Source organism: Xyrauchen texanus, chromosome 17 (assembly GCF_025860055.1).
Source record: "Xyrauchen texanus isolate HMW12.3.18 chromosome 17, RBS_HiC_50CHRs, whole genome shotgun sequence".
NCBI lineage: Eukaryota > Metazoa > Chordata > Actinopteri > Cypriniformes > Catostomidae > Xyrauchen > Xyrauchen texanus.
Window position 1 is genome coordinate 41,899,036 of NC_068292.1, and position 144,179 is coordinate 42,043,214.

At 37.6% G+C, this 144,179-nt stretch overlaps 1 protein-coding gene across 5 annotated transcripts; it reads right to left on the bottom strand.

Annotated features, from left to right (window-relative positions):
• Window positions 1–23,844: 23,844 nt before the first annotated feature.
• Window positions 23,845–103,409, bottom strand: LOC127658132 (DNA-binding protein SATB1-like). 5 transcript variants are annotated; one of them, XM_052147247.1, is made up of 13 exons: window positions 103,273–103,409; window positions 90,259–90,497; window positions 86,574–86,750; window positions 82,733–82,859; window positions 80,115–80,238; window positions 72,480–72,591; window positions 71,900–71,977; window positions 64,605–65,056; window positions 60,858–61,070; window positions 56,605–56,676; window positions 55,094–55,249; window positions 35,562–35,768; window positions 23,845–27,603 (listed from the first exon to the last, which is right to left on the bottom strand). In XM_052147247.1, the coding sequence occupies exons 2-13, from the start codon at window positions 90,467–90,469 to the stop codon at window positions 27,025–27,027; spliced, it is 2,508 nt and encodes an 835-aa protein (XP_052003207.1). In that variant the 5' UTR covers window positions 90,470–90,497; window positions 103,273–103,409; the 3' UTR covers window positions 23,845–27,024. The 5 variants fall into 5 exon arrangements, with proteins under 5 accessions (XP_052003207.1, XP_052003209.1, XP_052003208.1 ...); XM_052147248.1 differs by lacking the exon at window positions 103,273–103,409 and adding an exon at window positions 91,860–93,043 and having other exon boundaries at window positions 23,846–27,603; window positions 80,190–80,238; XM_052147246.1 differs by lacking the exon at window positions 103,273–103,409 and adding an exon at window positions 91,860–93,043 and having other exon boundaries at window positions 23,846–27,603.
• Between the last annotated feature and the right edge of the window lie 40,770 nt (window positions 103,410–144,179).

Sequence of the window (144,179 nt, forward strand, 5' to 3'; positions counted from 1 at the left end):
AAAATAAATACAAAAAATACAACTTTTTTTGTTAACTGAAATAAAAATGGGTCATTGACAAATAAGGTTGTCCTATTTGTAAGGATAAAAAAAAAACATGTTAAAAATCTAGTTAAAAATTTGTCAAGAAAGAAATTTAATCTTTGTGTCCATGTTGTTTTTAATTAATTTTAGAAAATCTGTATAATGTAACCAAAGTATATTTTCCTTGCACCTGAAATACATGCAAGTATACAGGACGTCTTAATTAAAAAAGACAAATATCAAAATATCTGTATGAGGGTCTAAAGTTGTCCTCTCGGTTTTGGTTTTTACGACAATACGGCTATTTGGTGGACAAAAGATATTGAAATGTGAATAATATTTTTAAACAAAATTGTTTAACACTTATTTTTGTTTAAGTAATAATACATGTTTTTTCAAAACTACTTTATGCAAACATTTATTTTTTTCCAAGAATAAAAAAAAAAAAAGTCATAATAAATTTGAAATCAGAATTTGAAAACATGTCCATTATAGTAATTGCAAATACAATTAATGCAAAGTAGCAGTAACCTGTTAGCAATAATATTGTACATTCATGGAAAATCTTCTCTGACATCATGGTAATCATGATGTCTATATTCGCTTAAAATTCCCATATGTGGACAGTAAATTGTTACTGGAATATGAAGTATGTAATGCAGATATGTACAGGAAGCCACAAGTTACTCATGTCATAAAATGCTAAGTGGACTGGTACTTCTTTGCTTTCACGTCGCACAAATCAATCGAACAACAAAAGGACCCACAAACGAACCGTACTCAGACCACCTCCTGAGGTGTATGAGTATGATTCACTTTTGGGTCCTTTATTGGGGTCTGATACCACTTGGGTTGTGCACATATACACATTTTACTACTCTTGAGAGTGCTTTGAGTTCTCAAATGAACAAGGTGTGAAAACACCGTAAATGGATGCAGTCAAACACATCATCAAATTTAGCTAAGACAAATGATCTGAGCTATGCTATCCACATTCATTTCAAAGCTCAATACTCTTACTGTATGTCAAAAAGTGTCTCATTTGTTTTATTTCTACAAAAGACTTTTCAGAGAAACATCTGAGACAAAGATGATAATTAACTTCATCCAATCTGCCAAGCTATGAATGAGTAACCGCTCGGCAACACTTCCCTCTGCTTATGTAATATATGAACATTTTTAAAACATACATGCAAACAACATATACAAACAAAATGTCATCTGATTATACAGTGCAAAACCTCTAAAAGTAGCACCACACACATCACCTGGAGCAAAAAAGCTGTTAAAGAAACATCCAATCTCTTTTTGGAAATTCTTTTAACAAACATTCAGACATCAAATCTCTCCATCTCCATTAATAGAGCTCTTAGCATCCATTTGCTACCTGAAAATCTGGCACAGCGTAACACCTGTGTGTTAGTGAAACAAGAGGCCTAACTATGAGGGATGATGTCAGTTTATCATGATATTACAGCCCTGACAGCGAAACACACCTGTACTTATTTGATGTAATTTATTGTCTGGTTGTGGATGCTGAGCGAGAGAGGAAAAAATTTTGCAGCGCTTTAATTACTGCTGCTGCTGGTTAAAATATTAATGGGGCAGAGAGTGTTGCATGCTCATTTCTGTTGATTTTTAATTAGCAGTAATTCATTTCGCACAAAGCATGTTGATGCCTGTGCTACAGACATTAGTGAGGAGGCTGAATAAAGATGTTTTTCAGGAAAGGCAGGGTGCATGCTGGGAGACAGGAGAGAGCTGGAGTACTCTCAGGGCAAGGCAAGGCTAGGACAGGACAGCCACCCACCAGCTCCATGGTACTCTCTCAGCACCAAGAGTTTTGGCTGGAAAAACTGCACGATTCCTCCAGTGTAAGCATAAGCAGTGCATGAAAGCAAACATACATGCAACGGTGATCTTTTTGGCAAAGCACATTTAAAAGTATTATAGTGTAATGTAGAAATATTGATTTTCCAATGAATCTTCAATTAAGCCATCTTCATTTGAACAGTGCCAAGATCGATCTTTTACTATAAAGTTTACTTCAGTTTTGGTTGGGTTTATTATTCTTATTATTTCTGTTAAATAAATATAGCCAACCATTATCATAGTTTGGGCCCTGTTGTGCTATAGCAATAGCTAAAAGATAAATTTCTTTCATATGCAAGCACATTAGCACATTGGACTTCACAATTTAATAAGAATATAATCAAACTGTGTTGGAACCTAAATAAATTGAGATCTTGTGAATCTGAATCGATATTCAGCTATTTTATATATATATATATATATATATATATATATATACATATACACACACACATTTACATTTATGCATTTGGCAGACACTTTTATCCAAAGCGACTTACAGAGCCCTTATTACAGGGACAATCCCCCCCGGAGCAACCTGGAGTTAAGTGCCTTGCTCAAAGACACAATGGTGGTGGCTGTAGGGTTCAAACCGGTGTCCTTCTGATTACCAGTTATGTGCTTAGACCACTACACCACCACCACTCCTTTGAGTTTATATATATTTTATACACACACACACACAGTATCTCACAAAAGTGAGTACACCCCTCACATTTTTGCAAGTATTTGATTATATCTTTTCATGTGACAACACTGAAGAAATGACACTTTGTTACAATGTAAATTAGTGAGTGTACAGCTTGTATAATAGTGTAAATTTGCTGTCCCCTCAAAATAACTCCACACACAGCCATTAATGTCTAAACCGCTGGCAACAAAAGTGAGTACACCCCTAACTGAAAATGTCCAAATTGGGCTCAATTAGCCATTTTCCCTCCCGGTGTCATGTGACTCATTAGTGTTACAAATTTGGTGTCATCGCTCTCACACTCCCTCATACTGGTCACTGGAAGCTCAACATGGCACCTCATGCCAAAGAACTCTCTGAGGATCTGAAAAAAAGAATTGTTGCTCTACATAAAGATGGTCTAGGCTATAAGAAGATTGCCAAGACCCTGACACTCAGCTGCAGCACAGTGGCCAAGACCATACAGCGGTTTAACAGGACAGGTTCCACTCAGAACAGGCCTCCCCATGGTCGACCAAAGAAGTTGAGTGCACATGCTCAGCGTCATATCCAGAGGTTGTCTTTGGGAAATAGACGTATGAGTGCTGCCAGCATTGCTGCAGAGGTTGAAGGGGTGGGGTGTCAGCCTGTCAGTGCTCAGACCATATGCCGCACACTGCATCAAATTGGTCTGCGTGGCTGTCGTCCCAGAATGATGCACAAGAAAGCCCGCAAACCGTTTGCTGAAGACAAGCAGACTAAGGACATGGATTACTGGAACCATGTCCTGTGGTCTGATGAGACCAAGATAAACTTATTTGGTTCAGATGGTGTCAAGCGTGTGTGGCGGAAACCAGGTGAGGAGTACAAAGACAACTGTGTCTTGCCTACAGTCAAGCATGGTGGTGGGAGTGTCATGGTCTGGGGCTGCATGAGTACTGTCGGCACTGGGGAGCTACAGTTCATTGAGGGAACCATGAATGCCAACATGTACTGTGAAATACTGAAGCAGAGCATGATCCCCTCCCTTCGCACACACCTCCAAGACGACCACTGCCTTGCTAAAGAAGCTGAGGGTGAAGGTGATGGACTGGCCAAGCATGTCTCCAGACCTAAACCCTATTGAGCATCTGTGGGGCATCCTCAAATGGAAGGTGGAGGAGCACCTGTGAAGCTCTGATGAACTCCATGCCCAAGAGGGTTAAAGCAGTGCTGGAAAATAATGGTGGCCACACAAAATATTGACACTTTGGGCCCAATTTGGACATTTTCACTTAGGGGTGTACTCACTTTTGTTGCCAGCGGTTTAGACATTAATGGCTATGTGTGGAGTTATTTTGAGGGGACAGCAAATTTACACTATTATACAAGCTGTACACTCACTACTTTACATTGTAGCAAAGTGTCATTTCTTCAGTGTTGTCACATGAAAAGATATAATCAAATATTTACAAAAATGTGAGGGGTGTACTCACTTTTGTGAGATACTGCATGCATGTATATATATATATATATATATATATATATATATATATGGATAGAGAGATAGAGCGATAGAGAGAGAGAGACCTTTTTAACATTTCTAACACATACTGTAATTCTCCACAAATTCTGTTCTGTCCAGTCACTGTTGATGGGTGCTACCCAAGTTTTTACTGTTTCAGAAAGAAATTGGTACTTTTAATTCACCAAAGTGACATTCAACTGATCACAAATTTTAGTTAGGACATTACTGATGTAAAACAGCACTATCACTATTTGAAAAAAGTAATTTTTTATCAAATCTAGCCAGGCCCCATTTCCAGCAGCCATCACTCCAACACCTTATCCTTGAGTAATCATGCAAAATTGCTAATCTGGTACTAGAAAATCACTTGCCATTATATCGAACACAATTGAAAGCAATTATTTTCGTTAAATAAAGCTTAGCAGAGTTGCAACAGTATGCAATACACTGGCATGTCTAAAGGTCAATATTTGGTCAAAAATGGCAAAAAAAAAAAAAACAGCTTTCTCTAGAAACTTGTCAGTCAATCATTGTTTTGAGGAATGAAGGCTATACAATGCTTGACATGGCCAAAAAAATGTCATACAAAGGTGTACACTACAGTCTTCAAAGACAAAGGACAACTGGCTCTAACAAGGACAGAAAGAGATGTGGAAGACCAGATGTACAACTAAACAAGTGGATAAGTACATCAGAGTCTCTAGTTTGAGAAATAGACGCCTCACATGTCCTCCGCTGACAGCTTCATTGAATTCTACCTGCTCAACACCAGTTTCATGTACAAAAGTAAAGAGAAGACTCAGGGGTGCAGTCCTTATGGGAAGAATTGCATAGAAAGCCACTTTTTAAACAGAAAAACCAAAAGAAAAGGTTCGAGAGGGCAAAGAATCAGACATTGGACAACAGATAATTGGAAAAGAGTGTTACGGATCTTAACCCCATTGAGCTTTTGTGGGATAAGCTAGACTGTAAGGTGTGTGAGAAGTGCCCAACAAGACAGCCACATCTCTGGCAAGTGATACAGGAAGTGAAGAAATCTGCAAAGCTGTCATTGCTGAAAGTGGAGGATTTTTTTATGATAACTCTTTGAAGTAGTTGAAGAACATCTGAACATGTTTTTCAAATTGTAATAGTATTTTTTCACGTTATTAATGTCCTGACTATACATTATGATCAGTTGAATGCCACTTTTGTGAATTAAAGTACCAATTTCTTTCCATAAGTGCAAAATCTGTACATTATTCTGAACTTTTGGCCACCAATGTGTGTGTGTGTGTGTGTATATATATATATATATATATAATTTATTTTTTATTATTAAATATACTGGACAATGATAATATAATATTTAAAGAGGGGATTAAATAGTTTATTTGGCTGTTTATTTTTTATTTATTTTTTAATCATTATGAGTATCGGCCTAGCAGCCCATTAGCCCAACAGGAAAAGTCACACCCCTCCAAATGGCAAATCCGACCCTGCTTTATAGTGTTTAATTATTGCACTGATATTGAATCTTACAGCAAATAATTTCATGAATTCAGTATTTTACATTGCTGTACAATATTGCAAGAGTACTATTGAAAATGGAACAGATTTATCGGATCACTCAAATAGATTATAGTCCATACATAATAAATATGAGAATTACATAGGGCTCAAGAATACTTATTTCTGAATGGTCACTCGCTGCATTCTGCAGTCAGATATTTTTTGTATGATTTTGTTAATGCAACATTATATAATTGACCACTGTCTCAGCAAACAACTGATTTCCTAAATGGCTGTGCTAGTTTCATGTCTCTTGTATCGCTCCACATTGTCTTTCTTCTCACATAATGAAATCAATTTAACTCAAATCAATATTTCATGTCCATTTATTCATTTATTTGGCAAGTAGCCATGTAATAAGCGGGATAATGTACAATGAGCTGGCCATTATCGCAAAATAAACCCCTTCAGGGTGATACAAGATCACCCTGTCTGGGTTTATTTTGCGAAAATGACCAACTGACTGTACATCATCCCTTGTTCCTTGTCAGTCTCAGCTAGAATTTTTAGGTTGAAATCCTATTAATAAGCATAAAAGCCTTTTCTTTGATTTGGCTGATATTAGGTAGAAAACTGCTTCTCTGTGCAGCATTAATTTTATGTGCCTCCAAAAGAAGCAATTTGTGTCTTAGACAGATGTGGGCCTGTACAGAAGGCCTAGCATAACTCTGCAGCGTTTAATGTGTCTCTGAAATAAACAGCGCAAATCAATAACGTTTTTATCCATAAGATGGATATCAGTCCTAGGTCTCTGAACTGGATTCCTGTTTGTGCAGGTGTCATCGATGGCATATTAGGGGCACACACTGCCAGAGCTGAGCCAGTACACCCCTGGTTATATCCATACAACACACACACACACCCATCCCCCAGCACACACTCTGCAGCCGATTCCGGGTGGCATCTGGGATGCTGTGATTGAGAAGTGTAAATAAATAATAATCCCTGGAAAGGGGACCGGCACATCAGCATCTGTCTACTCCCCTGCTAATAGTTTTATTGTGGCACCATCAATTTAACACTCTTTGTTTCAATGGATTCCTCATTCAGAAAGAGATATTTCCTCTTTTAATTGAATCAAACAGCTTTGTTTGAGGATCTTTTTTGTCTGGCCCTAAACATTTAATGCAAAAACAAAAGCTAGCACAGCCACATGTGGGAGAGCCTTTTGGGTTTTGATCGCACAAAACCGCAGCAGTGTAGAACCATAATAAGCCTGGTACCCTTTTATTGTCATTCAAACAACACAATCCACTCTTCAATGCAGAAATCTCTATTCAGATTACACGTTGTTGAAGCAAAAGTGCTTGTGCTGGTATTGTACACATACATGGGTGTGTAAACAGATTAATCTGTTAGTATTTGGGTCGGGAAACTGGATAGGATGTTAAAAAGGCAACTCAAATGGGTGTCAATCTCAGATTGCATGCTTTTAAAGTTTTTCATTTGTTGTCATAATTAAAAATCTCAAAAAACATCTAGACTTTAGAGTTGCTGAAGGAAACAATGTTGGAGTTGGACTGTCAACTTTCCTGTAATCTCAACACCACTGCTTGCTGTGTTGGCACTGATAGAGTGGAGTGGTGGTGGCGTAGTGGCTAAAGCACAGGGCTGTTAATCAGAAGGTCAGAGGTTCTAACCCCACAGCCACCACCATTGTGTCCTTGAGCAAGGCACTTAACTCCAGGTTGTTCCGGGGGGATTGTCCCTGTAATAATTGCACTGTAAGTTGCTTTGGATAAAAAGCGTCTGCCAAATGCATAAATGTAAATGATAGGCGGATGGTTATTGGTCCTGGTCAAAACACTCCATCCCCAAGTCTATATAGTGTACAAGGGCCAAATTCACAAACAGTTTTTAAGAAAATTCTTCTTATCTACTATTTGTTTCTTAATTTCTAACTTAATACATATTTTGTATTCCCAAAAAGGAAGTTCTTTTCTTTTTTCTTAAGAAGAATTAAAAATCTTGAAAAAAATATTCTTAAAAATCATCATAAATAATACCTTAAAGTTAGGATAACCTCACAGATGTCTTAAATTCCTAAAGGTAAGATGTTTAATGACTTAACTGGGTTGTTTCTAATGTGACGCTTTCTCTCTTGTTGAGTCAGACGTCACCATGTGCTGTTAATGTACAAATGTGATTTTGGAACAAAACAAATTTTTCACTGATTTGAGTTTTAGGTTATTTCTAATTTTAGCATTTAAACAAAGTAAATGTTATAACGAAAATTAAACAGTAAATATTGTTTTGAAGATTCATAAAGTGGTGACCAATCATGCTAGTCAATTCAAAAGAATGAGCTGCATATCACTCTCTCTCCACAATCTTTCGTCCATTTAAACATCCATCCGACCATCCATCCACCTTCTATAGCTGCTTGTCCTATGTAGGGATGCGGATAGTGCTGGAGATTATCCCAGCTGTCTAGGAACGAAGGCAAGGAAACTCCCTGGTGGCCAGTCCATCACAGGGCCCATACTAAACTAAAATGTGTTTCTGGGTCAAAGCAACTCAATGATGGAGAGGGTCACAAATATTAAGCATTACAACATTATTATCCTAGTATATGATGGTTAATGTCATAAATCTAACACATCTCACAAGTTTTATGTTTAAAAAAATTTGAGGTATCATTTATGTATGTAGCAAAAACGATGTGGGAGTTACAAGTCAAAGTTTATTATAATATTTGTATCTGCCAATTATTGACCAAATTAAAACATTTGCATAAGCATGAAAACATTCATATGAAAACTGTTGGTTTATTTATAATTGTGAAAATTTAAAGCGTTGCATGAAGTTTTTTGTAAAAAAAAAAAAAATCTGTAATATAAAGAAATACCTACCAAAATAAAACTGAAAAATTAAAGCATGTCAAAATGTTATGGTGATGTGTAAAATTTTACTTCTGTTGTTTAGAACTGCAAAAACAGAAATGTAAAAAAAACTTTAAAGTGCAAAATAACGTTTCCCCACATTAACCGTTAATTATATATATATATTAGAGCTGTCGATTTAACACGTTAATTCAGTGTGATTCATTTTATTAAAAATAACAAGTTAAAAAAAAATTTACACAAATAATCGCAATCCCACCGGACTGTAATAAGGAAGATTCCTGAGAAATGCAAGCTTGTAGTACCACCTGTTTACTCCAGAGGGCAGTAATTGAAATTTCAGCTGGATGGGCAACGCGCAGTTTATACAGTGAAGAAAACAACCATCCAGCAGACAGCACAATACAAACATGCATTACGTTCTTGCATTCAAAACACTTGATGGAGCACAAATCTGAATTAAGGAATCTCAAGATGTGTTCTAAGTATCAAACTATATTTAACTTGACACAGTGACCTAAACATTTTATGTTTATGACGCAACGCACCCGAGACGCTACACAAGCATGTCTCATGCTTGTTGAAATTGACGGGTCCTTAAACAAGCCCTCATAATAATTCTCAAACTGATTGACAAATTGACTTGTGTAATGGATTGCTGTGCCAATGATTGACTTATGATCAATAATATGGTAATAAACAATACATTGTATTCTAAAGCCACTTATTGTATTGTCTTATCAATGATGAACTCTTCTGCCACAAGAATGTAATGCATTTTAATTATCTGAATATTTTTTTATTTATATATATAATTTTTTTTTATATTTAAAGATAGCCATGTATAATTTCATCATTATATATTCAATTATTGTTTTATGAGGGGCTTTCTCACGAAAAATGTATATATGCAATTAATTAATCAGGACACCATGTAATTAATTTGATTAAAAATTTTAATTGATTGACAGCTCTAATATATATATAAATTCTCTTTTTTATATCTCAATTTTGATCTTCCATTGTGGCTCTCCTAAAATGTTGGGCTGTCATATGTTCAACAAATTCAAACCATGTTCAATGGAAATTATTTATTGCAAGAACAATAAAATAGCATAAATGTACATCTTTGTACATTTAAGGCAAAATTCCTAAGCAAGACGGTGATCTGTTGACAAATTCAGTTGTGGCAAAATATTGCTATTGGTAGGGCTGTCACGATTATGAAATTTGGCTGAAAATTGTCAAACAAATAATTGTATTCATGATGATTAATTGTCTGTTTCAGGGCTATGATGACTGATGGTCACTTTAGTTCTTTCACAATTAATTGTCAAATAAATTATCATATTTCTTAAGATGCATTTGTGTCAAGTCATCTATAAATCAAATAATAAAATAGGGACATAAGATTTCCTTTTAAGGCTTTAAAATAATGTGAATGACATTTTATATTACAATTTGAAAAAAACAAATTCTGAACTTTTTAAACTTTTAAAAATCCTCCACGTGCAGCAATGACAGCTTTGCAGATTCTTGACATTCTAGCGGTCAGTTTGTCCAGATACTCAGGTGACCTTTCACCCCACACTTCCTGTAGCACTTGCCATAGATGTGTCTGTCTTGTCGGGCACTTCTCACGCACCTACAATCTAGCTGATCCCACAAAAGCTCAATGGGGTTCAGATCCGTAACACTCTTTTCCAATTATCTGTTGTCCAATGTCTGATTCTTTGCCCTCTCGAACCTTTTCTTTTGGTTTTTCTGTTTAAAAAGTGGCTTTCTATGCAATTCTTCCCATAAGGACTGCACCCCTGAGTCCTCTCTTTACTGTTGTACATGAAACTGGTGTTGAGCGGGTAGAATTCAATGAAGCTGTCAGCGGAGGACATGTGAGGCGTCTATTTCTCAAACTAGAGACTCTGATGTACTTATCCACTTGTTTAGTTGTACATCTGGTCTTCCACATCTCTTTCTGTCCTTGTTAGAGCCAGTTGTCCTTTGTCTTTGAAGACTGTAGTGTACACCTTTGTATGACATTTTTTTGGCCATTTCAAGCATTGTATAGCCTTCATTCCTCAAAACAATGATTGACTGACGAGTTTCTAGAGAAAGCTGTTTATTTTTCTTTGCCATTTTTGACCAAATATTGACCTTAAGATATTCCAGTCTATTGCATACTGTTACAACTCAAAAACAAACACAAAGACAATGTTAAGCTTAATTTAACGAAACAAATAGCTTTCAATTGAGTTTGATATAATGTCAAGTGATTTTCTAGTATCAAATGTTCAATTTAGCATGATTACTCGAGGATAAGGTGTTGGAGTGATGCTGCTGTCTAGATTTGATCAAAAATATTTTTTTCAAATAGTGATGGTGCTGTTTCACATCAGTAATGTCCTGACTATAATTTGTGATCAGTTGAATGCCACTTTGGTGAATTAAAAGTACCAATTTCTTTCTGAAACAGTAAAAACTTTGGTAGCACCCATCAACAGTGACTGGACAGAAGAGAATTTATGGAGTATTACATTATGTGTTAGAAATGTTAAAAAGGGCTCTGCTGGTATGGGGAAAATGGTGTAAAGTGTTTTCGTGGACATCAGAAGATAGCTGATGGCAGTATAAATAAAGCATGCTGGAACATCTGGTCTTTGTTGTGCGTTCAGCTTTTTAATGCCTTCAAAGAGCAACTCTGACACTTGGCTGACTACCACTCCTTGCTCCATGCTTCATTTTAGCGTGGAATAACAAGCCATCTTCGGGGAATTGAGGCAGCTTGTGCCACTTGTTCGACTACGCCACTTCCCCCTGTTTACGAAACTTTCTATTTTACTTAGTTGGTTTTAAATTTTTATACCTCGGGGAATGCAAGCATGTCACTGTGGCTAAGTGGCAGTGAGGGCAATTAAAATTCATACAGCTCTGTCCTTGTACGCCTTCTGCTCTGGTGATGGCGCTGAGCTAGAAAGTTGTGCATTTGCATGCAGTATATGAGATGCATCGGAGGGGCTTTCGAAGACTCAATTAAGAGCCAAGGGACTGTGCATTAAACACACAGGTTTTAAAAACTGTATGATTAGAGCTGATTTGCTTGCCCGGAAAGGCTCCATTCAACAACAAACATTCATTATCACAATGGCACAAGTACTCGGGGTTGAAAGCTTAACAAAATAGTAGAAGGATATGCCTGGATTTGAACATGCACCAGAAGTTTGAGAATTATTATACAAGGGTCCTTAGCGCATAATATGTCCATTTACGTCAAGATCCAAGGTTAAAATATATATGAAAGTACAGTGGGTTCTAAAAGTCTGAGACCACATTGAAAGTCTGGGATTATTTTAATTTAAACCTGGAAATCAACAGTTTTAGGATTTAGAAAAAGTAAAGATATTTGCATCATAAAATGAAGAAGAAATGCAATTTAATTTCCCTTGGGTTGATTTTTTGTTAAAAGTGAACAAATTTCAACTGTTGTCTTTTTGTTATTTGAAGGTCACACTAAAACTAACTTGGAATTTGTTTTACCAGGCATTCATACATTTTTGGTACTTTTCAAATGGCTTTTATTGTTTTAGCTTTGGCCCAGACCTGCAACATTAAACAATGAAAATCCATTATAAATATACAAATAATTATGATTAAAACCATGGTTATCTAAACAAAAAGTCAAATAAACAAGACTTTAAAATGAGTTTTTTCAAAAGTTAATATTCTTGTTATCCAAGTCAACAAAAGTGTCATTTTTTTTTTTCTTTAACCTCTTACTCTCTGCAGGATTTTTGGGCTACCACCTGAAAATCTTCACACTCAAATTTCAAAGCTCCCTTTTCATACATACAGTGGACTAATTTCACAAAAATTGTCTCATTTTAAAGATAACCTCCTACATTTGAAGAAATTCTTGCAATAATTTATAAATAACATTGTACATGTTTTTTTTAAATGAAGCTTTTTTTTTGTAAAGTCTAAAAGTATGCCTTTTCAGTTCTGTGTCCTCTATTTTGAGAAAAAAAAACTATTTCTATTCCACTGAAGAGCAGCAATTACTAGAAAAAAAGTTTGTTTTCCTCTATCACCTCACCTTCCATCACATTATGCTGATCTGAAATGTAGGTGGGGCTTTTAGCGCTCAACCATAGACAACAAAACTTCTATTTTTTTCGAAGTGCTAAGAGCTTTCACACTGTTTAGTTGAATAACTCGATTCTGAGTTGTCTTGAAGCCAGGTGTCATTGGAAAAGAGAGAATCCAAGCTTTACAATGATGAGTAACATTTCATCTTCAGTAGATGTGATTCTATTTTGCTGATGATTTCTTTCTACCGAACTTTACTACTAAACAAGTAATTTCTTCAACTCATTTTAAATCTATCAAACCAAAGTAAAATTGAGGTTATTTGGGGCTAACAGATCAGTGGTCAGCACAACAACAACAACAACAACAAAAATAAAGACATTTGCATTTTATGCATTACCGAAATAAAATTTCACTTTTTTGAAAATAATTCAAACTGTGGTATTATGGCAACGAAATAAACATAACAGTCACCTTCCTGAGTATGAGAGCTTCCATTTGATATATGATTTGTGTATTTAAGTGCTATGTGAAGGACTTTTATATTCCTTTTCAAATGTCTACAACGTAACCTCTAGGTGGTGCCGCAGAGTTTAAGAGGTTAAAAAAAGTTGAAAATCAAGGTAAATATAACTTGTGAGCAGAGTATTTGATTGGGTGTCATTTCCAATTCAGCTGTAATTTAGCCAAAATAAGCAAAAAGTGTGAAAATATTATTTAATTGTGTCTATTTAGGTTACATAAAATGCTAGCTGTAAAATCACCCTTAGCAAGACAAAGTAGTAAGATATTTTACTCCAAAAACGTGGAAAATGTAATTCCATCACTGTCATTTACACTAGTGAATTCTACTGAACACAATATAGAATCTAATGTGCTGGAAATTACACAGTGGTGCGAATTTATTATGACTTTTAGAAGAAGAAGAAAATACCCATCTTATGTGATAAAGGTACACTGTTGGACATTGTTCGTAGACAAATAAAAAAAAAATTGAGAATGTGAAAAGTGTTTTAACAAGACTTACATTTTTTCGTCATTCACAGTGCTAAACGTGCCCGAAGTTGAAGAAAAACACAAATATTTAAGATTCTCCATTATTTCTAAATGACTAATTAAATTTAAGCAAATGTGCCATTGATCATGTAAACTCTTTAGTACAAAAGATCCGATTTATTTCTATTTAATCACACGCTGCTCTGTGACACATTCTCAAATCATGCTGGGCGCACGGATCATCAGGTTAAGCACACACTTGTGGAGTTCATGCCAGCTCAAGCCAGTAAAAGGAAAAAGGGGAAATACCAAATACTAAAAACTATATATTTTATAACTTTTCACTCAATTTTATGCAGATCATTTAATTTGAAAAGAAATGTTTGTATTAAATTAAAAAATATAATTATATAAAATTACAAAATAGAAACATTTTCACAAGTGCTCTCAAACATTTGGACCCCAAACTGGTGAACTGGCCCTGCGGTGTAGCCAGTGACTTTTAAAAAGTACAAATATTCCACCTTGCATTAATCACTTTTAGTAAAAGGGCATTCAATATGCAAGGATAATAATTATAAAAGAACGACCAAAATGCTACTTAAAATAGATAAAGTTATTATAGTTAGTTATACACAATAACACATCAATTTCATGTCATTCTGAAAGATGTTGAAATTCAGTTTGTTGTGTGTTTGTTAAGTGCATTATTTTTGGAGGTCAATGACTTTCACAAACTGTAGAGCAATTGAAAAAGCACGACAGATGCCGTTCCCAAGAGAATGATCATTTTGCTTGGGCTGAATTGTGGGAAATGCTGTGGCACAAAGGGCATTTTTCATTCTGGACTCAATACTGTGAATTTCTCTGATATGTTTGAGACTGACTCTTATTATTAGATCATATCCTGTCTCAGATGTTATTTCTATCGCTCTGCTCTTTTCATACGAGCTACGGTAACGTGTGAATTACTCGGAAATGACGCGTCTGAAAAGCGCAGCTCGCGATAAGAGAAGAAATGCACTCTGGATGAATTGTGGTGCTGTCTAGTTAGGGAAATGATGATGTTGTACGGCATCATTTAACAATTCAGTGGGACGAGAGAATGATGTGTGTTAGTGGCGTTTAATGACTCTGAGCTTTTGTGCTGTCAGTCTGTGTGCTGCGTATGAACTATTGGGTGAGGATGGATATAAACTTATACATGCATCAAAACAAGAAAAAGCAACTCACATTTCCTGTGACTAAATTGAGGCAATGCAACATGTGCTGTGCTCACATTAGAAAAGAAAAGAAAAGAAAAAAAAAAAGACCTACATTTCATGTGACAACAAATATAAAGAGAGGGGGGGTTGCTTTAGCAAGTACCACAAATATACAAAACACACTAGTTAGGCTAGATCCGCAATACCAATCAAGCAGTCAATGCATATTAACACATAACAAATCTATATAAAACCACAAACATAGTCTCTCTGCTGGCTACAGCAACACAGACAGGATTCTACAATACATTAACTGAGTACAGCAATTAGTGATAGCTTGATGCAAGATAAAATGCATTGCAAAACATACATCCAATTTTACTTGCAAAGTACTATATGTGAGCTACATGCACTACCAGTCAAAAGTTTGGACACATTCTACTCAACTTACACAAAAAATAAATGATTCAAGGCTTATGCTTAAATGTTTGAAACTGGCTTTGCATACAAACATTGATCCTATTTATTCATTTCAATGCAAAACTAACATTTTAATTGAGAGAATGCTCAGAGTGTAAGGCAAATGTTGGCTACTTTGAAGACACTCATAAATAAGTTAGTTAACATTTGTTTAACATTCACCATAATTCCCATACTTCCATTTGTTTTTCATTGTTTTGATGACTTAACTATTGATCTAAAACCAAAGGTGGAAAATAATAAATGAGTGGGTGAGTCCAAACTTTTTGACTGGCAATGTACAATATTTGGCTGTTGGCATTCAGTTAGTTGCATACCTGAGTTTGAGATAAATGATGAGGTGCTGTGCAGAATGCAGATCCTTCTATGATGTTGCATCTGTTGTTTTGATGCTTCTATCACACAGGTGCACACATGATGACGTTGTTTGTCTGTATGCAGGTAAACTAAACAAAAATAGACGATGAAAGAATTGTTGTCAATGACTGACAGCAGCGAAATGTAAAGCATTAATACATAAATACACACAGAAAGTCAGCTTTTTAAATAACCAACAGTAGTTTTGTATATGAGAAAACACTTAGCACACTTCTTAATTGTAAATAAGTATGATAATTGATTCTTACTTACTCTTAGCTTAGACAAAGTGCGAAATTGGGAGTTTTGGAGGTCAGTTTTGCTAGTGAGTCGCTCTTAGTTGACAATTTCAGGACAACGGTTGTTTTAGGAACTGTTTGACGAATTTACTCAGTGGCTACTTTGAATTGTTAGACAATGTTGTTGAAGCTTAAACTGTTAAGTCAAAATATCTGTAAATTTGCACCAGTTATGTAAATATTTGTTTAGTTTGACTACGGGTATGTTTGATATCTTGAGGTAAAAATAATTCTGGGATGTCAAACGATTTGTTTTGTATTTTTCAGACGTTAGCAATCATAAACCGCCAAACCCTATTCTAGCATCCTAAACGACTGTGATTGGACCGTCTTCAACAACGCTGAAAAATGTAACGCGTACCACGTGACGGCGCCGTTAACGTGCTGCTTCAGCGGTTTCTTCAGTGGGCCTAATAATTTACACCTGAATAATTAAACAGGGTGCTCTATATAGAGTTTGATAAGGTAAAAAAAAAACTTTCAGAGGAAAACAAATTTATTACATGTGTAAAGATTTTAAAAAGACAAATAATACATGTATGTTTATTTGCATAATTCCAACTCAAGATAAATAAAAAATAATATGTGATGAGATAAAGCCAAATTATGTCCTTAAAAGTTAGAAGGGTTGACAGTTTTACAGTAGAATTTTTTGCTCAAGGTTGTGAAATTACAATGTGCTTCTCACAAAGAAAATTAATCATTGGTATTTGTTCAAATAATCAACTTTTCAATTAACAATTGTTTACTATACAGCATTTTAAGAACCTACTAAAAACTTAACAACACACCATATAAACTGTGAAAAAAGAGAAGAGACCAACTTTCCTGAAATAATGTAATTGAAGAGATGATGATGTCATTATGAATCATAAAGTTTTTTCTTATTTCTGGAATAATATAAAAATAATTAGAATTAATTTTCATCTAAAAATGCATAGGGAATAAATACAAACTGCCTGCTTAAATTACTATTTATTTGTTTAAAATATTTGCTAATATAGCAAGGATAATTTGGAAACAATTTGGGGTGGGGACCGCCAAAAAGATATCATCATGACAAATATATATATATATATATATATATATATATATATATATATATATATATATATATATATATATATATATATATATGTATATGTGTGTATTTTTTTTTAATATATATTATATTATTATATATTTTTTTTATTATTTAAAAAAATTAATGAAAAGGGGGGGAAACTTTTTTTTTTTCCATAAAACTCAGTCTCGGGCACTTTAATCTTTCCAAAGTCGAATCAGAGGTTCATAAATTGTTACTCAATTCTTACTTGAACGCACCCTGCAAAAAATCAAGAGAACATTGAAACTTTGTAGCTCATATTTATGTAAGGAATAATTGACGACGGACCATTGAATTATTGAAAAATAATGCACACACAAGGTGGTAATGTGGTCACGATGCTCAGCGGAGTGACCGTTACACCTCGGGTGTGCATTATTTTTCAATAATTCAATGGGACAGTCAATTATTCCACTTATACCATGGTTACTATACCTTAAGACATCGTGTAGGGTTTTATCTCAAGAAATTCTGGAAATTCTGGTTTTCATCCCTTAAACACTCTTGTTAGTGGAACTACTTTCTTCCTCCACGGATTCAGCGTCACTAGCAACAGAGAATAGTGAGGCTTGCGCTGCTTTACTGGTGCACTCACTGAAGTAATAAGTTAGTGTGTTCATGCATGTGTGTGTGAGTTTGTTTTTGAGGGATCAAAAGAGAGATGCCTTTATTAAAGTAAAGATTAAATGTATTTATTGCAGCTCTCATCAGAATTAATGTCACAACAAAATCGCTGATGTATGTTTAAGCACTTCTCAGCAGCAGCCATATTTCCGATGCAAACTGTTTTCAACCCCACTGAGATGCAGGTGTGCGCTGACATGACGACTCTTTTTTTCACTCGCGAGTGTGTGCCTAATGCATATAACGGATGTGTGCAGGGCGAGGGGGTTTCCCACAGAAATTTAGCATAGTAGAAACTGTTGTATTGATCAAGTGTATCTAGCTTTAATACAACTCAAGCCTTCGTTGCTAGTTCGAAAATGTTACTTTAGAGGATGCGCTGCTTTTCAGCATTTGAGTAATAAGGTAGTGTGTGTGTGTGTGTGTGTGTGTGTGTGTGTGTGTGTGTGTGTGTGTGTGTGTGTGTGTGTGTGAGACGAGAGCGAAAGAGAGGGAGCCGAAGGACGCTTTTCAATTGAAATTGAAATAAATTTAGGCTATTATAAACATTGTTTGTCATTCTTATCTGATGTATTTAACCAGTGTCTTTGTTTCAATTGGTTGTTTTGTTGCGGTAGCCTGTAGGGTTCTTTGAAATAACTGAAATAATTGGAACCATTGTGCGGTCAAGACCTGGAACTATTTCATAGCTGTGTATATTTGAAAAACAATTGCACACCTTAGAACATCCGTCAACCAATCAGAATCAAGCATTTATCAGACCCATGCTATATGTCAAAATAATATATTATTGTTGCATCACTGCAGTGGATCACTGTGGAATGTTGTACATTTACGCATTTGGCAGATGCTTTTATCCAAAGTGAATTACAGATCCCTTATTACAGACAATCCCCCCCGGAGCAACCTAGAGTTAAGTGTCTTGCTCAAGGACACAATGGTGGTGGCTGTGGGGATCGAACCGACAACCTTCTGCTTAACAGTTTAGTGCTTTAGCCCACCACTCCACCACCACTCCTCATTGTAGGAATGACTTTTGTTTTGTAACAACCCCTAGATGAGCGAAATACATTTTGTAAAGATGAGCAAAACACAAGTAATTATTTAAAATTAAACTTCAAAAAAATGAAGGTAAATCAGTAATAAAATAAAGATGTGTTCTTTCAGAGTTTCTCCTCCGTTCAATTAATCCAACAGCCCCACCCATAGTTGGTGAATTAGTCCTATTCATCTCAGTTAAAGTGCTGCGAGGTGATGCTTTACTTTAACTGCAAGACACCATGGTTCATTTTCCTGCTAATCAGCTTTTAGTGCTGTGAAAATCCAGGTGTGAGACTACTGTTGCAAGTAAAATCTGTTTCAAGTTTTGTACTTTTTCCCCTGAAATCAACCATTAATTAGTCACAAACATTTCTCCTCCATTTCTAATTGGCTTGTATTTGTCAATTTACAGTTAAAGAGAACGTTTAATTAATTAAACATGAAAGTCACACCTTTCAGAGTGTTGGAGAATACAGATGTAACAGATTATTTTTCCCCCTCCAAAATCCTGCTCCACCATCAGATTTGCTCAACTCTTTATCACGTTAATTAGCACCTCAATCCTGTCCTCTTTGCAAATGAGGGGTAGGTGAGAGGTGTGAGTATAATGGCTTAAAATGCACAGAGCTAACGAGTTATTCATCCCTCCACAGCTGTTCCAGCCATTCAAACACTTAAAATCATTTTTCGCCTTTATCTTTATTTGTATTTTTTTGTTTTTCTTGGGGGGGTTTTCTGCCCGATGGCTAGCTTAGAGTAAGTTGCCAAAGATCGGCCTTATGTGTTTACGGCTTGGTCTCAGAATGCCTCGGCTAAAAAATAGATTGAGGTGGAAATTATATTCATCGATAGTTTCAACAAACATGTGTGAAAAGGAAGTGTTATTTCGCTCGTCACATTAACGCAATTGAAGATGCAGAATAGGATTCTGAGAGTTGCGGTCCTGATGCTATCGGCTTACCTGCCTAGTTACCCAACTCTAAAACCACGTAGCCCAAACAAAGATTTTTTTTAAAAAGTGGTCACGTGTAATTGTTTGTCATAATTCGGATCTACTGTGCCGCTGGTTTGGTCACAGCATAAGTGGAGCATCAGTGTAAGTGGTTGCTTGTGAGTGCTGCTGTTCATCCATGAGTTATTGCTTTAAAATTAATGCAAGTAGTCAGGTTTAGAAAAGGAAAATAGGTTCAATTAGTACTTCAGATAATAAGAGGCCACTTCAGCTAAATTTCCTGAAAATGAACAAGTAGACACCTAGTGAGTAAATGTCAATGGATGTGTTGTTTAGAGTATTTTACCCCATCTGAACCATTCATACTGATAAAATTTAACTAGCCAGTAAACCAGCACTGGATTTCAGTGATTGCTTGCATATGCATTTCCCTAATGGATTTAACCAGGTGTAAACAGCCTAAGCTGGTTTGCTGATCTTAGCTAGTTTAAGCTGAACTAACTAGTCTGTCAGCTTGGCCAAGCTCATTTTTAGCTGGTTGGACAGCTTTTCTCCAAGCCTGAACAGTCTGCTCTTACAATAGAAAGTGGTTCTTGTTGAACTTAAGAAACTGTTTGAAAATGTTGAACTAGATTTTTAAATTAAGAAAAATGTGGGTGTAGCACTTGACTGTGCAAAACTCCCCACCACAATGGTATTGTGTTGTGGGTGGTTGTAAGGAATACTTGACTCCAGTCCATTGAATTATTGAAAAATAATGCACGAGGTGATAATATAAAAACTGTTGTATTGATCAAGTGTATCGAGCTTTGATATAGCTCTTTGCCGAAAACGTCATTTTAGAACTAGCAACGATGCACTGCTTTTCGGCACTGAAGAAACAAAGTAGTGTATGTGTGTGTGTTTGTATGTGTGTGTGCATGCATGTGTGTGTGTTTGTGTGTACGCAAGCATGTATGTATATGTGTGAGCATGTGTAAGTGTGGGTGAGGCGAGGAGTGCAGAAATTTAAACCAAAATATCCAGATTTATACAGTTTGAAAGTGTATGGAGACCGATTGCATCATTCAAAGTGTGGCATGGGAATGGGTGGTTGCTGCAGATCTCTTTTGCTGCTCTTTGTTGACTGCGATTCTCTGATTAGTGGATCTTTCTTTGCAGGATTTATTACTTTGTTGAAATAACGTGGACTAAAGGCTTAAACAGTAGCATATGCCACAGATTAACAACCTCAGAGTTCATGGAAGGTCTAAGTTAATTTTAACTTTAGACTCTTGCACACTATATTTCTGTTCAAGCCTTGCATTTGTACTACTACTGTTCATACAAGTTGTGGTGAACCCTGCGGTGAATTAAGGGAAATGGAAAGTGCCATTTTCAAACGGAAACATATTTGTGTGGGCATTGAAAACCTGATATATTTTATATATCTGATTTATTTTCTTTATGCATGTTCAAGGTCTTATATGATTCATTGGTACACATTATTTAGGTTTGTTCTTATAATCTTATCAAAATTTGATAACTTTTTCTGAAACAACTTTTCAGATGCTGTCAAGACTTTGAATTATTACAAATGTAATTCATTCATTAATAAACATGATAAAACATGCCACCAGTTTTGACATTAATGACTTGAAACAGAATTGGTTCTTGCATGTATTGTGACCCATCACGACACACCATGTTTGTATATGCAGAAACATATACCGGTATTGATGTAAACAACTGTTGACAAAATCCTCATAAACAGTGAAAACCTAAACAGCTCATGTATAACTGAGAATTCAGTCTGCTGTGTGATGAAAACCTTTAGAAAACTGTTTTTTAGATCTAACAAAAAGCCATAAATTCAAACAAGATTAGCAAAAACGACCGTTAACATGAAGCATTAGATTAATCTGACTTTAAGGCAGATTTTATGAGCGCTTTGTACTTGTTTTTCCTCATTTCAAATGTTATCTGTGGTGAAGTCAATACATCATTCTTAAACTTCACTGAAAATTAGTTTAACAATGATGCCAGAGAGATAACTTTACATAACATACGAGAGAGGGCCACATTTAGCTTAAAGTATGAGGGAGGGAAATAGGAAAACACAATTATCCGGAAGGTCGTTCCAAGAAGCCATAGCTGAGCCAGTAGTGTGATTTCAGGGACTCTAAATGACCCAGATTTGGAAAAAGATGGCAGAGCAATTTGTAACAATGGGGTTCATCATTTGTAGCATTACATCAGTTTTCTCTGGATGGATTTTATTTTAATGCGACTCTGTGACTGGCTGCTAAATATGACAGGAGGAACTGATAGCTGTCTTTTCAAATGTCTATTCTCAGCTCTTTTTGAAAACCTAGTGAGCTTCCCACATACATTAGGCATCATTTTAAGGCTTAAGAGACTCTCCCGAACCAAAGAGTGTTACAGAAGGTAAATATGATGATAAAGCTGCCTTCTGCAGAGCCATGTTCGAAGGCCATATCACATGCATTATTTGTATTGAACATGATCCTATTATGTATAGCAAATAATGAAAAAAATCCAACCATGATTGCGGATGAAGTGAGAGAAATGTCATTTGTACTTAAGTATCTCAATAATTGAGTATTGACTATTCAACCCAGTCTCAACCCAGAAACATGTAAGTTGGCTCGTACAAAAACCAACGTACAAACGTTTTATTCCCCCAGAGAAAAATAAACAAACCAATAACTGAACCCCAAACTCAAACCCTGAACATTTTCATAAAGTTTAACCCCTATCCCAAACTCAGAACCTAACCATGGTTCTAATAGGAAAATCCATTTTGTGTACCAAGGAAGAAAAAACAAACACTGGGTTTATGATATGAGGTAAGCGTATTGCAGATTACTGACATCATTGGTCATTTGTGTTGCATGAATAATAGAATAATAGTTGTTTAGTTTGTCTATACATGAATAAAAGTCATAGCTTTTCATACAACCCAAGTCGTACAATATGTTACGATTTTGCCATCGTGTACAAATTATTACGAGCTGTCGTGAGACAAATGAGCGCATTTGCATGCACTGATTATGCTTAATAAGCTGACAATGTGTGTTTTCATGTAAACGTGTTAAACAGCTTTCCTTATCAGTGCGAGGTCATAAATGGTTTAAGCCAACTACCCTGATTTTGTGTTGCATGTAAACACATTTACCTGCGTTCTTACTGGCTTTTCCAATATGCGCTTGAGTTTTATTGCTTTGTCTGATTTTTTGGGAGTGATTAGCGTATTGGTGTGCATGTACTATAAACGGACTCAATGTTGTCTATATCCTGGTGTATAAACGTTTAGCAGATGTACACATTTAAAATGGACTGTTTTCTCGTCCTAAAAATTTAGCAAATGTATTGATGGCATCATCTTGCACTTAGGGGTGTTTCCATTTAAAAAAAAATTTAAATAGCAAATCATAGTTCATGGCTGTCTTACCTTTTCGTATGAGCGAAGTCATATGATATCTTACAATTTCACCATCACATACGACTTTTACTCCAACAGAGACCCCCCACCCCACCCGAACCAACTACAATGTTTAAAACCCCAAACCTAAATCTAACCATATATTCTAAATCATAGTTCATGGCTGTCGTACCTTTCATACCAGCCAAGTTTTATGATATCTTACGATTTTACTGTCTTGTACGAATGATCACGTGTTGTCATGAGACTATGTTGGACTCTTTAGCCCATTATTGGTGTGTGCTGTGTATTATCCATATTTTTTAATGTTTATTGAATACCATGTCAATGCCCCATTTTTGTTGTCCATAGGAATGTAACAGTCCAGTTCAGAGAGTTGGAGGGGAAGAGGATTATAATTGAACATCAACTTACATTTTGGTCTGTTCCTAATTTAGGACTTCAGAAGACTTGGGACATAGCTCATGAGTCGTATGGACTGCTTTTATGATGCTTTTTTTGACAGATTCAGTCCATATTTACTTTCATTATATTAAAAATAGGGGTCAGGATATATCTTTATTTTTTGTTTTCCATGGAAGAAAGAATCTTATATGTGTTTGGCATGTCATGAGGGTCCACTCCCCTTAAAAAATATATTTTACGTTGACTTTAATGCCCAAATAACATTCCCTTATTATTACAGAACGGTTCCACGGAGAGCAATCTCATTGTAATAACTTTATTTGTGTTTCTGATGCATTGAATGTTTGATTTGGTTCATGAAAATTAACTGAGATGCTTGTCTGTCATTGGAATACATTTCACTCAGGGGCCTCCATGGTACAAGGAACTTTATTTAACATTTTCATGAAACTGTGATACCTGTTAGTGTACACATTAAAATAGTAAACGTCAAAAACCTTTAAATAAACAAAAACCTTCCAAGTTAGGCCCCCATTTGCTAAACTGCTGTCTGTTTGACAAGAAAAAATTGTGTTTTATTTAGCAAACAATCTGCAGACCTGCAGTTATGCATTTCGCTTTCATATATATTACAGTTATGTACAGACTTGCATGTATCCTATCTCCTGCCTCATGTATATGCATATACAAAGTTTGTTTCATTTGTTTTGCCAAAGCAATGGCTTTTCATTATACATATAAATACATATGCACAAGAGTATATTAAACAGTTTAGAGCAATCCTTGATTTGCATTTTTTAAAATCGTGCTTATATCCTCCTCTTCAAGTCAGCTGTAATTGTTTGCTCTTGAAAGAATACAGTATATTAAGATCTTTTCATTAATCATCCCTAACAATGTCTGCAAATACAACAAAACATTTGTGATGTGCTTATGTGTTTAGGGAAAAAGGAATCTGTGATTACATCTGTGAGGTCACTGATGTTTTACCTCCATGTGGATGGTTCTCCATATCTGCAAGGTAGTTTTCCATATGCAGCTCTTCACCTGGAGTTCACTGAGAAGTCAACACACCTTCACAGATTTACACCTCCAATCCCTGCAGATCATCTTATTAACAAAGCATTAACACCTGCCATCTATTTACCCTCAAACACACCTTTAATATGACTTTATCCAGCCCCACCCCCCCAGGAGGGTATTCCTTATATAATACTGGAAAGACCAACAAGAACGTCTCGGCTAGCTTTTTAAATTCAGCCTGTGCTGTGGATATCTTTAATGCATCGTCACATTAACGCAAAGATTCAGAAGTACAATACAAACGGTTTAATTGTGTCATTAACAATCAGCAACCACTCCTAGTTAGAACATTTCTGCATAAAGAAACAGAGAAACACTTATAAAACAGTCAGTCGTAACAAAATAACTGGTGTTCTCATTGCGATAAACTCATAAAAAAGAAACACTTTTTTTTATACATCATATTTATACAGGAATTGGATCATTAACCAAAGGAAGACACATTGAAAACATCAATTTCACACCAATTGCATATGTTTTCATCTCTAAGGTGATCTATAGGTTAGTCGTTTTACCTACGCTTATTTGCATGATGGTAAAAATTGCATACAACATTAATTGTGAAGCTCGCTTGAGTTGCTCGACACACAGCACTTTTTTTAGGCAACTGTTAAAGCACATTTTCAATTTAAAACGCTTAAGACACTTTCTGATTTTACTGCCCATCAAAACGACATTTATAAATAGAAAAAGATCAGTAAAACGAAAAGCGTCAGGTGGCGGTAAAATGTTCGGAAAACATGACTACGTCAGAACGCGGCGTGAACCGAAAAATAAATAATGCCGGACGATGCCGAGACGATGCTGAAAACGAGGTTGTGATTCACATTTCAAACTGTGGAAATCCAGGATTTTACAGTGACCAAAGTTTTGCTAAATAATCTAACATCGGCAGTGCCATACAGTATATAGTACAAGGCATTCGTTGGCATAGTTTAAGACTGTATATATCTTTTTTTACAATTAATATATGTCTATATATATATTTATAATTCTTCAAACCAAATAATAAGATTGAGCCGTTTTCACCGGTTTACCAGCAGGTCGAAAGGATTCAGAGACGGAGCGATTCTTCTTTTTATTTCAAAGAGAATGACTCATAAGCCAGCAGTGCTTCGACCCAGTACCTCATCATTAAGGCCTTTGTCTACCCCTTTTCTCCAATATCATGCATTTAAAATGATCCAGTTACCATCACATACGTAAACATCAAAGTCTATCAAACTCCGCTGACTATTCCTTTTTTAAAATCAGTAGTTCGAAATCAGTGTAAAAACAGACAACAAGGGCAGTCGGCAAATATCCACAGCAACATACTGTTGACTTAAAGAAATAGTTCACCCAATCAATGAAAATTCCGGAATTATTTACTAACACTCACGTTTGACTTGAAAACACGTATGACTTTTTTCTTCCATGCAACAAAAAGATGATTTTTTTTTTTAAATAAATATCTCGGCCACTCAGGCCATACACTGCAAAAAATCACTTACTTATCAGTATGCAAAGACACCTAAACATACTTAAAACAAGATACTTTTACTTGATTTGCAAAATGACGTATTGACTCTTATTTTCAGAGATAAAAAAAGAAAATCGGCAATGGGGTCAGAAAAAAAAAGCTTGCTTTCCTTTCAAATTAAGCACATTTTTCTTACCCCATTGGCGAATGGTTTTTACTTGTGTAAAGCATGAATTGCACCAAATGTGGTCAGATTACTCTGAAAACAAGTCCTAATATCTTGTGCCATTTTGCTTTTCAAGTAAATTCATCTTGCTTTCAGGATGTATAGATTCTTTCACTGGAAAACAAGACAAAAATACTGAGTAAGACAATAATGTTTGCAGTGTATAATGAAAGGGAGTGAGGACTGGGGCTTTAAAGCTTCGAAACAACAAGAAAAGCTCTAAAAAGTATAATAAATGTAGCCCATATGACTCTTGCATTTCAAGTCTTCTGAAGCCATTTGATAGCTTTATATGACAAAGAAACCCAAATTAATGTCGTTCAACACAGAAAATCTCTTTATACATATTACATTTTTAACATGTTGGAGCTTGACAGCCTCAGTCTCCATTCACTTTCATTATATGGATATAAATGGTGACTTGGGGCAAGATATTCTTCAGAAATGAACCTTCTTTCCATGTGAGAGAGGCATACTGGTTTGGAACCACATGAGGGTGAGTCAATAATGACAGAATAATTTTTTGGGGTGAACTATCCCTTTAAGATTAATTTAAAATTGTTTTTTTTTTTTTTTTTAAGATTTTGTTTAGTTGTGCAGATTATTGAAATAATGCACGAGTCTTTACAGTGAAATCATACACACTTTACAAAACTGTGAAAGTTAATCACCTCTGCATTATTCAGTCTCATGTTAAAAGTCTTACAGTTTCGCCCATGGAACACAGACAGCGAGAACGGCAGAGGTATGAGAATAAGATTTCAATGCAAACAAAGACATCCGCGAGGTCACCGTCACTCTTTAGCCTCCTGCTCAGTTTGGGCCTGGCCCTGGGCGTGCGTTTCGGATGCCAGGTGCTCTTCAATTTTGATGGAGAACATTGTGCTGTTGGTCTGGACGCTATCGTCAAGCTCCGTTAACAACCCACCCTCATTCAAGTCTGTCAGGCCCTCGTCTTTGTTGTTGTTGCTGTTGTTGTTGGAGGGGAACCCGAAGGTTGCTTCTTTCAGCTTGCCGGCATGATTGATATAGAAGCGCTGGTTTTGGAAGAACTTGATGATGGTGTGTTTGGGCAGGTCCAGCTGGGCCGAGAGGGTGTGGATGGCCTCCTCGTCCGGATAAAGCCCCACGTCCTGGATGAAGCTCTGCAGGATGCCCAGTGCCTCCATGGAGATGCGGTTGCCCTGGCGACTCTTGCAGCGGTTGTCGTCCTCAGACTCGGCGGGTGAAGCCGTAGAGGGCTGTCGCGGGGGGAGCCGCGGTCCCATCTGCTGCTGTTGTTGCTGTTGTAAGGGCTGCTGGGACAGAGGCGGCTGGGAGGGGTGCGGCAAGGGCAGGGGCACCTGGAGTTGAGAGGACGGCTGTTGATGAGCCTGAGAGGGTGAAAGAAAGATACTCTATGTCAACTTACAGGTGATGTATATTTCCACACAGAATGTTAAAATTCCTATATCCTATAGAGACCACTATAAGTAAGCCATTTATAGGTTTATTTCCCCGAAAAGTGTACACACTGCGGCATGATCAAAACATTGCACTGTTTGTTTGAGCATCCCAACCAGGGGCAGGACAATTTGACTTGTTTGGAAATCCCGTTTGAAAACATGTTTATTATGTTTAATAATAATCAAGTACTTTCATTTTGTAAAGTATTTAATTAGGCATTACCACATGATTTAATATATATGGTTGTTTCTTCAACTTCAGGCAAAATGTAGCAGGTGGTGATTTTATTGTTATTATTGATTACTATTTGATTATTATTATTATATGAATGTCATATTAAAATTAAGTTTTTACCAGGCCATATCATTTATTTTGAATCCTTTTCAAAGGACTTTAATACATACATTTGAATGCTTTTGCCTTGTCCCAGACCCAGAATTGTAATATTAAAATGAAAATCCATGTTTAAAACTATAATAATAAAATAAAAATAAGAGTGAAATAAACATAAACCATTTCACTATTTAGTGTGAAATTGATGTTTTTACATTTTTCTGTTCTGAAAATTCTGTTCCACGGTTGTAGCATAATTTCCACCAAATTTAACAATTTGATCCCTAATACAGTTTTTTTGCAAAGTTAGTGTATTTGTTAACGAAGTGGACAAAGGAGTCAGTGAAGTGCGTGCTTGAGGTTAAATATGAGACGTGATGTTTGAAGAAAACAAAGAAAAGTAAAGGAAAAATCATTTATGAGCAGCATATTATTATTGGGCGTCATTTCCAGTCAAGCCGTAATTTTGCCAAATTATGACAAAAGTGTAAAAAATATTATTTAACTGTTTGTTTTTGAGCTACAAAAGGGTATTTACATGACTTTCAGATTTGTTTTAATTTTTGCATAAATCTCTTGTGATGCCTGTACATACACTGTTGGACACTGATAATAGACAAACCTAATAAAGTAGTGAGAGTGTGAAAAATATTTACTTTCTAGAGGTCCATAATGCTAAAATTGCCAGAAGTTGTAATTTACATTTACATTTATGCATTTGGCAGACGCTTTTATCCAAAGTGACTTACAGTGCACTTATTACAGGGACAATCCCCCTGGAGCAACTTGGATTAAGTGTCTTGCTCAAAGACACAATGGTGGTGATTGTGGTGATTGAACCAGCGACCTTCTGATTACCAGTGATGTAATTCTGTATACGAATATAGACTGTGTGTTTTGTGGACCATTCAGAGTAAATTCTAGAGTTTATTGTGTGTGAAAATCATGCCATGCATTACATTTTTTCCACATTCTGATGGTTGATGTGAAAATTAACTGAAGCTCCTGACCCATATCTGGATGATTTTATTCACTGCACTGCTGCCACATGATTGGCTGATTAGATAATCGCATGGATGGTTGTTGGTGCCAGATTAGGCTGGTTTGAGTATTTCTGTAACTGCTAATCTCCAGGGATTTTCACACACAAAAGTCTCTTGAATTTAATCCAAATGGTGCCAAAAAACATCCAGTGAGCAGCAGTTCTGTGGAACTGTGGTTCAAACTGATAAAGTCTACGGTAACTCAGATAACCCCTCTGTACAATTGTGGTGAGAATAATATAATCTTCTGAGATCATGGTTGGCAATGTTTTGGCACGAGGGGGACCTACACAATATTAGGCAGGTGGTTTTAATGTTGTGGCTGATCTGTGTGTGTAATATATATATATACTGTTTATATAGTATATAAATGGGTGTTTACTCCTTTTCATGTACGACTGTTAACACAACCCCCCCCCCTCTGTTGACAATACATAAAATAAATAAATTGATCAATTGTCACACATTATACATACATTTCTGCATATACATGGTGAAATTATTTATTTTTCACATATCCCAGCTAAGATGGGGTCAGAGTGCAGGGTCAGCCATGATATGGCGCCCCTGATTGCTTATCAAGCCTGTTTCTTAATGCAGTAAAAATAAAAACTCAATGTGCAGCAAGATTTGGCCATGTGGGCATTGCGAGTGATGTACTGAGTGCTATCGGTGTCTGGGTTTAGGTCACTTTCACATCACTGTAAACATATGACACATTTGCTCTGAAATGTGCCATTGTTTGACAGTTTGGGGCATTGTAGCAGGCAGCTGCTTTTTTCCATTCACCATACAGAACGCTTTTCCTGGGACATTCCCAAGAGCACCCGGAATACTTGATAACATTTTGCAAATGCACAACAGTCAACAGATAACATATCAAAGACAAAAGGAATACAATGAGCAGAAATAAATGCAAGTAAAGAGCATATTATCTAGCAACGTAATGTACAATGCACCGACATGAGGTAAATTACATTGAACAAAGTTTTACATTTTGAAGAAACATTTAGGAAAATATAAGTAGCGCTTTCACATTGAAAACTTGTTGCCACAATGCAAAGCTTTATTAATGTACCAGGTCTATCTATATATCAACATGAGTCAGTCAACCTTATGTTGTGCCTAAGAGCCCCTTAACCGTGGTAAAATTACTGTAAAGCAGCCTCTTGAGGCTTACTGGTTTATTATGCCACCGCATGTCTTAGAAGACATTTGACTAACAATTGCAAATCTTTAAAACATAACCAGCCGTGTGCGGATGCTGTTGCCTTAAGTGGTGAAAATGGAAGTGAGTAAATGTTTTTCTGTTTTCTTGGATTGACCATATGCTTGCAAGTAAACAAAATAATCGGATCAAAGACGCAGCTGTAACCAGACGAACTTGAGGGATTTTTATGATTAAATATGGATTCTGAATAGTGATGAATTTATCAAAATAGCCAGCTGTCCTTAATATCTAAACGCAGACAAATGATGTTGCTAATGACTGTTTTGCTTACACAGCAAGGGAGCACAGAATTACTGGTGTTTTACAGAGACGTACAGCTCCTCAAAACTCCAAGTGATCAAAAGAAAATTAAATAGACATCATTTTGGTATAAACTAATAGACTAAAATCATGTAAAGGAAACCAAATGATTGCACAAAACAGAGTGGGTCAGTATGTGTACATATTTGTGAATCAGGGGCGTAGCAGTCGTTTTAAAAGTGGGAGGGACACAGGTGTTAGTAGGTGGCTCGCACAAACCTAACACTTACAGGGCAGTATTCAAATGTAACAGTATACATTAATATATAAGTAGGATATAAGTATTATATTAATATATTACATACTTGTATTTGTAGTATTTTAAAGATTCAAGTATTGCAAATGTATTGCACATGTGCACAATTGTATTTTACTCTGTGCTTGTGCATTGTGGGATTTAAATGTATCCAAGTGGCTCGAGTGTTTTGCCTACGTTCCCGAACATTTGCTCAGATCCATTTAGTGATTCGTTCAGTGGCCATTTCCAGTGATGCCAGAAGGTGGTGACAAATGAGTGTCTTGTGTGAAATGAGTTAGTCACTGAATCAACGATCAAAAGAAAATTTGACTCCTTTAAAATGTGTTTGTCTACAGACCTACAAAGAGACTTTAGTAGAGGTTTTAAGCAATTTGTGAGTTGTTGTGCATGACTTGTATCAAAAGACATCAATTACAGTCTTATAATAATTATAATGAGTTTCAATAACGTCTGTGCGTTTTCATGTATAAGAAAGTGTCTACATATCTATTCACTTCAGGAAAATGCACAAGTGCTCTAAGAACACGGCAGATCTATCTTTTATCCTACAGATTGTTGACTGCACACTAATATAGAGGTAAAAAACAGGAGCTGATATTAAAAATAGCTTTACATATTTAACACAGATCTAGTAATCTGCTTGGCGAAAACAACCAATCAAACTATTACCTCACAAACATAACGTAAAAAGCATAACTTAATGAAGACTCATGCGCTGATATAAACTCCACTTACAAAGACGGATTGTCCTTTTTTTCTGCAGTGCATTTCACGTAATGCTGGCAATCAGCGATATGTTCCTCATGTCTAGATTATTCATTTAGATCAACATCAATCCTGATAAAAACATATCAGGATAAATGAGCATTGTTGAAAGCAGCTTTGTAGAAATGAACGGAGCCGCACTGTTTAGACTTTCTGACTGATGGCCTATTATGTAAAGTTTGTTTTGGATCATGAAACTCACCTGTGATTGGCTGGATGATCGCTCAATCAACTCAAAGTAACAAAATGCAAAGAATACTGTATACAAATCCACCATTTGGACTCGGTATGGGTTTAGCTTGAAAAAGTGCGGGGGACCAAAGCACCTTTTTAAAGACATCCCCCGTGGCTGCTACGCCCTTGTAGTGTATATACTTGTGACAGGGCGGAGAGTGGGGCCGGGTTGTGATTATACACACCCAGTCCTTTATCAGGCTAATTAAGCCTCAGAGAGGGATAAAGGCCAATGGCAGACGGTGGTGCGACGAGAGAGAGATAGTTTACGGACATGTCCGTCATTTGTGTGTTTTGTCTTTTGTTTAAGTTTATTATTAAAATATAATTGATATTGCCAAGCTGGTTCTCGCCACCTCCTTTCCATTGAACTACGTTACACTGGTCCCCACGAGTCGCCGAGAATCGCGGTGGGGCGTTTTGACTGCCAGGGGTCGTGAGTCTGACTCCGGTACGCCCGGGGGGAAGTGGCTGTCGTCCGCCTGAGAGGGTGGAGGAGTGACCGAGGACCATGTGACGGTGTACTGGAGAACCGGCGAGTAGGTATTTTTTTCATCTCTCTCTCTCTCTCTCGCTCACTGCCGCTCCGCGTTGGCCTTTTCCCTCTTGTTTAAATTTTAAACGTGTTTTTTGGGGAGTACTACACTGTTACCGGAAATACACCTCCATTTTAATTATTTCTGTTTCCCTCCCCTCCCTCATCCAGGTAGATGGGGATGACCTGCCGGCAGACCGGGCTTAAAGCACGCCCTCCCCCAGGGAAAGAGGGTTGGGGGGGGTGGGGGGTGTACATCAGGCCGGGGGCTCCCCAACTTGAGAGAACGAGGTAGGATTGTGACAGGGCGGAGGGCGGGGCCGGGTCCCTTATCAGGCTAATTAAGCCTCAGAGAGGGATAAAGGCCGATGGCAGACGGTGGTGCGACGAGAGAGAGATAGTTTACGGACATGTCCGTCATGTGTGTGTTTGTCTTTTGTTTAAGTTTATTATTAAAATATAATGTATATTGCCAACACTGTATGTGTGTGCACACTTATAATATCCCATCTGACGGTTCTGTAAAAATACATAAATTAATAGAGATTTTGCTATTCTGCTTATGTTGCTATATTTGCACGTCTATAACGGATAGGACTGCTTCACATTATCTACAAGTTAAAGTGACTAAGAAACATAAACTAATGTGAAAATACACAGAGGGACGTGTCTCAATCATGTCTAGACAAGAATGTTTATTGTCAGACACAACATAAAGTAGCATTTAGATGTTTACGGTTAGCAATGTTGCAACTTTCTGCATTAAAAATGAAGTTATATTTGTTTATATTCGCTACTTGGCAAGGGCTTCGAATGTTGTTCATCCAATCAGAACTTTGAGTGAGAACTATGCAGTATAATATTAGTTATTATTAGTTTTGAGTCTTTTGTTTTTAACTGAATTGGGAAATAATGGTAAATGGTCTGCACTTATATAGCGCTTTTATATTAACCTTAGAGGTTACCAAAGCGCTTTACACGGTGTCCCAATCACCCATCCACACTCACATTCACACACCAATGGCGGCAGAGCTGCCATGCAAGGTGCTAGCCTGCCATTGGGAGCAACTTGGGGTTCAGTGTCTTGCCCAAGGACACTTTGGCATGTGGAGCCGTTTGGGCCGGGATTCGAACCACCAACCCTGCGATTGATAGCCGACCCGCTCTACATTATGAAGCACTATTATAATATTAACTAATATTATAATTTGTCAACTATTTAATTCACTGGATTTAAAAAATATCACATCATATTAAAAATACATACATCATATTAATAATAATATATATGTTATTACATAATATAATATTTTATGACACTAGTATATCCATCCATCCATCCATCGTCAAGCGCTTATCCTGTGTACAGGGTCGCGGGGGGCTGGAGCCTATCCCAGCTAACATTGGGCGAAAGGCGGGGGACACCCTGGACAAGTCGCCAGTCCATTGCAGGGCGACACTAGTATATATATATATATATATATATATATATACTGTGTATATACACTCACCTAAAGGATTATTAGGAACACCTGTTCAATTTCTCATTAATGCAATTATCTAATCAACCAATCACATGGCAGTTGCTTTAATGCATTTAGGGGTGTGGTCCTGGTCAAGACAATCTCCTGAACTCCAAACTGAATGTCAGAATGGGAAAGAAAGGTGATTTAAGCAATTTTGAGCGTGACATGGTTGTTGGTGCCAGACGGGCCGGTCTGAGTATTTCACAATCTGCTCAGTTACTGGGATTTTCACGCACAACCATTTCTAGGGTTTACAAAGAATGGTGTGAAAAGGAAAAACATCCAGTATGCGGCAGTCCTGTGGGCTGAAAATGCCTTGTTGATGCTAGAGGTCAGAGGAGAATGGGCTGACTGATTCAAGCTGATAGAAGAGCAACTTTGCCTGAAATAACCACTCGTTACAACCGAGGTATGCAGCAAAGCATTTGTGAAGCCACAACACGCACAACCTTGAGGCGGATGGGCTACAACAGCAGAAGACCCCACCGGTACCACTCATCTCCACTACAAATAGGAAAAAGAGGCTACAATTTCCAAGAGCTCACCAAAATTGGACAGTTGAAGACTGGAAAAATGTTGCCTGGTCTGATGAGTCTCGATTTCTGTTGAGACATTCAGATGGTAGAGTCAGAATTTGGCGTAAACAGAATGAGAACATGGATCCATCATCCCTTGTTACCACTGTGCAGGCTGGTGGTGGTGGTGTAATGGTGTGGGGGATGTTTTCTTGGCACACTTTAGGCCCCTTAGTGCCAATTGGGCATCATTTAAATGCCACGGTCTACCTGAGCATTGTTTCTGACCATGTCCATCCCTTTATGGCCACCATGTACCCATCCTCTGATGGCTACTTCCAGCAGGATAATGCACCATGTCACAAAGCTCGAATCATTTCAAATTGGTTTCTTGAACATGACAATGAGTTCACTGTACTAAAATGGCCCCCACAGTCACCAGATCTCAACCCAAAAGAGCATCTTTGGGATGTGGTGGAACGGGAGCTTCGTGCCCTGGATGTGCATCCCACAAATCTCCATCAACTGCAAGATGCTATCCTATCAATATGGGCCAACATTTCTAAAGAATGCTTTCAGCACCTTGTTGAATCAATGCCACGTAGAATTAAGGCAGTTCTGAAGGCGAAAGGGGGTCAAACACAGTATTAGTATGGTGTTCCTAATAATCCTTTAGGTGAGTGTATATATATATTAGTCTTTGTTTATATATTATATTAGTCTGAAATCATGAAAATTATTTGAACAAGCTTGTAAATGTAGTTGCTTATGTAATGCGAACATTCAAATGTATAGCATGACAAGTCATGCACTATAGTAAAAAGGTTTAGATGTCACAAGATAGCGTTGTGGGAGGGACAGGGTTAAAAGTAAGTCTTTATGAACTGATAATCTGCTGTTTTACTCGTGATTTCTGTGAAAGTGATTAAAAATCACTGTTGTGGTAGCGCCTCTAGTGCTCATTAAACCAGGAAACTGCCATGATACACACAACGAGCCACAAAAAAATTATTTTGCAAAAATGTAGGTACCAGGATGTATTTTGTTGTTGTTGTTGTTGAATTTGTAGTAAAAATATCTATTTTACAAGGCTATAAAACTCCTACTGAGATATAAGAGTTTGGTGTGTGTTTGTAAGACTGACCTGTAGGGGGTCTGTGGGCATGTGCAGCATGTGAGCGGGTCTGTCGGCATGATGCTGCTGGCCTCCATTGCTCTCCTGCTCGTATATGATGTCCCGTTCTGATTGGGACAGACTGAGAAACCGGCGGATCATAGAAAGGTTCTCCCAGAGTGTGCGGTTCTCCGGGGACGGGTCTTCCTTCCAGCGCAGGAGTTCACAAAGCCAGCCCTGCAGAATTACACACAGATAACACATTTACAGTATGCAGATCACGCATCAAATAGAGAGCATATACAGTATGATTAAAAACATATATATTTTTTTTCATTTATTATAATTGCATATCTATGGTTTATAGTAAAGAAATATATGTACCGGTAGGTTCTTTTTGAACTACCAACAAAACCATTAATAACTGAATTCTATTGGGCCTGTATGATTATTTTGGACATGTAACAGGTTGATGAAAACACATCCTCATACGGGAGCATGTGTTTCCCCCCTCCATATTTTCACAATAGTTCATGTGTACTTTTTAATATATTAATTGGGACAAAACTAGTTAGTGACTATTTTCAAATCTGCCATTGGTCGCGCAAACTCATAGTCCTGGCCCAAACTAATATTATTGGTTGAGCCAGTCGGGCCGTTTACACAAACAAATCACAATTCAGTTTGATGCTGCAAGTGACACAGAAAAAAAAAAAATCACACCTAACTTTTAAGTCAAATATATGTGTAGCTTCTAGTTTTAGGAAAGAAATTGCAAATATATAAATGAAAGAGAAATAAGAGCACTCTAGAGTGTGTTCCAGTAGTCCAGTCCTGGCACACTAACAAAAGTGATGCCATAGTCTCCACACCAGTGTGTGGCAGCACCTTTCAATTCCACAGGATTACACAACACACACACACACACACACACACACACACACACACACAGCGTGGTGCTGCATGGCAGAGATAACTCAGCATTTCTGTTGTCCCATGTTCCCTCTCCCCAAAAGCCATGCAAAGCCCATGAGAGAGAGTGAGAGAGAGAGAGAGAGAGGCTCACCACAGCTCACCTTGTTCTTCTGCCACATTTATTATTGCATTATTTTATTTGCATGCGCACTTGCACAGGGATTTCACTCTTGTTCCTACTATAGTTCAAACAAACACATACACACACCTTATCGCAGCCATTAACCACACTATCATGAAATAATCCTCAATCAAACATCTGCAAACGCTGTGGATAAAAAAGGTAAAGAAATCCCACCATGCCACAGAACAAGCTACTGAAAAAAAAAACACACATTATTGTAACACCTGTGCAACCAAACTAAAACCTAACCAAACAGAGGTATTAGTAATAATGTAATTGCATTATAAAACTAAAAACAGATACAATTTTGGATTTCCCATGGAGAGCTACAGAGACAGTGCAATGCACTCTGGGCCAATTAAAGACCTGAAAAACTGTTTGTATTTGTTCAATTGCATTTCTTCACTGCCTTGTTATAAACAGAGAGCGTTATCAAACGTTCGGCCTGGATACGGGATGCTCTTTCATAACAGAAAAGTCTTTAGTGAAGTTCTCAGTTGCATTTCAACTTTGTTTAATGTGTTTCTCCTACAATTCCTTTGGAGAAATGAAAAGTTGCTTTGGTATAAGTATAGAGCTATAAAATTAAAGTGGACCGTGACTCAGATGATTTATTTTTTGAAGAAATTTAGGAGAAATCAATTGTGATTTTTTTCTTCTTTTGTTTAGGCAACTGGGTCTGTCTAAACCTAAAAACCTCCAGCTCACTTGATATATATATATATATAGAATCATTAATATTTTTGCATTGTGACTTTATTTTCATTACAATTAAGCATAATACTATAATGCAATGTTTGTTTCTTTTCTTTAACCAGCATAAATTAAAGGCACTGCAACAAATACTACCATGATGTATAAACACTTTATTAAATTATTTATTATAGTTATTATTTTGTTATTATTATTATTATTAATATATGAAACTTAATTGTATGATTATTTGTATTATTCATTTATTAAACTATTAAATCCTATTTATTAAAAACTATTAAAATAAAAAAATATTATTATTATTGTTAAATATTAATAAAATATTATAATATTAATAAAATATTATTTTTGCATCACAGTAACAGGGATTTGTGGGGGAGTGCTTAATTGTCGTGGAAATATTGTCACAATGCATAAAATGATCCTAAAAAATACCCTTGATTTTCTTAAAGCAAAATATCATTTTTAAATGTCTTATTTTTATGTTTTGATTTTATCTTTTGAACACTTTGGTGACTTTTTCATGTGAAATATGACTTGACATATGTTCTGATGGGTTTCGTGGGATTCACTAACTTTACTATTGTCTTCCCCAAATGTACAATATAGGGGTTATGGTTGGTGGATTGGGTCAAAAGGTCCAGCATGAGAGGGCCAGGAAGCCCACCAGAGCCCCTATTGTGTTCTGGGTATAAAAAGCAGTGGGGCATACTGATAAAAATATTTCTCTTGCACACAATGACTGAATTCATGCATAAGATTCACCCAGCTTAGCAGGATAGCGTGTGTCTATGTGTGTGTGTGAGGGCCGAGCAGTCACAAGCTGCCAATGAGTGCCGCACAGGACTCTTCTGTGAGAGAACACCATGGTGTTTATGTCCCTCACCCCAACCAACATGCCAGCAAACACATTAATAAACTTTGGATTGAGTTCAGGAGCCCCAGACAGTCGTGGCAGTCCACATTCAGTCACATGGCACCATCAACACATTTTTATTATCTCATTTGGTTCATCAACCCCTCCGCTTAGCCTGAGGCTGTTCTGCCAGGCCTTACAGTCCTCTGAGACAATACCGCTTGGCCCTCGGTATGTGGTACGTCCACCACTCCCAAATCAGCCATCAGATCCACAGAATCACTGGGTCGTACCCCAATTCCTATACTCGTACTATGCTCTAAAAGTGTGTACTAGTGATGGGAATATATATATATATATATATTCCCATCATAAAAACTATATATATATATATATATATATATATATATATATATATATATATATATAGTTTTGAGAATGTAGTAAGATTAAACAGTTCTAATGAACCAAACCAACCAGCTCCGAGTTGAATCACAACATTACAAACTTCGATTTACAAAATCGAACAACAAGACATTAAAGACAGCATCTTTCATGAAGGAATGAACTAAAATCCCATGAAGCATTGCAAAGACATAATCAATTAAAAATAATGGAAATAAAGGTCAAAAGTATTGAGCTAAAGTTGTTGATTTGAAGTATAAATCCAATATATTTTTGATGTTATTGAAAATTATTTTCAATAGTTTGAGAGTGTTGGGAGACCGACTCTATTGCATCATTTACGGTGTGTCTTACGAGTGGGTGTTTGCTGCAGAGCCACGATTCTTTGATTGGTGGATCTGTCTCTATAGATTCACGGGGAGAGCAGTTCTTCACCAGACAGTGCGCTATTAAAAGTGATTTTTTAAAAAGAAAAAAGAAGTTGAACATGGACTGATGGTTTCAACAGAAGCATTTACCACCGGTTAACAACCTCAGAGCTCATGGTAGGTCCGTCTTTAAGGGGTTACAAGTTATCCTAAATAATCAAATCTATGAAAAAATGTATGGGATTGCACTCTATTGGGAACAGAGCTAGGGAAGGTATTTTAAAATTGGAGCTTCCCAAGCTACAAACTACTCCAAGTAGTTAAACTACAGTCAAGATACAGTTTATTTAAAGATATTTGTTAGCTATGTTAGGTACAAAGAAAAAGTACTTTGAAACTAACTACATTGAAGCTACATATTAAATGGGGCAATCTGTTTTTTAATTTTTGAATGTTTTTTAACTATAATGTTATATATATATATATATATATAGTACTGTGCAAAAGTCTTAGGCACATAAGATGTTTCACAAAAGCATTTTAATCTTAAGATGGTTATTTATATCTTCAGCTTTAGTGTGTCAATAGGAAATATACATTTTAGACTCCCAAACATTACTTTTGTAAATAGATTAGAATAGAAGAACAGGGAGCCCTGCAACAGACATCATTGCCCCCACAAAGCCCCCCACTGAACATCATGAGAGCCTGGGATTACTAGAAGAGACAGAAGTAATTGAGACAGCTGAAACAGATAGAAGAACTGTGGAGAATTATCCAAGATGCTTGGGACATCCTATCTGCCAACAACCAAGAAAAACTGTATCCAGGTGTATCTAGGAGAATTGCTGCTGTTTTAAAGGCAAAGGTGGTCACGCCGAATACTGATTTAGCTTTTTTATGTTTACTGGACTCTGTATGACATTAATTGATAAATGAAAACTATTTTTGCCATTATTTTTGAAGACATACTCACTATGCAACATTTTTCACCAGTGCCTAAAACTTTTGCACAGTACTGTATATATATATATATATATATATATATATATATATATATATTAGGGCTGTCAATCGCAATTTTTTTGAATTCAATTAATTATGACATATCGATTAAAATGGATAAAATGTTTTAATTTAATTAATTACATTATATGCCGATTCATAAATCAAATTAACCGCAATTAATCGCATATTATCTGCTAATAAAGACCCCCAAATAAAGATAATTCATATAAATAATGCATAATAATTCAAATATTTATAAAAAAGATATGCAGGGCCTATTGAAATTCAGTCTGAAATAAATTGCATTAATGTGGCAGATGAAAAAATTATTGATTAGGTAATACAAAAAGTGGATTAAGAACTCAATATATGGTTTGTTTTATTCTAATATCACTGAACAAGCCTACGTTTGACAACAATCTGTTTTGCATTGAGTTCGTCAACGTGTCCAGTTCACACAGGATGTGTTCTTGTGTTCCGTCTGCTCTATTTTTAAAAGCACTGGAAACTTCTGAAAATCACATTTCAAGATTCCTGTATTCTGTTGTGCTTCCTCAGTGAGGCGCTGCAACCAACTGACGTGGCTCGTAAAAACAAATATACTTCAAACTTGAATAGGAGTGGTGGTGGCGTAGTGGGCTAAAGCACATAACTGGTAATCAGAAGGTTGCTGGTTCGATCCCCACAGCCACCACCATTGTGTCCTTGAGCAAGGCACTTAACTCCAGGTTGCTCCGGGGGGGATTGTCCCTGTAATAAGTGCACTGTAAGTCACTTTGGATAAAAGCATCTGCCAAATGCATAAATGTAAATGTAATTGACCCTTCGCTAAGCCCCGCCCCCCTTGGTTATGGGCGCTCGCTCTGACAACTCTGCAGAACTCCCCATAGGAATGAATGGGAGATTGCCTTGAACTGCACACACACACACACACACACACACACACACACACACACACACACACACACACACACACACACACACACACACACACACATATATATACACAACTATAAAACAGAACAAACAGGGCCCTGTCAAAAGGGTTGCGACAAATATGGAAGCATGCAATTCTCCAGAATGTCTTTAAATATCGTAACATTAACTTTTGTCTCCACTGAAATGAAGGGATCTCATCCAAACCCGTTAATTAGATGGGAGTGCCCACACATTTTTAATGCATTATAGCTAAATACATTACATTTAAAATTCAAAATGACTTAACTTTCAGATCCATGCATTTAAAAAAATGCTTCTCGCATTTCTTGCCACTTTTTTTGCAGACGTCTTCTTTTGTAGTGCAAGAGGATATGGGCGATATCAGCCCCAAAAAAGCATGCACAATACATACTTCGAAAACTCAAAGGAAACAGTATGCCATCTAGATGCCTAATCCTAATCTTGCATACTATATAAAATGGACAATATGCAAATTAGGATGTAGCGACTGCTGTTTCCAGATCAGTTGTCGTGGCTGTTGTCTTATCAGTCATAACATCATTGGCTGTGTTTCTCAAACAAATATGCAAGTTTCGTTAGAGATACGGCCCGATAGACCCACCTGAAATGTCCTAGCTACCAAACAAACACAAAAACTCCTTTTTTGCTTACACGTACATCTGTCAAAAAAACCAAACAATCTGGGGCAGATGTCAGAGAATCATTCTTTCTTTTTCGTTCGTTTCGATTGTTTTCAAATAAAGATGCTAATCCATTGTTATGGCTTCAGTCTTGAGTGCGTTGAAGTAAAAACAAAAGCGAGAAACAAACATCTTGATGTCAGGCAGAGGGGCTGCGGCATTCACCAGACAAAAGCATTATTGTTTCCAGCTACGCCGCCCCTGCGGAATCTGGCAGCGACTCAGCTTTGGAAGACAGTGTCATGAAGATCAATTCAGAAGATAATACAGTGTGCTCAAACCTGTTTTTCATCTGCGTGTGGGGGTCTACGAGCGAACGAATGAACAAACGTGTGTGGGGTTTGTGGATGTACGAAGAAGGAATTGGACTCACCGTGTGCGCGTCAAGTCCATCTGTTGGCTGAAATGTATTAATGTGTTGGCACAGCATATGTGAATCTTCTGCAACAATAAGCAAAAAAGAAACATGGGCCAAAAATAGGCAGGGGACGGACTGTCTTTTTGGATATCTTGCTATGCAAATAGACCTGCTCGCCGGTATTTATTCAAATGGTCTTGGCACGGCGGAAGAGAACACCAGGCCAGTGCCCCAGATGAACTCTACACAAACATCGAGGTATCCGATCCCCACAGATGCGGTCAGGCAAATAATAATCTTACTGCCTCGATCCTTAAAGGAATAGTTCAACGGAAATGAAAATCCTGTCGTCATTTACTCACCCTCATTTCATGCCAAAAGACTTTCTTTTGAGGAACATAAAATGTGAATTCTGGAGGACTATCCTGCCCGCTGTATTCCATTTAATAAAATTGAAAGGGGACTGAGAATGTCAAGCAAAAAAATGACATAACGTGCACAGATTTATCTGTCGTACCGCAAGTTTTCTGAAATCATTCTACATTTTTCCATCTTTAGTGAAAGGTTCCTTTAAATGAGAGCTATAAATACCTTCTGGTTGCCATGATGGTGAGAGGGAATTTTTTTGAGCCTATATTGGATAAAAGATTCCTATTTTTCAGTGTGTATGTAATGCTATAGCACAATGTGTTCTGTCTTGGCTTGTTTGATTGCAACATATCAATATATAGTGCTGTTGTTGTGCAAAAAATTCCCGTCGGGGATCAATAATGTCTATCCATCTTTCTAGACAGCTCTCTATGCAGAGATACAGAGCAGCGAGGGACCTGCTGAGCAACATGCCATTTATATGAGTCCTGTGAACTTTCAATTACTTTTCAGATAAGGGGGCCCCAAAAAGTATTTGAACACTGAAGCCACACTTAAAACATATGCGTATTGTTGCATTAGATAAAACATCAAATCTAAACTATGAAATAGTCAATTATTTACAATAAAAATGCACAGTCTTCATGCAAAACATAATGATTGCAGGTTGGCACGCAACCAGATTAAGCCATATTCCACCATCTGAAATAGTTTTTCTAGTAAGAAACAAAGAACTGACCTCATAAGTGAGCACAAATTAGTTATTAATTGACAACAACTGTGGCAGAAAAATATTAAAATCTACTTTGCACCTTGATATGCAACTGTGTACAGTATATAAATATTTGTACGAAATATTAGGAATGCAGAAGCATTGGTAGCCCATACAGTAGCAAGGTCAACATTTTCAAGAAACACGAAAAAAGTAGCAGTAGGAAGCAATAGTGTATGTTGATCCTAATATATTTCAAACAAAGAGCACCGTGCCTGCGACAAGCTCACGACACACGCGCAACCTATGAGAAATGCGAGTCCATCAATTATAAGCGTGTGAATTAAGATTTAATTCAAAGCTGGAGTTTAATTGCTAATATCAGAGAGTAATTAAGCAGATAAATCATGCCTGATCTTATTGAATTACAGATTAAAACGGCATAAAACCTGCAAATTGTACATGTCAGCTCCAACAGCACTCTTAATTAATGCACAAGTTTGCTTTGAAATGGCAAAAATAGATCAAGTTGTATCACTTTTATCACGAACTTTGACATTGGTTGAATATAACGCAGGCGTCACTGAGTGTGCATAAATACCAAAAATCAGCTTATCAAAAAAATCAGACAATGCAAGAAAACCACATATATGTGGGCTCTTAAATCATTGGATTATTCCAGTAATACGCATAACACTTGCACACATTAAATAAACCAGTAAGAACGCAGGTTTAAGATGTTTAAATGCAAAATCTGCGTAATTGGCAAACATTTCCATGTGCCGATTTATGCTTAAACCAGTTGAAGGCTGAACTTACCCCGATAAAGGAGAACAGTTTAGGGTGTTCACATGACCTTACACGTTGGCGGCTTATTATGCATAATTGGTGTAAGATTGTGCATGTTAAAGCGTTAATTGAGAGTAAAATTTTTGACGTCAACTGAAATGTTTTTTCAAAGGCTGATACAGATAACTAGAAAGTGGAGTTTACGATATACTCCGATAACGATATACTCAGATATACGATATACTCAGATATACGATATACTCCGGTATACAATATACTCCGATATACAATATAATCCGATAATGATATACTCCGATATGCAATGTACACCGATAACGATATACTCCGATATCACGATAAACTCTGATATAAAATATACACCGATAATGATATACTCCGATAATGATATACTCTGATATACAATATAATCCGAACATGATATACTCCGATAACGATATACTACGATAATGATATACTCCGATAATGATATACTCCGTTAAAGATATACTCTGATATATGATTTATTCCGATAACAATATACTCCGATAACGGTATACTCTGATAACGGTATACTATATAATGATATACTCCGATAACGATATACTCAAATATACTCCAATACCGATATACTCCAATACCGATATACTCCGATATACCATATACTCCGATAACGGTATACTCCTATATACAATATACTCTGATAACGATATACTTTGATATACAATATACTCCAATAATGATATACTCCGATTGTGGCAGGGCGGAGGGCGGGGCCGGGTCGTGATTCTACACACCCGGTCCCTTATTAGGCTAATTAAGCCTCCGTGAGGGATAAAGGTCGACTGCAGAGGATCGTGCGGGAGAGAGAGATCGTTAACGGACACGTCCGTTGTGTGTGTTTATGTTGTCTTTTAAGTTTATCATTAAACCATTATTTATATCGTCAAGCCGGTTCTCGCCTCCTCCTTTCGCATTGATCCCTTTACACCGATATACAATATACTCCAATAACGATATGCTCCGATAACGATATACTCCGATAACGATATATTCCGATATATGATATACGATATACAGATACACTTATATACTCAACCTAGCCTCATAGAATGAACGTTACTAATTTTTTACCCTAATGGAATTTTTTCAAACTGACTTTTAAGTGCCAAATTCTATGTTTCCAAGTGAAATTAACACTAGAGGCTCTACAGCATCTGTGCGTTTCAAACGGCTGATTGTAAGTTTATTAACATTCATAATTTCGCACTTTTACTCACATAGGGCTGTGTTATGAAATCGAAACACTTTCACTATCACGCCTCTCTTGAAAACCATACATTTTAATAATTGTATAACAAACTCACCTACGTTTACGAACTTATTTCAATGTGATTTTCTTCCGCAGTAGCTCACCTGATAGAGTGTTGAGCTTTAGGCCCTGAAGACTGTGATTTGCAACAAGTCCAGCAGCAAACTGATACGCTAGATGAGAGTGTCATGGAAGCAACACGAGATGAAGTGTTTGCTTCAGAAAATGTGCTTTTCATTTCTCATTTTGTTTTCGGACACTATTGGTTGGCATAGGTGTTGGTTTAGGGTAAGCATGTCTATTTTGTTCACCTCTCATTTGATTGTAGATCACTATTGGTTAGATTTAACTTAAGGTTTTAGGTAAAACCTCAACCATCTAAAATTCACCTTAAAAACCTCGTCTGATAATGACACCATTTCACTCGCTTTTGACGCCCCCCCGCTGGACATTTCACTGGGAAACTGCAGCTAAAAATGTAATAATGTATGATATTTAATTTGGCTAAAATGTTGACATGTTCGTGTGATGTTCATGAGACCTGTATATACTAAAATAAAACATTTAAATAAAATATATTTTAAAGTATTTTTAAACAATATTGACTGGAAATACACTAAAAATATCAGATTTTTCTATTCACTGAACTACAAGTTGATTTTGGGACATAAGGAAGAGCTAATACACAGTGGGTCAGGATTTGGCTGGTTTTCAGAACTAAGTGCCCCTGGGTGAAGATGGCAGCATGCTGTTACATACTTCCAAATTACTGAGAACAGTGAGAAATTTAGAAGAAAAGAAAAAGGGAGGGCAACGGGAGAGATGCTGCTGTCCATCTCCATTCGCCTTGAGCACCATCCGCCGCAGCCATTGGCTGCAGTTAAATTGAAATATTTCACAGCGTGTGTCAGAAGCATGCAGAATGGTAATTATGACAGATCTGATTAAGCGGGTGAGTCAGGGGCCGGGCGAGGCGGCTCCGGGCTGCAGGTGCGACCTTGTGCATTCCTGCGTGTGTAAATAAAATTAATTACAAGCATGGGGGCGCGTGGCGCGTGACATCGCTACGTGCAGGGAGTCCCGCGGGGGGAACCCTAATGGAATATTTTCCCAGAGTCTAATAATACAGTTGGTATTGACTTGAGGTAATTAGAGGGATCATTAAAGCAGCTTTTCCCGGCGTATTTGCCTGCCTGATCAGATTAGCGAAAATGGGCCTCAGAACAAGCCCTGTGTGGTCTGACAGAGGAGAGTATGAGAGAACGGCCCACCTCTAACTGTACCTTACACGCAGAGGAGAAAGAGAGAGAAACCCTGGCCTCCATCCTGCTGAAAAGACTAGCATGACTATCTTTCTTCCATGGAACACAAGAGAAGATTTTAGGCAGCATGTTAGTCTCAGTCACCATTCACATTTATCACAACTTTTTCCATTCAATTAAAGTGAATGGTGACTGAGACTGTCATTCTGCTTAAAATCTCATTCTAAGTCCTATGAAAGAAAAACAGTCATACGACAGAGAAATCATGGTCACCACCAGGGTAAAGACCCTCTTAGACCAGCATGAATTATCATGCTGGTTTAGGCTGGTTTGGTGCTGGTCTATCTGGTTGATCATCTAGTCATGCTCATGTAGTTCCAAATAAGTTTTACTTTCTTTCTTCCGTGGAACATAAGAGGAGATTTTAGTTAGTCTCAGTCACCATTCACTTTCATTACATCTTTCCATACAATGAAAGTGAATGGTGACTGATACAGTCATTTTACTTCAAATCTCCTTTTGTGTTCCATGAAAGAAAAAAATCATACTACAGCGAAATCCAGGACACCACCCCGCTGTAAAGACCCTCTTACACCAGCATGAATGATCATACTGGTTTAGAATGGTTAATGCTGGTTTGGCGCTGGTCTATCTAGCTGACCAGCTCAGTTATTCTGTTTACCAGGAGAAAGCCAGGAAAAAGTAAGTATAGTCTTTCTGGTGAAGCCTGTTCATACAATGAATGTGAATGGTGACTGAGGCTAACCTTCAGCCTAACATCGTCTTTTTTTGCTTTACATAAGAAAGCAAGCCATATGGTTTTGGAATAACATGATCGTGAGTAAATGATGACTGAATTATAAAAACAATTGTGTACAAGGTGTGGGGGAGGGATGGGGCAGTGAACTGTCCCTTTAAGAACCTGGTGGTGAGCAGCAATGCTAGTCTTCTCAAAAGGGAACAGAAACAGACCAGCAATTGTGGATGCAGAATTGTGTGTCCATTAAACGACAAAGAAAAGGCTTTGTTTGGAAGACAGCACTGCCTTTTGTGCGATAAATCATTTGCAAAAATAATTTCCAAGACATCTGGGTCTCCGGTTCAGGAATATTGTGTCTTTAATAATACAGGGGAAGTGCAGCTGTTTCCCAGGCAACCTAATAACCAGGCAGCCAGATAAATAAATAAATCAATTAATAAACAGTCATGGCCCTATTTCCTCTCTCAGAGGCACGCTGCTCCCATCTGCCTAGCACGCGGCGGCCCTGGGAGGCGGACAAATTTATAACCATAAACAAACAACTCTCGAAAATGAAGCACAATAAAGAAAAATAGATATTCTCCGTAAAATGATCGGGCCACTAGAACAGAAAGGGCGGGTAGAATCTTCCCTATAGAAAGATAATTTCATTTGCATCCAGCATTGGGCTTCTAGTTTCTTAATGAAAGTAAATACAGATGCACAGCAAACGATACGTCTAGACCTTGCCTAGAAATAGATGCCAGATAAATGCGATTTAGACGCAGCGGGGGAACGCAAGGCCACACCTGCTCCTTAAACGCGCTGATGCTGTAAGCCCCGCCCACAGGACGAACTCCACTGATCAAAGGTATTTGGTTTAAAGACCCCATGAAACCTCTTGACGAGCGCAGTTTGTGTTGATGTATTTCCTATTGAAACTAGAAGTTGGGGTGGGACATAATTGAGGAAGGGTTTATCCCACTTTTAAAAAAATAGCCAATAGACTTTAATTTACATCTTAGCCATAAACTATGATGTTTCAAATTGATACAAAACATGCATTACATTTTCACTAGCCTCCTATCCAACATTTTATTTTAAGAAAGGATGTCTATGAACCAATTGTGGTTACTCATTCCATATTTATTAATGTAATACAAATAACTGGTTTATGCTAATAACCTGTAATATGCTTCCCTCATCTCTTTCGAAAAACCCAATATTATTTTTATGTGTTTCATCTGGTATACAAAAGTTTGTTTTCTATTAAAGTCATGGTTTAGGGTTTGGGTAAGCGGTTAAACTTAGGAAAAACCATCATAACATTGTTCATTTATTTTTATGCATGGGAAAAAGTCATATATTTTTGTACGAGCCAACAGTTTTTTATGATTCTGATGATTTTAAGATATTGTACTAATTATTATGACTCGTTATGAGACCGAGTTAAATATATATATATATATATATATATATATATATATATATATATATATATATATATATATCCTTAAAGCAAGTAGACATTGACAAAAATCCACAAAACTATCCACTAAAAAATAATAATAATAATTCATATTTCACAACATATTTGCTCAGAATTCACTTTTTTATGTTTATTAAATGCTATATTTCTTATCCTAAAAGGGCTGTTGAAAAAAATTAGGAATTTATAGGAGTTAGTACAACTTCTGTTAATATGTTGAATAAATTAATAAATTAATAAATAAGTAGTCTCAAAATAATAATAAGAATAATCTGTAATATTTATTAATAATTATTATAGTTTTTAAAAATAATATATAATAATAATTAATCATAATTTCAATGATTAAAAAATGTATTTAGGCCAAATGGACGATATATTGGTCTATCACTAATTTAAATGTTACATCTTTTTTATGTAACATACACTTTAACTTACAAATTTTACTGTTTCTATCTCTCTTTCTTTCCGACCCACTGTTACCCCCCAGAGAGTAGCGAGCCAGGCGCATAGTGACAGATGGCACACCATCCTCTACCCCCCATTCATACACACACACACATACACACATACACACACACACACACACACACACACACACACACACACACCGGTCTATTCGCTGCCCCCCTGTACTGCAGCAGATCACTGACATTCTGTCTCATTAGAGCCCTGCTAATTACCACAGCCTCTTCCAGGAACGAGAGAGATAGATAGAGAGAGACATAGAAAGAGAGAGAGTGCAATTGAGAGAGAGAAGGGTCAGTCCCAGGGAATGGTTCGGGGGTCTAAGGTGCTTGTCATTTGACAGCAGGAGCCGTGATTGTATTCACCATCAGAGGGTGTCAACTCAACTCCCATAAACCCTTTCTCCACTCTCTCTATTCTCTTAGCCCAATAGAGCTCAACGAATGCCAGAACAGAGCTGTCATGTCTTTATCAAGGGTGTTTGCTAAGGCAGTACAGTTCATATTGTTCACAGATAAGGGTTAGGGATTTGACAAACCCTTAAACCTAAGTATTAAAGGCATAGTCCCACATTCACTCATGTTGATACGGGTTTGGAACAACATTATGCAAACAAATGACAGAATTTGTATTTTTGGGTAAACTATCCCTTTCAAGTCAACATAAAATCATAACCCTATTTATGTTCTTAATACACATTCAGCAAGAAGGAGTGCTCTTTTGACTTAAGAAATCAACCACCTAGCAACTACCCACAGCAACTGTATAACAACGCCACTGCAACCACCCTAACTAACATTGTAGCGGTGCATCCAATTGCTCAAGTCCACACTAATATGTTTTTGTTTGAAACCGCATTAATTTAAGTACATTAACGGCTCTCATTCACACTAGAACACTGAAAAATGACGAGGTTAGGAAACTAAAGACTGAGTTTTCAAACGAGAATGGATTAGTGTTGTTGATGTGATGGCCTTAAAATATCATCCAGCATATATCAATTCAGCTAGCGTTCACCCCTGAAATGTTGTGATTTCGAGAATGCCGCACCAAACAGTTTATATGTTTCTTTCTCAGTTTACAAGCTGCAAAAATGATAGTGTTTCAGCGGTGCAGGAGGGAACATTTATTGAAATGCTACTCGGAATATGAAAGTGCCACCAAACAGATAAAGCCTGGCACCCACTTCCTGTATGGACGTGTGCCCAGAGAGGGGGACGACATGGCTTGGATCCAGTACCCATCCCCCAATAAACAGCACAAAGGTACACACACACACACTCATTTACACAGCAGCCAAATGTGCAGACACAAGAGTAAGTAGGTACACACGCAGGTACACACACAATCGTTCTCTTTATCCATTTTGAGACGTTTTATAAAGCCCATGAGATGATCATAGTACATCCCCCTCTGCACCTCCCATCTCCTCGCTCTTTCCTCTTTCCATTGCTCTCAAATAGGGCATGGCCAAGCTGATTCTATAGCCCAATGGTTGCGGAAGCCAAATCCACAGCCAGTGCCAGATCTCTGGAGTGCTGCAGCTAACGCCGCTGCAATCTCACTTTGCGCCACGGCCAAGGATTCCAGCGCTGATAGCAAAGGCCATTGTGCTAATTAATGCGAAACACCATACATTTTGTCATCAGCACAGTCCGTGCGACTGTCCGCGTGCTGCTTGCTGCTTTATGTATTTTAGCAGTCTCATACTACTGAGAATGATTGGGAAATGTAGTGTGGTGTGCAAGATTGTTGCCTCATAAATGTGGCTAAACGAATAGTATTTTCAAGCAAGCTTAATTGCTTTTCTGCATCAACAGCACACAAAATGCAAACTACTGTATATTGCATGGTCAACATTTGCAATTAAAACATAATTATGGGCAATATAATTTAAAGAGATAGTTCACCCAAAAATGAAAATTCTCTCATCATTTATTTACCCTCATATCATCCCAGATGTGTATGGCTTTCTTTCTACAGCAGAACAGAAACAAAGATTTAAAAAAAAACAATATCTTAGCTCTGTAGGTCCGTACAATGCATGTGAATGGTGATCAAACATTTGTAGCTTAAAGGAAACATAGAAGCAATCCATAAGACTCCAGTGGTTAAATCCATATCTTCAGAAGCGATATACTGTATTATGTGTGGGTGAGAAACAGATCAAAATGTAAGTCCTTTTTTACTCTAAATCTCCATTTTCACTTTTTCTTTTTTTACTTTTAATTTAGTTTCACTTTCCCATCTGAAAGTGTATGTGAAAGTGGCGATTTAGAGTAAAAAAGGACTTCAATATTGTTCTGTTTCTCACATACATCTATTTTAATGCTTCTGAAGATATGAATTTAAACACTGGATTCATACTGCTATGTTTTCTTTATGTGATTTTTAGAGCTACAAAAGTCTGATTGCCATTCACTTGCTCTGTAAGGACCAACAGAGCTGAAATATTCTTCTAAAAATCTTCGTTTGTGTTCTAATGAATAAAGAAAGTCCTACACATCTGGGATGGCATGAGGATGAATAAATGATGGGAGAACTATCATTTTTGGGTGAACTATCCCTTTAAAGGAATATTCCGGGTTTGAGTTAAGCTCAATCGACAGCATTTGTGGCATAATGTTGATTTCCACAAAAATGTATTTTGACGTGTCAAAAAGGCGCTTACAATGAAAGTGAATGGGGCCGATCAGTAAACAATAAAATACTGTTTAAAAAGTTTAGCCACAAGATGTAAACAATAGCCTATGTGTTAACATGATTTTGGTATGATAAAATCGCTTACTAACCTTTGCTCTGAAAAATTACATATCATTTTACAACTTTGTTGCCATGACGACATAATGGCGCAACCCCTAAAACCCTAAATCAACCTAGGGTGTGTTCACACTTGGCAGGTTTGGTTCGATTAAAACAAACTCTGGTGCGATTGCTTGGTTAGTGCGGTTAATTTGAACAAGTGTGAACGCTGCCACCCGAACCTTGATGTGCACTAAACAAGCAAACTGTCTGAATAGTGGGTCTCGGTCTGCTTCCAAACAAACTCTGGTGCGGTTTGATTGATACATGAACGCAACATGGACCAAAGACGTCTAAACGGACCAAAAACAGGAAGTAATTTGCCTGATACTGACCTCAAGCATTCCTGTTTTTTTCGTCATAGGAGCGATGTTTCCATTACAGTTCAGTACTGGCGTCAGAACCGCCCGTCAGCCGTCCTTGCAGCATATCTTCATTTGTGTGTACAACGGAGGAATTCCTGGCATTGTTTTGACGCCTGGTAAAATACCACCATATATACATCCAACGAGAGCATTTCGCCAGCATTGTTTTGGATGTTCGGCAAGTTCCATAAAAATAAAAACGTCATAAAAGCTGTCCAATCAGGTCGTGAGTTTTCCCTGATGCCTTTGGTTTTGTATCATTAGGTTCAGTGTTAAAAAGGCCAATGTGAACGCTAAACAAACCAGGGCTAAATGTATCATTTTCATTTTTGGTCCGGACCAAGAGCACCAAGAGAACTGAACTACAAGTGAACTCACCCCTAAAGTGCTTTTATATATACACATTTCACATTTCTGCCTTTAAACCCTCCAAAAACTGACCCCATTCACTTCCATTGCAAGTGCCTCACTGTGACTTTGATTTGTGCTTTTTTAACGAAAAGTAGGGACGAGTCAAAATAATTTTTTGTGGTGAACAACTATACACCACACATGATGTCGATTTAGCTTAACTTACAGTATATTGAACCCAAACATTCCTTTAAGCCGGGTGCACACTGAATGATTGCCAGAATACGTTATGCTCGCCACTGTAGGAGCAGTTTGACACTGCCAAAACTTTGTCGGAGGCTAAGTGAGTGGTGGTGGTGTAGTGGTCTAAAGCACATAACTGGTAATCAGAAGGTTGCTGGTTCGAGCCCCACAGCCACCACCATTGTGTCCTTGAGCAAGGCACTTAACTCCAGCTTGCTCCGGGGGGATTGTCCCTGTAATAAGTCACTTTGGATAAAAGCATTAGCCAAATGCATAAATGTAAATGTAAGATTTATCACAAAGGTAATTATACCAATGGAAAATATATATATTTTTTACGATCCAGAAATTTGTCTCAGATGGCGAAATTGTGGCCAAAATCATGCTGTGTGACTTTAGCATTCACCATGACTTATTACTTAATACACTCACTCAGAAAGTCAGGGCTCTAAAAAACGTACGGCATTCATGTGTGCTCATTTCGTAAATACGATCATTCCGATACAACTAGAAGACAGCAACATAAGTTGTCATCACCGGCATCCGCACCAGACGCTCAGCGCTGGCCGGACATTCAGCTCGTGCCCCCCGTGGGCCTTTGCAAAAGTGGGCTGGGGAAAGGAAGGAGGGGGGTACCAGCTGCCCGGGGAGCGCACATTACGAGATGGAGCGAGAGATAAGTGCTCTCCCAGGCCCTTTTTTCAGCTGCGTAATTAGCACAGTTCTTATCGGCTGCTCAATTCACATTCACACCAGCCATGAATGGAGCACACAAGCTCAGGCAGGGCTTTTCTCTCAAATGATAATTTTAAAGAGAATCTTTCTTGAATAAATGCCCTGGTTTGTCAGTTCTCTCCTCCACCCTTCGCGGCTTTGAACCGTCATCGACAAAAACAGTGGTTTGTGCATCAAACTGTAATTTGGTAAAACAAAAGTATCTGGCACCGTAATCAGTGCAATCAGCAAAAACCGGCTGATATCTTCAGATAATTTAGGGCTTTTATTCACTTTTTTTCCACCCATCAGATGTAATTCTGAAAATCTTTAAGTGAGCATGCAGATATGCAAAACCTTTAATAATGGGGCTCGTCTTGCGTTTCTTTAATTAGTTTTAATAGACCGAAACAGACTGTAATGTCTCTCACAGAGGCCTGTATTCAGCAGACGCTTGTTCGCTATGTGAGATAACAGTGTGGTCTTTGCTGAGCTGAAGTATATAAACACATTTGCTTTATGTTGCAACACTGTCTGCTGTTCACAAACCCACAATAAAGCCGAATAAGTCATTATGGTGCTGCCCGACGCTGAGTCAAAGGCTTAACAAAGCTCTCCTTCTCCACTTTTATCTTTTTATCTGAGCATTCTTTCTCATTTAAACTGTACACAAAAATGGTTGACAATGTTTTGTCAACCAGACGAACGACTTAAGCATAAGATGCCAGACAATGAAAGTTGCATTTTGCACATCTAAGACTGTTTTGTGTGTAAGGTTTGCGTGAAACGTCTATTTGTACGATTGTGTACCTGTCATATGGGGCTGCAAAATGATGACAAAACTCCTTAATGTCGATTATTTCCCTTGATATTGTGATACATTTCAATGAATAGAATTTACAGTACATTGAAATACTTGTGGTGGTGGCGTAGTGGGCTAAAGCACCACTGTTGGATGCTTTAGCACTGTTAATCAGAAGGTTGCTGGTTCGATCCCCACAGCCACCACCATTGTGTCCTTGAGCAAGGCCCTTAACTCCAGGTTGCTCCGGGGGGATTGTCCCTGTAATAAGTGCTCTGTAATTCGCTTTGGATAAAAGCGTCTGCCAAATGCTACTTATTTTGAATGAGGCGTATGCAAACCATATTCTTTATGTAGGCTCTACATCCAAAACCAACTGAGAACTATTTTACTGAATGATTTATTGCTGTTTTATAGTGAATAAAATCTGCACGTCAATGTCAAAATTGGCCCTGATAGCAGCATGAAAAACAAAACTAGTATTACAATTTTGAATAAATGATTGGCAAGCAACAGACGTATCTGTTATTAGTTCCAATGCTCAATTGCTTTAAAGCACATTGTAAATAGACACTTTTAATGCAGTGCGGAAGACTTAAATGGAATGTTGTAAATGACACATTTCACGATTAGTTAATTGTAGCAACTGCAATTGAAATCTGGATTATTTATTCTTGTCGAGCGTTGCGCGATTGTATACCTGGCTCTTTGATGCTGCGACCTTGGCAAACATGGCCTGGGACACTTTGGCTCTCTTCATCTCCTGCTGGATTTCATCATAGATGGACGAGTTGATGTTTAACACACAGTTCTCAGACTTCCCGTTCCACTCGGAGGACAGAGGGCTTGGCTTCACCTGAGCAGAGTAGACAAGACACAACAAAAAAGTACACATATAGGAATTAAAAGGAATAGTTCACAGCAAAATGAAAATTCCATCATTATAAATGCAAGTCAGAAATGGCTGTCAATGCTCTGTCAATGCAACCAATTATCGCGCTCTGATAAGGTAAGTCCTGTGAGAGTAAAAGTTTGGTTTGACTCGTTCCGTGTAATGTGTATCCAAAGACAAGATCAACACAATCAATTTGTCATTAAATAATGTCTCTTTTAAAACCCTTTCTGTTCTTTACAGGTCAGTTGTTGTTTAAAAACAACAAAAATGTAAACATTTAATTGTAATCACACATTGCACAGATGTGGTAAAGTCTTCACTCTATGCGCTCAACCAGAACACTTCAGTAAGACACTCGCTGAACTGCTGTTATTCTTAAAGAGACAGTACCGATTCAGCACTTGTTATAAATATCAATGTAAATTATTCCAAACAATAAGCATGTAACAATAGAATATATGCAATATCGAGACATATTAAATGATGGAATGGAATTTTAACATTTCTTAAAAAACTCACATGTGACCAAAATTATGAAAAAAAACACAATATTTTAAATGAAATTAAAATTTGTAAATATTTAGATTTTCCTAATGTACCAAGTTAGAAGATCACTTAAATGATATAATTAACAGAATTAGCTGAGGGATCGTTTCTTTCATCCGTAAGCAAAATGGACATTATTACTGAAATACACCCAAATGAACTGGAATCGATTCAGAATCAAATTGAGAGCTTGTGAATCAGAATTAAAACGAATCAGGAAATCTATATCAATACCTAGCTCTACGAATAGAAGAATAGATGCATTTGTATTGGTTTATGCATGATTTACATCAATATTTAAATGCATTGTGGAGCGGAGGGGGGCGGGGCCGAGTCGGAATATCGTGCGCCATGCCCGTAATTCTCTCTCTCGAACCATCGTCACCGGCCGCCTTTATCCCTTTATTCCGACCCGGCCCCGCCCCCCTCCGCTCCACATGCATAAATTAAATAGAATTAATATAAATACAATATACTGTATATATGATATATAAATATATTGTTTAATATAAATGAAATATAGATAGACATACATATCGTACATTTTTTTAGAGCACCTGTCATACAAGTAGTAGCTTAAAAGTGTTTTATAATAAAATGCAATTATTGTTTTCTAATGGTATATAATATATGTAAATACGTTTCTAATAAAGGTTCTCCCACTTGATGCATGTATTTCTGGCATAAAATAATGGACAAAACAACAAGTCACTATTTCATAAATGGTGTAGGCCTACCATGCCATGATGATATACTGCATGTAAACTTACAGGAGAGATGCCCACAGGAATTCTTGGATTCCAGTCCTCAGGTCTCACATTGTTACACTCTTCTCTTCTGGGCTGTTAACACAGAGACAAAGAGAGGGAGAGATGTTTGAGATGATGGACTCAAATATAATGTAAAAAAATTACTTCATTAAATATTCAGAATACTCTAATAACATATAATCAGATTTATATCACAACAGAACTTATCCTAAAGCAATCACAGACGATTTCTGCAGCAAAACAACCTGCAAAGATTGTTATAACTTTTGTTTTATATTAAGGGTCTCCAAACAGCCAGTACAACCAGAGCAGTCATTCACATGTGAAGTATGAGTGTCTAGGTTGAGTTATTTTGTGACCATATCTAATTATAAAGGGATGAGCGTGTGCAAACTTGCACTCGCTGTCTGATGATCTATTAACGTATGTGGGAAACATCTGGTTTTATGGGCGTCATAAAAGCTTTGCAGCACCGCAAGACATGCCACCCTGCTGATTTACATCAGAAAATCCTGCAAACATCTCACTCATATCTGTCAGACTCAAGCTGGCATGCATCAAAATACCTCGCTCTACCTGGTTTATCGCTCATTTTTGACTCAAACAAGACTGATGGATGAAATATGAGCCATCATCTGAGCTGACCATAGTATGTTCTATAAAAGACCTTATTTCATTTAAACATGCATGCAAATGCATTAGCTCTCTTCCAACCTAGAGAGCTGCCTATGAAGGCAGTATTTTGAGACATCATAACAGCGCTCCTGATTTAAAGGCTGTTCCACAAGATTGGCAGGATGAATACTTTAGGCTACTTTTTAAGGTCATGTCCACACTAAACCATTTGAAAACTTTGTTTTCAGTTTCCTAACGTCATCATTTTCGAAAGTATGCAGTATTAGAGAGCATTTCCGAAAGTCTCTGTTTTCAATGGAGGAAAACGCTGTCCCTATGTGGATGAGAGCAGTAACCCTAATCAATGCATTCACAGATGAAAACTTAGTTTTGGGCAGCGGCGTAACAAAGGGTAGGCCGGGGTGGGCCTGGACCCAGAATATTAGAAATTATTCTTTGATTTAAAATATATACTGTTTGAATGTGTCTCTTCTCTGTTAAGGGAATTTTATTTTAAATATATATATATATAATTGTGTGAAAACTTGGCCGATACATTTTTATTGAGGCCCACCCAAATTTCCTGGCTACACCCTTGGTTTTGAGCAATCTTTTTGGTCAATACAAAAAATAAAATAATCAACTAAAATAGTTCAATCTCTTCTATTTCTTTCCCTGTCTAAACCTCTGGATTATGTCTGCCAGATCCATCTCCAGTCCTGCCTGATGTCTGACTCCCACTGTGTCGCTGAGTGATGATGACCAACTGCAGCATGTGCCAGTCAGACTTCACTTCAGTCTACTAAGACTTCACAGAGGACGAATTGATGCAAACTCAAAGACATGGGATTCTTCATGAGCCACTGTCTAAGCATGGGCTCAGGATGGAGCTCACCAAAATCACCTGCCATAAGCCTCCAGCCAGACTGAGATGCTCCTATGATATCTTTATTAACTTGGTCAAAGGAGGGACAACACTCTCTTAAACTACATAGAAAATGAATTGACCACTATCAAAAGCCTTCATCAGACAAAATCAATGGACAATGCATCTACATGTATTTCCTCAGTTAATTCGGGATGACTTCAAGGACTTTACCACTAAAACGTATTATTCATACAAAATTATTTTGTTTAATCATTGACCCACAACACTTAGTTAACAAATTTGAACTACTAATAGTTCTAAACATAAATAACTAATATTGCCATTATATTAATTCATTTTCTGTTATAGCATAATTTCATATAAAGCTGCTTTGAATCAATGCATGTTGTGAAAAGCACTATACAAATAAATTTGAATTGACTCTTCAAATGACTACTTAACATAATATTTGTTTGTGCTGTGTGCTTAGCTTAGCAGAATGCTAACGGCAAACTACATTGGAATAATAGAGTTTGCTTACTGAAATATTATGTTTAATTTTGCTACATTTACGCCTTTCATCCACACTCCAACAGTGTTTTCCTACACTAAAAATTTAGATTTTTGAAAACATCTTTTTGTACTGCATTTGGAAATGTATGAAAACGGATTGTGGCCTTAGAACACCTCAAAGTATCAATTAAAATAGTTCAATCTACTTATATTCGTGTGTACTTTGTACTTTTATGCTTATTAGAGTATCACACAGTTAGCTTAGCAACATGCTAATGCCAAACTCTTCTGAAATCAGTTGATAGTCAAGTGCTATTTGTGTGCTGTATCTTGCTACTTGTAAGTCGCAAGTTGCTGCATTTGTAGAGCATTACAAATACATTTCAGTTTCTGTAGGATGCTACCTTAGAAGGCAGCTGCCTATGTAGACAGTATGCAGCAAGTAAGCTCAATGGGTTTTGTTTCAGACCCATTTTATATATGTGTCTGGCTGTGCATCGCTATGCCGTTTCATTAAAAATTTCACCAATTTGTACAAGTATCATCTGATAATGGAGATTTTTGCAGAGAGCTGTGCAACACAGAAGGATTAGATGAATAATCAGGTTACAGAAGCATCTGATAATGTGATCTGAACAGGAAAGGAGCATCTGTTTTGTGCAGTTTTATGCAGTGAACACTGATGACATTTCACTCTCTGTGTGTGAGTGTGTGTGTGTGAGGGTGGTTTTAAGCCATTTAAAAGACCCCCCTCAGTCCATTACACAAAGTAAGGCTTTGTGTTCAGTCCACTAAGACACACTCAAGTGCATTTGAAGCAGTCCGCAGTGGAAATGGTTCTGCACACCTTTCCGGTCCTGCTTGGGAGATTTTAGAGCCGGAGATATGGCCGGGTGTGAAATAAACACTATCTGAGCACTATCGCACTTTAAACTATGTCAGTAAATTAAGGTATCAATGATACCAACATTATAGGGAAATTTCACGATTCCATTACCAAGGCAAAAACTCAAATTGCATTGGATGCACTCCAAAAAGTTAAATATTTGTGTAAACATTATAATGCATGTATGGGATGATCTACTGTTAGCCTATCATTATCACAAGTGTGGTCAGGACCGTGATGTGAAGCGGAAGAGTCTTGAATCACTCTAAAGGGGTTTATTTTGCGATAACAACCAGCTGATAGATTGTAGATTATCCCACTTATTACATAACTACTTACCAAATAAATAAGAAAATGGACATGAATATTGATTTGAAAAAGGCTGGGCAAACAAGGTTGGAAAAAGGTTATTTTGAGAGAAGAAAGAGACAACATGGTCTCTGGAAACAGCTGAAATCCACCTCCAGAGTTCTGTTTTTGACACTTCTCCAAGTGTCCCAGGCCATGTCCCTGGCTGCTCATTATCCCGCTTATTACAAAACTACTACTACATGAAATATTGATCTTAAAATTTACATAATTGTATTAGCTTCATTGTAGAGATTGTAGAGAAAGATTACTCATGAAACCCAAATAACCGGTCAATTATCAACTAATCTATCCCTAATCTCCCCACACCCTAACGTTTCTTCCAGATGTGCGGTCATTATTCAGAAAATATAAGACTTTAGTATTCCAGAGAGCCATGTAATAAATCTTATTAACCTTAATACATAATATAATGTACATATTGAATTATAACTAGGGTTAGGTAATTATTCAAGACGAGTACACAGTAAGTAATGCAATGAAGCACAATGAAACATAACAGAATGATTCAACTATTAGTTACTTAATTCTGTGTAGTATCAATTTACAGTGCAAGGTTCATGCACAAATACTGCCTGTTTACATTCATTTAGGAAAACCCCAACTTTATTTCAATTTTGACTTATTGCGAATGATTAGTTGGTTTATGGAATCTCAAATAAAATCAAAAATGTTTGTAATCTTTTATTAAAATGTAATAGCTTGCTCTGAAACAACTTTCCTTTTTGGATGAAATCCCAAATCCCTCTTACTTTTGAACTCCTTCCTTCCAACAATCCGACTCAATTCTGGAATATAACATGCACATTTAATCCAATCAATTCCTGATGGACAAATGCAATTCTCGCTCTACAATTTGTATCTCGGCCACTTGGAAATATGAATAAAAATGGGTTTGCGAACTGGTTAGGACCCTATGCCTGACCTTTTGCTCGACAAATCGCAATCCATGTCTCATAATTGAACCTCAGTGTTGCTCAAGTATGATTTTGAGTGTGTTACCTGGACAGGGCGACTGGGAGGGGTGCTAATGAGGGGTGCGGGCCCCATTGCAGAGGCCGCGGTCAAGCTACGCTCCCTCTCGTCCTGGTAGATGCGATCTCGCTCCACCTCAGGAAGCTGCAGGAAGTTCTGCATCGCTCGTAGGTTGACGAGGAGAGACTGAGATGCTGTCTTGGGGTCTTCCTCTTTTCTGAGAATCTCAGACAGAAGACCCTGGGAGAAACAGACAAAAAGTTTGGAATTTAAAGGGCTAGTTCACCCAAAAAGTTAAAATTCTAGTTTAGGTGCCTTGCTATGTTTCATAAACCTTTAGGGTGCGATTCAAACTTTGTGATCTGTCAGGGCCACCAAACCCGCATTAACATTCTGACCCCAAAGTCACCACCCGTCATGTGGGGAAGAATGTTCAATAAACATTTAAGAGCACTCTGAAAAAATGCATGTTGCAAATTCTTCACGGCACAACTAACAAAGAAAAGATGGCAATTTGAACAAATGCAAGATCGTCTCTGATTACGATAGATTCCAATCACTCTAACACAACTTCAAAGCTACGTCATGCCAAACGGAAGTTTTATGCAGAACATCTCGAGACATTATCTTTCCATTTTCGGGCCTCTACCAGGGGCGGAGGAGACCCCTACCGGCAGCTAAAATGCGGCGGGGTCAAAGAAGACCGCCGTCCGCAAGCAAGGGAGGGGCTCACTGCCGACTTCCTGGATCGGGAGAACCGCTTCCAGGGGCGGAGGAGACCCCTACCATCCACCAAAACAGGTGGGCATTCTGTCCGCCAGGGGCCAGAGGACTGCCTCCAATCCAATTGGGGAGGAGCGGCTGTCATCCACTAGAGGGGTGACCGAGGACCAGGCTACGGCGTATCAGAGAACCGGCGAGTATGTTTTTTTTCTCTCTCTCTCCTCCCTCTCTCCCGCTCTTGCTCCATGTTCTACCTTTCCCTCTTTTTTTCCCTCCCCTGTTCCCCCTTCCAGGTCAGAGAAGGCAGGGAAGTCCTTCTGGCAGGCGGGGCTGCAAGGGCATGCCCCGGAGGAGTGGGATGTACGTCATGCCGGGGGCTCCCCGGCCTGAAGGAAAGGAGGGAGGAGTGTGGCAGGGAGGAGGGCGGGGCCAGGCCGTGATAACGCACGCCCGTCCCCTAATCAGTCTAATCAAGCCGACGTGAGGGATAAAGGCCGCCGGAGGTGAAGGTTCGCGAGAGAGAGCGCTACGGGCAGCTGCCCTGTATGTGTTTATGTTTGTGTCCTTTTGTTTAATTAAACATTACTTTGATGCTTCGTCTGGTTCTCGCCGCCTCCTTTCCATTTCACCCTGTTACGGTTTACATTGTAATTTTCAGAATGTTTTTCTACGTATTTGAATTAATGAGCATACGTTGTCCAGATTGAACATTCTGTCTATGTAAATCTTTGAGCTTTTTCTCATTTTTGATCATCAGCTGTGTCAACTAAGTCTGATTAGTTAGAAAAACAGTCTGAAGGTCTGTGCCAAATTTGGTGGACGTAGCTTGGAAGCTCTCGCAGTATTGGATTTAAAATTTCTCACTCCACTGGAAAATACTTTTTTTTTCAAAATGTTGATAATAGTTTAAATAGTTTATCAAAATGTTGATATGTTATTGTTACAGGGAATTTGCAAATATTTTAAAAATGGATTTTGTTAAATTCAGCAATTTTGTGAACATCTCATTTACCCTCCCTACACTGTATTTAACATATACAGCATATGCACGGTAAATATATCAGGATTATATCAAATGTCTGCCAACATGATTTCTAGATATTGACATCAAGCCAATAAAAACATGTATTGTCAACCACTAGTTGCTAGGTGGTTGCTAGGGTGTTGTGGGGGGGTATGTGGCCTCTTTTTATTGCAGGTTTTTGCCTGTTTTATCCCCGTCAGTCTGATCACTTAGAAAGTAATTTTATTGGGACCACTATTAAAACAGAGCATCGTTCCAGTTAGCAGAGTATGACTTCACAACAGATTGCATGCATTGATGCAAAACAGGTCAAAACGATGGGTGTGTGAACCAAAAGATGCAATTCAGTAATCGCACATCCTTGCCAGAATGCTGATAGCTTGTAAAGTTCTTGATTGAGCGACAAGACGTATTATCTGTGAGAAAATTATTTGTGAAGAACTGACTTGCTCTTGTCCTGATAACCCCTAATTTCCTGAACAATCCTTCCCTTTGTGTTTATCTCAAAACAACAGTAGATACAGTAAAGCATCTAACTGTGAGCAGTCTGTAGCTGCTTTATTAGCAAGGCATGTTGGATTTTTATGATGTACAGTGCGTGTAGTGGCAGGCAATGCACAAACATGTCACAGCTTACATATGGGGCTGAGGCGAAGCTGGGTATATGACTCAGCATTTATAATCATCAACAAAATAATTTGACAGCCATCTACAAAAAACAACATGTGTCTGTCTGTGTAACTAAGGTAAGATAGACAGCATTTATTAAAAAACAGTCACTTGATGATGTCAATCACTGTAAAACTCCTGCTAAATTTGTATTACCTGAATACAGGTTTGGGAGGGTTACTTTTGAAATGTAATCAAAACATAAGATTTATTTCTATTTCTTCTGCTCCAAACTTACTTCAAACGTACTTCTCGGTCTGCTCGTATGAATGTAACACATCATAAGAAAGTGTTTCACCGCTGTTCAAATGCACTTTGGATCACATCATTTATATGTATTAATATGGGTTTATATGGACTAAAAATGAAATGAAACAAATGACAATAAAATACAAAGTAATCTCTTCAGTAATCAAAATACTTTTTGAATGTAACTTTATTCTAATTACTAATGATTTCAATTGTAACTGTAGTGGAATACAGTTACTTATATTTTGTATTTTAAACACATAAACCTGTTACATGTATTCACTTACTCCCCAACCCTCCCTGTATATCATCATTTAGCAGATGCTTTAATCTAAAATGATATCACATGAATCAAACTGGAGTTCATGAATCAACATTTGAGAGGTTCAAACCTGCAACCCTTATTTACCACTACACCACATTTGGCCAATCTGGTTTATTAATGGCTGATGCCGATATCTTAAAAGCAGGATTAGAATTAGAATCTAATGATAACAAATAAGATGCATACAAAATTGCTTAATTTAGGATTCACTGAGCGCATTTACATGCACGCTCTTTCAAGATAATGCTTTAAAAGCAGACAATGCGCGTGATCATGTAAACGCAATAAACGGCATTCCTTTAGGGTCATAAACAGTGCAAGAATAAACTGATGGGCACCCGTAGATTTTTACCCATTACCTCAATTTAACCTAAACTGCCGTTCGTAGTGGCTTATCCAATGTGTGCACGTGTTGAGTGCACACCTCTTCATGATGTGATATCAAAAGCAGAGAATAACGTGAAGATTTCAAATCTCACGTAAACAGGGTTTTCTTTGTTTGTCAGATGTTTTAAATAAGCAGATTTTTGGGAGTAATCAGTGTATTGGTGTGCATGCAAACATGCTCACCTTAAGTTTGGTTGATATTGTTGGAACCGCGTCTACCAGTTTACATACAAGCTCCAACGTGTTCTGCAGTAACTAATTGTATCATGACATTTCCGATGTCATTCCGATCCCACTCCCCATCGTACTGATCAATAAAAGTGTCAAAACCACCAAAACTAAAAGAAACACAATTCGCTCTATATTATCTCAAAAGTATCTTTCATTTTGGCCATACCTGCGTCCTGTTGAAGGCGACCCGGGCAAATACTGCTTGCGAGATGCCCGCCCTCTTCAGCTCATCCCTCACCCACTGGTAGATCTCAGAGGAGACCTCGGAGTTGGATGACACCTGCGCGTCGAGCGGTTTGTTGAGCGCACGGTTGACAGGCGGGTGGTTTAGGTACTGCTGACTCAGCGACTGCTGAGCAAGGAGGCGGTTAACGGCATACTGCTGGTTAAGGATCTGAGCCATGACGATCTGCTGGTTCACCAGTTGAGGGCTGATAGGCGTGGACACAAGGCCGGGATGGAGACCGGGGAGCTGAGCCCTTCCAGGGGCCTGACTGCTGTGGGACAGGGGAACCGGGGATGGGGGCTGCTCCGCGGTGCTGCCCGGAATGGGCTGCTGGCTGAAGCTGAGGTGGTTGGTTCCGGGTGGAGAAAGATCAGAGAGGCCGTCCATCTCGGCTAAACGAAAGGATGGAAGAAGATGCAAATGCAGAATGTTAGTCAAGAGAACAGAATGATATTTACTATTTATTTACAAAGCAATCTACAAGACGAGCTGTTTTAAAACCTGCTGTTGTTACACTATACTAGTGGTTTACTAATAAGGATCTTTTAATGGTCAATGCCGATAACTTGAAAGCAGGATGTAAAAATGGCTGATATATAGATTAGTCCAAAGTTTGGTCAAAATTTTGGACACAAGACTGAATGCATGCTTCATATTATCTTAAAATATCTTTTATCTTTTCCTTTTATCAATATGTGAATTATTTGACAAAACTAAAATTTGTATATTTCTTTTTAAGCATAACTTTAAATGGATGCATTGGTGCATAGTCAAGTAAAAGCAGTCAACAAGTGTCCAGAATATATGGGAACTTCTTAAGGGTTTAGAATAAGCTCAAACATAAGAAAGTTTTCATTTGATTGAACATATTTCAGTGCATTTGACTTGTATTGGACAATTTCATAGTAACACAATTGCTGGAATTAACATTGAATAAAATGTTTTTTAATTTTGAAAATGAATTTGACACATTTTATTGTTTGATGATTTCACTCTTGTTATAAAACGTGGGAAATAGTAATAACAAATAATGAGTGCGTGTGTTTGACTGTAAGGGTGCATAATCGTATTCTTTTATGATTAAAAAAACTGCAAAAATAAAAAAAATACCTTCAATTAAAAAAACATTAAAAAAAGTTGTAATTCTTTATTTGTTTACCCAAAAATGAAAATTCTCTCATTATTCACTTACCCTGATGCCATCCCAGATGTGTATGACTGTCTTTCTTCAGCAGAACACAAATGAAGATTTTTAGAAGATAGAGCTCTGTCAGGTCCTTACAATGCAAGTACATGGGTACCAGCACTTTGACAGTCCAAAAGTCACATTTAGGCAGCATAAAAGTAATCCACACGACTCCAGTCAATCAATAAATGTCTCCTGAAGCAAATCGATAAGTTTAAGTAAGAAAAAGTTGTTAATTAAAACGTTTTTAACTTTAAATCGGTGCTTTCATCCAGGGCGCTGATGCTGTTTAAAATAAACTAACTCTCGTGTGATGTTCATTATTCTGTTGTAAATAAATGCCGCTTCTGAATTCTCACATTAACTCGCCAACACACTTGCATCACGCAACAGCTACATGATGCGTCAACTTCTGACAGGAAGCATTTTGTTTTTAATCCCCTTTTTCTCCCCAATTTGAAATGCCCAATTCCCAATACTTAGTAGGTCCTCGTGGTGGCACGGTTACAGTCCCAGTTGCCTCCGCTTCTGAGACCGTCAATCCGTGCTTCTTATCATGTGATTCGTTGTGCATGACACCGCGGAGACTCGCAGCATGTGGAGGCTCATGCTACTCTCCGTGATCCATTCACAACTTACCACGCACCACATTGTAAGCGAAAACCACAAATCGTGACCACAAGGAGGTTACCCCATGTGACTCTATCCTCCCTAGCAACCGGGCCAATTTGGTTGCTTAGGAGACCTGGCTGGAGTGACTCAGCACACCCTGGATTCGAACTCGCAGCTCCAGGGTCGGTAGTCAGCGTCAGTACTTGCTGAGATACCCAGGCCCCAGGATGTGCTTTTTAAAAGTGAATAACATTTTAATTATCAATTTATTTTTTACTCAAATGTATTGACTTGCTTCAGAAGACATTCATTGATCGATTGATGTGGTTTACTTTATTGCTGCCTATATGACTTTTGGTCCATCAAAGTGCTGGCACCCATTTACTTGCATTATAAGGACCTGACAAAGCTCAAAGCTGATAAAATCTTCATTTGTGTTCTGCTGAAGATAGACAGTCACACACATCTGGAATGGCATCAAGGTAAGGGAATTTTGGGTGAACTATTCCTTTAATTTTCAGTCTATCACTACTTTGTGTGATTTATGTCTTTTGCTTTTTGTACAAAGAAAGCATTTATATTTCCAGGTGACAAAGACATTCAAAACAAATAAATCCGTAAACACTCTGAAAAAGTGCAGGACAAAAAGCAAATGTTTCACCCTAAAATATTCGAATAAAACGTTCCAGCCTGGTATTACTAAAGTAACCTGGTACTGCCCTTCTAATATAATGGGGCACAGTGTGTGACCTGTATCTGCATAAATTGGCAGCACCAGAAATTAGTTTATAATGTCCATGGCCAAATCATGTGAGAAATAACAACAAGCCAGTGTCTGTGCTCTCCTTTAGCAGCAAACATTCAGGATGCCTCCAAATAGTGATACACTTGAATCATCCTTTATACTCTTAATTCTAAAACAAGGTACACAAGCTGGCTAATATGAGATTTTAGGGAAGTCTAAATATATCTGGAGCGTGTTATGCCAGCAGCTCAGAGCAAAGGCCTTATAAACATGCCAGTACTGAGCGGACTGAAGAATAAGGCAAATATTTGATGCTGCTGATGGAATTTACAGTTATAATATCTTTAATAGATATTGATATTATTTGTGGTGGAAGCTAACCAGCCTTAAAAATCTGAAAATTAAGAGGTCTTTTTTAGTTAAGTAAATATAATAATAAAAAAAAATCATTATTTACTCACCCTCATTTTGTTCAAAATCTATATGGTTCCACATTTTAAAAAAATATTTTAAGATTTACAAATTTCAATTTATATATAAAAATGTCATCAAATTGAGTAATCTTTAATAAAATAAAATTACACACACACACACACACACACACACACACACACACACACACACACACACACACACACATATATATACAGTTTTTTTAAGTTTTATTAATTAAAATTAGTTAAACATAGCCCATTAAAATTTTATGATTTTTATACATATATACAGTATATATATATATATATATATATATATATATATATATATATATATATATATATATATATATATATAAAATGAAATAGGTTAATCCTACAAATAGGCTCAAATATGTTTTGAGTGCAATAAATAAAGGTTATTACAAAGAGGAGAAGATTATCAGTAAATAGCTAATTCAATTTTCTGTTTCTCACAAAAAGCTATCAAATGACTTCAGCAGACTAGGAATATAGAAACTTTCATTGTATGAAAAAGTGCTGCGTAATTACAAAAAAAATATTTGTAATTCTCCTTTTATGTTCCACTGACAAATAAATAACAGCTCATTGGTTTGGAAAGACATGAGAGTGAGTAAATAATTTGAAATAATTGTTTTGGTGATCTATTTGTTTAAGAAATTAATTGTTATGACTTCATGAATCATTTAGAGGTAGTCAGAGTCTCAGAGATTTGTACAAAAATTTTGAAATAAAATGAAAAATCTTACAGATATTATGAAATGCAAAAGAAGTGTTTTGGCAAATGATAAATGATATAAAGCTGCCTAAAATGTTTACCAAAAAAAATCTTCTTTTGTGTTCTGCATAGAAAATAAAAGTATGCCGGTTTGGAACAAGATGAAAGTGTCATAATAAAATGTATTTATTAATTTATTTGTTTGTAATTTATTTTGAGAATTATTTAGTTAAGGACCAAAGTGTTAAGTTTCGGCCGAAAGAGGTTTGTATAAAAAAATTAAATGTACAGCCTTTACAGATTTCCATAAAGATACTGAAAGTGAGTAATAATAACAACAATTTTAAATATTTTTGGGTGAAGTAATGCCATCTTACAGAGGTCTAAAGGTTAACATTTGGAGGTAGTCAGTTGAAAGAGATTTGTAAAAAAACAAAAATTAAGATATAAAGTGCACAATCTTAAAGATTTTATGAATCGCAAAAGAAGCGTTATGGCAAATCATCAAAATATAAATATTCCAACAGCAGATAAAAAAACAGATAAAGCGCATGGAATCTCTCCAGAGTTATGAACAATAATCGCAAGGACACAAACATGTGTCTTAACTGACAGCGTGCACAAAGACAAGGCTGTTCCTTTCAATATCGCCAGAAAGTGAGAGAGAAAACAACAAACCAAAATTTGGCTAATAATCAAATCTCTCTCATAATCTCCCTAATTTCTGCGCTCTGATGCTACGAGATGCCTCTCGGTTGTCTTCTTCGGCATTAATAACTGCTGGGGGGGACACATGCTTTTGCAAATTGAAAAGGTTGTAAGAAAGCTTTCACAGGCCCCGTTCGCAGCAGAGCACCAGAGTCCCTCCTATGGAATTCGGCACCAAGCACACTGGGATTAAGAGCACAATAGGTGAGAGAATGTGGGCTGAGGGGAGGGGAGGTAATACCCCACGGCACAGTGGGCGCTGGCACTCCATCCCGACTGTGTCTGAATGAGTGCAGCAGTGCGTTGGCCTTTCTATTGCTGTACGAAGAGACGGCTCGCCGCACTCCGCGAGACCGACTTCTGAAAGAGGCCTCTATCTCACTGACCACTTACGCACAATTACACACTAAACAGAGATGTTACACTGTGCCCTAACATTACGCATTTGGTAGAAGCATTTACCAACAATGTATTCAAGGCACTCAACCAGTCAAAAGTAAAAAAAAAAACAACCTGACAGAATTTGTAACATTTTAATCTAAAGGCTTAAGCTTGAAATAAGTTTTGTAGAAAAATATAAACTTCACCTAGATATGTAAGCGCAGCGTAGTTCTAGCGGAAAGACTAGCCTCTGTACATCATTGCACCATTAGCTGGGTAATTCCTAGGCAATCGCATGTAAGCCATTGCTTTATAAGTCTGCTCAGAATCTATCACATTGCTGTTTCAGTGTGCTAACACGGCAACCTCCTCCACCCCACCACCACCAGTTGAGCCCCGTCCCGCACAGGAGTAGGCTCCTCGCCCCTAAGTCCTCATGGTGGCGTAGTGACTCACCTCAATCTGGGTGGGGGAGGACGAATGTCAGTTGACCCCGAGTCTGAGACCGTCAATTCGCACATCTTATCACGTGGCTTGTTGAGCGTGTTACCATGGAGACGTAGCGTGAATGGAGGTTTCATGATATTCTCAACAGCATCCGCGCACAACTCACTACATTGTTCATACTGTAGTTCCATTTGTGTTATTTAAACATTTTCATGATTTATGCATTATTCTAAAATGGGGAAAATAGTCATAAAAGTCACAAAAGTTGCTTGTGTGCTCATGTTGGTCTGTCTTTTAACTACTCAACTACTGAGTGGCATTTTAATTTCTCTGTAAGTTTTTAGGCATCGATATATTAACATTAGCTGCGTTTTCACACCTAGTTCATTTAAGCACTCAAAGCACTCTCAGAGCAGTAAATGTGTATATGTGACCAACCCAATTTTTATCAGGCCCCCCTTAAAGGACCCAAAATCGATCCGTACTCAGACCACCTCAGAGCAGAGCAGCGCTTTAAGATGAACCGCTTTAAAGTGATCTGATGGGTGTCCTGTATACGGAGATTCGTGCCAAACTCCGACGAAAATACAAGCAAGTAAATTTATAGTTTCACTTTAATATTATTTGTGCAATGGCAAATGTTCTTGGCTCATACACGCAATGTAAATGACACGCAGGAGGAGACACTTGCTTGTCCATTACTCTCGAGATGATAAAGAAACATATTTTAAAATGCACATTGAATTACAAATATTTTCCTTCATGCAAAATAAGGGCTTGTAGGTTTTATCCGAAATCCTTAACATAACGTGAAAGAGTGAAGAATTTTGGACAGGAATACAGAATACATTATTACTATTGCATAATGTAATATAATTGGCAGTGTTGTCTGGGTTTCATAAATATAACATATAAATTAATCAATTATGCAATTATTTATGAAACATTATTGTCAGCCAAATTTCACAATCGTGACAGCCCTAGCTGCAATGGGGTCTGAGTTCTTGAGGAGCTGCGGTGTGAACAACAAGGGGTCTGAGACCACAATAATGTGAAGAGGACCAAAATAGAAACTGGGTCTTCTTTTAAGTCCATTTACATTGTGAACACCAAAAGCACTGAGGTCATTTGCGGCTGGTTCCCTTTAACTGAACTGGGTTTGGTTCACTTAAAACGTACTATGTCAACCCACCCTAAAACCTAAACTGCGTCCTTTCCAATTCAGTCAGTCGGACTTCCATTTAATGTAGTCTGGTGTAATAGCTTTGTGAGACAACAACGGGGAAATATAATATACCATTTACTGTACTTAATACTGAAGGACGTATGAATACATTACAGATGGCAGTCGTGAATCTAGTCACCATACACACAAAAGTTATGAAGGTTTTTGTGCTTCAAGAGTGAACAAAGTGACTTTGATGAGTTTGCAGGTTAGTGTATGAAACTGAAAAACTAGAAATGGCAACATTATTCATGCAATTTCTCCATATGTATTATTCATTCAAGCTGTCAAACCACAAAAAGACAAACTTATAACTGAAAATACATTGTGTATGAAAGATAAATATAATGTACAGTGTATGCAAAATTTCATCCAATGATGGCTAGAGTAAATATGTCCTTTTACAATGATTTGGGTCAAATTTAATGGAAAACAATGTGATATGAGATGTTTATGAGTTGCGCTCCGCAGCACTCCGGCCTCCGGAGTCGTAGCTGGATGCCGCTGAGAAATGGCGAGCAGTGGAGTGCATAATTTCTTAGAAAATTATTTTGAATTATTATATTTTCTAATAGTTTAGAATTTTAGAATGCACCATTGTCATGCACCATATGCATCCGTGTGCAACCCCCTATAAGTTACCATGCTGCTCACACTTTACCAAAGTTGTGTTACGTGGCTATCGGCCTGTCGTGAGTCGTTCACATGCAGTTATGGCATTGCTGCCATCGCAATTCAAAAACGGCACAGTGACCTACCTAATGTGGTGGCACGTGGACTGTCGTGCAGGACACACGACCCCAGGTATCCCTCCAGCTGGGAGGGCTGGCGCACGACTGTGCAGGCGAACACAAGCACACAAACACGCAACACACGCATTCACAGGTTTGCAGAGAGAGAGAAAGAAAGTGTTAGTGGGTCACGTGTGAACAGGAAATAAGAGACAGGTGTCGAGAGCTGCAGCATAACCTGACTGCTTGACTGACGGGTGGATGTTTGAACACTTTAAAAGCTAAAACTCAAATCGCTGTTTTATGCAGCATGACAAATATTGAATTTCACACATCACAGGAAGTCCTTTTGCCCTAAACATAAATCTATATTCCAAAGTTTAATAGTTAAATACAAAAGTACAAGTTAGAATGAATTTTAACTGAATCTGAAGAACAAAAAAATATGAAATGTTAAAATCATAATTTTGAAGGCTTATGTAGGTTCAATACTTTAAGACCAGCCAGACTGATAGATCGATAACACGATAGATCAATAGATGGCTCTGATTGTAACACAAGTCCTGGTGTAATTTCGACAAATGTGTGTTTGCAACATTCTGCTTACCTATCATGTCTTTTGTCTTCTTGAAATGTTTATACCAGCGTCCAAATTCTTGACACTTCGCCGCAGAAACATTTGCATAGTAAGTGCTGTTAACAATTGAAGAAATCATACTCTGCAAAAGAGAGACACAGAGAGGAAAATGACTTTTCAAATCACTTTTAAATACAGCACTATCACAAAAGCTTGTCCAACATGCTGCACTACGTACATAGACAACACCACTGTGTATGCATTATACTGCTTCATATCTTGATGTAACTAAAATTGTAAGAAATGTGAATCATGCATTAATATAAATATTTGCAGTAAAGCATCTCGGCAGTGATATAAAGCAAAAGAATACATGTCCCTTTTAAACAAATGCCACAGAGTATGAAAGACAATTCAATGAGTTACAGAAAGACAAAGAACAGCAGGATGTATACAGGAAGATCTGTAATGCAGATAACAAGGCAGATAATGCATTGGGGAACTCTGCCCTATATGAATACAACTCATTTTCACAATCTGTTTTCAGCACATTGAGACCACACGAGTTCATGTCTCCATGCTGCCCTAACACCATGTTTTCGAATAATTTTCTCGCTTTTCGTCTATACAAATAAAGTACATTCCACTCAAGATTATTTTTTATTAAACCCAACACTTAACACCTTAATGGCCTTAGGCTACCTAACTCAGAAATTGTATTGATGGTTATAAATATTCAAAAGATGAAACCATCTGTTTTAAAATTACAGGTACGCAGGCTTTATCATTTTTATTACATGAGCACTTGGGGACGTGGAGGGGGGAACTGAGGGTTTGTGGCTTAGAATATCCTCAGTAAAGAACACAACACCTTTATGGAAAACTTTTGCATTTATTTTCCCTAAAGCTCCAACACATTGTGGAGCAGGCCTAAAGATGCACAACAACAAAAACCTTGTAATGAAAAAACATTATTTGCTGTGTAGGGTTCTTAAGCTTTATGGTCATGTGGAGAATTTGTAGCATAGGAAGAGTGAAGCCCTCCTCGGTTCCTTGAAGCACCAGTACATAAATGGTTTTCTAAAGAACCATGAAACTAAAAAAGGTTCCCCTATGGAATTATACTGAACAAAATAGTATTTCCAATGGTATCATATGGAACTTAAAAAGCATCTCCATAGGTATCATTTGGAAAGTAAAAAGGATCTCTTATGGAGTCATATAGAATTTAAAAAGGTTCTCTCATGGCACTATATTGAACTTGAGGTTTTATGGCATCATATATAGCCTAAAAAGGTTAGGCAGACGCTTTTATCCAAAGCTAATTTTTTCATATGGCATCATATGGAATTTAAAAATGTTCTCTTATGGCATCATATGGAACTTTAGATACTATGGCATCATATGGAACCAAAGAAGGATCTCTTATGATATCATAAGAAACTTAAAAAGGTTATCTTATGCCATTATATGAAACATAAGGTTCTATGGCATCATATGGAACCTAAAATGTTCTCCTATGGCATCATATGGAACTTTAGATACTATGGCATCATATGGAACCAAAGAAGGATCTCCTATGGCACCATAAGAAACTTAAAAAGGTTATCTTATGCCATTATATGTAACATAAGTTTCTATGGCATCATATGGAACCTAAAATGTTCTCCTATGGCATCATATGGAACTTTAGATACTATGGCATCATATGGAAGCAAAAAAGGATCTCCTATGACATCATAAGAAACTTAAAAAGGTTATCTTATGCCATTATATGAAACATAAGTTTCTATGGCATCATATGGAACCTAAAATGTTCTCCTATGGCATCATATGGAACTTTAGATACTATGGCATCATATGGAACCAAAGAAGGATCTCCTATGGCACCATAAGAAACTTAAAAAGGTTATCTTATGCCATTATATGAAACATAAGGTTCTATGGCATCATATGGAACCTAAAATGTTCTCCTATGGCATCATATGGAACTTTAGATACTATGGCATCATATGGAACCAAAGAAGGATCTCCTATGACATCATAAGAAACTTAAAATGGTTATCTTATGCCATTATATGGAACATAAGGTTCTATGGCATCATATGGAACCTAAAATGTTCTCCTATGGCATCATATGGAACTTTAGATACTATGGCATCATATGGAACCAAAGAAGGATCTCCTATGACATCATAAGAAACTTAAAAAAGTTATCTTAAGCCATTATATAAAACATAAGGTTCTATGGCATCATATGGAACCTAAAATGTTCTCCTATGGTATCATATGGAACTTTAGATACTATGGCATCATATGGAACCAAAGAAGGATCTCCTATGACATCATAAACTTAAAAAGGTTATCTTATGCCATTATATGAAACATAAGTTTCTATGGCATCATATGGAACCAAAGAAGGATCTCCTATGACATCATAAGAAACTTAAAAAGGTTATGTTATGCCATTATATGAAACATAAGGTTCTATGGCATCATATGGAACCTAAAATGTTCTCCTATGGCATCATATGGAACTTTAGATATTATGGCATCATATGGAACCAAAGAAGGATCTCCTATGACATCATAAGAAACTTAAAAAGGTTATCTTATGCCATTATATGAAACATAAGGTTCTATGGCATCATATGGAACCTACAATGTTCTCCTATGGCAACATATGGAATTTAACAAGGATCTCCTATGGCATTGTGCAGAACCTAAAAAAGGTAATTCTGCTGCATCGTAAGGAACTTAAAAAGGTTATCTTGTGACATAATATGGAACTAAAGGTTATATGGCATTATATGGAACTTAAAAAGGTTTTCCTATGGCATCATGTGGAACTTAAACAGGTCATTTGGATCTTAAGGTTCTATGGCATCACTTGAAACCTAAAAAAGCTATTCTATGGCATCATATGGAATTTATAAAAGGTTCTCATATGGTATCACGTGGCACTTAAAAAGGACCTCCTATGACAGTATATGGAACTGAAAAGGTTCATCTGTGGCATCATACTCTATGAACAGGTGCACAACTCACCAGGAAAAGGCAAAAGATGGTTAACTAAAGTACACACACCACTGTGTATGCTTGAGAAGGACTATTAACCTTTACTGCCAAAGCTCATGCTGCTGTAGAAATGAAAAGTGTATTAATGTATCCTGAGGAGCAGAAGACCCTCTCCTAAAGCAGGAGAGGAATATGAAACTACAGTGAGCTCTCCAAGATGCTGCTAGGCTGATAGGAGGCCCGGGAGCTGCACTGTTGAAGACCAGCAGGCGTTTTAAATGTCACCCCAGTTATCGCTCACTCAAAACAACAATCAGCAGAGATATTGATGGAGGAAGGGAGTTGACCAACCAATAAAATCAACCAACAATAGCAGAGGGGGAAAAAAATGAAATTCATCATGATTTGTTTGATATCTACTATTCTTATTAGTGTGCCAGTCATGTTGGGCGAAACGTTTAAATCTTGGCTGAGTCCCATATTGTGTACAGTTCTGCTTGTTGACACAGATGTTGAGGAAAGCATTGTTCATTAATCACTCGACTCACAGTGTACAACACGCCACATCTCCTGAGCCCATACGCCACGGCGACACCCAACAAACCAGGCGAATATATGCCGCTGAGCCTCACTGTACTGCACGCCAGGAGCCATCAACAGGTAAAATGGATAAGCCCCTTTAAATGATAACCATCAGAAGGCCTTATCAGCCCAGGAAGTCTGTCTCTGCGTTATCAGCTTAAACAATCTATTTGACTTTCCGTCATGGTAGAGGTGCATTAAAATGCTCATCTGACCTGGCACTCCCTGTTTGAACTTCCTTGTTCTGAGTGCTAAACTGAGTAGCTAAACTGGTGGAGCAAGGTTATGGGTTCGATTCCCATAGAACATATGAACACATAAATTGATCAAATGTAAATACTGAATATCCTAAAAGTTGCTTTGGACACAACGCTCTGCCAACCCTGCAGAAAATATCAGTTCAACCAGTATGCAATTCTCATTCTGGTCTAGGCAGGTTTATGCTGGTAATGTGCTGGTCTAGGTTGGTTTATGCTGGACCAGCTGGAAATGTGAAATGTTCAAACATGTCTACCTCAGGAGAGACTATCTGCATTGTGTTGAGGTGGCTAGCAATACAACTATGCTCTACAAGTTGAGCTATAGTAAACATACATCACACACAAGTCAAATTATATTCCACAAAGAACAATATCAATGCTGCATAAGTATCTTTAGAACAAACATGTGGGGGTTGTTTTCAGTCCAGGTGACTTGCATTTTCAGGTGAACAGCAATTGTGGTTAACAGGAAGAATGGGAGAGATCTGGGAGATATTTAGGAACTGCAAACTTGTATAGGATTAGTAAATAATAAATGGAGAACCAGGAGAATTATGGCCATTGGTTGGGGGAGGGGTCCACACCTTATGTTACACATTAAGGTTTATACGCTTGCAGTAGCAGCCTTCATTATACAGCATGGATGTGCAAAAATACATATTTTAAAAGTCAACATAATTATGACTAGTAAGGAAGTCCCATCTCTGCTGAAAAAACAATTTAAACCTGCCTAATCTGTTTTGCTGGTCTTGGTTTGTCTCCTAGCCTTGCTAAGCTGGGTCTTTGTTGGTTTTTGAGGGGTTTTGGCTGCTTTTCAGCTAGTCAAGTTGCAAGACCATGCTGGGAGACCAGCAATTGTAAGTGCAGCAAACCAGCTTAGGCTGGTTTAAGGTGCTTAAGGATGGTCCTTTTACAGGTCTTAAATGATCAGGCTGGGAGAATAGCAGAAGACCGGTTTGATCAGGCTGTGAGACAAGCTAAAGGCCAACTTGGCCATACACTGAGATCTGCTAAGACCAGCAAACATTCTTAGACTGATTTAAGGTGTTTAAGGCTGAGCTATTCACTGGTTTTAAAGGGTTTAGGGCACTTTTCAGCTTTCCAGACTGGGAGAATAGCTGAAGACCAACTTGGCCTGGCTGGGAGACCAGTTAAGACCAGTAAACCACCTTAGGTCGGATTAAACAGTTTAAGGCTGGTCTGTTTGCTGATTTTTAAAGGGTTTAGGCACATTTTAAGCAGATCAAGCTGGAAGATCAGGCTGGGAGAACATTTAAGAACAGTAAACTATCTTAGGCTGGAATAAGGTGTTTAAGGCTGGTTTGTGTGAGGGGTTTTGACTTTTCTAGCTTTGCCCGGCTGGGAAACTGGCTGAAGATCAGCTTGGCCAGGTTCAGACACCAGGTAGTCCAGCTGAAGACCAGCTAGGCCAGGCTGGGAGACCAGCCAACCATTTTAGTCTGGTTTAAGGCTGATCTATTTGCTGGTTTTGGAGGTTTTTTTGGACACTTTTCATCTTTGCCAGATGGGACACCAGCTAAGGCTGGCAAACCAATTTAGGCTAGATTAAGGAGTTTAAGGCTGGTTTGTTTGCTTGTGGTTTACTGGTCTTAACAGGTCTCTCAGCCTAGCCAAGTTGGTCTTCAGCTATTCTCCCAGTCTGATCTGCTTAAAACCTGCAAATGGACCGGTCGTAAGCACCTTAAACCAGCCTAAACTGGTTTGCTGCAGTTACAATAGCTGGTCTCCCAGCCTGGCCAAGCTGGTCTTCAGCTGTTCTCCCAGCCTGACCAACTAAAAAGTAGCCAAAACCCCTCTAAAACCAGCAAAGACCCAGCTTAGCAAGACTAGTAGACCAGCAAAGACAGGCAAAACAGATTTGGCCGGTTTACTCTGTTTTTTCAGCAGAAATGGGGCATCCTTAAAACCCACTAATCATAACTGAAAGTTTTTGAAAGTTTGTAGTTTTGCACATCCATACTGTAATCTACTCCTATACAAGTTTGCAGTTCCCAAATATCTCCCAGATCTCTCCCTGTTAACCACAACTGCTGTTCACCAGAAAAAGCAGGTCACCTGGACTGAAAACAGCCCCTACACGTTCCTTCCTAAGCAGCAGATGATGCATCCTGCTCTAACTCGAGAAGTTGCTCGTCTGCAACTAAAATTAGAGAACGACACTCCTCCTCTCAAGCCAGAGAGAGAAATCCGAAACAACAAAAGCAACTCCCCCCTCCCCCGAAAATTGCAGCACACGAGCATGGGCCACCCAGCCTACGCACAGTGAGCAGGGCTCTAATTTAGTGTAAGCACCGGGCCGGCGCTCGGTGGGAATAGCTCACATATGGACTGTAAACAGAGTGATTAGAGAGATGCGGGGCAGCCCGGCCCATGCACTGCCTGAAAAGCACCCTGGGACTCTTTACATCACTACACTCTGCAGTTCTTCTGAACAAATCTCACACACACGTACACACATACACACGTAGACACACACACACACACACACCACACACACACACCTGCAGGTAAAGAATGGGCTTCCCTAAGATGAAATAGACTACAATTGCTCCTGGATTCTGGTTGAAATGTATTTAAATATACATTTTTAAATTAATATTAATATTTAAATATTTACGGAGAGGTTTTATGTTACACCTGTAACATAAGTAAGAGTAAATTTCACAAAAACATGTCCAGATCACATTTCACACCAAAATAATTATTTTGTATTATACTGGTTTCTTACTAAGCACGTTTCCCCACATTTTTTGAACTTACAGACAGCAAAATAAATACAATGATGTAGTATTAATACATACAAAAAGATAGTATTTTTTAAAATTGCATTACAGTAATGAAAATTAAGGTGTGAAAATGTGCTTAACTGTCATTGAAATAATATTTAACAATGTAAAAAAATGTAATATAAGTTTAATCACAATAATAATCAAAGTTTACTGTAATACAAGGATTTTTGTATTGCAATTATCATAAATTATAGGCAGCACAATAAATGCCATGATGATGTATAAATGTGTACAATTTAATTAAATATTATTAATCTTTTTCGCATAACAGTAACAAGAATTAAATTGTTCTGCATTTCGCTACTGAGAACTGTAAGAAAATTTGAACATTTTTATTAATTTTCATCATTTCAAAAAAGCTTAATAGTTTTAAACAGGATTAATTTTCTTTATGAAAACTATAAATTCTGCTAATATTAGTTTACATGAACTAGCATTAAAAAATAATTTTATAGCACTTATTAATATATTTTAATTTCACCATTCAATAAAAACAATTTTATATGTCAATATTAGTTAATGCACTATGAACTAACATAAACAATGAACAATTGTATATTCATAAATCCACATTAACCAAGATGTTGTAAAATAAAATTGCTAATTGTTAGTACATGATACCAAATGCATAAACTAATGTTAACAAATGCAACATTTTGTAAAGTGTTACCATAATTTCTTTAGTTTTTCGGTGAAATATGACCCGGTCACATTCTCGACAGGTTTTGTGAGATTCGCCTAAGATGGTTTCCAGCGTGAGAAGCATTATCAAGATCATTGCGCTTTGCCCATTGTTTACACAACAATACCTTACATTCAGAACACCTAGCGCTGCTGCATTCACAAGAAAATAAAGTGCATTGATCTACTGGCTTGACAATGGCTATTGATTTGGATTTCCATGGCAATTCTTTCCATTTCCACTCTATCAAACTCTGGGCATTTGAAAAGGGACACTTGCAGTCTTGCCAACTAGAGGTGGAAGTTTCCAGCACCTGTGATAAAGGACATTCTTTAGCCAGAGAGCTCTGGTTCATGTCTTTGAGTAACTCCTTGAGGGCATTTCTTACTGTAGAGTGGGTCCACTGCTCAGGCGGAAGATCTTCCAGTTTAGGACAACTGCAGAGAGGGATAGGGCGAGAGACGTAGGGAGAGAGAAAAGAGAGAGAAAGTTAGCACAAAGCCTACAGTCCGTTTCCCCAGTGGCGTAGCTAAGGGTGGGCTGGGGTGGTCCTGTGCGACTCAAATTAGACCTAGGACCACCCAGAATATTTAAGATTATTCTTTGACTTCAAATATATGTTTATAAAACTGAATAAATGTATACGTGCATAAATTCAGATTTGTGAAAGTGTGAAAGATCTTTGGGAATGTGCCGCTACTTTGTTGTTTGGGAAAATGTGGTAAAAAACGAATTTGGGCGAAAAACTTGGCCCATCCATTTTTATTGAGGAGCACCCAAAATGTATTTCCTGGCTAAGATTCACTGGATTCACTGACTAATCTAATGCATATTGCACACAAAACTGGAAAGATCTGACCAAAATTGCCAGTTCCAATGTGATTGGCTAAGATGGTTAAGACAACCTTCGGTTTGCTAATCGGGCACTAAATACCTGAATACAAAACAAACCATTATTGGTCTCTTTACATGTCAATCAGATGGTCTCTTCCCATCAAAGTGGGTGGTTCTTGGCCAGAATAAGCTGCAATGTGGACCAGACCTAATGTGGTTCAGTCAAAGTTATGCGACTATTGTGCACTGGGTTTTGCTTTCTCCCTGCAAGCGTCCCTTTAAGACAGACAGATTTCATTTGGCGCATGTAGCAGATGCATCTGGAGTCTCTCTCTCTCTATCTCTCCCGTGATTGTTCTGATTAGTTAATTACTTTATACAACACATCTGCTGTATTGATGCATGAATTATACATCAGCTGCATGTGGCGGGTATTATTTCATGTTACTTCTACCTTCCTGCCTTCGTGTGCTTGCTAAAACAATTTAAGGTGTTTCCAGCTAGATTTTGAAGCTAGATGTTTGACAAAATGACCAGCATTTACAACTATCTAAATAAAAATAAAAAAAATCACATATTCTAAGCATTTAGTGAATGCAAGTTCAAAAAAGATGCTGCCACCAAATCAATGGAGAAAACATAGCTGCATTCAGTGTCATTAATGAATGCTTGTTTATTAGGATGCAATAAATGGCACGTTGCCAAGAAAATATCGCAATGCTCAATATAAAGAACGTTCCGAGATGTTCAATGACAGTATGCATCCCTAATGTAGTGTAACAGCACATTCTTGAATGCATCTTTTGTAAATGATCACAAATAGCTTTCCAGATCAATTATTTGAAAAAAGTGTTTAGATAAAGTGATTGTTTCATTGTTCTTTAAAGGTGAAATTGGTCATTTCTGCACCACTGGTGCCACCAAACAAAATTGCTAAAATAATCACAGGTTTCCCCAAACACTCCCCCATCTGGGATTGGTCAGATAACAAAAAGTCCCGCTTCACACTTAAATCAAACTCCCATGTTTTGTAACGAACATATAAACGGTATATATATATATATATATATATATATATATATATATATATATATATATATTAGGGCTGTTGATTTAATGCGTTACTTCATTGTGATTAATTGTATTAAAAATAATGCGCTAAAAAAAATTACGCAATTAATCGCAATGCCCCCAGATTGTAATAAGGAAGATTCCTGAGAAATGCAAGCTTGTAGTACCACCTGTTTACTCCAGAGGGCAGTAATTGAAATTTCAGCTGTGTGGCAAGGCGCAGTTTATACAGTGAAGAAAACAACCAGACAGCACAAAACAGACATTCGTTGCATTCTTGCGTTCAAAACACTTGATGGAGCGTAAATTCGAACTAAATGATCTCAAGATGTGTTCTAAGTATCAAACTATATTTAACTTGACACAGTGAACTTTAAAAATAACTATGTATAATTGTTCCATCATTATATATTGAATTATTGTTATATGAGGGTCTTTCTCAGCAAATATTTGTATATGAGATTAATTGCATTTAATCGCGATAAATTAATCGGGACATCGTGTAATTAATTTAATCGATTGACAGCCATAATATATATATATAAAATCCATACATTATATCATGCATATGTCACCCTACTCTAGATATCGATATCAGTATCTGCCATTAAAAAAAAACTATATCAGGCGACGACTACCTTAAATCTGTTAATGATTTGGAGGTTTGAATATATATTAAGGAAGTAATTGGATTAGAGATAGTTCTGCTGAAGCGTGCAATTAACACGTCTATGTTTGCAGATAGACACACATGCCAAAAAAAGGAAAGATTGCAGTAGGGACACCTTAAAGTGCAAGGCAGCTGTAGACCCTCAGGGGATGAGAGGCAGACAGGTGTATATGGATGTCGGCAGAGAGAGGAAGAGGTGTGTGTGTGTGTGTGTGTGTGTGTGTGTGTGTGTGTGTGTGTGTGTGTGTGTGTGTGTGTGTGTGTGTGTGCCCGCAGCAGTAGCTTGTGGGAAACAGCACTGTATGTGGCGGCTCTTCTCTCTTGTGTTGTGGGTACAGTATATGGGACACACTGACCTGTGAAGCTGGATTTTCAGCGTGACCACATGGTACACATCCTGTAACATGTCTGCCACTGTGGCGTCGGGCGCATCCGTCACATAGGAGAGAGGCACGGGGTTCCACTTGCCCACCTGAATCAAACCTGTGGTGAGGGAACATGTACCACACAGGTAAAAGTGATTTACCGCAGACAGGCTATCACACAAAATATAACAGACTGTTACACCATGGTACTTTGGCATATACCGTAGTACTGTTTGAAAATATTCATACACCATGGTATGCATATGGTACTTCAAATAGTAACATAATATTTTCAACATTGTAATGTCCAAATAACAATGGGCTATGTTCCAAAACCCAGTCAGCTGTCTTTGCATGCTTCCTACACAAAGATGCCTTCTTCTTACAGCACTGCATGTACAGTATCCATTGCAGTAAAAGGCAAGAGAGCATTAGGCAAATAGAAAAGTAAAATAAGAATCTGATTAAAATGGACTATTTTACACAATCGTTGTGTGTGCTATGCATTTGAATGTTTATTTGAGTATCACAAAAGCTTGCATGCTTCTTAGCAGCATGCTAAAGACAAACTCCATATTGACACCGATTGAAAGTGTATGGAGAGCAGCTCGATTGCATCATTCACAGTGCGTCATGGAAGTGGGCGGTCCCTGCAGAGCTCTTTTGGCACGCTTTGTTAGCCACGATTCTCTGATTGGTGGATCTTTCTCTTCAGGATTCATGGATAGTGTAGTTCTCTACCAGGAATTTGCAATTAAACATGATTTTTTTTTTTAAGTTAAAAACGTGGACTGGTGGCTTCAACAGCAGCATGTATCTTTGATTAACAATCTTGGAGATCATGTTAGGCCTGTCTTTAAAGGTTTATTAGTTGAGGTAAATTAATTTATTAAATGAATTGGATTTTTACTTCCGGAACCAGACTGATGCACTCAATGGTTGACTCTTACATGATCACATTTGCTTAATTCACATTTGCTTAATGACAACCTTGAATACCATGGAACTCTTTTTTTTATGGGCTTCTAGAGATGCAATTTTCACTCTTTGAAAAAATAACTCAACCATATGGTCTCTTTAGACAGAGTGTTTTAAAAAAAATAAAAAATAGATTCAGAACATCAAAAGAAGAAATATGATAGACAGCCTGCAATAAATTACAGGCTGAAGGCTACAGCTCTTAAAATAGCCCCCGGTTCCATAAAGAGTGCAATTAGAAACAGCAGGCCCACCTCCACATTCATTCCCATTGAGAAAAGTGTGATTACAGAGAGGAGGAGAAGCAGAGGTGCACCTGTGTGTTCCTGCTTCTACCAACAACCCCCTCTGCCCCCCTGGATGGAGGTCAGCCCAAGCAGAACCATGCCGCTGAGAGCAACCAGAACGGCGCCAACAAATCATCTGTTTAGCCTCTAAAAATATCTGAACATCTGCCTGCCATTCTATGACTCATGATTCGGATCTAAATAAAACATGTGAACGTTCCAGAGAAAAAAGGTACTAGACATGCTTGTTAACGTTTCAGGTAAGTTTAGGTTTTAGGTCTGTGGTGCTGTGTAAATGGAATGCAGCATCAGAGCCGAGTCTTGTTTTGGCTTCTGTGTCATGCAGAATGATCACTGTACTTTCAAACTTTAATATTTACCGGAACCCCTCACCCTAACCCAAAACATCAACATTTGAGTTTTGAGGTTTGAGGCTATCGATATGCTAAGTACTCCTAACAGGTGATCAAATGAACCTTTAGAAGATACAGTATATATATATATATATATATATATATATATATATATATATATATATATATATATATATATATATATCTATCTATCTATCTATCTATCTATCTATCTATCTATCTATCTAATCTATCTATCTATCTATATATTTGTTTTATTTTTTATTTTTTGTCCAATCAAATGCACTGTAGAATGAAATGCCCCTCCCCCTAATACCATCTAAAACAACTAGCAATTGTGAAAAGACAAAAGACAAGCCCTTTGATATTTCTCTGCCCAAGCTTCACGTTTCAATAGGAATTACGTCAACAGACGAAATGAAGTCATGCTTAAAACATTTTAAATAAATAAACAGAAATTAGAACAGAAAAGACTGAAATTATGAACAAAATAAAGTTCAAATGTTGTCTGTGAGCAGTTCGGGAGGAGTGGGCAATATAAGATAACATTTATTTAGCAATATTCTTGAATTTTCTTGTTAATAAAAATATATATATCACTAGGGCTGGGTATTGAGTTCGATACATTTTAGGCACCGACCGAATTGCCTCTAAACAACGGAGTATCAAAAAATGTCTTGTCGTTCGGTACCAAATTTCCATACCTAAGGATTTAATCTTGTCAACGTCAGCGATAAGCATGTAGCATGCTAGATGTGCCCAAATCTAAAAGTGCCGGTGATTGGCTGCGTTTAGGCATCAAGGAAAAACGCTAGTTTACGCCGGTTACGCCCAGAGACGCGGCTCACACGTGAGGCTGTAGTGTGTATACGTCTCAACCCCCATACATGTGAAAGATGTGGAAAAGATCAAAAGTGTGGCTACATTTCACCAGGCTCGATGTCAACAGTGCACGATGCAATATTTGTGACAAGATAATTGCTGCCAAGACCGGCAGCAAGACAAATCTGATGAAGCACTTGGCAGTGCACGGAATAAACTTAAGAGCGGAAAGTTGCTCCGTCTTCGACTGCAAGAAGACTGAGCCGGTGCAGTTATCCTCTCAAAGTCCTCCTGCCACAGAGCTTCCTTCAACATGCCCACCACACGAGTCCTCCTCCAAAACTACTGATGAATGCAGCGGCGCTATGACTGGGACTCCGACAGGTAGGTTAACGTTTAGCAAACAAAATAGGCTTGTAGTGGTACATGCTTGTGTACTTGCTAAATTAACGTTCTGTGCACGGTGACATAGTCCTATAAACTGGGACCTATGTAGCGTTAGATATTGTTTGGATGTATGGCTATAGATAGCTAGAAAAATCAATGCTAAAAATGTTTTAAGGTTGACAGTAACTGATCAAGTTTAACTCACATTAAACTAGTTATCTTGTTAAACCGTACTAATCCTTAGGGTCGGCTGAATTAACAGTTTTTTTTTTCCTCTTCACATTAATGTTATAGCCTCTGCCCCTGCCGACCCTGGCATGAGGAGACCAGAAAGCTCAAGATATGAGTCTTTGAGTTTGTAAAAAAAGTAAACAAACTGAAAAATAAAAGTAAAGTTTTTTTGAGGTAATGTGTAATGTTTGTAATCTTGTTAAAACGGATTTCATAAAATGGGTAGCGAAAAAAGTATTGTTTAGGAACCAGTATTGAAGTCAAGATATCGGTATCGATATCGAAAATGTATTCCCTACTCTGCAGTGGCATTTTGCACAATCGCGACAGGAACGATACAAAACAAAAAATCTAACGGTTGACACATATCTGCCATTAGATATCCATTTAGCCAGAATACAGTATGGCCCATCCCGCTAATTAATTCTGAATTATCCTAATTAATATTCAATTTAATTACAGATATTTGAGATCAATAAATGAATAAACCTCACACACCTGAAATGTTACTAATAGGCAAATAAAATATTATGTAAAAAAAAAATATCAGACATTAATGTGCAAGAATAATCAGTGTCTATTGCAACATTTCGGTCATTGCATTTAAACCTTGACGAAGCCTGACGAAGGTTGCATGACCAAAACGTTGCAATAAATAGAAACTTAAAGATTAAAAAGAAATAAAAGCAATATCTATGTAATATAATAAATGCAGTTATGTGTGTGTTATATCCACATTTTGGCATGCTGTACCTTTAGCCTGTGCAGCAGAACTGTGCGAGTAACCCAGCGAGAGCAGGGCCATCTCAATCAACTGATTAAAAAGCATGTCCTTTCGGACCAGCACGAATTCAGCATGTTCCTCTTTGCTGTCGAACTCGATGGGGCTCTCGTAATGCTCCACTATGCAAAACACAGGCAGCATGTTACCTGTGAAAACAAGAGAGCACGCTTAATAATGTGCCAAATTATAAACAACGATAAAATTGCATATTGTTGCATGTTAGTTTAAGAATGTCTTGCAAATCATCCTCAGGCTAACAATAAAATCTACTCGCCACCCTTATGCTAGAATGTTCTCTTGGCTGCTATGCAGTTGCTAAGGTGCTTTTAAATGTTTTTTTAGAATGTTGCTATGAGGTTGCTAGGGTGGTTCCTGACAAGCCCAATTCATTCTGTAGATGAAGTTTGAGTAGCTTCTTTCATGTAAATCTATGAGATTATTTAGCCTATTTTAATGGCAAAAATGGCAAATACTTTGAAAAGTAATAGCACAACTCTCCTCAACAAGCCACATCATGTCTGTAGCACAAACAGGATGCAGGACGAGTAGTGTACCGAAGATTGCTAATTAAAAAAAATTATTAAAAAAAAATAAACCTAATGTATGAGCAATAGTAACAGAAAAGCTTGCCTTAGCAAACACTTCTAATTATCAACTGATTGTAATTCACTGATGTGATGCTATAATGGTATTACAATAAATCAGCACTGTAACATATATAATAAGATCAGAATGCTGAACGAGGCACGACGACGTCAACAAAACAGCTCTGTTATTTAAACGTGTTAGCACGCTAAAAGGTTAGAGCTCTTCGGGGTTTAGCGCTTTATTTATTGTTAAGGTGCTGAAATCACATTAAAATACTTCTTCAGGCAGATCCCAGTACTCTATACCGTGCAACGGCTCCCAACGTACCACCGCACAGCCTTGAGGTCTACGGGTCTGTGTAAACAGCGCGCTGCTATCAGGGAAAAAATGAAGAATCTTTGTCCTAAGCCTCCATCATGTGTTCGGGTTTACTGTGCAAATATGACATAATACCTGCCAGCTGTAACACTTTGGTGAAGAAATTTCAGGAACTTTGTGATCTCTTTGACCAAAGAACTTTATTTTAACGTGGTTTATTAGAGCAGGGTTTTTGAAACTGAGGTCCAGGGATGCCCAGGGGGCTCCCCAGGATGCTAGGGGGTCCAAAAATATTTTGATTTTTATTGCAGATTTGTTCTGAAACTATGGGATGAAAAATGATTTTATTTCATTGACAACTGCAAATAAAGACATACAGCATCTGCACAAAATGTCATATATTAATACTTTCTTATATGTAGGAAATATCTTATTTTGAAAGGCGAATCAAGGGTGTGCTGAGTGACTCCAGCCAGGTCTCCTAAGCAACCAAATTGGCCCGGATGCTAGATAGGGTAGAGTTACATGGGGTAACCTCCTCTTGATTACTATAATGTCATTCTCGCTCTCGGTGGGGCGTGTGGTGAGTTGTGTGTGGATGCTGCGGAGAATAGCGTGAAGCCTCCACACGCACTATGCCTCCGCGGTAACGCGCTCAACAAGCCATGTGAATGGATGTGCGGATTGACGGTCTAAGACGCGGAGGCAACTGAGAGTCATCCTCCGCCTCCCGGATTAAGGCGAGACACTACGCCACCACGAGGACTTGCGCATTGGAAATTGGGCATTCCAAATTGGGGAGAATTGTCTCTTCATTTTTAAACATCTTACATTACTATGAGAATAAAAAGACACTGTCAAATTTTCCATATAATATTTAAATAATTGATTTTGCTTTAGTATTATGGCACTATAAAAGCCAGCTATTTTTATTTTGCAAACAATATGTCTTTAGAATAATATAATTGCTATTTTTTTCTCTCACAGGGGGTCCCCTCACAAGAGGATCATCATATTTGTGTGTACTTGGAATCAAAAAGTTTTAAAAACCCCTGATGTATGCTGTAAATATCAAAGTCGCCAACCGGGCAGTCAGATTAAACCATATTTTTGCTCCTCACAGTCACAGTTTCGTAAGAATGCACCGTTTTCTGGAAAACATTCGATAAATAGGGTAATCATAAGCAGATGCCAAGGAATGTGCTGAACCGAAGCTTTTCCATTTTTAATAGATACAAATCTAACAATAAAGAATGCTGTGTTGGTTCATTTGGGGATCAATACCTGCTTTGTTTCCAGATAGCTGAGAAAAGCCCATGGTAAATATTTATCAGCTGAAAACAATGAATACAGTAGCTTCCAAAGTTCAGTGAGCACTCAGCAAAAGTTCTGTATTTCCCATAAATAATAACAGTGATTGCACAGAGACCTATAGAATGCGGACTATGAACAACGAGTTGTTATCGCTAAAGCGTTCTCCCATTAACAGTGTACACTGCAGATATCTAAAACATCTGCAGCAGTTATTGGGCTTCAAAATGTTCAACACACTAATATGAGAAATCAGAATCCAATAAACCGACAAAGTAGTTTATCTGATGCACTTTAGCGAGAGACCAATCTGTACGCAAACAAGTGCTAACGATAAATGCTAAACGTATGCATAGTTACGTGTTTGTAGCAACCTTGAAGACAACAAAGCTCTTTAATCAGTCAGTACGTCCTGACCATGCATGACGCGATAAAGCGACAAGCAATAAAAGCCATCTCTTCTATGAAAATCTGAGTTTTTCCTAATCAGCTGCGACACAACATGTATAGCGAGTGACCAGACAGTGAGTTCATTTACATGCACATACAATGATTATGCAGACAACGTGTAAGTGTAAACGCCTTAAATGTTTATTTCTTTACGGGGTAAGGTCATAAACGATCAGCACATGTAGACTTTTGCCCATTACCCCGATTATGTGCTGCACGTAAACACCTTTACTGCCATTCTTACTGGCTCATCCAATGTGCGCGAGTGTTATGCGTATGACTGTTAACGTTTTGACTTCAAAAGCAGAGAATAATCCTAAGATTTAAAATCGAATTTAAATGTTTTCTTTTTCATGTTTTTTGAATAAGCTCATTTTTGATACGCACTCATTTGCCGTTTGCTTGGGCTCTATATTTGCAGCATTGCGCTGGGTAGCCCCGCCCACTGTGAAATCTTATTGGTCGAAAATCCCGTTCCACAAAACTGCACATCGAAGGAATATTCTGAGTTCAAATCAAGTTAATTTGCGGCATAATGTTGATTTCCACAAAAAAAAAATTCGACTTGTCCCTCGTATTCTTTAAATAAAGCAAAATTGGAGGTTCCAGTAAGGCACTTACAATGGAAGTGAATGGGGCCCGAGGATTTGTATTGCATCGGGTTAGGACACTGTGTGAAAGGGATAGCTCATTCAAAAAATAAAAATAGGCGTCATTAAAAACCTGTATGACTTTCTTTCTTGCGTGGAGCACTAAAGGAGATAGGAGGCAGAATGTTAAAGATGCTCTTATCCATACAGTGTGGATGGTGACCACAACTGTCCCTGAATCCACTTTCATAGTATGAAAACAGTAGCTTGGACATTTTGTTATACATTCTGATCCACACAAAAAAGAAAAGTTGGATTGGTTTGGAAACACATGAGGGTGAGTAAATGATGACAGAGTTTTGGGTGAACTACCCCTTTAAATAAAAATCAAGCTCACCCCTCTTGTGACAGGCCTTCAGGTGATGTCCTGGGGGTTTGAAGGGCACTCCGGAAAGTTTAGCTCCAGTGCTGCCTAGTCGAGACCTTCCCAGCGGGCTTCCATTCTGTTCAAGGCGGGCCAGCTTGGCTGGAGGGGCCTTGGTGTCATTCATATTATTGACCATCTCACAGTTCTCCTTCCCCAGGCATGACTCGCTGAGATGCTCCATGGTTCTCAGCGCCACTACTCACGGTCACCTGAAGAACAAATCCAGCAAGAACACTGGCGTTAGGAGAGCTGGAAGAAGCCTGGTGCCAATCAAGTGCCCGATATCACTTATATGCAAAATCAGAACTCAATATAAACATCCAAACCTTTTCTTTATTTGTTCCAAGTTGAATAATTATAACATTTTTATACCAAAAGAACAAAAAATTGTTTTAGAGATTCACGGCTTTGGTCAAATAAATTTCCAACATAAAGAGATAGTTCATCTAAAAATGAAACCCTCATGTTGTTCCAAAACTGCATGACTTTCTTGCTTCCGTGGAACATAAGAGGAGAAATTTTGAAAAGTGTTGACACAGCTCCATACAGTGAAAGTAAATGGTGACTGAGAATGAACATTCTGCATACATGAAAGTGAGTAATTTTTTTATTTATTTTTTTGGCTGAACTATCCCTTTAAACTGCATCTCTTCCATGTAGACTGAAAAGTCAAATCAAGCTTAATGCTACATGGCATTTACAATGTTTCATGCAACGGTCATGTTCAAATTCTTCAGTGCATGTACTATGTATGTGTAACCCACTGTATAATCCCATGCGGAGAGGAAACAAGCTAGTTTTTGTGCAATCGTTTATGTGCAGAGGAGTCCACTTCAATGATCAGCCCCACCGTACAATGAACCTTTCCAACGAGAACAAGAGGGACTGGCTGTAAAATATTCAGCGTTTAAAATCTCTTTGTATAGTACTAAGGGTGACTGTTCTGAAACACTCTAAATACCACATGGAAGTAAAGACATATTTACAAGAGAAAAATATCTCACAGTTTGCTTTCAAAGACACCTAGTTTTTAGTTTTTTTAAAGGTTTCTCATAAATGCCAGCACAAAACATAGAGGCCTCGGATTATCCATGATTACAAGATAAAGGACATCCTTGTCTCTCCATTGCATTTACACTGATAAGGGAACAAGCATCAGACACCATGGCAGACAGGGTTAGATTTCATCAAACAAGACAAACAAGACATCAGACACGCAACTGTAATTTTCACAGCACTGAACACAAGGCGAACTTATGAGGCTGTATGTAAAGAACCAATATAACAGGTCTAGTGAATATAAAAGGTAAAAGAAAAAAGTGGACATGTGCAGTTGACTCTGGGATGCTGAGTTTAGTTTGCTATTTCTAGACGATCTGAACCATAGAAATGACTTTCATTGGTTTGATCTGATATGGTCAGGTTGAATCAGTTATATTAAATTAAACACACAATTTTAGGCCTCAACAAGAAAAGAGTAAAAACAATAGGACTAAAAACATTCAAGCCATTCCATGGGGGGTAAATAAGTGGGGGAGAGAGAGAGAGAGAGAGAGAGAGATGCAACTCACCACTTTAAGACGTGCAAATAAGGAGTTCTAGTTGAACAGCGCCTTCAAGTTTTGGCAGGAGGAGGTAAAACTTCACTTTGATTCACTCCAATATCAGTCTTGTGTCAACACTCCTCCAGTGATGAAAAAATGACAACTATTCTATTCTAAAACATACGAAACTTCCATATCTTCCATAGCAAGACGTTATATATTGCAGATTGAGTCATTCATTTCAGCATATGATAAACTTAGAACTCTCTATCCACAGCAATGTCTATTTCTATTACTTAAAATCTAAAGAAATCTAAAGAAAAATGTAGATGCATGAAATGAAAATTTTTTTGCAGCGACCTCCAAAAAGTCTATAGAGTTCAATAGAGTTTATTGGCGACCACGGAGGTACATCCACCGGGACGATCGTCCGTTCTGTGCTCAAAATAACCGTCAAAAATAAAAGTAACCGTCCGCGTTCCCGACATATCCCATTCTGCGTCAACACAACGAGCCTATGTGAAAACAAAATGCACATAAATCGCCTCTCATCTGTCCGAACAACAGCACCGAAGCCACGGCGATCTGCCTTCTCATCTCAAGCCGATATGCGGATGCCCAAAAACAGCTTTAAAAGTCCGCGATACACTTTCGAACGTCGAACGCAACATCAAAGCATTCCGCGCATTCCTGCCTTTAATCAGCGCTACATTGTATCTCGCGCTGGTTCCATTTGTTACATTCAAACAATTCGCGTACGGTCCTTTTCTTTCTGTTTCCCTTCTGTTCTGTTCTCTCTCTCTCTCTCTCTGTGTGTGTGTGTGTGTGTGTGTGTGTGTCTCTCTCTCCCTCCCCTCTCTCTCTCTTTCTCTCTCTCTCTCGCTCTGTCCCCATTAAATTATTAGTTGCATTGACTCATCCCTCCCCTCTCCGCGCGCTGTCTGTTCCTCGTCGCTACCAAACCTCTAAAACGACGCGATTCAAGGCGGATTTCGAGTCCTTCCGCGTAGGTCGGTGTCCTGAAGGATTATTGACGCGGGAATAAAGTAAAAGTGCCGGGGAAAAAAATACAAGAGCGAGAGATGATGATGGTGATGCGGGATTTCCGCCTGTACATGCGCTCAGGAATTTTTAATCATCTTGATTCTGTTTATTACAGTATAATAATGCACACATCTGCGCAACACACAATATTGTATAGCCTATAGAATAAAGGGTGCTTGTATGAGGCTAGTTCCGGTACATTGTTAAAGCAGTGTTTTCTATTGCACAGGAAAAATTACAGTAATAAGCTTTCACAGGCAAATTAAAATAAAATTCAGTGTCGGCATTACAGTTTCCTCGTCTGGTAGCTGCAAAATAAACGATTTGCGTGCGTGCATACTGGATTTCGATCGCGATTGCATGCGTGTCAGAATAAACAACACACAACCATGCATGTATGAAACCTCTGAGATCATATCAAGGACTTTGGCGATAATATAACAGTTCTGTTACACGGTTTTGTTTTAAAAAGTTGCAAAAAGCCCCAAGAGTCATACAATATTTGTTATTACACAAGGACGCGCCATCTGTCAGCAATGCTTGTGCACGACACACACACACACACACACACACACACACACACACACACACACACACACACACACACACACACACACGAGAGAGAGAGAAAGAGAGGTGCCTGAAAACGTCCAACCCTAAACACATACTTCAAATTTCGGTAAATAGGACAAATAGTAATTACATTTATTTATGTGTCACCTTCTAAATCAATGGTTTCAAAGTCATTTAGAGAGGACATATTTACAGGAATAATATACACATGACATACCTGATCTGGCCCATAACAATGACTTTTGTTGTTGAAACATATTGTTGTCAGCTTAATTGTAACCCTTTAAATAAAGTAAAAACGTTAATTAATGTGTTATTATTTTTACTTCAAAACAACAATCATTCCCAGTCATTTTTTTAAATGATATATTTTGAAAGCGTTAAACCCCTTGCATGAAGGAATAAATCACAAAGGGAAAAAATAATATTCTCCTTATAGTTCAAAACATATAATCAATAATTTGCAATTGTTGGAAAATGATGTACTGTGAAAATGTTCACTACAATAAGGTGGCGATGGCATATAAAGCAGACAGTGATGTTTTGGAGGTTTGGTTGTAGCATTACACTCTGAATGGTAAAAAAAAGAAAGAAAAAAAAAAATCTTTGCTGCCATGAAATCAGAGCGTTTCATAAATCTTTTACTTAAACGAAACCAGTTAATATAGATGTCACCAAATGATGTAGCTCTATACATTAGGTTACCTGTCAAACATTTATACATTCATATTTGTATATAAGAACAAAGATACTTCCTGTCTCTCCCAATGTAAGTAATCATGACGCCAAATGAAATTGAAACAAGCCTTTATCATAATTTCACTAATGTATACTGTAAAATAATATATTAAATCTTGGATCTGGTTTAAAGGTAACAATGCACATAACTGCGCCAGCATCAACAATTACAATGACTAATAGGCCCGATAATGAATTATAGTGGAGACGATAAGTATTTTTTTAAAAAGCAAAAGCAGGGTGTGTAACATGTACAGACATAAAATGAAAGTGATCAAGCTATAAAATCAACAGTGGTGGTGAACTAGAATCATCACTGGTTTAAAAACATGAAAACAGGAAATGTAAGTAATGACATTAACAGTGGATATGGTTCACTGAGTACATAACATACGTTCATAAGTACCAACATAGGTACCCTATATGCCTATAGTTGGGCCACCTGAATACTCCATATCAAAGTTTGATGTGCCATATGAAGGGTGCTAAATCTATTTCCGGCATAGATGCAAATTTGCACAAAGCTTGTTTTTGCCATCTTGAGATGTCAGCCCATGCATAAGATAGTGGGTGGCGTAGCAACTACAATGTAGCACTTATTGAAGAACAGATAAAACTTGAAACTGGTCAACTTTACAATATTGATAATAGCTTGTTATTACACAAAAGTGTTTCATTTTATGTCCAACATTTTCTAACGACTTTTTGGTCAAATCTGAATAACATAGTCTAAAGTCTTAATCTAAAGTGCACAAAAAGAGCAAATAAAATAAATTCTATATTGAATGTTTGATTTTTTGAATAGAAGTCATTGAGAATGTCTTCATCACTTCTGATAATTAAAAAAAAGCATTTTAATGTCTTATAATATAACTATATTATAACTTATATAACTAATTCATTTAACTTGCGGTAGGATGCTGTATTGTTTATTTTCCAGCTTTATTATCATCCTAATATTCCAAATATGCACACAGTTTGCTTTGGCACAGCACTTAACTTCAAAACTATGTTGCCATCTTTGCATTATTATAAACAGTTTATTTGCATCAGCTCTTTAAAGATAGACACATTCCTGAAATTCACAACATTTTGAGGCTGGGGATATGCTGTTTGAGCTTCTGATGTCTGTTATAATAAGATGCTTCATTGTTTTGTCACATAGGTTTAATGCATGTAGATTTTTGATTTCAAAATCAAAAAGCATCGCAAATGCTTTGTGCAATTGCCCATTTCTATTCACCCTAAAATGGAAACGCCGGCCGAAAGCAGTGGTAAGCCGAGCATGGCCGCCATGTTGACGTGCCGTGGCTGCAACGTCTCCTCTGCACTTGTACAAGAGCATCACACCATTTCAGCGGGCACTGCCAGGAGGGTGCTGATGCTGCCAACAGGTGCACGCAGTGCCAAGAGCCCTGGCACAGACTTACCACCCAACAACACCAACTCTGACATCCAGAAGGGCACGCAGATTCACAGAGCAGAAATGATTTGATCAACTGTGGTTAGAATTCAGCTCCAGCCTATTTAAAGAAGGGTAAACACAATTGAGGAGTTGCAAATGCCAATATGTGCAGCATGCTGGCTCAAGGCAACCAATAATGAATACTTCTTTGTTGAGTGAAAATGTAAAAGAAGACAATTATAAACAAAGGATTGTACAATAATGCAATAAGACAAAGAACTACACAAACTACACTGTAAAAATGTCAAGTTGTAGCCTTAAAGAATTATTTCTACCAAGCCTGACCCTTAAAAATGACTTTAATTAGTGTCAAATTCAGTCAAATTAATTCCGTCATATTGAAAAATATTGGTGAATTTTTTTCATCTAAAACCAATTTGGAATTTAACACATTTTTGGGTTACATACTGTAAAAAAATAGTTTGCAGTTTATTAGCACTATTTATATAGGTAAATAGCATGCTCAAGCCAATTAATAATGAATACTTCTTTGTTGACTGAACATGTAGAAGAAGACAATTATAGTTGAACAAAGAAATGCATATTGCAATAATAATGCTAAATAAATTAATAAATAAATAAACACTAACTACACTGTAATACTTTAAAGTTGTTACCATAAATAGCTATTGTCCATAAATAGACTTGACCCTTAAAAATTACTTTCATTGGTAAAACCTAATGTAGTGAAGTTGATTCTGTCATATTAAATAATATTGTCAACTTATAAAATAAGTCCACTTTAAAAAATTTTTTTTAAATGTTACATATACAAAACAAAAATGTACAGTTTATTAGCGGAATTTGTATAGGTAACTTATCGATTAATTCAAAGTTTCTAAACCAAGATGCATATGTTTTTACCAGAAAATGTTTCGTTTTCTGTCAGTTCATACAGAAATGTAAGTGCAACGTAGTTCTAGCGGGAAGACTAGCAGCTGTACATCATCGCACTATTAGCTGGGTAATTCCCAGCCAATCACATGTAAGCCATTGCTTTATAAGTCTGCTCACAATCTATCACATTGCTGTTTCAGTGTGCTAACACAGCAACCTCCTCCACCCCACCACCACCTGTTGAGTCCCGTCCTGCACGGGGCGTAGGCTCCTCACCCCTGCCTCCTATCTCCGGCAGGATATGACGGTTCCGAGTACAACTTCTTCGGACCGCCAGACGGGGCCTACGCCAAAGAGAGACATTACATTTCTGTTTTATATTCATCAAATAAATGTCATCTTAAATTTCACTCAAGTCTGCAAGTCTTCCTGATAGAAATACATGTTCTTACAACTTGTTGGGTCAAATTGAAATCGCATAATACTATTTCTTGTTACAGAAATAAAGAGGCACGTCTAATTTTAGGAAGTTTTAGTAATAAACAATTCTGATTTTCTTCAACGCATCTAACAAGTAACGAAACTCTACATTCATGATGCTTGTTTAATGCGTCCCATGGATGCTGAATTGTTTATTTTCCATTTTCATTACTATCCTGTTTGTCCAGGAATAGTTTCATACTATGTTTAAGTCTACGTCCAAAGATAGAAACCCAAATGACTAGTACACCTTATGGTCATCCTCCTCTTTAGCAACAGTGGAGGCAGTTTATCACGCGGCACATTTCACCAGCGCTATTCCGAATGCTCGCAAGCCGTAGGTGTTGTTTAGTCTATGTGCCTGCCACTTCCTCAATGTTAAATGTGCATTAACGAGATTATTTGAGGAAGTGTTATAAATCAAAGCCAAGAGCATCTCGGCAGTTTGATAACACAAACAGCATGGGGTAGAATCATCAGTGCCCACCTCATACTGATGAGTGAGAGCCAATCAGTGCAGAGGCAAAAGGGCAGTATGCAAATCTCCATTAAAACATCAACACGACTGCGTTCAACAACATTTCCTGGAAGTATAAAAACGTGGAACATTATTTTGTTCTTGACTTTTGCTCGACTCACATTCAATAATAGAATTGAATAAAAGGTAAATAGCAGTAATGCAGTTATTCACATTGTAAAGCTCTGGGGTCATCCATAGTGGGCCAGGGGTCAAATTCTGCAACTCTTTATCTTCACGCTTGTTATTTAATTGTTTAATAAGCGCATGGAGTAAAAATAGACTAATGTAATGCAGCCTAGTGCACAGTCATTTCTCTCTAGTGCACACTGTGTCGTTGAATCTGTATTGTGCACTGTAAATGTCCCCCTGTGGCTTCTTTGTGCCTGAACACAATCCAGATTGTCTGAGCGTCTTTTAAATAAGTGCATGTGTGTGTGTGTGTGTGTGTGTGTGTGTGTGTGGTGAGCATATGTGTACAGTATGTGTGTTTGTGTGTTGTTTTGAGAGTGAGATGGTATCCTGAAGTTCAGATACACAACTGAACGACAACAAAAAATCTCCAGCTCTTTTTGAATAACCAAAGGAATCCTTATTAATTATTTAAAATCAATTATTTCCACTCATTGCACGAGAGAGGCTCTTTATCAGCTCATCGGTTATTTATATCTCACTTTATCGAATTAAAAAACAAATCCGTCATCTAACAATCAACTACGATCATTTTCAAGGCCCTGGAAAATTACTTTTCTGTCATTGCAGCGGGGCAGTATCACATGATCAAATAATTATCCCTCTAATTTCTGCCTTGTGGATTGCAACATATCAACAATTAATAGGGTTAAAGCGACAAGGAGAGAAAAACGCTGTGAAGCTCTTTGTCCAGGCTTTGTAGAGGGTTTAAACGTATGTAATTCATGGGCAAATGTGGAATTTGCTGCAGCAGAATTTTAAGGCAAAATCCATTAACTTATATGTGTGTTATTTTTGGTAAATTGGGCTAATTTGATAATGCATTTAGCTGACACTAAGAATGTAGTACTCTCTGATCTGTTTAACACAGTTTATTACAGTATGTTTAAACCCATAATTCTGCAGAGATGCCCTATAACGGTGTCGAAAACATGAAAAAAAATCTGCAGATTCTGATTTTGCATACCAATGAGTGCGCTGAATATTGATTGTAAGATCCGACTGACAATTGGAGTCACTCATTTGTGGTGTATGTGTTTAGGATGCAGTGGAAGTTAGTTTAGCATACCAAACAATGGCAATGCTTCAATTTACTGTAGCTTAAATGGTAGAGCAATGCACTAAGCGAGTATTGGCAAGATCATGGGTTTAATTCCCAGGGAACACATACAGTATACTGATAAAACGTAGAGGAGGCCGGGGCTGGTTATCACAACGGTTATATCTCAGTAAGGACAAGATGTTGAGTCAAAGTCCAGTTGCCCAAATGTGTGTTTTCTCTAGCAGAGGTTTTGTATGTTGGTGTCAAACAACTAGTTCAAAACTGTCCAAAATAAGAATATTTTTGGTGAATACTGCCCTCCAAGTGAGTGAAACACAAAGCACACTTGCGCACATTTTGGCAAGAGTCAACTATATTATGAAGGCATATTTTTAACGACAGGTTTAAAGGTTTTCTTAGGACAAATACATTTTTCCATGATCGTCAGGTCGGGGCATGTTGTCACATGTGTTTTTAATGTCAAAGATTTATACAATTGATCAATTTCAATATTTGTTGGCCTTCTTTTATGTTTAATTTATAGTTTTGTGCTTCGTAATTGTTATACTTTTAAAAAGTTGCTGAAAAGCCCAGGCTATTTAGTGTAGACGTAGATTTAAAGAGAGGCGTAGATTTTTGATCAGGTGATGGTTGTGATGGATATGTGTGTGTGTGTGTGTGTTTGTGTGCACAAAAAATCAAAAGCAACAAATGAAAGCCCTCGCTTCTGCAAAGGAAAAGATTTGTATAGTGTTCACTGAGAGTTAATCTGCATCCCTCCAAACCTAAATAAGTGTGTGTGTGTGTGTGTGTGTGTGTGTGTGTGTGTGTGTGTGTGTGTGTGTTCACTGTAAAAGAGAGTATCTTGTTTAATTGTTTCTTCTGAGTATGTGGGTGGGTATTAAAACCCTTATCTTTAGCAGTATGTGCATTCCTCAGATACATACAGCTTTCTTTGTGTCGCGTTACCAGAACAAAGGATTTGAGAAAACCTACACAGATCGGATAACGACAAGCATAGAAATACCAGACAATAATTTGAGATCAAAACATATGGAGTGTCTAAATTTAGGTTAGGTGAAATTTAAAAAGGTTTAAGGTTGCTCAGATGTGTATTTCAAAATCTATTAGTAATGGTGCTGCGGAGAATGATAATATTGCTGTTCCGATTTTACACAAGTGTCATTTAGCCAAAGCATGACAAAATTGACATGACGCGCTTTTGACGCTTTGTCCTCTGAAAAGATCTAGAGACGATTCTTAAAACGAGGTAAAAGGAGCCCAATACAAAAAGAGTTTGCGCTTCAGGAAATAAACAACACAAGATCATCAAATCGGTGCGACGTGCTGAAATATGCAAATCATCTTTAAAAAGTTTGCTAAATTATTCCAAAGTCTTGTGATGCATATTAAATGTATGTAATCGCCTGCCGTGTTAAAATGCTTGACTCAGAGCCCAAGCATGCACAAACAATCCTTATTTTTTCTTTCTTCTTTTTTTCCCCCAAACTGGTTTGAGCTTGTCATCAGAACTCTCTGATTCATTGTTACCTTTCCTAACTATTAGAAATCATAACACTTTTCTTTTTCCAAACAGGGTGGAATCTCCAAGCAGCCACATATTAAAAAACGAGACAGACCTCTTATTTGCTGGCGACAGACTAATAAATACATATGCTGGCAGCTAAACAGGTATTTACCTTCCTCTAACCACAAGTTTAATTCTTCCCTTTGCTGAACTGTTATTTCACCCCGCCGTTCATTACCGTGGTGGTAAAGACAATTAATGGTTTTACCCTAGATATCACTCTTGACTGTCAGGCACACAGACCAACCAAGAAGAAGTTTACAAGTCTTCCATTCATTGCATCCCACTGGGAGGTGAGGAATTTAAGGTTTGCAAACTCATTCTGCGGTTCAAATGGAAATATGAATGGGCGTGTGCTTTGATTGCCATCACATAAAACACGACAAATCATGCAAGATGGAGTGGAAATAATTCATCAAGGACAAGTTGCGTTGATTATGCTCTCAGGTGCTTTTTCCCCAATGCACAGTGCCAGATAATTGGTCTCAAAGGGTCGGAGGGCAAACGCTGTGTGTTTTCTCTCTGACAGTGATGCTACTTTGGTCACCACTGTGTGTATCAAGGCATGATCACGGATTTAGAGAGCCGTTTCAACGCTTGGCCTCTCTGACCTGAGTTTTTGGCTCTTGGCAGAAGAGATCCAACAAATTGGAGGCCAATTAAGCAGGAATGTAAAACGGCGATGCGGTAGGAAGGGGGCAAGAAAATCACCTTGCGTTTCGGACTTTTCTAAACTGACTCTGACTTCCTGTTGTCTTTTGCAAATATAGGATGTGCAACGCATTCAGTTTAGGGCCCTGACTGGTGTTTGGTGTTTTGCCTAGTTACCTTAACCCCATTATCATTTACTCACCCTACACTTTGTACATACTAAAGTGAATGAGGTTGCTTTTGTATTCCATCTAAGAAAGACAAAATGGTGTGTAATAAATAAAGACAGAATTTGTATTTTTCGGTGAACTATACCTGTCCTCCCATTGAAAAGGACAGATTTTCATTCAATAGTATCGGTTTAAACACATCTGTATTTCTATTTTCATGCCTATTCTTTGCAGTCCATCAGATCGTACCTAGAAATGCCACCGCACAAAGATTTGGGACACAGATATCACCACGGATGATGAATCAGAGCGCTTGGTTATCGTTTCAGGGAGAGTATCTCAACAACAACCAGCCATGGAAATGAGGTTAAGTCATGCCAATAAAAATGGTTAACAACTTTCGAGTCAAAATCAAGGGCACCCACACGGTTTCACATCAGCAGACTGTACATTTCGACATGACACCATTGATAATAAGGGTAAGAATGAAATAGGGGAAGAGAAACCTTCATAATAGCAGCAACTTTGATGTTGAACGGCACTTACAAGAAGCAAACCTGACTTTGGCAGGAAGAGCTCAGTCGCTCTATTCTGAGAAACAATGACCAGATCGACCACACTAATTCTAACCCAGATAAATAACGGGGTTGAGAGTAATCTCAAGACGTATAACCTCGATTATACCACAATGACCTCTTGATAACAGATCAGATCATTTTGCACAGCAAAAATCTGTGTCAATTACATGAACAATATTTCATGCATGCACTTCAATGCAATCTTATTAGTCAAAATGATCACTGACTTCATGATATTTCTCAGTATTAATTACATACAAGTCATTTTGCATTTACCCTGCCTTACCTTTCAGTCTGCATTGGTCTTGTTTGCAAAAATGATTTGTGGACAGCACTTTAACAGCGAGTAACTGTGAGGAGTGACGTAAGAAATAGAGAAGGTGTAGATGAACATCACTTCCTAAAACTCTTTAAGCTCTTTGAACTTCATCAGTGTACATAACTGTAATATATTTACAGTTATATACAGTTTATAACCATAATCATTACACTGATTACCATAAATGTCAGTGCGACACTTAATGAACTAATTTGTAATATAATTTAATTGAAAATAATTCTATCAGACCCTATATATTTGCCAATTAAGTGTGTTAGATACACATTAAAACATATATATGTACATATTTGCACAGGCATTTTACTTGTTCAGAGTGACTGAATGTGATCATTTCAAGCTAAACATGCTAAAATGATCAGAAATCATTTTATTTAATTGTGTGCAATTATTTTAGTGCCAGTCTCAAGGATGTTCTACTTATTGCTTTCTTCAAAGTAAAGATATCAACAGTCAGTTTTGATGATTTTACATGAAAAACTGTCATATAACCACTACCAGACTGCACGAATACATGACAGTAGACATTTAGTTATTGATATATTGAATATAATGTGCATTTGATGTTGTGCATCAGCCTGATCTTTCAAATTAATGTGATTAATAGTCTTATTTAGAATAATTTATTTGCAACTTTATTGCTCTTATGAGTATTCCTGCCTCTTGACTCCAACAAATTTGATTTTTCATGATTTTAATTTGATATTTTGTGCATATGAAATCATACCCGGTTCTCATGAATAGAAGTGTATATATATATATGAATGGTTAAACTTGGTCCTGTCATAAATAAATTATATTAATAATAATGATGATAATAATAATAAAAAATCATGTTCTATTATAATCTTGTGATGTGTAGTTTTATATTCCAAAAGCTCTGGTGCAAAGTAAAGTTATTTTGTATTTGTTAAAACACTATAAAAAAAAACAAGATACACTTTTGCCAGATATTTTAACATCAGCATTTAGAGACTAAACAATAGCCATTTATGTACATGCATTTAAAAACAATCACTGGCACGTGCAAGTATGCATGCATAAATTGTCTCCTGTTTTCACTTTATCATTCCTTTAGCATGCAATCTATTGATTAGAGGAGCCAGCAAATAAATGTGACTGTTCGTTAAATATACAGCAGCTTTGCGTTGGGAGCAGATGTTCTTGCACGCGACCTTGCCATGCTCAAATCATCACAGAGACAGAACGCGAAGAAACGCAACAATACCTTCGAGAAGTTAGCAATCTCCACGAAACCGCTTGATTTCCATCCAAAAGTTGCGAATGCTCGTGCAACAACTTCTCAACCTTGAGAGATCCAGAGCGCGTCCACAATCGCTGTTCGCTGTTGGGGATGGAGAGCTGTCACTGCGCGCAACGTGGGCTGCGGTGCGGGATAGAAGCGCACGAGGAGGAGGGTTTGAGCTCGACTATAGGGGTGTCAGGTAAACGAACCGCCCCTCCCCGTCTCCATAAGACGATCTGCCAGCTGTGGCGCTGCGCGTCTTCTTGCCCCACTTTGATTTTTTGGAGCGGCGCGCGAGTCTCTGGAGACTCATCCACACTCTCACACGAGCCATTCTCATATTTAGCTACACACCACATGTTAAAAATGTCAGAACGGAGGACTGTAGAAAATGATTCAAAACTTGCCATCCTCAGCCGCATGTGTGTGTGTGTGTTTACACTTCCAGTCATTTTACTTCGTATATGGTGCGACTTTACAAACATATGCAGCTTTTTGCACTTTAGCTCATCTTGATACAGAATAAGATTTTTTATTTCTATTTTAATGCACATAATATATTTTCAATTAAGCACATATAGCTTCGTTTGGAATTAAAATGGATAGAATTTGAAAAACAAAGACGCAAGAAGAAATGTGTTAAAGCGCATTAGATGCAGATGTTGAAATGCGTTATAGCGTATTCAGTGTATACATATTCTATAGCTTTTCTAATACTGATCTTATACAGGCTATAATAATTATATGTAGATACTTAACCACTTCAGTTTGGATTTAGGTCCAGGTTTAGGCTAGCCTATATGTTTTCCTTGATTTTTATTAAAACAATAAAAAAAAACATTTTTTTTTTTTAAAATTCAGTGTTGATTTTCTTTTATAATTTACCTGTAAAATGTAGTCATTCAATAAGAGGTAATTTAGGATGGTAGCTTAAGTTGAATTTTTTTATTCAACTCGTTTTTAGTTCAAATTAATAATTCGTATAAAGAGTCTCGTTGCTTATTCAAATCAACAATGAGTGACTGATATTAATTTAAAATCGTACTCATATGAGTACGCATTTACGCCTCGCAAAAATCATATTTTTCGGCCAAAATGGAAAGGGACAGTAAGAGGTAAAATGTAATTAAACATATGCAGGAAGTTTTTTAACGCACAGGTTATTGTCACATACGATGAGAACGAATTCTTTCAAATGTGAGTCATTCGATGCCAAAGATCATGAGATGCACACACATGACTCACATTAATAGAAAGGTTTTAGTTTACTCATCTAAAGCAGTCTCACCCGATATAAATCTCGCACACGAGCTCATTTAATATTTGCTGCTCGACAGTAAAGAGAGTGCAAACAATTTCCAGCAATGGAACACTCTGTTCCGTGTGTTTTGATTGAGGAAGTATCCTTTGATCTTAAAAGTTCAAATTTGGAAATCTGATCTATATAAGTTTAAATTAGAATATTAGAATATGCACACCACTTCTTTATAATCAATCAGATTTGATGTACAAATACTGAAGCATTGTACCCCCACTCTCTCTCTCTCTCTCTCTCTCTCTCTCTCTCTCTCTCAACCTGACCAAAAACACATTTTAAATTTTCACCTTATTACACTTAAGACATTTTAATTGTACAATCAAGACATAGAGACTTGAGTTCAAATGTGAACTTCTTAATGTATAAATAAATATATAACTATAAAGACCTCTTTTATTATTTGACATTTTGTAATAGTTCTGTTATATCCTTTATTGTGGCTAAATATTGTGCTTCATCATTATGTGGGGCCATTCGGAATGTTTGAGTGGAATCAAAGGATGTTGTTTGATCATATTTATAATTTCTAAGAAGCAAAAGGGCCCGCTCGTGCTCTTTAGAAAAGGTTTGAAGTGGAACTCTGACTATTTTCAATGCACAGTTTCCAGTTGGAACGTTTTCAACAGATTTAAAAACAAACCTTAAAGGTTCCAGGAATGACTCAATTTAAGGTTCCGTTTCTAACATTTTCGTTTTAAAGAGTGCACGTAAGAGAGAAATAAGAAATGGCATTCGCAGTCGATTTTACATCCGTTATCTAATGCATTTCGGGTTATAAATCAGAAAGTTCTGGTCCTGAATGCAGCTTTTCCGATTCCAATTGGAACCTTTTCAACAGATTAAAAAAACAACTCTGAAAGTTCCAAGAACTGTCAAAGGTTCATTTTCTAACCTTTTCTTTTTTAAGAATGTAATATCAGTGCAATTATGTATTCCTGCATCATGTAATATCACAGTATGGGAATTGCAACATAAAGGAACAATACATTGCACTTATCTGCATTTTCGAAAGAACTTGGCCAGGTATCACCTGTTGCAACTGTTAGGTTAAGGGCGTTCGTCCAAAAATGTTTGTGCATCCGCCTGTTTGTTGTGGTGTTATTGTCTTGAGGAATGGAAAGGTGGCTGTTAAAGTGTGCTATCTTTAACCTCACATCATGGAAACAAACCTCATGTACATTTCCAAATACCCTGACACCTCAGACTTAATAACAAGGCCATCATCATTTACATGAACATTGCAAACTCAATTGCACTGAGAACTAAAGAAAATCATTAAATGCATTGTGCGTGAGCGATGGCTATGGCAGTAACAGTATTCATTCAAATAAAGTAAATTAAAAAGTCAATCAAGCTGTCTTAAGTGCACACGACAATTTATGTAAAATGTAACATCTTGGTCAAATATTAGCTCAGTTGCGTCTTGTTATCGCTAGAGCTGTTTCTTGTCACCCTCACAATGTAACTGCTTCTCAGAAAACTCTCCCAAATAGTGGCATCGGGACCCCACAAAAGCCATAATAGTTTCAATTATCAGTGGCATTCATAATTTTCAATTTCTCTGTATGAATCACAGTCACACACTAGTTTCAGGGGAGAGACCGAGAGAGAGAGAGACAGGTCGGGGAAAACTCTGCCAGTCTGAAATAGTAATATATCATGCAAAGAGAATATCTGACACTGTACAAGAGGGCTTTGGATTCCAGTCAGCATGGTGTGAATCAGGGAGAGTGGACGAGACATTGATGTGCTGTTTTAGAGGGTAACCACAAGAGGGCACCATGTGTGCTGAGCCCGGTGAACTGCAAAGTCCCTTTTCTGACCAGTAATTAGCATTGAAATGGTTTGACTTTTACAGCTACTATTTTAAGCATGCTCTATGTAATATGTAAATATGTAAAATGCCCCTACAACCTGAGAGATATCACTGAAAGAGGTGTCACACTTTTTGTCTCTGTGACAGCTCTAGACTCTAGAAACAACAAAACAGAGTCAGGGGAGTGACCCACGCTTTTCTAGCCAATCAAAAATGCACATTTGGGTTTGCTGACATCGGGTGGGCTGTCATGTCTTTGGAGGGCACGGTTTTGGAGAGAGACCGCAATGTTGAAGTTAGCAATATGGCAGAAGTCGCCTACAGCACCTTTAGCTTAACCATAAAATAAGCATCTGATCTGAATAACTGCACAAATGTCAAAGATACATTTTACTTTCATAACCTAACCTATTTTAGATTATAATTCGGATCGTGGCCTCAATGTTGATTGATCTATACGGCCGTGCAAAAACAAAAAAACAATATAGAAACAGGAGGCAAAAAAACTGTTCACCATATCTTTTGGCTTCCATGATAAAAACGTCTATTCTGTTCTCAACTCATGTTTAACCACCTCATGTTTTATTATACTTAGAAAAACACTCACCATGCACTTTAGGAACACCTGTACACCTACTAATTTATGCCATTATCTAATCAGCCAATCGCGTGACAGCAGTACAATGCATAAAATAATGCAGATTCGGGTCAGGAGCTTCAGTAAATATTTTGCCGGATTTTCACGCAGAACAGTCTCTAAAGTTTACTCCAAATGGTGCCAAAAACAAAAAACATCCACCCAGTTTTGCAGATGGAAACACCTTGCTGATGAGAGAGGTCAACGGAGAATGATCAGACTGGTTTGAGCTGACAGAAAGGCTACGGTAACTCAGATAACCACTCTGTACAATTGTGGTGAGCAGAATAGCATCTCAGAATGCACAACATGTTGAACCTTGAGGCGGATGGACTCCACATGCCGAAGGGCAAGACACTGAACCCCAAGTTGCTCCCAATGGCATGCTAGCACCTTGCATGGCAACTCTGCCGTCATTGTTGTATGAGTGTGTGTATAAATGTGTGTGTGAATGGGTGAATGAGTCACAGTGTAAAGTTAAAAAGGCGCTAAATAAGTGCAGACCATTTACCATATGTAAAGATGTCTTTTTATAAAAATACAGATACCACCTGACCTCCTCGCCCATGCACGTGCACATCCACTGCTGCTGTTTCCACCTTCGTCTTCTAATGTTTAACAGTAACTACATCTTTTTCTAGCGCTTCTTTGTGACAGCAACGGCCCGATTGTGAGTGTTTCCACCTTGTTGACCCACTAATTAGCGCAAATTATTCAAGGCACATGCGCAATCAAAGTAAGCATGATTAGAAAAAATGGGTACAGTACTTGAGCCCTTTGCTGATGATGGAATTTGAGTCACACGTCCCGTACGACCGAAGTATACTTTGGGCTTTAGTAACGAACATTTTAGTTACATTACACTATAATATAGATATTTTTCAAGCACCTAACCCCATCCCTACACCTAAACCTCACCAATTCTCAGCAATACTAAAGACGTAACAAGCAGATCGTGGTATATTCACAAAAGTTTATTCCAAAAAATGGATAGAAAAAGCACTATAAGTGTATTCCAAACTTTTGCTGAGTGTAAATTAAGGTTTTAACTGGTGAAAATTAGTCACATCTCATTAAAAAATATTATTATGAACTTTAGAATGCTGCAAACTGCCACATGACAAGCGAAAGCCAATGGCAACTGAAGTCAGTGTCGTCAAAGACGTCATAGCGCTTCTAGAGGTGCACATTGTTTTGTGTTTGTACGAGTGCAGGATCTGACTGTTACAGTGGATGGGAACGCTGAACTGCAGCATAGACATTCAGACACCAAGGAATCTTTTTCTTTTCCATTTTAAAAGTTGATTCACCAATTTACTTTGCAATCCAAACTATGCATGATTATATATTTAATTGCATTATTATTTGCATCAGCATTGAAGAGGTTGCAATGCCCTTTTTACCATGACTATATTCACAATATAGCACGGCTATTGCACAAGTGACACAGGATAAAAAAACAAGTGGGGCTTGAATTTATTCCTGGGAATAAACGATCATGAAAGTAGGCATATCATAAAAGAACAGAGCCAAATTGTTGGTGGAGAGGGGTTAAAAGTAAGAGGGATTGGAGAACTTAATTTTGAGTTTAGAACAACATGCGCCAGTGAATTGTGCACAATAAGACCCGGAATTTGCAATAAAGTAGTATTCCGGGTTCAAAACAATCGACAGTATTTGTGGCATATTGTTGATTACCACAGAAATTCATTTGGACTCGTCCCTCCTTTTGTTTTAAAAAAAGAAAAAAAAAAAAAACTAGGTTACAGTGAGGCACTTACAATGGAAGTGAATAGGGGCCAATCCATAAATGTTAAAATACTCTATATTATAGTCAAGTATAGCCAAAAAAACTTAAACCCTATTTGTGTTAACATGATCTTGTGTGATAAAATCACGTACTAACTTTCTTGTGTAAATGTAAAGCCAATTTTACAACTTCATTACAAATTTATGATCCAATGTCAACAAACCCTAAAACCATAAAATGACTGTAAAAGTGACAATGTAAGCAATTTTAACGCTCAAATAATACATGAGTTTTACATTTAATGTAAGTGCTTTTATACAATTATAAGCTTCACATTTCTGCCTTTAAACCCACCAAAATCTTGTCCCATTCACTTCCATTGTAAGTGTCTCACTGTAACCTCCATTTTTCTTTTTTTGTTTTTTAAAGGAAAGAACAGACGAGTCTAAATCATTTTTTTGAGGCAATTAACATTATGCCACAAATGCTGTCGGCTTAATTTGTAATGAACCCAGAGTACTCTTTATATACACATTAAGGAGGTAAATTAGGTCAGTTTTGATATCACGTTGACTTCAATATTTTACAGTCAGTCAGGACTGCCATAACAGCTGAACACGTGCGTTGAAGTCGCTAACAGTGCAGTATTAGTGGTGCAGGGGCAGACCCGCGCACTGACAGCAGGTGTGAAAGTAGCGGCGTGGGTGTCTGACACAGGAAGTGAGCTTAATTGTGTTGACAGAGTTGCATTTTTTTCTGCCAGCTGAAACTAATGGAGAGAAAAGTGAAAATGCAAGATTGAAAAGGAACTTAGAAGTCTGTGCAAACCGAAATAAATACAAATCAGGGCCATGGCACGTTGCGGAACGCAACAGAAAATATTCCAGCTCTTGTTTCTCGCCCTCCTTTGAGCTGTTGACAATAAACTGCTGTAGGTTTAAGGGCACAACACTCTTAAATGAATGTTTACAACTTACAACTAGCCTGAATGAGAAGTAAGATTTTTGTTATTTTCATCAAGGGGGTACATTTTAATGACAGACTATATCGATGTGGCAGGACGGAGGGCGGGGTCTGGTCGTGATTCCGCACACCCGGCCCCTAATCATGCTAATTAGCCCTCGAGATGGATAAAGGCCGACCGAAGACGGCAGCGTGACAGAGAGAGAGATTTACGGGCAGCTGTCCGACACCTTTCTGTGTTTGTCTTTTTGGTTGAGTTTTATATTAAACTATTATTTATATTGTCAAGCCGGTTCTCGCCTCCACCTTTCCATTAATCCCGTTACAATCGACAACACTAAAAAATAAGCCGATGGCAAAACTTCAGATGTCTCTCTTAATTTTAGAATGCTTTATGATTTATTTGTACAACTTACAATCTTTAGAGAATGGGAATTGTGCAATAATCAACAATATTTCACATTCACAAAAACTTACGAAGAGGGAGACATGCTTTCTTTTTGGGGTGAGCAGCAGAATATAGCGATCTGGCAAAATGATTATCATGATGCCTGAGGTGCTGACATGATTTAACCTTTACACACTTCACTCCAGACATTGAAGCATAACAATTTGTGATGCTGACAGCCCATTTCTCAGAGTTACCACCAATGAAATGCCTTCACAGGATGTTGATGTGAAGATTTCCCGAGATAGGAAGCAGGTTCTACAGTGTGGCAGTGATGAGCAAGCAAATGAACCTGCATTTCGTATGCATGAAATAAACAAATAAATGACCATTAGTTGAAACTCTGGTCATCTGCTGTCACTTTAGTGGTGTGCTAAAGGAGGTTTTTATTAATAACATTCTAACGTAACAAAATAGCCAAGAGATTTTACAACAACGTTACGTTCTAAAAGTGCAAACTCTGCATGCGAGTCTTTCACTTCAGTCAAGATAATCATCTGTAAATGTGGATAAAAATGACAGGAGGTGTGAAAGACAGAATGTGAGAACTGTACATTTAAAGGAATTAAAATTATGCAATATTGACTCACCCTAATGTTGTTCCAAACCCATATGATTTTCTTTCTCCTATGAAACCCAAAAGGAGATGTTGGGCTGAACGTCTAATAACGAAATCTTTGTTGTCGTGTCAACTATTCCTTTAAATATATGTCCCCTTTAGTTTATAACAGGACCAAATTACAGACATGCACCCGATCGCAAGTTTGAGCCGCAGCAGGACAGCTAAAATATTCCATGAGAGGAATTTATTTTGCTTGGTTTGACATTATTAGTCACGCATTTAAAAAAAAGAGGCATATTAAATTGAACAATGTGTCTCTTATAAACCTTTAATACTGAAGTCTTTATGCATTAAATGTGCTGTGTGTAATTTGATCGATGTTAGAATAACTTTCTTCTACTCCAGCTTAATGACAACTTTAAGAAAGCCATTTATAGAACAGTAACCCAAAAAGTGTAAACAATGTTACATTTTCAAAACATTGCTCTGTTTACTTGAGTGATCAAATGTAGCTCAACCAATGATGCAAGTTTGGGGTGGGACTATTTGTTTGAGGGGGCCAACCTGGTCTCATGACCACTTGTAAAAATAAGTATGAGATGGCAAAATCATAAGAATGTATTTACTCCAACACTGTTCGCTGTCATTTTCTGCATATCGCAGCGCATTTTGTGGTCCGTTCTGCATAACGCAGCGGCTCATTTTAGCTTATCGCGGCCCATTCGGCCCGTTTTGCGGATGACCCACCAGCCCGCTCGGTTCTCCCAATGGCCAGTCCACCCCTGATCGGCCTCAAAGTGCGTCCACCCACCGGAAAAATGCCTGGTATGCCAGATAGCCAGTCCAGCCCTCACCCAAACATAAACCTAACTATAAAAACAACGATAGCATATAAAATAAATAGCTTCTACTCAGAAATGTACATATTTATCACACTTTTATCTTTACTCAATTTTCATTCATATTTACAACACAAAATAATCAATTTTAAGGTGAATGTAAAGAGTTACATAAGGAAAATATGTGGCAATCAAGAGTCCCATTTTGAGTACTACTAACTCAAATAATCATGTACATAACTGAGGTTGTGGGGAATACCCATAAGCCCTTGCGCTTGAATTAATAAGCCGTTAATTCCGTTTGGTCAAAAGGAAATTACGTAGGCATTTAATTAGTTATTATCAAGAATTCATAGAGATTTTAGACATTTTTAGCATTTCTGATGTTGATGTAAACAGCCAATTCGTGTAAAGTCACCATTAGGGTGATAAGTGTTCCATAAGTGGTCAACTTGGATCTTGTTCAATCCATGTAATTTACCTTGTGCATGTGAATGTGCACTTCTTTGGGAATCAAGTTTAATTCCTGACCACAAATAGTATGTTCTTTAGAGCCAAGAACATTAAGTAGAAACAGAAATATAACTCATCATTTGTGAGACAAAAATGCCACATATATACAGTATTTCTAGAAAATCTAACACATCATTCTTTTATCAGTGTTGGTCTATTCTGGGTGTTGTATGATTGTAATGAGACTACGTTGGGGTCAGGATGCCTGTTTAAAAACAGTCAATACTTTTGCAATTCTGCTTAGTGACTTTAGTAGTGCAGATATTACATACTTTATCTTAGAAGTCTGTTTCAAGCTTGATGCATCCAAATTGGCGCAAATGTGCACAGCACCCACAAAGGCAACTGACCTCCACAATTTACAAAAATGCCATCAAATAGGATACTTGACTTATGAACTCTCGCAAAGCTTTCACTTTGTCAGTTAAAATGATATCGCATTACATGCAAAATGTAAAATCTAATTGTCATGTGACTTTTGGGTGCTAATTAGGCCTATCATGCATACAAATTCATTTATAGACATGTCAAGAACTACACAATCAAGGGTGACAGGCTGGATGAGTACCATGCATTTATATAGTGGCAGACAGTTCTTTTAAACAGTTTCGGGACATTCACTGCCGAAGTCAGACTACATAAATTGTCCAATTTGTTCTGGGAGGGATTTTCCTACTCTTTCTTTTCACGTGTTTCTTTCACATTTATGAGCATATTTCCAAGCACTGTAATGCTCAAGATAAGTGCAACTTTATTACAGCAATTTTAACAGACAAACCACACATTGATTCCTAAAATTCCATTGAAGTTTGAAGTTCGGCACTCTCAGACAAAGTGAGCGTTTGCCTGCCATTAAAAGCTCTCGACTGACAAGCATGGACACATCGCTTGCCGAGAGCTTTTATGAGGGAAACTTGCAGCCTTTGGAGACGATTGGTGACTTAAAGTATATTTGACCTGTTGTTAATTTGTTCAATATTGAAGTTCATCTATTCTGCATAATTGGAGAGGGCTGCAAAGCAGTATGTAGACATGGCAACATCTGTAAGCATCACAGTACACTTGTGCTCATGTCAATCGAGACCATATTGGAGCAGGAACACAGATTTATTTTATTTTACTTTTTAAATCCCCTATGTATAACATCCTTACAATGGCAAAGATTACAGCAGCGACGTGACATTTATCACATACAATATATTAGGCATGGCTGCATGTTTTTATTTAAAAACATTTTATTTCATCTTAATAAAGTTGCAAATTGGTAGTTGACAAATAACATAACTTTTTATTTTTTCAACATTAAGATTTACACCAATCTATATATTGTATATGTATATTATTAGGTGCTCTAACTGGTCACCATTTTTAAAAAGGAATAATTTTGTCATTATTAACTCACCCTCATGTCATTCTAAACCTCTATGCTGTTATTCTCAATCCATTTATAAGCAATCCATATAGCATGACCAGACCCGGATGGTCTGGTCATGCTATATGGACGGTTACTCACCTCAATCTGGGTGTCGGAGGACAAGTCTCAGTTGCCTCCATTTCTGAGACCATCAATCCGCGCATCTTATCACGTGGCTCAATGTGCATGACACCGCTGAGACTCACGGCATGTGGAGGCTCATGCTACTCTCCGAGATCCACACCCCCAATTGAGAGCGAGAACCACTAATCTCGACAACGAGGAGGTTACCCCATGTGACTCTACCCTTCCAAGCAACCAGGCCAATTTGGTTGCTTAGGAGACATGGCAGGTGTCACTCAGCACACTCTGGATTCAAACTCGCGACTCCATGGGTGGTAGTCAGCATCATTGCTCGCTGAGCTACCCAGCCCCCCCTTAAAAAGTGTTTTTAATCATCATATTGTGACTACAAAAGGGCACATGATGACATGTATAGACAGTAAACATTGTCACTCCATCAGGGTAACACATGCAACATTAAAATAATGCAAAAAATATTAACTACACTCTATCAAATACAACACAGAACACCCCAAAGTACATAACTGATGTTAAAAACAAGAAGAAACATAATTAGTCCCATAAAATATAATAAAATGTGAGGTCATGCAAGGAAATTCTGGGAATGCCCAATTATTGTTTTTCAACATAATTTTAATAAAAGTTTAGCGTAAAAAGTTGTATTGTAAAGGTATATACATGTGTTGTCTTTTAAACATAATATTCATTTTAATAAATAAATGACATGCATTGTCTTGTTAAATATATATTATGATATTTTACTGTATTTGTTACCGTATACTGTATAACCGTTACCCAATTAAAGGTTATTTTCTGTAGCATTTTCACATGCTTTTATCATTAAAATTACTATAAGTTTTTACTGTGTAGTTTCAGTGAATAACAACATAAATATGTTCCACATAGCTATCATATGGAATGTAGGCAGGGTTGGGAGGGTTACTTTTGAAATGTATTCCCCTACAGATTACAGAATACGTGCTATAAAATGTAATTTGTAACATATTCCGTTAGATTACTCAAAGTCAGTAACATATTCTAAATACTTTGGATTACTTCTTCAGCACTGGTAGATTGTTTCAATTGTTTTGACTAATAAAGACATTATTATAAGGAATATGTTTTTGCCCTAATATCAAAAGTCTTACTAGAAAAAAATAAATTATGATCTAATGTGAATTTTCTTGATAAAAAAATATGATCGTGTCTGGTAACATGTGCATGTAAAATGCCTAGAAATAGCATTTTAGCTTAGCGTAAAGCTAACAATTTACACAAGGTTTATTTCTATTTCTTCTGCTCCAAACTTACTTCAAACGTACTTCTCTGTCTGCTCGTATGAATGTAACACATCATAAGAAAGTGTTTCACCGCTGTTCAAATGCACTTTGGATCACATAATTTACATGTACAGTGAGGGAAAAAAGTATTTGATCCCCTGCTGATTTTGTACGTTTGCACACTGACAAAGAAATGATCAGTCTATAATTTTAATGGTAGGTTAATTTGAACAGTGAGAGACAGAATAACAACAAAAAAATCCAGAAAATGTTATAAATTGAATTGCATTTTAATGAGAGAAATAAGTATTCGACCCCCTCTCAATCAGAGATTTCTGGCTCCCAGGTGTCTTTTATACAGGAAACGAGCTGAGATTAGGAGCACACTCTTAAAGGGAGTGCTCCTAATCTCAGCTTGTTACCTGTATAAAAGACACCTGTTCACAGAAGCAATCAATCAATCGGATTCAAAATTCTCCAACATGGCAAAGACCAAAGAGCTGTCCAAGGATGTCAGGGACAAGATTGTAGATCTACACAAGGCTGGAATGGGCTACAAGACCATCACCAAGCAGCTTGGTGAGAAGGTGACAACAGTTGGTGCGATTATTTGCGAATAGAAGAAACACAAAAGAACTGTCAATCTCCCTCGGTCTGGGGCTCCATGCAAGATCTCGCCACGAGGAGTTGCAATGATCATGATTCATTGGCAAACTGATGTTTGCCAATGAACATCTGAATGATTCAGAGGACAACTGGGTGAATGTGTTGTGGTCAGATGAGACCAAAATCGAGCTCTTTGGCATCAACTCAACTGGCCGTGTTTGGAGGAGGAGGAATGTTGCCTATGACCCCAAGAACACCATCCCCACCGTCAAACATGGAGGTGGAAACATTATGCTTTGGGGGTATAGGGGACAGGACAACTTCACCGCATCAAAAGGGACGATGGACGTGGCCATGTACCGTCAAATCTTGGGTGAGAACCTCCTTCCCTCATCCAGGGCAGTGAAAATGGGTCGTGGATGGGTATTCCAGCATGACAATGACCCAAAACACACAGCCAAGTCAACAAATGAGTGGCTCAAGACGAAGCACATTAAGGTCCTGGAGTGGACTAGCCAGTCTCCAGACCTTAATCCCATAGAAACTCTGTGGAGGGAGCTGAAGGTTTGAGTTGCCAAACATCAGCCTCGGAACCTTAATGACTTGGAGAAGATCTGCAAGGAGGAGTGGGACAAAATCCCTCCTGAGATGTGTGCAAACCTGGTGGCCAACTACAAGAAACATCTGACCTCTGTGATTGCCTTCTTCAAAATTCTCCGAGAAAATCGGCTCTTGAAATCGACTCAAATTATTTTGAAAACCAGGAATCGATTTCAAATTTCTGGAACAGAATGGCACTAATAGCAGTTAACAGTTATGGAACTAGACGAGGGGGAATAAATAATGACAAAATGTTATTATTTTTGGGTGTACTATTACCCCTTTTCACCACTTTAATGAGTACAATCTGGTACTGTAGACTGCCATGCCATTTAAAATAGTTTGATGGAATATAGCATGTCACACTGCAGGACTCTGCTCAAGGTAACCAGGCTAATATCAGCCAATGGAAAGAATTCAACCCCGCGCTGGTTTGATTACACAGAGAATGAAATGAGTTTCAATTACAATCTCATGATAGAGACTTCCATTTCTTCTCTCCGACCAATAAATCCTCTGATATTCCTCTTTTGACAAGCGCTCTACATCACTCCATTGAAAGCAATAGGGGATCTTTCAAGCAAAGAGAACGCATCTCCCAAACCTCGTTGCCCCCGGTGATAGCGACAGAAGTCAGTAATTGCTGCTGCTTCAGACGACTTCATTAAGATCAGGATTGTAAGCACGACTGAGCCACGGCTGATCTCAGAACAGCAGAAACGCAATTATGGTCTCACTATGACATGTGGGCCGGTGTTCTCTGTGTCTAAGGCTCTGCCGTTTGTGGGACCAGGCAAACATCCATATCATCCGTCATCTGACTGTCATTAGCTGGTAATGATTTGATTATTTTGCAGATGAACTGAGGTACAAATCTCTTTCACAAGCAATCCCTGTCTGAATCAATCAAAACATGTTTGGGTAGAGCTGAAAGATAGATGGAAGGAAAAGTTAGATGTCTGAATTAAAAATGACGACAACTAGGAAAGAACTGCATTAAGTGCTATTAAAGTGGTCATATTAAAAGTAAGCAAGAGAGGACAAAGTGTATTACTCTTTCATAGCAGGAGACTTAATGGAGTTCTCTGCTGTGATTTATTTAAAATCAACTATTTCTCAGATGTGTCTCCTAAAATGCCAACTAAGGGAGAAATAAAAGTCACATATGAGACAACTGTTGACAGACAGCAAAAGTATAGAGCTTAATTGAATGTGGGTAGTGCAAATCTAAGCAGTTTGAAACATTGTTAATATAGTAATGAGGCAAATGCGAGAAATCTATTCACAAATAATTGAGATCTTTAATAGCTCTTAATAGCTTATTGTCTTACAGTATTTGTATGTTTTTGTAGTACAATTAACTCGGTAATCTCAAAGGATAAAATAAAATTTGATTCCTTTAAAGACACGTTTAACTCTAGAGAGTATTCAGGAAAAAGAAAAGATGTTCTGTATTTTGCTATGATTATGAATTTATGCAAATCAACAGGCCATGCAACCTAACTCCACGAGAATCAATAAGAAGGCAAAGAAAAACAGGTATAGACCAAAGAAAGAAATATCTACCGGTATTTTCATTGAATTCCTTTAAATGCAATGGGTTATTTCTGAGCAATTAACTGTGAAATTTGCCATACGTTAATACTTGTCTGGTCACTAATAATTATTTCAAAAATAGCTTATCCCAAATTATTTAAAGGAATGTTCTGGGTTCAAAACAAGCTAAGCTTAATCGACAGCATTTGTATCGTAACGTTGATTATGCCAAAAAATAGATTCGACACTTCCATTGTTTAGATAGTTAGTTGTTTACAATGGAAGTGAATGGGGTCAGTCCATAAGCATTAAGATACACGCAGTTTTCATAAAAGTACAGCCACAAGATGTAAATATAATAAATGTTAACGCAATTTTAGTGTCATACAATCACTTACAGTGTTTACAAACATTATGTTGTTATTGCACAAAGTTGTAATATTGGATATAACTTTACACAGGTAAGATTTATCACACTTAAGGAATGTTAAAGGGATATTCTAAGTTCAATAATTATAGCTCAAATAACAGCATTTGTTGTGGCATAATGTTACAGAAAAAATGTATTTCAACTTATCCGTAATTTTTTATAAAAAAAAAAAGCAAAAATCGAGGTGATAGTGCGGCACTTACAATGGAAGTAAATGGGGGTCAATTTTAAAAACGTTAAAATACTCACTTTTTCAAAAGTATCACCACAATGCATAAACAATATGCACGTTAACATAAATCTCTCTCTCTGTCGCACTGCCATCTTCGGTCGTCCTTTATTCCTCTTGAGGACTAATTAGCCTGATTAGGGGCAGGGTATGCGGAATCACGACCCGGCCCCACCCTCTGCCCTGCCACATTACTCTCTTGTTCTCTCAGGCCGGGGAGCCCCCGGCATTACGTACACCCCCCCCCCCCCCCCTCTTTCCCTGGGGAGAGGCGTGCCTTCTGCACCATCTGCCGGCAGGTCATCCCCGTCTACCTGGATGAGGGATGGGACAAGGGGTGGGAAACAAAACAAAAGTGTGGCATCTACACGCCGTAACGGCGAACATGCCAAATTAACAAAACATAAAAAAAAAGAGAGGGAAAGGCCAACACGTAGCGGCAGAGGGAGAGAGAGAAAAAAAATTAGGGGCAGGGTGTGCGGAATCACGACCCGGCGCCGCCCTCCACCCTGCCATAGCCTCTATTTGGGTGGAATAAAAAAAACGCTGTTTTCGTGTGTGTCTCTTTAAATGCAAATGAGCTGCTACTTCCCGCCCCCGACATAGCTCTGGTCTCTGTGAATTCAATAAGAAACAATGGTAACTTTAGCTGCATTACCCGTGCAATCAGCTAACAAGCACATTCGGAAAGGCGATTTGCAAACATTCACATAATATAAAGTACGAAACTTACATCTTCAGGATATAAAGCTGGAACACAAACAGTTGTACTGATCCATGCTTGAGAATAAAAAAAATTTAAAATCCTGCTTTATATTGACACTCAATCACAAAGCAGTCCGGTGTAAAATTATTTGCACAAAAATACACAAATTTTTGTCTATATGGCAAATATGGCAAACTTGTCCATTGTGTCTTCAGGGTCTCTGATGCAAGGAGCACATGAAGACCCTTATGTTCACTTTTACAGCCAATAACAGAACACTTATGACGCTTACGAATCTGAGATATTGTTCTTCTCACTGCATCTGCTCCAGTGCGGAAACAAATGTCAGACTGTGTGTAGATCACTCAGGGGAGGATCTATGATAATAGGGCGGAGTCTGTCACCAGTCATGGGCGAGGCCTGCTCTGCTAAAGTGACATCACTTTAGAGCAGAAATGAAAACAGTTCATTTTGACACACTGTTTATGGTTAATAGAAATATAAGGAAGAGGAGTGGGTGGACTTTTAACATTATAAGGTGGTTGTGTACACACACTGCAGACTCATATAACATATAAACTGACAGTTCCTGAAATGTCTGGAAACGCAAAATTAATTGTGACATGTATTTTAATCTGTTGGCACTTCTAGATTCTGGGGCTGTGAAAATTATATTGGGGGCCTTGAAGTCAAAAAGGTTGAGAATATCTACTTAAATACAAATTTTGTTCACATGTTGTGGCTATCCACCTGCATTTCCAGCAAATTTGACAAAGTTTCGCTCTCATTGAACACAATGTTCTCTGAAAAGAAATGAGAGAATAATTAATTCATTATTTTGCCAAAATGAAACTAGATGCAGTTTTGATGCAAAGAAAGTTGAAGCCTCATTTTCCCAGAGGCTTTCTGCTCTCTCTCCTGGTTGTGTAAAGTTTGCGGTGGCTGTTACAGCCGGAGCTGAGCGTTTCAGCACCTGATCTTTCATTCATTGTGCCTGTGCTACAGCGTGTGGTAAAATGGTTGCAAAATGCGATAAGCAGAAAAACTATATGCGCTACAAACCAAGGTGTATATACATGACCACATGTATTATATAAAGCAGTATAAATTAGTATTTTTGTATCGCTAAAATGGCTGGAGGTGGATTATACCGGAAGAGGTCCACATTCATGGCTGCAACGGTGGTGCCCTAGATGCGCTAAAAAATAAGGTGGATCATTTTAAAAAATTGGGAGGTAGCCAAGATGGCAACCAAGACAGACACATGTTGAAAACACTCTGTAGGGTTTCGTTCTCTCTTCCTTGATAGAACTTGCTATAATCTAAAACCTTTCAAAACAAACGAGGAGAGATTGTATGAGACACTGACCTTACAAAAGATTATGTTTCTTTTCATACAAAGACTCTAAAATACACAATTGAACCTAAGCTACATGGGCCGCAACTCCTAGCAAGACACAGAAAACCAGCTAATGATGAGCACCAAAGAAAAACGAAAGAAAGCAACCTCAGACCACATCTACATGGCTGACGGTGGTAATATATCAGGAAATGACCTACCAATAATTCTTCCTCTTTCTCCTGACACACCACTGAACAGCCCCATGCCGAAGAAAACCAGAGGTGACCCATTTCTCACTGAGCTGCAGGGAAATAACATCACTCCCCTCACTTTGAAAATAAATCAAAGAACAGACTCACTGGAACAGATGATAATTAGCAACTCCAACACAATTGAGGACCTCAAACGTTATTTGAATCACCTCTACACTGAAATTCAGGGGCTAAAAATTGAGAAAACCACTCTGGGTGAGAAATATGCCCAACAGCAAAAGTGTCAAACGAATTGCCGACGCCGAGCAATGGTGGTGGACTTTGGTGCTTGCACATCTACGGCCTTCCTGATCAGCCTAAAGAGAATGTGAAAGGGAGAGCTGCAGTAATCTCAACACCATTGCTCCAAATCGCTGCAAAAATGCTTTTGAGATCATCGACATTGCTCATAGACTTGGCAAGCCTCAACCAGACAGAACCCATGCCATCATCATCTTGTTCGCTCTATGCTCCCTGCAAGATGCCAAAAACAACGAATACTTAAAATAGCATAAGCATAAGCTTTGATTCGCAGAGGACCAAGGAGGAAAAGGAAAAATGATCGCTTCTGTGGCCACATGTGAAGAAAGCACGGGAGAACAAGAAGGCCACTACATTGGGTCAAAAGCATTCATTGATGGTGTGGAAATACAACTTGACAAGGACGTCCGAAAGATAAGCTGAGCTGGGCAGTTTTAACATTTAGATGGGCTCCCTATTCTACAGACTTCTTAGTCGCAATAGACTATAATCAAACAAATGTATGACATTTTTTTCATTCTGACCACGTTTTCATTCTCTGTTCTCACTCCATCTGGATTAACATTGTACCCTAATTGTACTACTCTCAAACGTGTCTCAAAATGTCTCTGGAATGTTAATGTTGTTTTGTTCCTGTTCTTGAAAATGACGGTAGATCAAACCCTTTATGCACCTGTATTTCCGTTATCGATATCTCATAACGATTTACCTCTTATCTCACTTAATGTAAAGGGCATACATGATATTGTAAAAAGAAAAAGCGTTTTTATTTCGATTTTTAAAGAAACAAGGGACATTTGTTTTTTTTGCAAGAATCTCTAATTTTCCTTGAACCATAATCGCTTAGACATCATTGAAGAAATTATACTTGCTCTCTTACTTAAGCTCCCTGTATCAAACTGTTCTGCAATAATTTAGGCCTAATAGACATTTGGACACTCAAGAACCCTCTTGCTAGGCAGTTTAATTACAGTAATAAGAAATTGACCCAACAATCAAGAATGGACTTTTGGCTTGCCTCTTCATACTTATAACATAGAGTTTCACATATTGAAATTTCTCCAGCTTTTCTCACCGATCATAAAACTTTAATCCTGAAAATGTAATCTGAAAACAGCCATTTGAAGTATAGAAATCTGAGCTACTGGAAACTATATAACTCACTTCTAAATGTTCAGATTTATGTAACGTATATCCAATCATTAAAAAGTAAACATTGGGCTTAGGCGAATACTCTAAAAGAATATGGTAAAGTTTGGGAATTACTGAAATTTGAGATAAGACATTTCAGCAATCAGATTGGAAATAAAATAGCAAAAGAGAACATATTGAATAACATAATTCAAGAGATTTCAAATTGAACTCAAACATCTGCCCATTCTTCCCGAAATATCATTTTTAGAAAATCTACAGTTAGAACTAGATAATATTTATCAAGAAAAAGCCAAGGGAGCTTTTGTGAGATCTAGAGGGAAGTGGATGTAAGCAGGTGAAAAGAATAGTAAATACTTTTTCAACCTTGAGAAAAGGAATGCAGAGATGATATTGATTACAAAACTGAAACTTGATGAGGGCATTACCGAAGACTTAAACACAATTTCTAAAGTCATTACAAAATATTATGCAAACGTCTATTCATGTGGAGAAAACCAAGATAATTCTACTCTTTTTAATACCATAATGAATGCAAAAATAGTGTCATTGGAAAGTAAAAGAGAATGTTCCCAAAACCTCTCTCTAACTGAAATTGCCCTACCAATAACAACATTGAATTTGTTTTTAAAATAAAATCGCCCAGAAATGACGGCCTTGCTTCAGAATATATTTGCAGAAGATATTTATAGATGTATCAAAATCTTGACTTGCTGTATATGAAGAGTCTATTATTCCTTACCTACATCTCTAAGACAAAGTGTCATCACTCCAATTCCTCAATATCATTAAGATACCTTATTAATTAGAAAACTGGCAACCTATTTATTTACTAAATAATGATTACATCTGCTCTTTGTGTCCTGCATGAAAAATGCCTTAAATGAAATAATTGACAAAACTCAGTGTGGGTTTATGTAAGGTCACCATACCTTTTTAATATCCATTTAGTTCTTGATTTATACAATATAATGATTTTCTAAATGAGGACCTTTTAATATTGTTCCTATACTTTTGGAAAGCCTTTGACACAATAAGTCATAATTTTATATTTGACACCTTACATTTCTTTGGTTTTGGAGATTATTTAATCAAGAGTGTTAAAACAATGCACTATGTAAGTAATAGCTCTATTAAACTTGCAAATGCAATGTCTCCTAGATTTAATGTAAAGGTATTTGTCAAGGTTGCCCAATTTCTGCTTTCCTTTTTTTAGTGGTAGCCCAAGACTTAAGTTTAAAATAAATCTAAATCCCTTTATGGGTATCCAAATTAATGATCCAGTGTGAAGAAAGAAAATATCTCAACTTGATGATGATTCAACGATTTTCCTTTGGGACAGTCCCGAGGCACCTTTGGCTTTAGACATTATTACTAATAATACGTTTTCAGGACTGAATTTCAATCTGACTAAATGTGAAATCACATAATTCAAATGTAACAATTTATACACTGTTTGTAACATCCCTGTTAAAAACACAATAACTTACAGTATCTAGGCATTAAAATCTTTTAAAAATACAGATACGCTGAATGACTTAAATGTTAAACCTGTTATATTAAGAAATATAACACATGGTCAATTAGAGACCTCTCTATACAAGGAAGAGTTCAACTAAGTAAAGCTTGAAAAGTCTTTTAAGAGCCACATACCTTTTCTCCTCACAAGTGCCCCCCAAAATATATGTTCACAAATGGATAGGATACTTTTCAACTTTAGTTGGAAAAATAAGCCACACAAAATTAAGAGAAATATCCTCACCAATAAATTATCTGAAGGTGGGATGAATGTTCTAAATTGTACACTTTTCGATCAAAATTATAAAAATGAATTGGCTTAAAAAACTTCAAGAAGCATATTCAACATTTTCCCTTACTATTTATTTGAAAAAATGGCAGGGGTAAACTTTGCTGTATTGGTCACCATTTCTCTCCAAGCAGATGCTTCATATGGAATAATTATAACACCAATCACAATAACAAATCTTTGTACATGAAGAATTGGACCCAACATAATATATTATTAGTAAAACATCTTATTGACAAACATGGGCATTTGTACTCCTACCCTGATTTTGGTTTAGAGTTTAAAAGAGTAATTAAGTAAACAAAAACCTCAGTTGTAGAGACTAATATTATAACTTCACAAAAACCGCAACCTCTTGTAAATGGTCTCTCCATTTTTGATCAACGCTATAATAAGAAATTCACAAGAAACTCCTATAATGTTGACTCAGGGCTGGACTGGGAAGAGAAATCAGCCTGGGATTTTTTACATAGCAACTGGCCCAAATGTTCACTGTCCTTTTCTGCATATCACGCCGCCATTTTGTGGTCTGTTCTGCATAACGCGGAGGCACATCTTAGCTTATCGCGGCCCATTCGGCCTGTTTCGTGGGCGACCCACCGGCCCGCTCGGTTCTTCTGATGGCCAGTCCACCCCTGATTGGCCCCAAATTTCGTCGGCCCACCGGGAAAATGCCCGGTATGCCAGATTACCAGTCCAGCCCTGTGTTGAGTCCAACATTCCATGTAAAATTAAATGGATTAAATCTGGACATTACCATATAAATATGTTATTTCTAACAAAGTAAAAGAGTGTATTTACAAAATTACTCATAGATATTATCCAGTAAATGTAACCTTCAGTAGATATATCCATACCATTTATGATAAGTGTACTCTTTGCAACAGATAAACTGAAGACTTAGCAAATCTTTTTTTATTTTATTATATTGCCCCTACTCAGTTTCATTTTGGATTGATTTAAAAAAAAGTCATGGCAAAAAACTAAACAAAACTATATACTTAAAACCAGGTGATGTTTTACTTTATTTAGAAAACTCATTTACTTCAGCCAATGAGAATTATGTCCTTAATCTGTTAATTAATTTAGCAAAATTCTATATACATAAAACAAGAATCACTCAAAAAAGCCCCTATATACTATACTATACTATACTATATATTCTGCAACACTGATCTCAAGGTTTATATTGATACCCTTTGGAGAATACAGAACTCTAGACTTGTAAAATGTATGTAGTTGCCCTTTATTTCATTTTAATCTTATCTTTACTTTCTTTTCTATGATTTCTAATATTTTGTATAATCTAATATGTTGTATTATACAACCTATTTGCTTTTGTGTTGGTTATATATTGTCATTGTAGCAAATACATATAAAGTAAAAAAATTAAAAAGTCAAATAATGTTTATTATAACGTTTATGGACTTTTATATATTATAACATTTATGGACACTGTAACAATGAGTTTAGCTTTTTTTTTTAAAGAAAGATTTTGTTTTATGTCACAAATGCTGTGAACTGAGCTTAACTTCTACGCATTGAATCCGGAACATTCCTTTAAACACTTGCTTTACAGATACAAGGCACCGACTCATTTAAATGGTTATCACTGTTAACCAACATAAATTCAGAAGTGACTTCTGTATTCCGTTCACACGCATGTAAAGATAATTTATGGGATTCACTTTTGCATTTAAATGTGCTTGTCACTCTCAAAACTTTCCAGTGTGTACATAAATACAAAGAGGGTGAAACTATGTAAGTGAATGCAGCACATGCCATCGAGTTGGTCTGCTCCACAACACCTCTAGCCAACACACGTCTTTCATCCCTTTTAGAATTCCACGCGATGCAAACTGTCTCTTGTGGAAGGCATATCATACCCATCCACCTCTCAGGGATCACTCGAGGGATGCCAACGGCTCCGAGCTGGCGGAGATTCCAGGAGGGACACAGGGGGTTTAAGCCTCTGCAGTCCAGTAAACCCATAGGCCTGCCTGAAGCACAGGGAAATGTGGCTAATTGTGAGCACCTTGGCTGCGACTCTCCCTTAGCCTAAGGTTTGCCTCGGCTCAAAGAGAAGTCGAAAGATGCCCAAATATGGAGCAAGTGGGCCCAGAAACGTTGGGGGAGCGTGTCTTTGAGTTCATCTGGATTGGCGCCGATAAGAGGTGGCGTTCTTCTCTGCAGCATATCGCCGTCTGACACTGTGCAAACGCTAAAACGCTGGTGGTGGCACGCATTCGAGCACTGGAGGCGAAACGGTCACATGCCAGCTCTGGACACTTCCATACCAACACAGCATTCTTCAACAGCACAGCTTGAAACCCAATATTAGTTCCAACTTGTGCGTCAACAGGGTTGGAGGTGCCAATGGCACAATGAACTATATCGGCTAAAACATACAGTCTGTGCTTTAAAGATTAGGTTAGAAGCTGTGAAGTCAAGATATGGGATACAGGTGCAATATTTGTCACCTTGTATGCAAACATCATGATGCATTTTAGCAGGTTGGGGTGAGATAAAATGTTAACAATCAAACCCAAATAAATGTACAAAATTGAAGGCACGTAGTTTCAAAAAAGCTAATTGCAGAAAATACCATAAATACTTCTATAATTGGCAGTGGTGCAATGCACCTATTTTATTTCAGCGTGTATCTATCTGCAAGATCAGTCCCAATAAGACAAAAAATAAAAGCCTAGCGATATTATCTTTGTTTAGCATGCACGGTGTTCAAATCCTGAATATAAAGTATTTCTTAAAAAAAAAAAAAAAAGGAATATTATAAATGAACTTGACCTCCAGTAATCACAATGCATTCTTGTTGTATGGATAAAAGCCACTTTGACATTTTGATAATAACTACTTTGTGTTCCGTAGGGAAAAAGCGCTACGTGTGGGTGGGTAAATGATATGGCGGAAGGTACAACCTGGAACGTGCAACCCGACTGGACCAACTAAATTTAGACAAGTGAATGGGTAATTTCAGCCACAGCATTTTAGATGAACACATATAAAAAGGCAAAGTAAACCCAAAATTTAAATTCTGTCACTGTTTACTCACCCTCATGTTGTTCCAAACCCCTATGATTTTCTTTGCAGGACGCAAAAAGACATTTTCACTTTAATTATATGCAGTGTTGGGTGTAATCTGATTACAAATTAATTACTGTAATCTAAAAACAGTTTAATCAGAAGTAATGTAAAGCATATGTTTTTACATTGTTGAAATCAGATTACAATTACTGATGTCGAATTAGGTAAATGTAAAGTCTCAATTAATATTTATGTAGAATAGATTTAAAACATGATTATATCATAAGCCAGTTCTTTCCAGTAAGTGTTTTTTTTTCCCCCAGAAAAGTTAATTCAATTTGATTTAATAATTAATAATGCGTTCCTTAAATAAATCTAATTACAGTTAGAGAGTTCATAAGCAATTTGTTGCAGGTTAATTGGCAACATTTTACAATAAGGTTCCATTCGTTAAAATGAGTAAATGGATTAGGTATCATTAACAAACAATGAACAATATATATTTTTTACAGAACTTATTAATCTTTGTTAATGTTCTAAAAATGCAATAGTTCACTGTTAGTTCATAATGCATTAACTAATGTTAACAAATAAATCTTTTGATTTTAAAACTGTATTAGTATATGTTAACTAAGATGAATAAATGCTTTATAATTATTGATAATTGTTAGTTTTGTTAACTAATGTTGTAACTAATGTTAACAAATGGAACCTTATTATAGTAGTCTTACCTACTTACTAACTTACTTTTTTGAGTGACTTAATCACCACTAAATGTATGTGAAAAAATATGCAATTTCTGAAGCTAACATTCTGCCAAACATCTTCTTTTGTGTTCCACTGAAGAAAGTAAGTCATACAGGTTGGAACAACATGAGGCTGATTATTATTTTATTTTTTTTAGGTGTACTGCTCCTTTAATTATCAAACAAGTTGCATTAAAATGAACTTTTCTGAAAAATTGGAGGGGGCAACATGCCCCACCCTGTTAGAACAGGCATGACGTTTCTGATAATTGTTAGGAAATACCCAGACAAACGTGAAAGGGTTCGAAAACCACAAAGACGAAAGCAGCAAAGCTTAAAGTAAGGCCAAACATTTCCTGCAACACCTTGATTCTTTTAAATGGAAGGTTTTATAATAACTGATTGGGATCGCCTTTGAGCATTAATTACGTATTGATCACATCAAGCAATTTAACATCCATTACTACTCTTTTCAAGAAACAATTACCCTGGGTTAACAGAGTGAATGCCTATTTTGATAACTCTGTGGATTTTTTTCACTCTTGCTAATATGAATACCTAACACAATGTAATCATTCAATTTAATGAGATGCCCAGCAACAACGTTTAAGTGAGATGTTGCATTAAATATGTATTCACTGTGAACAAATAGGGTCACAGTTTTTGTGGTTCGCCAGCTTTCACTTTCAGCATGCTAATTTCTGAACATGCTAATCATTGTTCTTTGCTTTTGTCTTTGTCTTACAGCAAATACTTCTGTCTAATATAACAGCATAACGCAACATAAAGAGTCCAGTGTCTAAGATGAGTCGAGAACAGAGGGTTCTGTGCAAGTGCAGAACACAACAGAAGTGTTGTCAGGCTAACTGTGGAAAGACCAGCGATGATTTGCTTCAAGTAAGCCGTGGGAGTATAGAAACAAAACGTTCCACAACAAAGGGCGAAAACACAACGTACTGTTAAAAATGGTGAGTAATGGTGAGCAACTTCAAAAGTGTGGAATTCATTGTAGTGGTGCAAAGATTCAAAATGACATTTAGTGTATTTCCCTAATTACAGTAAAAATGATTTCTGAATCTGTCCGAGTTTCATACCGTGAGAATACTGTACAGAGACAATGTCTTAAACATCTTAATCTGAATGGATTTAACAATCTGCACCACATTCCACCAGTGCTATTCAATGGAAATGTATAAATTATGCTCACTCTAGGGTCCTTCTCTATAGCATGTCCTTTTCTGCATATCGTGGCACCGTTTTGCGGTCTGTTCTGTATAATGTGACGGCTCATTTGAGCTTATCGCGGCCCATTCAGCACGTTTTGCGGCCGACCCACTCGGTTCTCCAGTTGGCCCCTGATCGGTCCAAAAGTGCGTCGGCCCACCAGGAAATTGCCCGGTATGCCAGATTACCAGTCCAGCCCTGGCCACCACATATTTTTATTTATTAATTTTTTTTTATCCCTTTTTATCCCCAATTTGGAATGCAAAATTCCGACTAGGATTCCAGGTCCTAGTGGTGGCACGGTTACTCACCTCAGTCCGGGTGGCGGAGGACAAGTCTCAGTTGTCTCCGTTTATGAGACCGTCAATCAGCGCATTTTATCATGTGACTCGTTGTGCATGATACCGCAGAGACTCACAGCATGTGGAGGCTCATGCTACTCTCCGCGATCCACGCACAACTTACCATGCGCCCCATTGAGAGCGGGAACCCCTAATCACGACCACGAGGAGATTACCCCATGTGACTCTACTTTCCCTAGCAACTGGGCCAATTTGGTTGCTAAGGAGACCTGGCTGGAATCACTCAGCACATCCTGGATTCGAACTCACGACTCCAGGGGTGGTAGTTAGCGTCAATACTCGCTGAGCTGCCCATGTCCTCACCACCACATATTTCTAATATATTTTTTGTATTGCAGACAGACACACACACACACACACACACACACACTTACACTTGTATATAAAAAGCATTATAAACTTGTTCCCATGGAGAATGTGGCGAAAAATAGTTTGTCGACCCACTGCAATGACCTGAATTATAAAATAGAGAAAACCACCCACTTATAATTCCTCCCAGATGATTGACAGATTTCATCCAAGTTCTCTTCTTATGAGTGTTTATTTAAATGCCATTTTTATGATTGTGCCTTGTCGTGTATAATGAACATGTCAGTTTACTGACCAAAAGCCACTGATTTACTACATTTATGTAAATGTTACAATATTAAGGACAGTAAAACTAATGTGTTACTTTCCTATTTCAAACAAAGTCCCTGGCCTTTGTTCCACTAGATAAAGGCTTTCACTTAACAACTGAAAAATGTTCAGATCCTTTAGCTCAACTGGTAGAGAGTTGCGTTAGGTCATTGGTTCGAATGCCACGTAAAACACATACTGATTAAACGTGTTTGAATGCACTGCAAGTCACTTTTGAAGAGGTCTGACAAATGATTAAATCAAATGTGACATAACATCACCTCATCTGTACATAATTGATGGTACACTTATTGTGAAAATCGTTTGCGTCATAGAGAATGAGATCCCTGATGGAACAATGACAACTACCATGCATGTAAATGCTTTTTCTGTTTGTCTTGTTTGCCTGTTTGGAGACTCTTGAGGCGACGTGACTCCAGGTAAAGAATTCCTGATGGAATAATAGTTAACACAGTGAATAATTCCTTCTTTCCCTTTACGTTTTTCGGGAGTGGCGTAGTTCCAAGTAAAGTCTAATGAAACAATAATAAAAGTACAGGATACACAAGTAAATGGTAAATGGTCAGCACTTATATAGTGCCTTTTTAACCTTAACGGTATTCAAAGCGCTTCACACTGTGACTCATTCACCCATTCACACACACATACACCAATGGCGGCAGAGCTACCATTGGTGTATGTGTGTGTATGGTAGCTCTGCCGCCATTGGTGTATGTGTGTGTGAATGGTAGCTCTGCCGCCATTGGTGTATGTGTGTGTGAATGGGTGAATGAGTCACACACATACACCAATGGCGGCAGAGCTACCATGCAAGGTGCTAGCCTGCCATTGGGAGCAACTTGGGGTTCAGTGTCTTGCCCAAGGACACTTCGGCATGTGGAGTCGTGTTGGCCGGGATTCGAACCACCTGCGATTAGTGGCCGACCAGCTCTACCAACTGAGCCACAGCCGCCCACAAAGTGGACTAATGGAAAGTTTTGATTGTGTTAGTCGAGCAGTGTTTAAAAAAAACAACCCCCACGTGAAATTGAACAATGCATGTCATCGTGCTAATTTGACTTCAATTAAAAGGCGAGCTATAAATGGACTGTTCTTTGATCAAACATTCACATGCAACAAATTGTAGGGTCCCAAACCATTACGACCAAAATAACGTCAATCCCCGGGGCCAGTGCCGGTATCAGATCCTCATAAGTGACAGCTGATGATTTCTGAAAGATAATTACATTTTCAATTAGACGTGCATTCGACATTGCAAGTGTATCTACTTGAACAACTAAGATGCGACTGAAGGAGATGCAGATGCAATTATTACCGCAAACAAACAACGTGCTTTCGAAACAGATGTCATGATTTCAGATGTCTTTGTGTGACAGCTACATCAAAGAGCAAAAGCAGAATACGTGATACAATAAAAATTATGGCAAAATGTATTAAAAGAGTATTTTTACAGAGTAAAATCTTAAAAGACAGATGAAGCTGCATCGTTTCATATCACTGCATTCTTTCTTTTTAAATTACAGAATTGCAAAACAAACAAACACATACATAAATGATGCAAAACATAAATAAGTAAAAACATAAACAAAACAAAGTAAATCCCTAAATGGAAAATACACAAATAAATAAATCAAATAAAAAAATGTCTAATGTAAAAATACACACAAATAAATAAATAAATAAATAATTAGACTGCACAAAGAAAAACAAGTAAATACAAAAAGCAATTAAATAATTAATGAAAAAATACACATAAATAAAAAAACAAATAAATAAATAGGCTATACAAACAAACAATAAAAAAAACAAATAAATTAAATACAACATGCAATTAAATAACTAATGCAAAACACATAAATGAATGAATGAATGAATACATTAATAAATAAATACATAAATAAGATAGACCATACAAACAGACTAATTATATAAAACAAATACATTTATAATAAATAAAGCATAATAAAATACACATCCAGCAAATGTATATAAATATATCTATATTAATTAATAAATATTTAAAAAAAATTCTACAACAACATTTCATAGATTCTGACAGCTGAAGAGTAATTTACTACTAACTGGGACTGCAGTGAAATCTAATGTCAGTGGTCCAAACATTCAAGCCCTCTAAATCTGATAGAGTAAATTAATGAGAGTCTATTAGTTTTGTGCTAATATCAAGGCACATCCCACATTTTTTAATTGAGCCGGCTGCAGGACCGCTGCAGTTCAGAGAGGAGAGGAGTCGTGTCTGCTCATTAGAAGAGCTGAGCTCTACACGTGGGGTTCATCCAAACTAAGGGCCACAGAAACACGGACTGTAATTACAGACGAAGATGCTATAGAATCATTTATGTTAATGCAATCACAATAAATGTTGTGGGGGGTGGAGGGGTGGTTTGGAGCATCAGCAACAACGTGTGAAGAAAACTATCTTGGATGCAAAAGTGCTCAGTTTACACCATAAATCCTAGATGCGTTTTGAGACCTGAAGGTCTCAGTTTGGTCATTTGCTTAGCCGATGTGAGCGCTTCAAACCGACTGTGGTACGAATGTTGTCACAAGTGCCCCCAAAACAACCTCATTGCATCTCCATCACAATGAGGTCTTAAATAAAATCTCAGCTTCTGAGAAACGAGCCACCCATTTTAAGTTGCTTTTACATATTGTCTGCAGCTAAAAGACGGCGTATCTGTCTCGCGAAATGTTTCAGGAATTACAGCACATTTTGGCCTCCAATTCCAAAAACATGCATTAGCCCCCTCCTTAGGAGGTGGCACCGTTCTTTTTTGGTACAAGCTAAATATCGCAGCAAAACACGACTGTTCGAAGCAGCAACCTGGCAGTGGGATGAGCATAACCCGGTACAGGAAGAAAGCATCCGTGTTATCATGCACACACATGTGTCCTCTGTAAAGATTAAGCTGTATTCATCCTCGGCTGCCTTCTCTCCTGCCTCAGTCCATCACAGATATGGCACCGATTCAGGCAGGAATGCAGGAGAGGTGCCACGGATTTCACATGCTCCCCAAATCGGCGGGACGGGAGATGCCGAGGTGTGGTACTCTGGTATTGCCTCTCTCCATCCCCCAGTAGCAATACCACGCTTGCAAGAACATTACAGAAGCGACATTCACAGTCTCAATAATAATAGTCACTGGAATTCCCCAAACATTGGCTGATTCATGTCTTCCTGGGAACAGGGGTTGGAAAGATACATTTTCTCGCAGTGTTTAGAAGATACATTTTAAATCAAGATCATCAAATTTCTGACGCAGCCTATTGGTGTGGTATGTACACAAGCATGTACTAGTTGACCCAAAAATGAAATGGTGTTCCTCACACCGATTACGCTTAATAAGCCAAAGGCGTGTATGTTCATAAACAGTTGATTTTAGGTCTCATGTAAATGTCTCATGTTTTCTACCATGGTAGATTTTTGGAATAAACAGATTTTCAGCGTATTACTGTGCAAATAAATGCACTTATTACTCAGCCTAGTATCATCTGTATGCTGTTAATTTTAAAAGTTACATTTTTCGCACAGCTCTTTTGCCACACATCCACATCTGTCAAGCTCCAAAAAGGACACCATTAAAGTGATGGTTTATCACTTTATAAATGCATTTGGCAGATGCTTTTATACAAAGCGACTTACAGTGCACTTATTACAGGGACAATCCCCCCGGAGCAACCTGGAGTTAAGTGCCTTGCTCAAGGACACAATGGTGGTGGCCGTGGGAATCGAACCAGCGACCTTCTGATTAACAGTTATGTGCTTTAGCCCACTACGCCACCACCACTCTGATCTTTTTCACACCAAAAGCAATCATGTCGCTTTAGAAGACAATAACCAAACCGCTAGAGTCGTATCCACTTGCATTTTAAGGACCTACTGAGCTGAGATATTTTTCCATTTTTCTTCAAATGTGTTCTGCTGAAGAAAAAAAGTCATACACACCTGGGATATTCATGAGGGTGAGTAAATGATGAGAGAATTTTCAGTTTTGGGTAAACCAACCCTTTAAAGGGGATATTTTAGGTGTCAATTTCAAAGTGTAAATTTAAGTATTTTCCACATACAAAACCATTGTATGGCGTCAGAAGACTTGGAATATAGCGCACAAGTCATATGGACTATTTTCGCTGTGATGTTTGTAGCTTGACAGAACTATTCCTTTAACAATCAAACCCAAATTTATATCCAATATTGATTGGATATACACTCAGAAAAGCTCACTGCTGCAATACCGGTTAACTTTTTTTTTATGGTTGGTGGAAAATGCCCACATAAAATTGATAGGGAGGGATGAATGTATTCTAGCCCTGGATAAGGAAGGGTGGTTTGGGTTTTGGAAGAGGCTTACAGTGTCACACTCACATTGGGACCCTCTACATGCTAAGTCCCTTATAACTCCTGTGGTTCAGTTCAATAGGAGACAAACAAAGACCAGACAAAATGATGAATGCGGAGTGTACGGCACTAGTTGCCTGCACAAAAAGGCTATTTGACTACGCAATTCTTTCAACAAATTCACTGCTTACATCCAGATTAGGTGCAAAAATGAAGTACCACCATAGAACTTTAGGGGGGGACAGGGGTATGCGGGTTCATAATTGTGCGTAATTATGAGTAGTTAGTCTATTGTACAGTGTTTACAATATAAAATATTTGGGGGCCTGGGTACCTGAGCAAGTATTGACGCTGACTACCACCCCTGGAGTCGTGAGTTCGAATCCAGGGTGTGCTGAGTGACTCCAGCCAGGTCTCCTAAGCAACCAAATTGGCCCGGATGCTAAGGACGGTAGAGTCACATGGGGTTACCTATTCGTGGTCGCAATTAGTGGCTCTCACTCTCAATGGAGTGCGTGGTAAGTTGTGCGTGGATAAGTGCGAAGAGTAGCATGAGTCTCCACATGCTGTGAGTCTCCGCGGTGTCATGCACAAAGAGCCACGTGATAAGATGCTCGGATTGACAGTCTCAGAAATGGAGGGAACTGAGACTTGTCCTCCACCGCCCGGATTGAGGTGAGTAACTGTGCCACCACGAGGAAATACTAAGTAGTGGGAATTGGGCATTCCAAATTGGGGAGAAAAAGGGGATAAAAAACAAAACAATTATTTTTCTTTTTTACCAACAATAACCACGCAATTTATCTTAATCAAATTATCTAAGATACAAATCATGCTCCTCCTATTTGAATGGGTGTAATGGGAGCAAGCTGGTATATGATAGCTGTGCAGTGTGTAAACCTCACTCCCCTGGCCTCAAGAGAAGCACTAGCAATTGACGCTAGAGGCTATAGCCTTTAGCCTCTTCATTAGCATGCCTGCCTCCCATACCGGAGACACCGTTTCGAGTCCTGTTCAGAGTGGATTGAGCAGGACTGGTTAAAGTGGTGCCGTGACCCGGATGGGAGTGAGATTTAGGAGGGTGAGTGTTACGGTAGCCAACTGGTATGTGATAGCTAGGCAGTGTGTAAACCTCACTCCCCTGGCAAGAGGCGCACTAGCGATTGACACTAGAGGCTGTAGCCTTTAGCCTCCTTGTTAGCGCGCCCGCCTCCCATGCCTCCCATGCCGGTTCGAGACCCATTCGGAGTGGGTAAAGCAGGACTGGTTACATGGGCATTACACCTCTGTAGCTAATGTTCAGATTAGTTGTCGATCAATATGGATTTTTCAGAAACTGATTCTCAGAATTGGATTACAACCTTGATTATAAAGCCAAAACCTCACATTTTGGGAGCCACAGAGACAGTATCCATCAAAATATAAACGTAAAGTTTGTATACAATCTAAATTTCCACCTGTTCTGCACGTCATGAGTTCACATGTCGCAGTTTCCTGCTTTTTGTTCATTTACACCTTTCATGTATGATAAAAAAAACACTGTAGCAGCATTGGGGGGAAAAATTATTGTTACCAGAAGGATTTTTCACCAGTTACAATGTGCGGTTTGATCAAATCAGGTTCCAAACATAAGCAAGACAAAGTGTAGGTTGCATAGTGACTCAAAAGCAAATTCTACTTTAAAAGTTTTAAACTGCTCTTAATCAAATAAGGGTATTCGTACCCCGTGAACGATGCACACCAACTATTGTTTGTATGCGTCTTATTGTTTGTATGAGTTGCAGGTGAACAAAACGTTGTTTTTAATTACATTTGTGTACCCAAGCAATGCACTTACCTCTCAGAGTTGTGAAAGTGAAGTGTTGTTTGTGGGTGTTGTGCATTTTGTAGCGTGCATCCGTGAAGGGCTGCTACCATTGCAGTGTTCAGTGTCAGCAGCTACATTTTACTCCTTAAAAACCACTGGTGCAGTATATTAACTAGAATTTATATTTATCATCGCTCGCACCCCAGATGACTTCAACAAACCGTTTAACACTTCAGTCTTGCATGTGGGCCCCCTTAATGGCTATTATGCTTGAAGGAGCATCAAATCATTTCTTTGGGCAAATGCTAATGAATTATGTCACCACAACTGCTATCCAAAAGGGCCAGCGAACCAGTGGTAATTATGACCCAACAGGAAGTAATTTGTGTGCATGTGTAACGCCTCACATTTAACACTCATACTGTGATTTATAAGAAAGATGACTTCATGGAAGCGCTATTGGTAAAACATGATACACTTTTTTTATTTTTTATATGAGGTTTTCAATGGCAGATGCAGATTTTTAGAAAGCAGGGTGCACTGATGGATATAATTCTAAGAGTATTATTAGTATTATTATTACTCAAAACTAACAAAAAAAAAAAATTGTAGTCCATTGACAAGGATGCCAGTATATTTTGCAACTGAAATAACGTAGAACAACTTCTGTTATCGGCCAAGTGAACATGGATATTGACTTTAAAAATGGCCAAATATTGGACGATTAATCAGTATGGCCTACATTCAAATTTAATATATATATATATATATATATTAATTTTCACTATCGCCAGTTTTACTCAGTTCTCCCACATTTATATTACTGAAAACAAATTGCTGTTCATATACATTAAAAATGTATGCAACCAAGGGTACTGAAATTAACGTGGTTGGACTCGATGGGGAGAGTAAATGTTAAAATTAAGTGTTATTTTATGCGTCTTCATGGGGGTAACTTGTTCGTTTTTAATGTCACGTTAATTTTGGGATTTGGAAGAATTATTGTTATTCTGTAGTTTCGGGGATCACCATGGCAGTGAAGAGTGGAGCTTGAGCCAAGGTTGAGGACCAATACATTTTGAGTACTCTACATATTACTTTTTCCATTAGCATTTAGCATATTGACCATGTTGCACTCCGTAGTGTTTCCCACCAGCATGAATTTAGTATGCTAACATTTCCTGTCACTAGCTAGCATATCAATAAAATAATTTTATTTGAGTTATTTTGTTGGGTTTTCTTGATTCAGTTTGAAATCACATGGTAATTTGAATTGAAGAGAACTCGTTTCAAATGCGTGGAACCACTGACTATGACTGAATCAAGTTCAGCCAAAGAGTTTTATGTTATTTAGTAATTTTGTACACACACACACACACACACACACACACACACACACACACACACACAGAGTACATTTCTGCAAAATCTAGGGAAAGTGTGGCTACTTTGAAGATGCTAAAATATAACACAGTATGACAGGGCGGAGGTCGTGATGCTACACACCCGACCCGGCCAGGAATAAACGCCGACTTGAGATCGCAGTGGGACAGAGAGAGACATTGTCGGACAGCTGCCTTTAAATTTCTCTCTCTCTCCGTCCCACTGCAGACTCCAGTCGGCGTTTATCCCTCTCTAAGGCTTGATTAGGGGCCGGGTGTTTAGCATCATGCTACACAGTTTTGATTTATTTTGGATAATTCCCATAGTTACATTTATGTTAATCCATACTATTTTTACTATTATTCTAAAATGTGAGGAAAAAATAATGAGTAAGTGACCCAAAAATGTTGAATTTTGTACATATGCTTCGATTTTAACTGTGGCATTTTCAACGTGTTATTTTTTAAACTACCCCTGATGACATCACCTTTTGCTCCATCTTACATGAGCACCAATTGTTTCATAGAGTTCTCTCTTCAAACTTATATTATACAAAATTAAACATATTATCGCAAAACAGATGAGTTAATCTGGACATTAAGGCTTTACCACATTTGAGAACACCACCAGGAAAACCCACTCAAAGCAGAAGCTGCCTCTGCCCTCCTTAAGCATGTGAAGGTGGACTAAATTTAATTACAGCCTCTATAAAATCCATTTGGCAGGTATTTCAAGGTACAGCACAAGCCCAGAAACTGCAAACAGGACTGGCAAGAACACACAGCGCCTGATGGAGAGTGACAGTAATCCATGAAGAGAAGGACCAAATTACTACCTTTATTCCCAATACGTTCCCAACTCTGTGATTTAGTTTTTTTTACGGATTTAAAGAAAGAGAGAAAACACATCTGCTGAGCAAATATTACAAATAATGCCTGTTTTACGTTTGTGTACTTGCATAGTACCAAAAGCCAAGAATCTGAGCCAAAAACACAACAACAGTCACTCTTTGTGATTCACTTGTTCAAGTGTTAATTTGACGAACAATCAAAAAAGGAGGGAAAAAAATATTGTTTTAGTCTCTAGAGCACTTCTTTGTTGTTAATTGCAGTTCTTTTTGTCCAAAGAGTAAAACTCACACAAGTGAAATCTATGTGGGCACTTTGCTATTGTTCACACATTTGATAGGCAGAAACTTTAAAAGAGTCATGCTTACTGTAATGCGATGACTCATAACAAGCACGTTACTCTCCAATGCATCTTGTGATGGTCACATTATACTTTGTATTCCATGCACTTTCATTAGTCAAGCTTTTTCCCGAACGCGGAAGTGTTCCACGATTTAAACAGCAGCCTGTTTTCATTTTCCAGTCTGCAGTGATTTCACTCATATTTCTAGCAAATAATGTTATGCTTCGCGTATAAAATTTGTAAAAATGGCCAAATAATAAAACTTGTGCTCCAAGTGCTGATACATGGAGTCACAATGACCGTCTTTTGACAGTCCATAGATAACACGAAGCAATGGTGACCTCATTTATAATCCACCTTACACAAACAAAATGGTTGTTGCTCTCTTTGGATCGCACATTTCGGTAGATTTTACATGGCTTCTTAGGGTGGCCAAAACCAGAAAATAGTCCAGAGGCAATCAGAATCATCATGGCGCTGCCCAGTGGTTGCTCAGGAAAACTGTTAATACAAAAGCAAACGATGGAGAAAATAAATGCAAGCAAATGCGTAGAAGATTCATGTTTGAAAGAATGCAAACTTCAAAGCTGTGTGGTTTAGACAGTAGATTTTAACATTAAACTAATTTATAATTATGTGTCTTTTTTTTAACAGTAGCCCTAGAGCATAACATCATATCCTGCTCTGCATATTATTTATTATTATTATAATACATCTATTTATTAGTGATTTTATTACATATATCATATGCTTCAAATTGGGAAAAAATAACTAAATTAGCAAATAACTGCGTAGGATAGGAAGTATTTCTTTTTACACTCATCTGGGCTGGGAAATGAGGACTACAAATTTGACACTTAAAGAGACGGGTAGTGGATGCTCAACACGTCTATGAGCAAAACTTGCCCAAGATTTGAGGTTAACATGTATGAATGTATATGGGAAAGTGTATAATCTAGGTGCTATGACTGGTCAACATTTTAAATAAACAGAAAACAGAAACGTTAATAAAAAAATTCTGTAATCATTTACTCACCCTCATGTTGTTCCAAACCCAAATGAACCCCATTATTACAATCTTAAAACAAACTAAATGGCAAATATATATATATATATATATATATATATATATATATATATATATATTGTTAATTCACACTATAAACAGCTAAGATGACTTTTATTAATGGGTTTGTGTGATTTTTTTTATAGCAATATAATTTATTTACAATACTGTAAATTACTAGTTAATTTACTGTGTATTAAATGTTAAAATATTGATTATGTTCTTTACGTTTTGTTAATAAATGATAAACAAAAACAGCAGTCTAATAATTTCCAGTTTAGGTTTAAATGTTAAAATGAAGTTATATTAAATGGCAAACAATTGTAATAAATCATACCTAAATAACTAAAAATACAGATTTTATTCTCAGAAATCGCCAAAAATAACATTTAAATTCAACCTAAATGAAGAATCTGTATCGTCATCGACATCAGTGATACTGGCCATGAACAGCCTGATCTCATGAAAATAACAACATGCACCCCAAAATGATGTGCTTCTTTACACATTTTGCTTCAGTGCCCAGTGAAATGTCCAGCAGGGGTCTCCAAAAGAAAGTGAAATGGTGTTGTAATGAGCCGAGCTTTTTAAGGTGAATTTTAGATGGAGGTTTCAATGAGTAAATTGTACCTCCCTATCCTGAAACTTTAATCTAAACCTAACCAATAGTGATCTAAAAGATAAACGAGAGGTGAGCAAAACAGACATCCTTATGGTGCGTTCACATACAGCGCGAAGCCGGGCAGCGCGAATGAAGCGATTGACGTAACTCGAACACGCGAAATCGCTTAATTTGCGTATTTGCGCAAGTTGACATTTTTCAACTCGAGCAAGAAATTGACGTGTTGTCGCGAAAGCCTATCAGCATTGAGATTGTCCGGATATCTCTGACGTACTGATGTAGTGCCGTAAATGGAAGAATTTATGAAAAAATTGCTGTAGCGGTGTGTGGGCACCCGGAATTTTATGACACAAATCGCTTGGAGGAACGTGAACGAGGAAGTTGGACTACCTGGTAAGTTCTGAAAATACGCGCGTCTACTTGATTCCAGCTATTGGTTGCACTTTACGATGAACAAAGTCGTAGAACTTTGCCCCTCCTCCTGTCCTTTTCCGGAAAAGAAGGGGGAATACACACGGGTTCGCGTGACTCTCGTGAACGCAAGTTTAAACACAAATTTATAATCCAGCGGTCAAACTCGAGCAAGGCGAAAATTTTCTTTGCGTTGTATGTGAACGCAACATTAGTCCTTACCTTTAACCAACACCTAAAGCTACGTAACTGCTAGTGTTTTAAAATGGAAAAAGCACATTTTGTGTAGCTTCTATGGAACTTTCCATAGAAAAGTCCAAAGTCCAACACTCTATCAGGTGAGCAACTGCTCAAGTTAATCACGTTGGAATAAGTGTGTAAATGTAGGGGAGTCTTTAATACAAGCGTTAAAAAGTATCGTTTTCAAATTATGCATTATAGTAAAACTGAGTTGGTATCATAACATAAAGGTATGAGTAAAAGTGTGAAAAATAAGTGTTTACAGAGTCATTATCAGCCACTGTAGTCATGATTTGTGTGAAAGTGAATAAAACCCACAGTAGTTATAGAGACATTCATTCTGTGAGACCAGGTTGGCCTTGATAGTACTTATTTAAAGGCAGTATCAATAAGAAAATAAGTGGTATATATACACCACAGTCCGAAAAAAAAATATTTATTTCTTTAAGGTGAATTGTGGAATTGCAAAATGAATCACAACTTTCCGAACACTCCCTCTATCTATGATTGGTTGGCCAAAAAGATAGTCCCGCCCCTAACTCATGCCAATGGTTGAGCCGCTGTTGCTATTGACCTGGTCAGGACGCTCAAACAAACAGAGCAATGTTTTGAATCTGCCAGTTTTTACACTTTTCGGAGGAATCATGCTACAAATGGCTTACTTATAGTTGCCTCTGCATATTAAGTGTGAACAGGAGAAAGTATTTTAAAAGGTTAGTTCCATCAAAAATACTGTAATCATTTATTCACCCCTCATTTCGTAAGTAATGACAGAATACACATTTTTGAGTGAACTTTCCCTTTAACATCCACAAATCACCTTAAAGGTCTATTGTAAGAGCCGATTTAGACCGACATGTCTTTAGGCGTGTAAATATACCACATTTTCCATTATGCAACATAATTTCAAAACAATGCACGTGCCGACTGTTTTGGTGGAGATGTACACCAAAAAAAAAATCTCCAGTGTGTTGGCTCAGCACACCGTTTTTTCCCATTGGTGATATCACAGCCAGGTGAGGACAGAGAGCGTGCACCCTCGAAAACATCACACAGCGGCCTAGTTTCTGCAAGCCGTCGATATAATCTTCACACGGAGGCTGCGTTCGAATGCCATTCTGCGAATGCAGAGAGGCAGAAAGACCACACAGATGAACCGGGCTGCATATGTACACCTCGAACACGAGATTACATCGGCCGCACCCACGCTCCCCCACTGCCAACTTGCATGCCCAAAGCCCCAGCTCCTGCAGCTAAGGGGACACATTAAAGACACTTTGGCTGACATTCAGGTGGCAGCGGTATTGTGCATCATGGAAGATGGGGCGCTATTATTAAACTGTCACATGCAGGAAATACAACACAGGCAACATTTACCTGCATTTGGCCTATATTATTGTACGCAATGCTGATGCCACAAACCCAGTTCGAGTTCCTGCCATGCTCTGCTGCGCATCTTTTGTTGCACCTTACCACAATCCCTTTATTTGTAAGCCGTTGTTTTCGTGTCATGTCTGAACACCTGATGTGAAACTTTGACATTCAGTGCAGTGCTTCGTTTAGATACAACTGAGTGTCTTATGTGAAGAAAACAAAACACAATCTTGGACTTGCTGCTAACGTTGTGCAAGATAAGGCCTTTAGTTTAAACCTCCACGAGAACGGTCCAAACACTCTCTGACTCACAAGCGAACCATGAAAACCAAGTACTCCAGGTACACAATTTCTAAATCTCAATCACACGTCCATGACTTTTAGTTCAAGCAGGAAATCAACACATTCTTGAAAATAAAGGTTCCAAACAGAACGCTCTGGGGGCCTGTGTTGGCTCAGCGGTTAAGGCTCTGGGTTACTGACCGAAAGGTGGGGGGTTCAAGCCCCAGCACCGCAATGATACCACTGTTGGGCCCTTGAGCAAGGCCCTTGACCCTATCTGCTCCAGGGGCGCTGTTTCATGCGCTCTGACCCCAGCTTAGTTGGGATATGCGAAAACAACTGCATTTCATTGGCTCTGTGCCTGTACTCTGCACAATGACAATAAAGTTGAATCTTAATCTTTTTAGTGGACGAATACGCCATTTCAATGTGGACGAGAGGCATAAACATGGCGAAATTAATACATTTTCAACTGAAAACCTATTGGGCGTGGAAGTGGCCTGATACTAATGGAGAAGCTTTTTAAGGTTAACAAAGAACTTTTAATTCTACATTTCTTAAGAAAATCATCTATGAAAAGGAGAAACCAAGAAACTGATCTAAAGACAACGAAACATTTAGAAATTTTCTCTCCAAAGAACCATATAGCTAACTTAAGCACGTATACAGTGATAAATGGTTCTATATACGGCTTTACTTATAATTCATTTATTTATTTTATAACATTAATTTAATCAATTTTTTTATTTATATAATTTGATTTAAAAATGTTTGATACTCTGGGTTCTTCATATATGTATTTGTTTATTTATGCATTATTATTATTCAATTAAATACAATTAATAATTATTCATCTACATAAATTCTCGGCAAGATTTTGATTGACTGATTGATTCAAATATTATGAGGGTTACTTAACATTATTTATTTATTTATTTAAATACTTTGATTTCAATTCTTTGGGTTCATAAACAAATATATATATATATATATATATATATACACATAACGTTAATTTATATGTTATTCGATAATATTCAAATCAGTATTATTTACATATACTGTATAACCCAATATGGTAAAAATGGCTCAAGCCATGACTTTCATTCATTAATTGTTTAATCGATTAAATATTTTGAGGATTATTTTACATTTATGTACACAAACACTTTCATATAAGTACCTTTGATACTCTAGGTTCTTTAACATTATGCATTCTTTTATTTATATTAATATAATTCAATTCATTATTACTTTATCTAAATACATAAGCCTTTTCAGTGAAAAATGGTTCTAGCTAAGACTTTGATTCATTGATTAATATTAATATTTTCAGGGTAATTTAACATTATTTATTGATTCATTTATTTTAGAGGGTTCATTGCTGCACCTTCGAACAACTGATGTATTTCAGAACATTTATGCATTTAATAGTGTTTAAACCTTTTATTTAATGGAGAGCACATCAAGAATTGGATGGAAATTGGCATCAGGACATTCTGCAGGCCGAATTCGAATCCTGAGCCCCCTCGAGCACTATGCCATAACTATGACAGAACCTTTATTATTAAGAGTGTAAAAAAAAAAGATAGGACATCT

Coding starts and splice junctions, on each gene's coding strand:
- LOC127658132 (XM_052147247.1), bottom strand. CDS start 90,469: ATGGAGCATCTCAGCGAGTCATGCCTGGGGAAGGAGAACTGTGAGATG. Junction 65,057..71,899: donor TCCACGTGCCACCACATTAG/GTAGGTCACTGT, acceptor CCTTTCGTTTAG/CCGAGATGGACGGCCTCTCT. Junction 55,250..56,604: donor TTCCTGTGGGCATCTCTCCT/GTAAGTTTACAT, acceptor TACTCTGCTCAG/GTGAAGCCAAGCCCTCTGTC.